Source organism: Pongo pygmaeus, chromosome 11, assembly GCF_028885625.2.
Source record: "Pongo pygmaeus isolate AG05252 chromosome 11, NHGRI_mPonPyg2-v2.0_pri, whole genome shotgun sequence".
Classification (NCBI taxonomy): Eukaryota; Metazoa; Chordata; class Mammalia; order Primates; family Hominidae; genus Pongo; species Pongo pygmaeus.
The window spans coordinates 133063258-133201723 of record NC_072384.2 but is presented as its reverse complement, the minus strand read 5'-3'; the positions used below and the strand labels follow the sequence as shown (position 1 = coordinate 133201723).

The window sequence follows — 138466 nt, the reverse complement described above, 5'->3', positions numbered from 1 at the left end:
TTGGGAGACTAAGGTGGGAGGATTGCTTGAGCCCAGGAGGTGGAGACTGCAGTGAGCCATAATCCTGCCACAGCAACTCCAGCCTGGGTGTCAAAGAGAGACCCATCTTTAATAAATAAATACAAATCACTTTTCTTTTTTGAGACACAGTGTCACTCTGTCACCCAGACTGGAGTGCAGTGGCACGATCCCGGCTCACTGCAGCCTTCATCTCCTGGGCTCGAGCAATCCTCCTGCCTCAGCCTCTCGAGTAGCTGGGACTACAGGTGTGCACCACCATACCTGGCTTATTTTTGTATTTTTTATAGAGACAGGGTTTCACCATGTTGCCCAGGCTGGTCTCAAACTCCAGGGCTCAAACAATCCACCTGGCTCAGCCACCCAAATTGCTAGGATTACAGGCATTAGCCACTGCGCCTGGCCAAATGATTTTTAAAACTAAAAATAAAAACATTTTAAAAGACCACTCAGCTCCTTTGCCGGAACCTGGGACTCCACAATTGCCAAACAATCCACTCATTCTAATTCTTGACGGGATTAGAAAGCAGACGTATTTGGTGGGTTCTGTATACTACACACTGCTTTCCTACAATAAAGTCAGCTACAGAAGACAAAACGTTATCAAGGAAATTGTAAGGAAGAGAAGCTCTATTTACCATTCATTAAGTGGGAGTGGATCATTGTAAAGGTCTTCATCCTGGTTGTCTCCACCTTGAGGAGGCTGAGGAGGAAGGGGAGGGGTTGGTCTCGCTGTCTCAGAGAAGGCAGAGGGGTAAGAGGTGGAGGAGGTGGGGGGAGAGGCAGGAGAGGCAGGCACGCTCAGGGTCACTTTTATTGAAAAAAAATCTGAGTATAAGTTGAGGCATGCAGTTCAAACCTGTGTTGCTCAAGGGCCAACTGTATTTAGAAATATATATGTGTGTGTGTGTATGGGTGTGTGTGTTTATATATGTGTAAATATGTGTGTGTATATGTATGTGTGTATATATGTATGTGTATATGTGTACAATACGTGTGTATGTGTGTATATATGTGTGTATAATGTGTGTGCATGTGTGTATATTTGTGTGTGTGCATCTGTGTATGTATGTGTGTATATTTGTGTGTATGTATATTTGTGTGTGTATGTGTGTGTATTTATGTGTATATGTGTATGTGCATATGTGTATGTGTGTATATGTGTGTGTATGTGTGTGTATTTTCATGTGTATATATGTGTGTGTATATTTGTGTATATGTGTATGTGTATATATGTGTGTGTGTATATTTGTGTGTGTGTATATTTGTATGTGTGTTTGTGTATATATGTGTGTATATTTGTGTATGTGTGTATATATTTGTGTGTGTATTTGTGTGTATATTTTTGTGTGTGTATATGTGTGTATGTGTGTGCATATTTGTGTGTGTATGTGTGTGCATATTTGTGTGTATGTGTGTGTATATTTGTGTGTGTATGTGTGTGTATGTGTGTGTATATTTGTGTGTGTGTATATTTGTGTGTGTGTGTATATTTGTATGTGTGTGTATATTTGTGTGTATTTGTGTGTGTGGGTGTGTATGTGTGTGTGTGTGTGGGGGGTGTTCCTCTTTGTCCCTGTGCAGTAGTTCATTGGATGGATAGTCCACAATTTGCTTATCTACTCATTATTCATGGTGAGCATTGGGGTTGTTTTCAATTTTGGGGCTGTTACTAGTAAAGCTGCTGTGGAAATTTTCGTCTCTGTGTTTGAGTCTTTGTGTGGACATATGCTTCTTTCTTGAGACGGAGTCTTGCTCTGTTGCCCAGGCTGCAGTGCAGTGGCGTGATCTTGGCTCACTGCAACCTCTGCCTCCCAGGTTCAAGTGATTCTCCTGCCTCAGCCTCTGGGGTAGCTGGGATTTCAGGTGGCTGCCACCATGCCCAGCTCATTTTTGTATTTTTAGTAGAGACAGGATTTCACCATATTAGTCAGGCTGGTCTCGAACTCCCGGGCTCAAGTGATCCACCCACCTTGGCCTCCCAAAGTGCTGGGCTTACAGATATGAGCCACCACGCCTGGCCTGGACATATGCTTTCATATATTTTTTGGTGGGGGGCAGGGGGCGGCTAATTACCTAGGAATGGGATAGTGTATGCTCTAAATGTTACATTTCAATTTTTTTAAGAAACTGGCCGGGTACAGTTGCTCACACCTGTAATCCCAGCACTTTGGGAGGCTAAAGTGGGTGGATCACCTGAGGTCAGGAGTTCGAGACCAGCCTGGCTAACATGGCGAAACCCCATCTCTACTAAAAATACAAAAATTAGCTGGACGTGGTGGTGTATCCCTGTAGTCCCACCTACTCGGGAGGCTGAGGCAAGAGAATTGCTTGAACCCAGAAGGTGGAGGTTGCAGTGAGCCGAGATCACGCCACTGCACTCCAGCCTGGGCAATAGAGTGTGACTCCATCTCAAAAAAAAAAAAAAAAGAAACTACCAAACTGTTTTCCAAAATAGCTGTACTATTTTCTATTTCCAATAGCAGCGCATGAGAGCCTGCCTTGCTCCATATCCTCCCAAGCCTTGGTGTGGTCAGCCTTTCGGACTGCAGTCACTCCAATGGGGTGGAAATGGTATCATCTCATTGTGGTTTCAAGGAGCATTTCCCCTATGTCTGATGATGGGGTCTGTTTTTCATGTATCTAGTGACTTACCACATACCTTCTTTGATGAAATGCTGATTCAAATCTTTTGCCCATTTCTGTTGAGATATTTGTCTTATTATTTAGTGAGTTGTAAAAGTACTTTATATATTCTGGATACAAGTCTTTTACCAGATACATAGATTGTGAATATTTTCTCCCAGTCTGTGGTTTGTCTTTTAAAATATTTTCTCCTAGCTTGTGGGTGTCTTTTGAAGCCCATGCTTGCTTTTAATGTCCATAAAATATTCAAAAGAGGGAGAAATTCAGTGTGGAGATGGTGCTCCAGGCCTAGCTGATTGGGCATTGCTCAGAAATTAGGATAGAGCAAAGTTGCAATGCTACAAACTGACATCAAGCTGGGCACAGTGGCAGGTGCCTGTAGTCCCAGCTACTTAAGAGGCTCAGGTGGGAGGATCACTTGGGCTCAGGAGCTGGAGATCAGCCTGGGCAACATAACAAGACCCCTTCTAAGAAAACCCAAACTCTGACATCATAACCCATGTCTGCTGTTAAGGTTTCCACATTTTGGGCGGGGTAGACAGGAAAAGCACCCAAAAGGTAAAGCCCAGCCTGGTTCATGCCAGACACCTAACCCCCTGCTACCACATGCTGTTTTCCACACTGGGTGCTGGCCTGTGGGAACCTGCACAAGTCGCAGCAACATGGCCCCACGAAGTCTTTGACAGGCTGCCCCCTGCTGGCTGCTGCGGGAACCACATGGCAGATGGCTCCTGATGTCCCCTGGAAGGTTGGTGGGAACCCTGGGGCCTCTCACTTACCCTCTCTCTTGGGCGTGGGCAAAGGCCTCCTGTTGGCAGAATAGGGCTGGAACAGTTCTTGCCTTAGGGGTATCAGATTTCGTTCGTTCTTGGAATCTCTGAGGTTTGGGAAGACAAACAGAACTGTTCTGCCCCGGGGGAGGGAGCTGCAAATGCAAAAGAGGCTCCATCACTCGGTGCAGAGCTGGGGGCACCGCTGGCCCACCCATCCCTGTCGAGTCCTCGGACCCATTTCTTCATTTTTCAGGTGACTGGGGTCCTCCAGTGATAGAACGTCTCATCGATGATGAGAACTCCACTGTGGGCCAAGATGCAGAGCTGGGGTCTTCACTTGGCTTTAGGGCTTCAGAGAGACTCAGGAGGGACACTATCTAATTGGGATGGTCCACCGCCCCCCGCACCCCCAGGATGGTTGTTCTATCAAGAAGCCCCTGGAGGCCGGGCGCAGGGACTCACGCTTGTAATCCCACACTTTGGGAGGCCTAGGTGGGAGGATCTCTCAAGGCCAGGAGTTCAAGACCAGCCTGGGCAACATGGTCTCACGCTGTTGCCCAGGCTGGAGTGCAGTAATACAATCATAGTTCACTGTAGCCTCAACCTCCTGGGCTCAAGGGATCCCCTCATCTCAGCCTCCTGAGTATCTAGGACGATGGGTGCACACCACCACGCCTGGCTAAGTAAAAATAAAATTTGTAGAGATGAGGTCTCATTATGTTTCCCAGGCTGATCTCGAACTCATGACCTTGAGCGATCTTTCCGCCTCTGCCTCCCAAAGTGCTGAGATTACAGGCGTGAGCCACTGTGCCCAGCTTAATGTCAGTATTTTCTTTTTGTCAGGTCTTGCTCTGTCACCCAGGCTGGAGTGTAGTGGTGCGATCATGCCTCACAGCAGCCTTGACATCCCCAGGCTCAGATGATCCTCCCACCTCAGCCTCCTGATTAGCTGCGACTACAGGCACATGACACCACACCCAGGTAATTTTAAAATTTTTACAGAAATGTAGTTTTGCCATGTTGCCCAGGGTGGTCTCGCACTCCTGAGTACAAGCAATCCACCTGCCTCAGGTTCCCAAAGTGCTGGGATTACAGGCGTGAGCCACCATGCCCTGCCAGCCCAGTATATTTTTTTGGGGCGGGGGGACGGAGTCTCACTCTGTCGTCCAGGCTGGAGTGCAGTGGTGCGATCTCATTGCAAGCTCTGCCTCCCGGGTTCAAGTGATTCTCTTGCCTCAGCCTCCTGAGTAGCTGGGATTACAGGCATGCGCCACCACACCTGGCGAATTTTGTGTTTTTATTAGAGACCTGTGTGTTGCTCCCTGTGGAATAACAGGGGCAGGGCCCTGACCAGGCCCTCTCTCCTCAGTGGCTGGGGGAGCTCGCCTGACCCCACTCCCCAGATAGGCCCAGCCTCAGGGATGGGAGGGCTTTCTGTCCCCAGAGGGCCACTCCCACACCCAACCTCCACAAGGAGCTGATGGCAGGTGGGCCTGGGGCCTCAGCCTGGCAGAACAAACCTGCTCTGATATAAACGAACAGGGACAGACACAGGCAACCCTGTCTGAAGAGTCCCCATTTCCCCAACTCGGGCTTTGGAGAACCCACAAGGACTACCCAGCCCCTCCTGGTATGTGGCGGGACGGGCCTGTGCCCTGAGCCCTCTCCTTTCACCTTTGGGGTTTAATGCCTGTGTGAGGGTTGGAGAAGGAGCCAGTGTTTTGGGGACACTGCCCCTGTCATTCCACAGGGAGCTACCACAGTCACGCTGGTAAGTATCAAAGGCAAACGGTGCTTCTCCCACGTTACTCTCTCCTCTGAGAAAGTAGACCTGGAGGAGCCTCAGCCACCACTCCCCTGGCCGGGTCCCTGCAGATGCCTCAGGCCACACCTGGAGTTTTTGTGTTGTGTGCCAAAAGGGAAGGTCAGAAAGGTGAAGATTGATTGTGTGTCGGGACTGTTTCCGTCTCATCTTGGGTGAGTCTTGCATCAAGGGAGATGCCTTGGCTGGGCTGAAGGTGAAGGAGCAGGAGGCCTTTGGGAGTGGAAGAGGCTGAGTGTGGCTCAGGTGAGGAGGCTGAGACTTCCTCCTCGGCTGTCTCTGGGTTTAACTCTGGTCAAGACAGATATCCTTCCTACTGCGGGGCCACTTAGGGGGGCTGTAGTCAATTCATCTCCGAACCCCTGGTACCCAACACCACACCTGGCACACTTAGGCACTGCAACAAAATGATAAAGGAAGGAACTAATGAATAATTGAAGTGAAAATTTATATTTCACTTAACCTTGCCTTCCCTGATCAGACTATGTTTGCAAACACTTCATTTTCACTTTAAGAACTCATGCATCTTGGCTGGGTGCAGTGGCTCATGCCTGTAATCCCAGCACCTTGGGAGGCCGATGCGGGCGGATCACCTGAGGTCAGGAGTTCAAGACCAGCCTGGCCAACATGGCGAAACCCCGTCTCTACTAAAAATATAAAAAATTAGCCGGGCATGGTGGTGGGCGCCTGTAATCCCAACAACTCGGGAGGCTGAGACAGGAGAATCACCTGAACCCAGGAGGCAGAGGGTGCAGTGAGCCAAGATTGCACCACTGCACTCCAGCCTGGGTGACAGAGCGAGACTCCATCTAAAAAAAAAAAAAAAAAAGAACTTACGCATCTCATGTTTTAAACATTTTTTTGGTCTTGTAATAGAAGAGATTCATCCATTCAAATGTATTGTGATAGTGATATGCTTCAAAATGCTTTTTCATTGTATTTTATTTTATTTTTTGAGATGGAGTCTCGCTCTGTTGCCAGGCTGGAGTGCAGTGGCGCGATCCCGGCTTACTGCAACCTCCACCTCCTGGGTTCAAGCGATTTTCCTGCCTCAGCCTCCTGAGTAGCTGGAACCACCGGCATGAGCCACCACATCCAGCTAATTTTTGTATTTTTTAGTATAGACGGGGTTTCACCATATTGGCCAGGCTGGTCTTGAACTCCTGATCTCATTTTCCGCCCGCCTCCGCCTCTCAAAGTGCTGGCATTACAGACATGAGCCACTGGGCCCGGCTGTTTTCTGGTTTTTCTTTCCCTTTCTTTGCAATACCGATCAAGTGTTTTTTTCTCTTTTTCCCAAGTACAATTGGCCCTCCATTCCCATGGGATTCAACCAACCATAGATCAAAAATATTCAGGAAAAAATATAACAATAAAAATCACACAAATAAAAAACAATACAGCAGGACAACTATCTACATAACATTTACATTGTATTAGGTATTATAAGTAATCTAAAGATGATTTAAGTATATGTAGGTTATATGCAAATACTACACCAATTCATTTATTATTCATTTTGAGATGAAGTCTCGCTCAGGCTGGAGTGCAGTGGCCCAGTCTTGACTCACTGCAACCTCCGCCTCCCAGGTTCAAGTGATTCTCCCACCTCAGCCTCCTAAGTAGCTGGCATTACAGATGTGCACCACCATGCCAGGCTAATTTTTGTATTTTTAGTAGAGACGGGGTTTCACCATGTTGGCCAGGCTGGTCTTGAACTCCTGACTTCAAGTGAACCGCCTGCCTCGGCCTCCCAAAGTGCTGGGATTACAGGCATGAGCCACTGTGTCCAGCCAACACCAATTTATATAAGGGACTTGATTCCATGGATTTGGTATGGGAGTCCTAAAACCAGTGCCTCCTCAGATACTGAGGCCTGTAGTTCCATATTATCTTGTTAGTGGTTATCTTCAATTAATTTTATTTGACTTTTAATTAATTAATTAAAAAAAATAGAGACAGGGTCTTGCTATGTTGCCCAGGCTGGTCTAGAACTCCTGGTCTCAAGCAGTCCTCCCGACTTGGCCTCTCAAAGTGCTGGGATCATAGGCGTGAGCCACCACGCCTGGCCCTAACCTTAAATCAAAAAAAAAAAAAAAAATGTAGCCTATATTTTCTTTCCTTTTTTTTTTTTTTTTTTTTTTTGAGATAGGGTCTTGCTCTGTTGCCCAGGCTGGAGTGCAGTGGTGCGATCTCGGCTAAGTGCAGCCTCTGCCTCCCAGGTTCAAGTGACTCTCCTGCCTCAGCCTCCCGAGTATCTGGGGTAACAGTTGCCTGCTACCACGCCCGGCTACTTTTTTTTTTTTTTTTTTTTGATTTTTAGGAGAGACGGGGCTTCCCCATGTTGGCCAGGCTGGTCTTGAACTCCTGACCTCAGGTGATCCCCACCCTCCTCGGCCCCCCAAAGTGCTGGGATTACAGGCCTGAGCCACCGCGCCCAGCCCGACTGGCTAATTTTTAAATCTTTTGTACAGATAAGGTCTCACTATGTTGCCCAAGCTGGTGTCAAAATCCTGCGCTCAAGTGATCCGGCTGCCCTGGCTTACCAAAGTGCTGGAATTACAGGCGTGAGCCATTCAGAAATAAAATGGGCCAGACGTAGTGGCCTGGTCCTGTAGTCCCAGCGCTTCGGAAGGCTGAGGTGGGAGAATCGCTTTAGCCCGGGGCGTGGAGGTTGTATCGCGGCACTGCAGCCTGGGCGACAGAGCCAGACCGTCTCAATATAAACAACATAACAAGAAAAAAAAAAAGTTCTGATGTGTCCCCAGATTGGGGTGTGCCACTGAGGCCCATTCCGCGCACCTCAACTTTAAAGATGAGGGTCGGGCAGGTGAGGAACCTGCTCAGGGACCCCCAGCCCCAGCACCGGGTCTCCCCACGACTGGGAGCGGAGGATGGCGGTGAGTAAAAAAAGAAAGCTTCCTCATTCACTGACATTACAGGGGAGGACGATGGGACTTCAGCACACCCTGGGATTGCTGCAGGCTGGGGTGTCTCTCAAGCGTTTTGAGTTTAGATTCTCTGGGAGAGCAGCCTGAGCAGAGAAAGGATTAAAAGCCCAGCCAATTGCAGACCGTGCGCGGGGCAGGGAAGCGAGGGCCGGGAGTGCCCTCCGGTGGCGAAAGCCAGGAATTACCGCGCACCTATTCTGGACCAGAGTAAAAATCGCCTGGAAAACGTCGAAAATCGTAGACTCTCAAGGGTGAAAGGGGATTTAAAGAGCACTTACTGCAACTCTCCCATCGTATGTCTGGGGAATCTCAACGTTATAGATCTTGGCCTTCACAGGGACAGTACGGAGAAAGGCAAGCAGCCGCCAAGGCCGGGGTATCCCCCTGCACTTAGCGGGGCTCTCCGAAGCCGGCCTGGGGCTGAGCCAGGCGTCCTCGGGCCTGGTGCTGGCACCTGGCGCGCGCTCTGCTGGATACCGCAGCCTTGTCGGTGACTCGAAATTTGCTCAGAACCGATTTTTTTTTTTTTTTGTATGGAGTCTCGCTCTGTCGCCCAGGCTGGAGTGCAGTGGCACAATCTCGGTTCAGTGCAACCTACGCCTCCCGTGTTCAAGCGATTATCCTGCCTCAGCCTCCCGAGTAGCTGGGATTACAAGCGTGTACCACAACACCCAGCTCATTTTTGTATTTTTAGTAGAAATGGGATTTCACCATGTTGGCCAAGCTGGTCTCGAATTCCTGATCTCAAGTGATCCTTCCACCTTGGCCTCCCAAAGTGTTGGGATTACAGGCGTGAGCCACTGCACCCGGCCTCTTTTTTTTTTTTGACGGAGTCTCACTCTGTCGCCCAGGCTAGAGTGCAGTGGCATGATCTCGGCTCATTTGCAACCTCTGCCTCCCAGGTTCAAGAGATTCTCCTGCCTCAGCTTCCCGAGTAGCTGGGATTACAAGTGCGTACCGGCACGCCTGGCTAATTTTTTTGTATTTTTAGTAGAGACAGGGTTTCACCATATTGGCCGGGCTGGTCTCGAACTCCTGACCTCAGATGATCCACCCGCCTCAGCCTCCCAAAATGCTGGGATTACAGATGTGAGCCACCACACGCGGCCTGGCCCCTCGTTCTTTAACATCCCACCAAGACAGGGGGCTCTGGCATAGCATCTGGGTGTCCAACTCCATCTCCGCTGGGGAAGAAAGTGAAGGTGGTGAGAAAACGCTGGAACCGGCCAGCCCTGGAGGCAGGGTCGGCTGGGGCACCTCCTTTCTGGCCTCTGCGCCTACTAGAAGCCTAGGCTGGTAAGGTGCTTCCTTATATGTAAAATGGGACCACAGTGATCTGGCTATCAGGGCTGGGAAGGCTTGAATGAGCTTATGTACTCGGAAGAGCCTGCTGGGCCTGAAGCGGAAGGGCACTGTGGGAAGTGGCGCCAGCGCCAGGACTTAGGGAGAGAAAGAGGCCGCAGGCTCCTGGCCCCAGGCATGTGTGTTTCCCTGTCTTGCTGAGCTGTGGGAAGTGGGAAGCTGCAAGAGAAGGGAAGAGGATGAGCCGTGTTTCAGACCCTGAATGTTGAGTGTGGGGTGACAGTGAAGTCTCGTGTCTACTGGGCAGGTAGGGAGAGAGACAAGAGCCTGGGTACCACAGAGGACGACCACCTGAGGTCTTGTTGGCATGAGATGGAGGAGCAGAGAGGGGAGGATCTGACCCACGGCCCAGGCAGGAGATCAGGAGACCCACCCTGAAATGAGAGTGAGAAGGGTGTTCTCCAGGCCAGGGAGAATGCAGAACCGGGCAGGGTGGGCTGGAGGCTCCAGGAGAGAGCGGTGGCAAAAGAGTGGTGTCTGCTGGCCCAGAGCGTTCATTTCAGAGGCTGGAGAGGGAAGAAAATCAAGAAGGAAAGAGGTGGCCATGAGCAGCTGTTTTTAGCTGAGAAAGGAGAAATCAGTGAAGGGTAAGATGAATAAAAGATAGAAGGGGATAGGAAACGGTCTTTTTAAAGGAAAAGATCATTTGGTATCTATGAAGAAGCATCTGATGAAGGTCAACATCCACCCCGATAGAAACTTTTGGTAAATTAGCAGTAGAATGATTCCTTGAGTGAATATGAAGAAGAATCCTCTCTAGGTAGCTGTAGGAAATCCTAGCAGCACTGAAGTTCAATCAACAAGGAATAAATCCCAGTGGCACTGCAATCATTTGACATTTTTTTCTGGATATTGTGGCCAATGTAATGACACACGAAAATAAAGTAGCATGATGGCTGGGAAAGGGAGAGGCGACAACTCTCATGATTTAAAGCTGAAAAACCCAAAGAGCCACCATCCTCTCCACAAAACGAAATAAAACAAAAGGCTCACAAAAGCCAAAACACTGTCATCCGAGGAGAGCGAGGGGGAAGAAAAGTTAGTAGTTTTTTCTTCTCCTCTTCCTCCTTCTCCTCCTCCTCCTCTTCCTCCTTCTCCTCCTCCTCCTCCTCCTCCTCTTCCTCCTTCTCTTCCTCCTCTTCCTCCTTCTCCTCCTCCTCTTCCTCCTTCTGCTCTTCCTCCTCTTCCTCCTGCTCCTCCTCCTCTTCCTCCTCTTCCTTCTTTCTGCTTTTCTTCTTCCTCTTCCTTCTTTCTTCCTCCTCTTCTTCTTCCTTCCTCCTTCCTCCTTCCACCTCCTCCTCCTCTTATTCTTCTTCTTTCTTCTTTTTTTTTTTTTTTTTTTAATAGAGATAGGGTCTCACTTTGTTGCCCAGGCTGGTCTCAAGCTTCTGGGTTCAAGCGATCCTCCCACCTCAGCCTCCCAAAATGCTGGGATTACAGGGGTGAGCTGCCACACCCAGCCAATTGATTGGTTTTTGGTGGGGAGAAATTCACACACATTTCTTGATAACCCAAGGTCATAGAAGATTTTCTGTTGTTGAGAGTACAGTAGGAAGAAACTATTCCAGGTGCAGCAGCTCACAGCTGTAATTCCAGCATTTGGGAGGCCGAGGTGGGAGGAGCTCTTGACCCAGGAGTTCCCAGACCAGCCTGGGCAACAAAGTGAGACCCCATCTCTACAAAAAATTTTTTTTAAAAACCAGCCAGTGGTAGGGTGTGGTGGCTCACGCCTGTGATGCCAGCACTTTGGGAGGCTGAGGTGGGCGGACCACAAGGTCAGGAGTTCAAGACCATCCTGGCTAACACGGTGAAACCCTGTCTCTACTAAAAATACAAAAAATTAGCTGGGCGTGGTGGCATGTGCCTGTAGTCCCAGCTACTTGGGAGGCTGAGGCAGGAGAATCACTTGAACCTGGGAGGCGGAGGTTGCAGTGAGCCGAGATCATGCCACTGCACTCCAGCCTGGGGGACAGTGCGAGACTCCATCTCAAAAAACAAACAAACAGAAAAACTAGCCAGGTATGGTGGCATGCGCCTGTAGTCAGTCCTAGCTAGTTGGGAGGCTGAGGCAGGAGGATTGCTTCATCCCAGTAAGTTGAGGCTGCAATGAGCCACTGCACTCCAGCCTGGGTGCCAGAGCGAGATCCTGTCTCAAACAAACACAAAAACCAATCAATCAATTCTGCAGCGAACACCAACTGAGTGTCCTCTAATTCGATTACATTCTTCCTTTTTTTTTTTAACATTAAAAAAATAATAAAAAATAAAGACGAGGTTTCTCCATGTTAGCCAGGCTGGTCTTGAACTACTGGCCTCAAGTGATCCGCCTGCCTCGGCCTCCCGAAGTGCTGAGATTACAGATGTGAACCACCGCAGGAGGCCCTTAATTCAATGAAATTCTGACACTATCTGGAGACAGTTTCAGATCCCACAGGTTGAGGGCTCAGTCCCATAAGGCTGTCCCTCACTTCCAATGCCAATTGCAAACTCGTGGTTCTTTTACCTGATTCTGAACATCTGGATATAAATCGGGGTTCTTACGAACCCCTCCTAGGTTTGATTAATTTTTAGAGCAGGCTGGGTACAGTAGCTCACGCCTGTAATCCCAGCATTTTGGGAGGCCAAGGCGGGCGGCTCACCTGAGGTCAGGAGTTCAAGACCAGCCTGGCCAATATGGTGAAACCCCATCTCTACTAAAAATACAAAAACTGGCCTGGTGTGGTGGCTCACGCCTGTAATCCCAGCACTTTGGGAGGCTGAGGCGAGCGGATCACCTGAGGTCAGGAGTTCGAAACCATCCTGACCAACATGGAGAAACTCTGTCTCTACTAAGAATACAAAATTAGCCAGGCGTAGTGGCATATGCCTGTAATCCCAGCCACTTGGGAGGCTGAAGCAGGAGAATCCCTTGAACTGGGAGGCGGAGGTTGCAGTGAGCCAAGATTGCGCCATTGCACTCTAGCCTGGGTGATAAGAGCGAAACTCCATCTCAAATAAATAAATAAATAAAAATACAAAAATTAGCAGGGCACGGTAGCATATGTCTGTAATCCCAGCTACTCAGGAGGCTGAGGCAGGAGAATCGCTTGAACCCGGGAGGTGGAGGTTGCAGTGAGCCAAGATCACGCCACTGCACTCCAGCCTGGATGACAGAGCGAGACTCTGTCTCAGAAAAAAGAATCTGCTAGAGCAGCTCACATAACTCAGGGAAATCAGTTTGCTGGTTTATTATAAAAGATGTCACAAAGGATGAAGAGATGCACAGGGCGAGGCATGCGAGAAGAAACACGGAAACTCCACGTCCTCTCCAGGTTCGCCAGTGCTGATGCTCGATCACTAACTAAAACCCCTAGTTTACACGAGGCTTCACTGCTTGCATTGTACATTCTGTGAGTTTTGAGAAATGGACAATGACATGTACCCACCCTTACAGTTGTGTACAGAATAATAGTTTCACTGCCCTAAAAATCTAGTGCTTTACCTATTCATCTCTCTCTCCCTCTCCCCAATTTCCAGCAACCACTTGATCATAGTGTCTCCATAGTTTTATGTTTTTCAGAATGTCACAGTTGGAGTCATACAGCATGGGGCCTTTTCAGGCTTTTTTCACTTAGCATTATGCATTTACATTTCCTCCCCTTCCTTTTATAGCTTGATAGCTCATTTCTTTTTAATCACTGAATAATATTCCATTGTATGAATGTATCATAGTTTGCCTAATTTTTAGTTTGTCTAATTTTTGTCTTGTTTTTGAAAAAGGAAAAAAGTCCTTCATTTAGAAAGGAAAAAAAAGTTGGTCAGGAGTGGTGGCTCATGCCTGTAATCCTAGCACTTTGGGAGGCTGAGGACGGCAGATCATCTGAGGTCAGGAGTTCAAGACCAGCCTGGCCAACATGGCGAAACCCCATCTCTACTAAAAATACAAAAATTAGCTGGGCGTGGTGGTGCCCACCTGTAATCACAGCTATTTGGGAGGCTGAGGCAGGAGAATCGCTTGAATTGGGAGGCGGAGGTTGCATTGAGCCAAGATTACACCACTGCACTCCAGCCTGGGCAACAGAGCGAGACTCCATCTCAAAAAAATAGGTTTTGCAGGGAGAGGAGGCATTGAATGCCGGCACTGGGGCCGCCTGGTGAGGTGGGGAAGTGCGTAGAGCAGGACATTCCGTGGGAGGGGGCAAGGCGCCGGGCTGCCTGGGGGAGAGGGCTGCAGAAGGATGGTGGCCGCAGGAGGTGCTTAGCTAGAGCCCTGGGTCCTGGGAGATAGGGCGGGGTGTGACAGGTGCAGGAGCCGCTGGGATCTGATGTCCCTTCATATTGACCCGTGTCTTGAGAGATTTCCTGTCTAGCTTGTGGAGGGTCAAATCACCCCTTTCGGCCCCATCCTGGCAGCTGCAGTCTGGGAAGCTAGACAGAACTATCCTTTTATCCATAAGCTGCTCACATTTCCCAGGAGGCCAGGGGCTCAGAGCTGGGATCTTTAGCACCTTCCGGGCCAAACCGGCAGTCTGCCAGGTTGCCACTGGTGCCAGGGCCTAAGTCACCAGCTGTAATAGCCCCTTTGACACCACTGCATTCCCAGGGGTGGGGTAGCTGCCAGAGAGGGGGCTGTTAAGTTCTCCCCAGTCTCAGTTCTGAGACCCTCAGATCTCATGACTGAATGGGGCCTTAAAGGTCATCTGGCCTACCCTTGGGTCTACCACTGGCATCTCAGCAAATCCCCTAACAGGTGGCCTTCCGGGCTCTGCTTCTTCACCTGCAGTGCCTGAGCCAGCCACTCCATTTTTAGACAGCTCAAATGGTCAGGGAGCTTTTCTTAAACCTAAAGCCTCATCACTGTAACTTCTACCCAGAGATGCTAGTTCCACACACAAGGCTATTTTCCATGATTGATCATTTAGATATTTGAAACCATTCCTCTGGCACTGTTCCCTTCTCAGGGCTACAGGGGTTCAGGGCCTCAGCTGTGCTGTGGGTGGTACTGGTGGGGTGCCTCCGAGACCTCAGATCTTCCGCTGGAGCACTGAGCAGCAGCCCCTGGAGAGGTAGCTGACACTCCCTCCCCGCTTCTGAGAATTGGGTGTAGCTTTTCCCGCCTGGGTTAGTGCTGGGACCCATGATTTCCCAGGCATGACTTCTCGCCTGCACCCATGCTGAGCAGCCCACACTTTCTACACTGATGACCCATTTTCCAACAGGGAATGCAATTTGTCTGCCTGTGTTAATCTCACGTCAATTGCCTCTTGTTCTTTTATGCTCTGATCATCAATTAAAAGATACTCCAGGCTGGAGTGCAGGGGCTTGATCATAGCTTACTGCAGCCTCAAATTCCTGGGCTCAAACAATCCTCCCACCTCAGCCTCCTGAGTAGCTGGGACTACAGCCACACACCACTATGCCTGGCTAATTTTAATGAAATTTCTAAGAGATGGGGTCTTGCTATGTTGCCCAGGGTGGTCTCAAACTCGATTTCCCTGGTTGACCTTCTTCTGTTCCAGAATCCTATCCAAGATTCCAGATGATAGTCATCAGGTCTCCTCACTCATCTGTGACAGTTTCTAGGTCTTTCCTTGTCTTTTATGACATTTACACTTTTGAATAGTGCTGGTCAGGTATTTTGGCATTTTGTAAAATGTCCCTTGGTGTGGGTATGTCTGACATTGTCTCATGAGTAGACTAAGGTTATGGATTCGGGGGAAGAAGACTTCACAGGTGACTGCCTCTCTCAGCACATCCTCCCGAGGCATGCCATGTCAACGTGCCTCGCTGATGCTGTTGACTCTGACCACTTGGCAAAGGTGGTGTCTGCCAGTTTCCTCCACTATTAAATTACTGCTTTTCCCTTTCTGCTCTCGTTCATTAGAAGCAAGTCACCAATCCAGCAGCACATATTTTTTTTATTATTATATTTTAAGTTCTAGGGTACATGTGCACAACGTGCAGTTTTGTTACATATATATACATGTGCCATGTTGGTGTGCTGCACCCATTAACTCATCATTTACATTAGGTATATCTCCTAATGCTATCCCTCCCCTCTCCCCTCACCCCACGACAGGCCCTGGTGTGTGATGTTCCCCTTCCTGTGTCCAAGTGTTCTCATTGTACAATTCCCACCTATGAGTGAGAACATGCAGTGTTTGGTTTTCTGTCCTTGTGATAGTTTGCTGAGAATGATGGTTTCCAGCTTCATCCATGTCCCTACAAAGGAAATGAATTCATCCTTTTTTATGGCTCCAGCAGCACATATTTAAGGGGAGGGGAATTAAGCTCCCTCTCCTGGAATGAGGAATATCAAATATTTGTAAACATACATTCAAACCATCACTGTAATTAGAAATATTTTCAGGGGAGATACTTGGAGGCTATGGGAAATATCCTGTTTCTCCTTGAAGTCTTACTCACTATTTTTAGCATTCATTTGCAGATCTTGCCTGTAACATTTATTAATAAGGTGTTCTGGCTGGGCACAGTGGCTCAGGCCTGTGATCCCAGCACTTTGGGAGGCCAAAGCGGGTGGATCACCTGAGATTGGGAATTCGAGACCAGCCTGGCCAACATGGTGAAACCCGGTCTTTACTAAAAAACACACACAAATTAGCCAGGCATGGTGGTGTGCACCCGTAATCCCGGCTATTTGGGAGGCTGAGGCAGGAGAATCGCTTGAGTCCGGGAGGCGAAAGTTGCAGTGAGCCAAGATTGTGCCACTGTACGCCAGCCTGGGCAACAGAGTGAGACTCCCTCTCAAAAATAAATAAATAAACAAATAAATAAATAAATAAGGTGTTCTGAGCCAGGTGTGGTGGCATGCACCTAGTCCCAGCTACTCAGGAGGCTGAGGCGGGAGGATCCCATTAAACCAAGAATCTGAGGCTATAGTGTGCTATAATCACGCCTGGAATAGCCACTGCACTCCAGCCTGAGCAACATAGTAAGACCCCTGTCTCTTAAAAAATAAAAAGTCCATACTTTATTCAGATTTCCTTAGTTATTACCTGATGTCCTTTTTCTGCTCCAGGGTCCCATCCAGATACCACATGACACCCGGTTGTCCTGTCTTCGGAGGCTCCTCCTGGCTGGGACAGTTTCTCAGACTTTCCTTGTTGCAATGGCTGCTCAAGCTTTGAGGAGTACAGTCAGTGTTCTGTAGAACGTCTCTCTCGCTACTGGGATTCGTCTAACGTTTTTCTCATGATTAGACTGGGGTTGGGCGTGTTTAGAAAGAAGACCACTGAAGTAAAGTGCCCCACTCATCACACCGTGTCCAGGGTACACACCACCATGTGACTTCTCCCTGTCGCTGCTGACCTGGCCACCTGGCTGAGGCAGGATTGCTCAGCTTCCTCCATTCTCAGCTTTACACTTGTGATATCCTTTCCACGCTGCACTCGCTGGAAGGGAGTCATTGTATGCAGCCAACACTGAAGGAATGAAGTTATTCCACACAGGATTTAGAATTCTCCACAGATGATTTGTCTGCTCTTCCTATTTATTTTACATCAGTACGCATTCAAAGACATTTATTTTATCCTTTGGGCTATAATCCAATACCACTTTTTACTTGGTTGCTCAATTGTTTCAGCTTTGGCCGTTTGGCACTTTCAGGTGGCTCCTGTGTCCCTTTGACATGTCCCATCAATGTGGTTTCTTTGCTGGTTTTTGTTTTTAGCACTTTTTTGCGGGTGGTGGGGGGGGGGGAGGTGGACAGAGTCTCACTCTGTGGCCCAGGCTGGAGTGCAGCGGCGCAATCTCGGTCACTGTAACCTCTCTGCCTCCCGGGTTCAAGCGATTCTTCTGCCTCAGCCTCTGGAGTAGCTGGGATTACAGGCACGTGCCACCTACACCCAGCTAATTTTTGTATTTTTAGTAGAGATGGGGTTTCACCATGTTGGCCAGGCTGGTCTCGAAATCCTGGCTTCAGGTGATCTGCCCACCTTGGCCTCCCAAAGTGCTGGGATTACAAGAGTGAGCCACTGCGCTGGACCTTGTTCTTAGCACTCCTTAACTTTCCGGCTCTATAAAATGCTCCAGGCTTATCTTATATTTTTCTTGCCCAGCCCTATAATCAGCTCTTTCACCAAGGAGTCTGGTTCCTTGTATTGGATAACTGTATTTAGAAATCAAGATCTAGGGCCAGGTGCAGTGGCTTATGCCTGTAATCCCAGCACGTTGGGAAGCTGAGGCGGGCAGATCACCTGAGCTCAGGAGTTCAAGACCAGCCGGGGTAACATGGCAAAACGCCATCTCTACAAAAAATACAAAAATTAGCCAGGCACGGTGATATGTGCTTGTAGTTTCAGCTACTTGGGAGGCTGCAGCAGGAGAATCACTTGAGTCCAGGAAGCAGAGGTTGCAGTGAGCCAAAATCACGCTACTGCACTCCAGCCTGGGCGACAGAGCGAGAGAGACCCCCGTCTCAAGATCTGGGTGTAAGGTGTACTCATTGCTACTGGGTGTCACTGCCTCTAGTCTGTCTCAGAGGACAAATCTAGGGAACATGTCTACCTATATTAACCCACATATACACACATATCTATATGTCTGTATCTATCTGTGTGTGTGTCTATTAAACATGATTGTAGGCTACGTTCTACTCTAATCCAGCATTACATGGTTCACTCTAGTCTCATGCAATTTTGAAGGCTGTGATGGTGGCGGTAAATGTTGTAGGTTGCTGGGAGGCTACAGTAAATGGCAATTATCCCTGGTGACTTCAGAGTCTTTCATCTCCATGTACCCTTGACCTGGCAGACATTTTGCTGCTTGACACTGGACTCATCAGGATGAGCTGATGTGCTGCTAGAATGACCCTTCTGCGCCCAAGCTCATCCTGGATCTGCCCTGAGGCTGCAAGTGATGTCAACTAAGCAGAAACAGAGCCGGGACTAGGAAATCGGGTCTGGGCTGCTAGCACCGCACCTGCACTGGGCTGCCCTGTGATTGTTAAGGCACCAGGAAAAGGCTAGGAAGTCCATGTGGTTAGGACTAAGATGAACTGACAGGGTCTCTTGCATTTAATTCATGCTCCCTACTTCAGTGGAAAGCTTAACAGGGACATAAGTTAGGACAGCAATTTATAACTGCAGCTGACACTGGAATCATGGGTGCCGGGTCCAGACCCTCCTGATTATAAGGCACAATCAGGACTAAGATGTGCTGAGCTAAGCGATGGTGATGGCGGGCTTTAACCCTGGCTTTGGTCTTCCTTTGAGCTTCAACACGTCATCATCCTGGGAGACATCCCGGACCCACACCTCCCCATCTTTGTGGTTCCTTGGCCTAAAGCATCCGGCCTACCAGCTGCCCTCTCCCGTGCTTGTCCTCTGGCCTTTGCCATCACCTGAAATTTCTCTTTCTGAAATGACTTTCCTTCTAGTCGTCTTCTTCTCTGACTCTTACGCTACCTGCTGTTTGCCTCACTAGGGCCCCCAGAACCCCTAACCCTCCCTGTTACTCTGCCATAACCTCCCTCGCCTGCTGAGGCCCCTTGGCCAATCACTTAAGGTACCGTGACTGGGGCCTTCTCCAGCTTGTGCCCTCTGTTTCCAGCCCACCAGCTCTGCCAATTCCTGAACCTGGGGATCCAGACTGGATTAGTTCTTTCCTGGTTTGAGCCACCAATCCATGCCCTCGGCACTCCCTGAGCATCCTTGTGTGCAGGTGTAGTGGGTTTCCATCTCCCCACCCACTGCCCTACGGCTCTTTCAAACCTTTAGTCTTCTCTATAAATAGATCCAGGTTTTACAGGAAAGGGCTTTCAAGTATGAGTCAATCTCCAGAAGCCATAAAAAGAAAGACTGATTCATTCAAATACATAGCAACAAGGCTTTGGATGCAAAAACACGTTGGGCAAAACAAGACAAGCTTAGAAAAAACACTTGCAGTGCTGCTGGTCAGTGATTTCAATGAGAGCAAATAAAATCACCCGACATCCCAGCAGACCAGAGCAAAGGACTGTCCATAGAAGATAATGACCATTAGACAGAGGACAGAACTAAGCAAATCAGCAATTCACGGCCAGAATCCTCATTCACCCAGTCCAGAGGGACAAGAGACAGTGGAGCTGGACAGGTCATCAGTCCCCACCAGCAGGAGGCAGCTGGAACTCCTCCCACTAGGAGGAGAGGCAAAATGCTTACATCACCTTCTTGGTACCTGGGCTGCTGCTTATATCCTGGAGGCTCCAAAATAAGTTATATAGGCAGCCACTTTAGAGCCAAGCTTGCCTGCAGAACAACAGGTTTTCCTGTTCAGATACAACTCATCTTTGACTCTCTTGCCCACTCTTAGCCACCAGCACGGTAAAGGCCTCATCCTACAACATTGGGTAAGCCATCCTGGACTCCTCATTCGATTGTGTTGGTTCCTGCTCTGGTCAAGCTCATATTACAAACAAAGGGATAATCTCCCTAATATATGAAAAAACTCCTGTTAGTCAATAAGAAAAAGACCATCAACTCAATAGAAAAATTGTCAAGTTATGAACAGAAAACCCAACACAAATTGTCCTTAAATATACGAAAAGAAACTCAATCTCACTCATAAAAAGAATGACATTGAAATACCATTTTTTACCTATCGGATTAGCAAAAATCTAAATTTTATAATATATTCTCTTTGTGGAGCTGAGATAAAACACATGCATTGCTGGTGAGAGCGTAACCTGGGGAGCAATTCGGCAATATTTATCAAATCAAATATCATGTACTATTTGACCCAGCATATATGTATATATATGAGGAGATTTATTATGGGAATTGGCTCAGGTGATTATGGAGGCTGAGAAGTCCCACCATCTGCCGCCTGCAAGCTGGAGGGCCTGGGAAATGCAGTCTGAGTCTTAAAACCTGAGAACCAGGATCGAGAACCAAGAGCTCCAATGTTGGAGAGCAGGAGAAGATGGATATCCCAGCTCAAGAAGAGAAAGCAAGTTTGTCCCTACTCTGCCTTTTTGTTCTGTTCAGCTCTCAATGGATGGATGATGCCCACCTACACTGGTGAGGGTGAATCTTTACTTAGTCTATCAACTCCAATCTTCATCTCCTCCAGAAACATCCTCACAGACACACCCAGAAATCGTGTTTTACCAGCTATGTGGTCATTCCTTGGCCCAGTAAAGTTAACACATGAAATTAACCATCACACAACCCAACAATTCCAGTTCTAGAACTGATCCTACAAATATGGTTCTACGCATGCAAAATGACGGGTATATATACAAAGCCATTCACTTCTTTCAGCAAAATACTGGAAACAATCGAAATGTTCATGAAATCAGTAGACGGGACCAGGCACAAAGGGGAATCCCTGTAATCCTAACTACTTGGGAGACTGAGGTGGGAATATTGCTAGAGTCTGGGAGTTCAATGCTGCACTGCACGATGGTCATGCCCGTGAATAGCCACTGTACTCCAGCCTGGGCAACACTAGCGAGACCTCGATCTCATCTCTTAAGAAAAATTAGGTTACAAAAAGATGGTACATCCATATACTCTTCCATACAACTTTTAAATCTTCTCTTCTTCTTCTTTTTTTTTTTTTTGAGACAGAGTTTCTGTCTTGTTGCCCAGGCTGGAGTGCAATGGCGGGACCTTGGCTCACTGCAACCTCCACCTCCCGGGTTCAAGCGATTCTCCTGCCTCAGTCTCCTGAGTAGCTAGGATTACAGGTGTGTGCCATCACGCCCAGCTAATTTTTGTATTTTTTTAGGAGAGACGGAGTTTCACCATGAACAGGCCAGGCTGGTCTCAAACTCCTGACCTCATGATCTGCCCATCTCAGCCTCTTAAAGTGCTGGGATTACAGGTATGAGCCACCGCGCCTGGCCGGCAGTAATTTAATTAGTTTATTTATGTAGTGTTTTACACTTATGTAATACTCAGTATTTTAGAGAGAAATATTTAGGTTTCCTTCAAGCCCACTGCTGCACTTCATTTGCTGTGAAATGAGTTCTTCAGTGAGAGGCAGTGCTGGGTGGAACAGCACACGATGACTAAGGCATTTTATAAATGTGCTTTGGGCAGGAATTTCTCCGTAGCCAGCATCCATGCCAGGCCTGTTCAGAGATGAGGGAGGTGTGGCCCCTGCCTTCCTGGAACCTACCCCAGCAGCCAGAACAGACAAGGACACCTGCAGTTCCAGTCTCTTGGGCCTAGTGCCGTGGGAAAATAGGAGGTGCCCATGATTAGGGCGGGAGGGGACCAGGGGCTCCCTGGAAGAGGCAATATGTGAAGGGTGATGGAGGTGGGCAGGGTGAAGGGTGGAGTGAGGGCCTTCTACAGCAAGGAACGAATGGCATGACAGCAGGGGACAAGGATGTATCTGCAGAACCCCGGGAAATCTAGTCAAAACTGATGTGGCAGGGCTTTCAATGAAGAAGCATGCGAGGTCCTTCAACAGTGCCAGGCTCAATGGCGTGAGCACGACATGGGCTGGGGCTGGCGAGGATGTTGCAGGGGCAGGAGCACATTGATTAGATGTGGGGAAGATACTAGGGATGTGTGTGTGTGAGGTTGTCCAAGGAGGCTAGGGCATAGGTCCAGGGGCAGTAACGAAGGAGGGTCTCTCCAAAATCATAGTCCTGACCTGGGCTGCCCATTAGAACCTCCCAAGAAGCACTGTGCTAAGATGAGGAGCAGGGTCTCCTCCGAGGGCCTCTGGCCATTCTGTCACATAGGAGGGACCAGCCACCTGTCCTCTGTGAAAGGGTCTTGGACATCACTCAGAGATAAAGTGGGAACTGGTCAGGAGACAGAGGTGTGCGTGCGCCTGTGGGTGGGATGGGAGTGAGCTGAGGTGAACCTGCAGTGGAACTGATGACAGCAAAGGAGCCTGGCAGAGTCAGCCAGGGTGGCTGGAGCCAGGGCATGGTGGGCGCTGCGAGCCAGAGAGCATGGGGTGGGAGGCTGGACCCCCAAGCCCTTCCAGGAGCCTGGTGCTGGGTGGTGCCCGGCCAGTCCGGCCACAGACGAGCTCAGCCTCTGCAGGGGCTCTTACTATGTTCTGGAAGCATCCTAAGGGGGGTCGGGGGCTAGGACCCTGTGAAGAGTACACGAGGCCACAGGGCAGGGTTCTGGCTCTGGGGTCATCAACATTAACAGTCCTCTTGTCAGGGACAGGAGGAAAGTCACCTGGAGGGGGATGTTGGATTGACCTACCTGCCTTCTTGGGCTCACAGGGGACAAGACCTTGATGCCCCTTTCTCTGTCCATTCAGGGTCCTGACTGAAACGGTGGAGGATGGCAGGTAGAAGGTGCTCTGAGCATTCCTCCCCTGCCTCCTCACAGAGACATCAGGGTAGAGGGCAGGCCCTGGTGTGAAATAGTATTGTCTGTGTTTACTACAAGGAAGAGGCTGGGTGAGATGGAGAAAGGGAAGTTTTGCTCTCAGCGTGGGAATTTTACTACCCATACAGTTCACGGAGAGGGCCTGACAGGGCCCACTGGACAAATGTGGAGAGAATAATTTGAGCAGAGCCAGGCATAGCAGCATGTGCCTATAATCCCCACGAATCAGCAGGCTGATGCCGGAGGATCACTCAAATACAGCCTGGGCTACACACCAAGACCTCACCTTAAATTTTTTCTTTTTTAAATGAGGCCAGGCACAGTGCCTCATGCCTGTAACCCCAGCTTTGGGAGCTTGAGGCAGGAGAATCACTTGAGGCCAGGAGTTCAAGTTCAAGACCAGTCTGGGGAACAATGCAAAACCCCGCCAGGGACCTCCATAAACCCCGCCAGGGACCTCCATAAACAATGCAAAAAAAAAAAAAAAAAAGAAAAAAAAAAAAAAAAAGGCCGGGGGTTGATGCAGAGGGAGGGACTTTAAGGAAGTCTGGTTGTGGAAATAGGGAAGAGACGCCTGGAACCTACACGCCATGATTCAGGGTAAGGCCAATACTCAGGCCAGGAGGAGGGTGTGGGATTAGGGGAAAGGACAGAAAATGTCACCTTGCTCCAAATCCCTGTGCCCTCTTGGTCATTCCCAGAGCCCCAGGGGAAGCTGCCTTGCTCATGGCTCTCGATCCTCCTTGGCCAGTGGGGTGGGGCCTCTGATCTACTAGGATCACTCTGCAGCAGCAGGAGTCATTTTGGAGCTACGGGCCCTCATCTGATCCGAAGCCCTCTTTCCCAGCAATCGAAATAATGACTTGCAGACTAGGTGAGCTATAATCTATCAGTGTCGCAGGCTTAAGAGCTCTGGAATTCTAAGTCAAATCCCATCTCTGCCCTTACATGGTGAGTGACTTTCTGTGTTACTTAACCTCTGCCTGTTTCTTCTTTTGTGAAATGGGGAACCCACGGGGCTCTTGTGAGATTTAAATGAAATATGCATGTAATTTTAAGTGTCTAGCAGTTTTCAATAAATGGTACACTTTACTACATATGATACTACTCTCACCCATAGGCAACATCTCCAGCATGAAGCCCACTGGCCTCATGTCTGTACTTCTGGAGTCCAGGTGAGCAAAGGTCACCTGCCCACTGGACTTGGCCCACATGGACTACACCTGAGCCACCAATCCTCTCGGAGGCCTTCTTGCCTCTATTTGCTGCATTCCTTCTTCTCCCCTTTGGACTGCGAGCTCCTCAAGGGAACAGCCTATAGCTTCCTATTCATCTCGCACTCACCTGACCTGCCACACTGGCCAGCCCACTGGATGGGAGGTAACAGTGTACTGGACATTCTGAGGGCTGCAGAGGCCTCCTGTGGACCCTGCTCTCTTGCAGCTGACCCATCAGTGCGCTATACTTCTACAAATTGTTGGAATGGAGACAGGTTTTTTTTTTTTTTCAGGATATTTGTTTGAGTCAAAATGATCTTGACGGGAAGCTCACTGTTAGAGGTTTCATGGAAATAGGCCTGGGGGACAGGATTTGGCTGAGGCTTTCAACTGACATCAGACAAGACTGCAATCAAGGGAAAACAGACCTGGGGCCCACGGGCAATCACATGAGATGAGAAATACCAAAGAATGTGATCATCCAGGTAGCCGGGGGACACAGCTCCAAAAAAGTGAGAGTGGTGCTGGATTAGCTCCATTGGAGGAACTGGAGGTTCCATTGGATGGTGCTGGATTAGTTCCATTGCCGTTTGGCAAACCATGTAAATAGATGCATATTCTAGATGTGAATTTGCGTTTCCTGCTTCTCCCAGCGTGATCACCCATGGACTAATGGAATGCCTTATTCACCAGCATGGTATTCCATATTGCTTTTAATCAAGAAACAAATTCCACAGCAAAGAAAGTGAGGCAATGGGCTTGTGACCGGGTAATCACAGTCATACCACGTATCTCAGCAGGAGGAAGCAGCTGGACAAACATTAGAGTGAAACGGCCTCTTGAAGACTCCGTTACAGCACCACTTGGGAGACAACCTTTGGGTGCTGCCCCCAAGGTTCTGCTTTGCATGTGTTGTCTCTCCTATAACCAGGATTCATGGGTCCGGGAATCAAGGGATAGAAGTAGGAGTGGTTCCTCTCACCTGTCCCCTCAACTGGAGTTCTGCTGGTTTGGAGGGCTTGGTTTTTACAGGAGGAATGCTTCCGAGGAACACAAGACAACGGCTCACTGAATTGTACATTGAGGCTCACCTGCTGTTTTGGGCCCTTCTGGGCACTGAACCAACAAGCAAATAAGGGGTTTACTGACTCGGGTGTATTACCAAGGGGAAACAAATGCTGCTGCATACTAGAGGCAGGGAGAACTGTCTAGAACCCATACTTTTCTGGGGTCCCTCTTACAAACAGCAAAAACGAAAGACTGTAACAAAGGAAGGACAACTAATTCAGACACCCTAGGAATAAAGGTTTGGATCAACCATACCAAAAAAAGAATCCTGACCAGCGGAGATCCTGGCTGAGGGCAAAGGAAACACAGAATAGGCAGTGGAAAAGAAAGTGATACATAACTACAGCCTCATGATCATTACAGATGATACATATTCTTTTTTGTTCTTTTTTTTGAGACGGAGTCTCACTGTCGCCCAGGCTGGAGTACAGTGGCGCTATCTCGGCTCACTGCAACCTCCTCTTCCTGGGTTCAGGCGATTCTCCTGCCTCAGCCTCCTGAGCAGCTGGGACTACCGGCGCGCGCCACCATGCCCACCTAGTTTTTGTATTTTTAGTACAGATGGGGTTTCACCATATTGGCCAGGCTGGTCTCGAACTCCTGACCTCATGATCCACCCACCTCGGCCTCCCAAAGTGCTGGGATTACAGGCGTGAGCCACCGCGCCCGGCTGATGTACATATTCTTGCTTGTTATGTGCACAATTTTCTTCTCATTATTTCATGCAATTTTTGCTGGAAGTAAACTTTATCCTTTAGTGTTTAGGTACCATTCTCTTGTTCTGTATTCTATTCAGATGGGATTGAAACTGAATTAGAAGAGTCAACACAGCTCAGAGATTGACAGTGACTGGGGGGCTTTACATGTCCTTATTTGTGAGAGAGGGTAACAGCTTCCAATTAATTACATCTTCTTGGGCACAAAGAATTGCTTTTGTGGTGGGACAGAAGTTCAAAGGTGTAGGGCTGTGCGCAGATTCTGAGTGGCTAACAGGGGCTGTGCCAGTTAGGAAGCTCTTGTCTCTCAGTTCCACACCCGCTCTTTTTAGCTCTGCTTTTGCGATACCAGGGATAGAACTCTGCAAACATCTCTGCTTCGCAGCTGGCATCCTGTTGGATTTTTCCAGTAGAGGGAAGCTTCCATGCTGCAGGAAGAAGGGGCGTGCTCCTTCCCGTTCCTGTCAGCACTGCTGCAGCAGTTTGCTCTCACAGCGCATGTGATCACAGTTGCCATTTCTGACCTGCTCAGAACCAGCTTCATGATGGGCTCAAAGACCCAGGACCAGGTGAGCAACACCCATCCTCAGAGCGCTTCTGGAAGTTGCTACTTCCTTAATTCTTGTGTGGGTTTTTTGCTTTTTTGGTTACTGTGTCAGTAATTCTGTTTATCACATTGTTGAAATAACTGGCATGGTTTCTGTCTCCTATTTGGACCATGACTGATAGACACAGAGAGATTTCTAACTACAGAAACTAAGTCTCAAGACTATTATTTTAAATCCTTTGTCAACAATAACAGGCTTGGCAAAGCCTCTTTCTCCCTCAGTGTTTCATGTGGGCACCAGCCATCAGCATGCCCCATGTGTCCCTCTTTAGGCTAAGCTACTTAATATAACTAACACATTCCAAGCTTAGGCCGAGTGATTTCTTACATCAAAATCAAATTCTTTAAACTTTCTTCTATTCCAATATTCCTTACCCCAAGTTAAGGAGCGTTACCAACTACATTTTGATAATAAAAATGTAAACTGAGTTGTGGCAATGATTAATATCAATTGGAGAATATTTTCACAATAAATTTGTGTCATTGAGATTGACATTGCGTGGACTATTCCACATATTTTGTTTTGGAACGCAGCTAAGATTGGGACTCATACACTGAAGGGTAGAATTAGTAACAGTACCCCCGGTTCCCTTGTATTGACAAGTCCACGACCTGGTTCTTGCTGATATTTTCCATTTATTACTGCAGTAGATAATTGCTCTGAAAGTGCAACACTAAATCACTCTTGTCATAGCCTCTGCTCCGTTTCCACTGGCAAATACTTGGAAATTCATTCTTCAAGCATTGTGGACCACAAGCTTCTCTCTGGGTGGAAAATTATTGCCACTGCCAGTATCACAGGGAACACACACACACACACACACACACACACACACAAACAGAAGGATTCAAAAAGCAGACGCTGGAGAGGAGTAGGGGCCAATTTCAAACAGAAAACCCAGCAAAGGGCTGGAGAGGAGTAGGGGCCAATTTCAAACAGCAAACCCAGCAAACCCAGCAAAGGGGTTAGAGGAGAACAGCTCCAACTGTGCAAAGTGGAGACCGACTCTCCACTCTCCAGTGGCAACCTCACATTCTGGTACTGTGCAAAGCGGAGACCAACTCTTCACTCTCCTCACATTCTGGTTACGTTGGCCCTGGTAGACCTTTATCCCTTTGTCTCTGTAACAGGTGATACCATAATCATAACCATGTCACATCTCAGGATATCAGAGGCCCATGGAGTAAAAACAGATGAAAGGACCTCTCAAGCTAGTTTGGAAAAATAGAGGGTTTAGATAAACTGACTATTTAATCTCCCACTTAAACCTGTTAGGCAGAATATCTGGGAGAACACTGGGTGTAAGATGCTGCCTAACAGGCATAACGCCTTGCTCTAACCAGCCTAGGGCCAGTATATTTTTGATGGAAAAGACAACTGTCAAATACTACAACGACAAAGAGGAAGGGAAAACATGAGCAGCTCTAGAAAACATAAGATTCAAAACTCTGAACAACAACAACAACAAAAAAAAAAACTATGGACAACACACCTAACTAGTAGGCCTGACCACTCACTCACTCCTAAGCACACTGTACACATACACACTGACTTTCCCACACACACAACAGTCAGGTAGATGCCCAAAGGAGGGCAAATCCAAATATCTGCTCTCTTTGGAATTTTCATGGCAAATCTGAATTTAGGCAAAAGTGAAGACCTCCCTGGGGTCTTCAAAGACAGCCTTTGCTCTCCATGTAGCCAACGGTGCTCTTATATTTGCCGAGCCCTTCACAACTGTCTGGACACCAGAATGCACTCTTCATATTCCTGGAGTTTAAATCACTGCTAGATCTTCTTATCTGATCTAACTTGACCTGTAATAGAAGCACTCCCTTTTGGCCCCTGTACTCCCTGTTCTTTCAGGAAAAAAGCATCCCCAAAACAGTGGTAATTAGAGGGTGTTCAGGAATGGAAAAGTAGGAAGAGTGTAATACAAATACAATAAGGAAATGCCTGTTACTCTCATATGATTTCTCTGAGACCAGGTGGCCAAGGATCCCCTAGTCTTCAAGGATATGTTTTAAAGACAGGCCTTAATTTAAGGTACTGCAGTCTTTGCTCACAAGAGCCAAGTAAGACGGTGCTACTTGGAGGTTGCTATAGGACTCTGACTCTATTTATTTTAATCCTAGATGCTCTTTTGACCTCTCTGACTTCAGTCCTTCTGGAGTCAGATCACCCAGCTTCTCTGATGAGTGACTGGTCATTTTTAAAGCATGCCTGCAGCAGTCTTCAAGAAGTTTCTGCCTGGGCATCACAATCAGCACACATTTGCTCATACACATACCAGGTGATGAGGACTCAACCACTGCAGACAGGCAGAGCCATGCAAATAAAGCCATCCAGCAAGGTCACCTTTTCCTCAGATGCCCCAGTTTCAGGATGATAGAATTTGCATATTAAGTGTTAATAGGCCTGGCAATAACCAGCTTTTGCTTCCCTTCCTCAATGAGGGACATGCCAGAAACAGACTTGCACACAGGCTCTGCTCATATGGGAAACAGGCCTGGCCTGATACACAGGCTCTGCTCATATGGGAAACAGGCCTGACACACAGGGTCTGCTCATATGGGAAAATGATTTCAGTCACCGTCCTTAGCTCCAAATTCTATACTTGGAACCTAGATTATAATCTAGCTCCTAATCAAACTAGATTCTGCTCCAGTTCAGTTTACTAAGGCATTCCCTCTAAGCTGCCTCAGTGAAACCAGTAAGAGCCACTGGATTACAATTCTAACTGCAGCTGTGCCTAAGAAGGAGAGAGTCCCACAGGAGAGGAGACTGGAGGGCATAAGGCAGGGGATGATACAAAATCCTGGACAGTCATCACATCAGTAACACAGCTTCAGAAAGTGGTGGGCTTGGAGGAGGGGAGAGAAAGAAACAAAATGTCCCAATAATTTAATGGCAGAGCTAGAAGAGAGCATTTACAGCTATTCTGGGACTCTCCAACAGAACGCTTTTCCTGGATGCACAGACATTCATAATACTGGTAACTCTCATCAACAGCTCTGGCATGTACACGTGGCCACGGTACCCTTCATACAACACGGGATGAGAACAACAGGACGCCCAAGAGGCATCTGGACAGCACACAGCAAACAGAAAGGCTGAACGCCCCCCCCACGGAACCCCATTAAAAAACAATATTTGTCTATTACAAAGTCACGTTTTCCATTTTTCCGCTTTATAAAGTCAGCGATGCTGGAGGGTGTCTAGCGGAATCCGTCCTCCAGGAATGAGTGCAAAAGGGGAGCGCGCGGCTCAGGGACGTCCCTTCAGTGAGCAATGGAAGGACTGGCTGGAGGCCTCCCATCCATTTCGGACAAACACACACATACAGAAAAGGATTATTGCCAGCTTGTGTACTCTCACAATGTGATTTTTGTATTTCGAAAGCTTGAATTGTCCCTGAAAGAAAAAAATGGGAGAAAATAGAGTGTTCAATACAAGGATCATCTATACAGAAGCACACATATACAGGGGGAAGCTGACTCATCAGCCCTCGGGGTCTCCATGACATATCCCGGGGCCTTCTTCACTTGCCAATCTAATGCCAAAATGGCAACCCACCTCCCAAGTCCCTTGCAAAACTTCCAGTCAATTTTTTGCAACAGCAAAAGATTAGAAACAATTCAAATGCCGATCAAGAGAGGACTGGTTAAATACTAATGCTAGGGCACATTCGTAGAAATAAAGCAAGGAAGCTCTCTACTGCTGTGGAAGGGGTTCCAAGATAAACTGATAGCTTAAGGTGTAGTGTGTACACACGGTATACTACCTTCTGTGTAAATGGGGGTAGGGAAACGAAGTTATAGGTTCATATTTGCTCATATATACATTACGAAACGTTGCAAGGCTACACAGGAAACCAGCAACGGTGGTTACCTGGGGCAGTGGAGGTGGAAGGGGCACACTAGAAACCGGGCAGATGGAAGAAGCCTGAGAAGGAGACGTTCTCTCTCCCCCCCTTTCTTTTTATCTAACACACACTTTGGAAAACATTGTATGATTCACGTGGTCTTATATGAACAAAAAACCAACCAACCAACCAACCAACCAAATAAGAATCCTCAGTTTAAAACTTAGAGCTGCTTACAGAAGGAAAGGATATTCCAGGAAGTAAAATCTGGGTACCTTTCACTTTCCTTTAGAAACATGGCTCTAATTCTTGAAAGTGTGTGTGTGTGTGTGTGTGTGTGTGGTATGCATGTGGGGGATCCCAATATGTGTCCTCTTAGTTGCCTTTTATTGGATGCAGACAGGCTTGACCAGCCACTAGTGACCTTTCCTGTCCCACCCTAGAAATCTAATGACATCTTAGCAGGTCCTGTCACCATCTGAGTCTCAACATTTCAGGCTGGCAGGGACTTTAAAGTTGCTGCCCTTGCCCAGTGCTTTGGACTTCAATTTGTCAGAAAATTTTACCTGGATTCTGGAGTCATTATTTCTCTTTGATTTTAAAGGGACATTCTAGAAGCTCTGGTTTTAACTGACCTAGTATCTCACTATGTTGCCCAGGTTGGTCTTGAACTCTTGAGCTCAAGTGACCCTCCTGTCATGGTCTCCCAAAATGCTGGGATTACAAGCCCAGCCTGACCTATCTTAAAATTGTTATAATTAATGGGACATATGGCAATTGGTTCAGAGTAAAATATGTGCTAAGGAAAGAATATGCTCAGCCTAGCCAAACAGCAGTTTCTGTTACTGGCTAACAGACCCTCCTCCATGATGGCGGTCAGCTGACAGTGACAAAGAGAATGACTGCAGACAAGAACTGAGAAGAAAAACTGGAGCTGGTATAGGTGAACTCAGGCTGGGAATAAACTGATGTTATCTCAAAAGTCCACTGGTATTTTATAGCTGGCATGCATGACCATGGGGTTCATTTATCAATGGCTACTTAGCACTTCAACTATCTTCAACTAAAAAACTGAAGGTTGAAAACAAAGTTAATAGGGTGGTCATCTTTTTAAAAGGCTAATGGTATTTTTAAAAAATTCTTTTCAAAAGGATAGACCCCTCTGAGATGCCACAAGTAGCTAGCAAAGGATAAGGAACATATCTGATCATAACACAGAGAAAAGCAAGCATAACTGGTGTGTGTGTGTGTGTGTGTGTGTGTTATTTCTGAGTTCTCTTAGGGAAAATGTGCTGTGTTACAGAGATGCATTACAAAAGACACTTTTTTTGTATCTACACTTAATACTAAAGAAAGTGATTTCACAGGAACAGATGGCTCTGTTCCATTTCTTCCCTTTTACAGGCACGTCTATGCCCATCTAATCATAGGACACCACAAGTCTATCAGGAGGGATTCTGCTCTTCTTATTAAAAGAAACTAGAAAGGCAGGGATATGGGAAGGTAGGAGCAGAGAATTTGCTGACTTGGGCTATTATCTATCTTGGAGTAAAGGAGATGGCAGGCAAGTGTCTGGCCCCAACTCTTTCAGCTGTTTAGTGACGGAAAAAGGATTTTCAGGGTAATCATTACCATAAGCAGGTCATCTTATCTTTTGGAAGAATTTCTCTATTGTACTAGGTGGGCCAGAAATAAATTCTTTCTCTGTAGCAGATAAACTGGAGAGCTCTAAAAACACTTTCTCATTCAGATTTTTTTTTTTTGAGATGGAGTGTCACCAGGTTGTAGTGCAGTGGCACAATCTCAGCTCACTGCATCCTCCGCCTCCTGGGTTCAAGCGATTCTCCTGCCTCAGCCTCCCAAGTAGCTGGAACTACAGGCGTGCACCACCACGCCCAGCTAATTTTTGTATTTTTAGTAGAGACAGGGTTTCACCATGTTGGCCAGGATGGTCTTGATCTCTGGACCTCATGATTTGCCCGCCTCAGCCTCCCAAAGTGCTGGGATTACAGGCGTGAGCCACCGTGCCCAGCCTCATTCAGATACTTAATATTTTTGTTATTATAGACCATTTTATAGTCAGAAAACCTAAGAAATCATATTCTAAGGTCCACTTGCAAAGTGAAAAAGGGGAGGAGAAGAGTAAAGGAAAAGCCAGGAGAATCCAACTGAGTTTTTCCAGTTGATTTAAGAGGAAAACAGAACAGCAAATAGGGGTGGCCTGCTCCTGACAGTGACAGACTAACACAGGCTGGTGGCAGTGAGGCCCTATGGCTTTGGTCCAGCCTTCTTTAAAAAAGTGGGTTGAGAACAGCTTGATGCCAAATTTGGTCTGAGGAATGTGTTCACCTCAAGCCAGCTGGGAAGTGATACTCCATCACATCCCTCACCCTGGGCTCAGCGCAGAGAGATTAGGAGGCAGGGAAAGGGAGAATGTAGAAAGGAAGGGGCAGAGGCCACAGGCGACCCTTTAAAAAACAATGTGCTTCTGTTCCTTTAAAAGCAAACTAAAATTTAGCAAATCCACAGTGAGCTCCTGAAAGCTAGCCCCTCTAGCAATCTGGCAAAGCTGTGACAGCGCATGGGCTATGCTTAGGACACCAAAGAGGACACAGAAGCTGACAGTCCCACAATGCTGGAAGAAAAAAAAAGAATTCTTTCTCTACCGGATGTTCCTTTGTCCTGATGATGTCTCAGAAATATCCGAGAGCCCCATTCAGACTGGCTTCCAACTTCACATTCCCAGGTATCCTGGGGAAAATCGTTGTCCAAATATTCTGAAACAGCTTTCCAATCTGCTCTACCTTAAAATGGTCATCTTTTAGTACTTTTAGAGAAATGGACAAGTTCCAACTCTGAAAACAATGAGCTACGGCAGAGATTAACTCCTGAAAATGGATGACAGGGGGGCAAAGTGGTCATTCAGAATGTCCTCCCCTCTCTTGGAGTTACCTGCCACTGTGCTGGTGCCTGGCAAAGGCACCTGAGTGATTCTGGGTTCTCAAGTGAAAGCTGGGAGTCATCCAAGGAGGAAGGCTACCTATGTCTCTGCTCTGAAGATTGGCTCCGAGGGGTCCCAATCCCAAGACCTAAGTGCACATGGTCTTCAGGAGAACATTCTTTGGCCATTAGCTGTCCACCCCAGGCCAGTTCTGGCTTCCGCTTCTCTCCCTGCATATTCAGTAAAGCTGCAAACTCCTTCTAGTTTCAGTGAGGCAAATTCCAGTCTCTCGTCTTCAACTTTATTTTATTCCAACTTCATTTCCCAACAATATAGACTCACTGCTCTGTGTATACCAGCCCAGACGGCTAAGTAATCAGAATCCTTTCCTGTCAGCTCACTGAGGGTTTTACTTAAGTCATAGTTAAAAGGGCAATACTTATTTGCAACAGGAGTCAAATGAAATTGTCCTAAAATACTAGCAGTCACAGGTAATGACATAAAATAGCAGACGAATTGAGGAAAAATATTTGTGATTCATGAAGAATTATTTAAATAGCAGTTTTTCTGCCAAATTTCTTTATAGATCACGATCTATTTGGAGGAAAAAGAAAAGGGAGAGAGGGCTAAAATGTTAAGGGGCCTCTAAAATGGCAGACCCAACAAACGTAAGCTAGGGATGTATATCTTCTCGAACATCTCTTTCACTTACAGCGAGGTTAAATCAATAGAGATGCAACATGAAGTCCTTTTCAAGTCTATTAAGACAATGAAGTGAGTGGATTTTTTGTTGTTGCTGTGTAAATTCATTTTTTCCCCCTACTTTCAGAATAATTTTTGGTTTAAATTCAAACACTCCTCACGGACTTCCAAGCCTGTGCTTTAAGGAAAATACCTGAACCACGAGTGTTCTCTTCGTCTGCCTCCCACACTGTATAAAAAAGACACGGGGGCCACAAAGAGACCACAAAATGGCAATTATGCAAATATATGACTTTTTAACAGCAATTCAAAGATATTTTTCCTGGGGGATTAAATCTGCCAAGAGGGGTGGGAGCTATTTTGAGTTTTCTTCCATTCTGACTATTCCGCTTTCATTTTAAAGACTTTTCACTGAACCTCAGATGCCATCAATTTTTAAAGGTACATCATTTTATGTACTTTAAGAAGTAAACACTGCCCATTAAACTATGATATAACCCTTTTAAATCACATTCACTGTAAGCATCCCCAATTTTTTATTTTTTGAGATGGGAGTCTCGCTCTGTTGCCAGGCTGGAGTACAGTGGCTTGATCTTGGCTCACTGCAACCTCTGCCTCCTGAGTTCAAGCGATTCTCCTGCCTCAGCCTCCCAAGTAGCTGGGATAACAGGTGTGTGCCACCACGCCCAGCTAATTTTTGTATTTTTAGTAGAGACGGGGTTTCACCATGTTGGCCAGGATGGTCTCGATTTCTTGACCTCGTGATCTGCCTGCCTTGGCCTCCCAAAGTGCTGGGATTACAGGCGTGAGACACCACGCCCAGCCAAGCACCCCAATTTTAAGAATATTAAAAGCCTTACAGAAGGAACAGGATTGAAAAAAAATATTAAAAGCCAAAAAAATCTTAGAAATAATTAAATATGGTAGTATTTTAAAAACAGCTCCATTATAGCACCTGGCTTCTGAAAATTTAACTTAATATCTTATTTCAAATATTTAATACTTTTTAGCCTAAAAATCAATGATTTATCTACTATTAAAGCTGGTACCTTTTTCCTCCCTCTTTGTGTATACTAGCAGCACTCCTGGAATTCTATGTTGACTATATATACAGACACTTATATATATGCACACATACACAGACATATATTTAGAAACAGGGTCTTACTATTCTCCCACCACAGCCTCCAAGTAGCTGGGACAATAGGCATGTGCCATGATACCAGGCACTAATGTTGACTATATCTTAAAGAGAATCATTTTAAATTTTAAACCACCAGAAGACTGAATTTATAATAAAGAAATCAAACTATCGAAACAAAAAAGGTATGGGTGGCATCACTTGTGTGTGCAGGAACTCTGCAACTGTGTTTTATCTGTATATCATACCTACACCCCCAAGCTCTCAGGCCCCTGGCCACCTGCTGCTGTCCCTCAGAGTGTCATCCTGTCTCTTCTAGCACATGTCTCAGGCCCCTGGCCACCTGCTGCTGTCCCTCAGAGTGTCATCTTGTCTCTTCTAGCCCACGTGAGGGATGCAGGTCTCCTTTTCTGGAAAACGCTCATCTCCTTCTAGGGAAGGGGGGATTTTGAGGTAGCTACTACAGTTGACATGTTCTGTTCCAATTTTAGAAATACTCTATTTCTTAGGGATGTTAGTGGCAGGGGTAGTTTGATGTCCAGGAAAAGGCTGTCATCTCCAGCACATGCAGATATTGGCCTTTCATCCATTCCTCTCATTCATAATAAATTGACCCAGCTCCCTCTGCTACAGAGACAAACAGGGACTTGATACTCTCTTAACTGAAATACAAATATTCCCAAAGTCAATGCTTTAGTTGGCCCAGTCTTTGTATCTCAGTGCCTCTCCCTACTAGTACAGTTGTGCTGGTCTAGTGAAAGTACAGCTTGGAACAACTGCTAGTCACACAGCCCTGAAATCCAGCCCCGTTACTGACATTGCTGAAACGCTGAATTTATATTACTGTCTCCTCACAACTGACACATGACAGCAGCAAACAGGAGACATACCTCTCATGTAATTCATGTTGGGGGCTGTGGAACAGCCCTTTTAGTCACAGGACATTGCCAGATGGCTTAAAAATGGCCACATTTGAGCGAAAAGAAAAAGCATCTGTGGACATTTACCATCATGAAATGTGAGCATCAAGAGATCTCAGAGACTTGTTCATCCATGGAGCCCCATTTTCCAGATGAGAAAATAGAGGCATAATAAGGCGAAGTAGCCTGTTCAGGGGTTCACCAGGAGACATGGGACCTAGGGAGGACGAGAATCCAGTGGTTTGGGACTTACGTTTTTCTCTGAGGCTCAATGTTGGCAGAGGCAAGTTTGGGGGTAAATGGGAAGAGCGGTCCTATGGATGAGAGGTATGTCACAGGGTTACAGAGAAGATAGACAAGGCCCTACCCTGAGTGTGAGAGACAGAGGGGGAGCGTCCGATCAGCGGCCGCTGCTGTTCACCAGGCCATGAAACTCCTCCCAGGCCCTGGCAAACCAGAGACAAAAAACACAATAGCACATTCAGATCAAAAGCTTTTGAACACAGAGAGCAGACACAATAACCCCACATCCCCCTTCAGATGCCCTCCAAGCCGAGTGGAACCACAGGTACCTGGGAGCAGAGCAGCGAGGTCCCACTGGACTTTCCTTTCCGAGGAGCAGAGCAGCCTACCCTTTCAGGGCCAGCGGGCACTCCTGCTTGCTTCACTTGAGAAGTCTGCCCCTGTTCCCTCAAGGATTTGCACCAGTGTTCCTTCAACAAGGCTCCAGGGGAGGCCAGTAAGGTCAGAACTGATGCTCAACTGTCACCAAAAACACTTCCAATTTACAGTGGCACTCCCTGTCCTTTCTGCCTTGGCTATGTGTGCACAGGTGGTAGAAACAATTTTTCTTCATCAGGCCTCACTGAGGGTAAAGGCCAGTTCCCAACAGCATTATGATGTCTAAAGATGCAAGGAGGAAAGTATACACTTTCCCTGCTTTCATATTTCCGACCTTCTAACCCTTCTACACTCAGACCTTCAATGTGTCAGCTTCCACCTGTTTCTTAAGTGCTTATGTAACTACTATCTGAAAATTTAAAGTCACGGCAGTTCAAAATTTCCAGGGAAAAATTTCATTACAATTTTCATGCTGACTAGCTTAACTCCAAAATTAGGGTTGGGAAGGGATGAGAAATGTGACAGAAGGGGTACGTGGCCTTTCGCTCCACAGAGAAAAGACTCTTGGTGACTGCTGGACTAGTCACAGGAGAAAATCAGACCCCCTATGCTTCTGGAGGCTCAAACTCAAGTTTTCTCAGGGGAGCTGATTTCCTACCTAAGTCCTAGCCACTTTTCAGCCCCAAAATGATGAGTTCCTTGGGAATTATATATAAAATATGGTGCTTCTAAGTCTGAAGTTCCTCATTATTGTTACTCCATTCTTGGTTTAATTTGGTGACACAGTACCCAGGGTGACAATACACTACATTTATAAGTTAACCATCTGCCTCTTAGAGGAGGTAGATCTGCAGTTCATGGCTTCTTCAGAGAATTATTACCAAAGCTCCTAGTGTACGTGCTAACTAAATTAAGGAAAAACGTAAGACTGCCAAACAAGTGTGCCAGTCTTTGTCAATTCCCAAACTCAGTGTCCACAGCAAGACACCTGTTTCAGAGCTCTTTCTGGAAAGATGGTGATGCGATGTACTTTGTGAATCCCTGAGTGACATCAGAAGGCAATTTGACTCTTTACTCCAAATGAAGACAAGGGCAAAGCAAAATCCAATGCTTTGGCAATGACCCAGGGAAACCCCTCACTGTAATGGTGAGATTTAAATTCCTTTTTAAACCACTTAGGTGTCAACAAGAAATTACATGGCTGTGTTGAAGCTTCATGTCATTTATCCTTTTATTTCCAGGAAGGGCCATCCTTACACTAGCCTACACCGAGCAGTTCTCTCTGTCAAGAACCTGAAGAAATACGGACTTCACAGCTCCCTCCTACTCCATTCCAGTATTACATTCCCCTCCCAGTTTCTTCATTAGTATCTTCACTATATGTTAAACCTCAACATGAAGAACCTGGGTTAAGAAATTTCCTCACAGTCGGGCACCATGGCTCACGCCTGTAATCACTTTGGGAGGCTGAGGCAGGCGGATCACCTGAGTTCAGGAGTTTGAGACCAGCCTGGCAAACATGGTGAAACCCCGTCTCTACTAAAAATACAAAAAATTAGCCAAGCATGGTGGCGGGCACCTGTAATCCCAGCTACTCGGGAGGCTGAGGCAAGAGAATCGCTTGAACCCAGGAGGCAGAGGTTGCAGTGAGCAGAGATCGTGCCACTGCACTCCAGCCTGGGTGACAGAGTGAGACTCCATCTCAGAAAAAAAAAAAAACAAAAACAAAACAAAAAAAGAAATTTCTTCACATGGATTCAGTGGAAATAAAATAGTGGGCCATAATCTTTGGTATAATCACTCTTATTCTCACAGGCCCACAGCTTGGCCAAGAGGCAAATCTACCACCTAAAACTAGGTGTGAGTAGTCTAGCTATTTTCCATCTGGCATTCCAGGCATACTGGGTAATATTAAAACTTTCTTCTTTTAAAGGTAAAGAAAGAACAAGTTAAATGTAAAAAGTGTCATATGACTGGAGTTTCTAAAAACCGAAAAAAATTACTGAGATTAATAGAGCCAACAAGGAATTCTGAATGGATTCAAAAGACAGAGGAACAAAGAGCTCTTTTAAGACCACTCTTGTCCCATCTCACGTACCAGAAAGCAAATCCTGTGCAATTCTACACTTCCCCCTACCTCCACCCAAAGGCTGCAAGGTTCGTAGCCTTGCACTCACTGGCTCTCTATACAGTGAGGCTGAGCAGGGGCTCAGCCTCCTGCTAATCTGGGCTCTCTTCACTTTGACTACCAGTTTGGTGGTACATATCACAGATGCAAAGCCAGGCCAGCAATTAAGCTGGGGTAACCTGGTGCTACTGGACTATGATTTAGCCATGCCAGGAGAAGGGAATGGGTTGGTCCTTGCCTATAAAAGTTCAGTGTTGAAATACAATGATATCTAGATGTGGGAAAGTCCCCACAATTTGACCTGTCTCTCCTCTAAGATAAAGGAATAAAGAGAATCACCCACCCTCCACTCCTGCAGAGAAGTTGGGCCAGTCTTTCCCAGTACTGTAGCCCATTATAGGAATTTGGCCTGTTTTCCTTTTCCATTCCAGGCTAGATGCACAAAAGGAATCAGTGGGACTAATCCAAAGAGGAGTTTCTTCACAAAAGACATTGCAGTTTCATATGGCTCCGAGCCCAGTTTTATCCTGGTAGCCCCACGATTCTGACTGTATTATGAGATTTCTCCTCAAAGCAGAGAATATGGGGAACCCACATCTATGAAAACTCGACTACAAGTTGGCCTCATTAAAAGGAGCTATAACCTGAGCAAGAACTCAGTTTAACAAGTTGCCCACGTCTTAGGGGTGAACTGTCAGCAATAAACAAGAGCAGGAGCCCTCTGCAGCACAGCAGCTCATCACCCACCTGCTCTGTGCGGCAGGCAGTGCCTTGTAGCACACTGAGGGGAGCAGCAGGAAAAGGCCACAAGCAGTGTGATTGGGGAAAGGCTGGAAAAACCCAATGGTTGAAGAATGACATTGGGAACTAGGCCAAAAATAGCAAGCAGGAATCAGGAACACCTGACTGAAAAATATAAGCTACTCCTAAAAAACTCCCCTCACCACCAGCAGCCCTATCTCCAGAGTACTCGGAGGAAAACGAATGTTGGCTCCTCTTCCTTCATTTTCCTTGGAATTCTTTTTTGCTTTTTGGGATGGAGTTTTGCTCTGGTTGCCCAGGCTGGAGTGCAGTGGTGCAATCTCAGCTCCCTGCAACCTCCACCTCCTGGGTTCAAGCAATTCTCCTGCCTCAGCCTCCCCGAGTAGCTGAGATTATAGGCACCTGCCACTAGGCCCGGCTAATTTTGTATTTTTGGTAGAGATGGGGTTTCACCATGCTGGCCAGGCTGGTCTCCTGACCTTGTGATCTGCCCACCTCAAGCTCCCAAAGTGCTAGGATTACAGGCGTGAGCCACCTCGCCCAGCCTCCTTGGAATTCTTAAGTCTCAGTAGCAGCTGTTCCTTGGCTCAAAGCCATATCCATGGAAGAGCCACAAGGAATAGAAGAAAGCAGAAATAGTTCTGACTTTTGTTCACATTGACAAGGATCAGAAGGGTCTCGAGGTCAGTTTGGTGCTTTCTAATCAACTCTTACTCTGGGAGGTGACATCAAGCCTAGCCCCTGGAGCCGTACAATACAGCTGAAATTAAGGTTAATGTATGTAACAATTTTTGAAGGCAAGAGGGAAAGGGCCAGAGAAGGTAATTCTTTGACAAATACTAAAAACGCAGAGAATGGGCCTTTCCATATTCCAGCAAATCTCTCATTTTATAGGTATTTCAACCAATTTTGGATATGTAATAAACAAAGATGCAATAACACAAACACCCCTAGAATACTGAGCCCACACTGCTAATCCTAATAGGTGTTATGCAGGATCTTGGGCCACATGGAGATCAGAGGTAAGTCAGGATGGTACAAGCACACGGTATCACTGCCAAAGTGGAACAGCCACTCTGGAAAACTCAACCTTAAGTCCACAGCCACTTTCACAGATCCTCTCAGGCACACTGACCCAGTGTTTGCAAAAAAATGATTGTTTATTATGTTTTTGGTGGTAGCTCCTAAGAAAACCTAAAGTAGCATGAGGCTTGCTGAAACTCTACATGCAGGTTAGGGGCCTAAAGGCCAAGCTGCAGCACATACAAGCCAAAGCCACAAAGCATACAAGGGGTCCGAATGTGCTACGGTCAGACATCCTACAGAGCAAACTCACACGGGATGAAGACGTTTCCCTACCCCAGATCCTGATGTGCAGTTAACACCGGGCCCAGGAGAAAGGGAAGGGCTGTAACCCTGAGATCTTGCAAGCAGGGCTGACTCAAAGAGGAAGATGACCTGGCTCTAAAGGGAAAGCAGAGGGGAGAAGGCTGGAAAAGAGCTGTGGCTTGGGCAGCTTTGGCACCAGCGAGAAAACTCCATTAGCACAAAGCAAGGAAGCTATATACACACAGCCACACAGACGGAAGCAGGGATTTACCTCCAAGCAAGAGATTTCTTTGAAGTAAAGGCAAATGGAAGTCAGCGAAGCAAAGGCCAAGGATCCCCCTTTCCAACCTGAACAGACTTACAAGCTTAATTCTATATCAGAAATCACTCTGTTCTGGTCATCGGTGTGACTAGATGGGAACTCAAATTTAAGTACCAGAAAATGGGGTCTTATTTTCTAAGCTAGATGTCACCTTATTATGTCAGGCCTCAGCAGTCCTGGAACATTATACCACATGACACTACACAATGGGCTTATGGAAATGAGGCTGCATTCCCCGGATGGCCCTCCATGGAAAGTCTGTGCCATCCCTTAATATGGTGACAGTCAGTCCGAAAGGCCACATCTTTGATGCACCATAAAGAGCAAGAGCATGAGACAAGCTAGTTTAGCACCATTTATTAAGTGATCTTAGCTGTTGTTGTAGCTGCTGCGTGTCAGCCTGTTCTTAAAACATAAAATGCTCTTCCAATTCCTCTTGTCCAGGACAGAAGGATCTTCCAGGTAGCACGCCAACAGAACAAGAGACTCCGATGACGCCAGCTTCAATGATGGTGCCATCCAGAGAGGGAGAGGGTCATGGCACATTCAACCGCGGCTTCCAGAGGTTTTGAAAAAGGAGCCTTTGGGGGCCCAGCCTGCCTGGCATTCTAGTGGAAGTGCAAAAGGTTGGCTCATTGGGAGAGGAAAGAGAGGGGGACGCAAGGGAAAGTAGCATCTGGGTCTCAAAGAGGGTTGGTCTTCTGGTCTCTACAGCTACAGGGCTAAAGTCCCAGAGGCAGACCTCTGGATAAAGCAGAGAGCAGCAGGCCAGTCTTTCTAGCAGACTAAGGCAAAAAGCCCACAGGCTCTCCTAAACTCTGTAAGGACGCGTACATATGTTTCTTTAAAAGTCACGAAGAACTGCCTTATGGTATTAGAAAGGGAGAAGAGCAGAGAAGGGGAGAATTGATGAAAAATACCTCTTTCCCTCTCCTATCCAGGTAAAAAGCTTATTTTGGGGGTGAGTGGGAGTAGGGGATATTTAGAAACCTTGAAAAGAAGAATCCTAGAAACAGGTGTAGATCTCTCCAGCCTGGACTGAACGTGGCTAGAGGTCAGAAACTACTTCTATCCCAGAATAGAGAATAAGAAAAATGTGCCTAGAGAAAAACAAAGCTAACACAGGACTGCTAAGACAAGCAACCAGGGCCATGGCTGGCTAATAACTGTTGGTGACTATGATGAGTCATGCCAGCCGTTTGATCATGGACCAACTCCCATAGCAGTGTTCCCACTTAAAAACTGGCGCTTAGCTGGTTTAAGCCAACTCCACTCAACATTATCTGTGAATGCATGGGAAAGAGATTCCCAAATGGTCTGTCTGCTGAACATAATTGCTGGGCTCACTACTAGCCTTCAATAATAACAACATGATGATATTCTTACTAATGATGATGATGATGATAGCAATACTACTACTTGGCCCTGTAAGAGCATTCTCCATCTGAAGACCCTCAGTTAAAGATTAAATCAGCCTCACAATAGCCTTGTTAGATAAAGTATTGTCTCCCACTTTACAGATGGAGAAACTGAAGCAAAGTTGCAAAGACACTTGTCAAAGGCACATATTGGTATGGGGCCATAGGAGAGAACTAAACCTAAGAGTCCTAACTCTTAGCTGGCTAGCTCTTCCTCCAGCTTTGAGACAATCTGACAGCCACTCCCCACACTTTTTCACAACAGCCTGAGCTTACTTCTGACACTCAATCACTGAGGAGCAAGCCTAACAGTGATTCTCACTGTGGACAGAGAGCTCTATTTCCCTGAGTCCTAGGGAGATTGCAAAGCTTATTTTCCCTGTGGCCTTCATGCTTCGCTTTGATTCTGCTCTCTCACACACACACTATCCCCCTTCTTCTATGAGTCAGCTCTATACACAAGGAAATGAAGTCATTCCTGATAAGTAGTCAGTATCCCAGGACAAAGAAAACAGACTGAAGCTAACAAGTTAAAAAGACATGCAGAAGTGGGGTGAGGGCGGGCAGGGTGAAATTATCTTAAAAAACAGCAAGAAAAAGAAAAGCACTTGTCTTTCATTTTAAGATAGTGGTTAGCATATGAAAGACAAGACAGCCTGTAGAAATTAAGCAAGCCCAGGTAGTGCAACTGGGTTTCTGCAGACGGGCTCGCCCTGCTACAAAGCACCTGGTAGTATAGGTGGCAGGGAGCCTCGCTGACAAAGAACTGCAGCAAGTAGCCAGAAGCCCTAGAGGGAAGGCCTAGTCTGTCCCTTCTCCACAAGTAAGTCTCCTGTCCAGCCATATTCCTCTGGGCCCAACTACAGATCTACTTATACTAAGCTTAGGGACACGTCCTCCCATAAACCCCCAACACATACTTGATGCTGTCGGTGTGAGTTTTGTATTCCATAATGGTGTTGGGAGGTAGGTTAAGCACTCGTCGAAGTGTGTCCCGGATTCGGGCTGTGGTTGCTTGGTCACTGGCAGTCTTATTCCATATTGAAATAATGTCCTCCTACCAGAGGAACAGAAGGAATCATCAAAGCAAATCAGAGGCAGCGAGGAGAGCAAAGGCAACACAAGAAACCAGCCTGGCCCATGGGTGGCTTACCTGAAAGCGGACAGACACCACAGCCCCACAGATCTCCTCCCCAACCATGAACTGTTCCCCCAGCATGGCCAAAATGAGATTCTCCCAGCAACGGGAGGCCAAGCCCTTCCGCAGCCGAATAATCCACTTGCCACCATTTTTATTTGCATCATCCTGTAAAAAGACAGAAAGCACTGAAGTGAAAATATGGTTTCACAGCTTTTTTTTTTGTATGAAGGCAGTAAAAAGCCAATAATCTCTTAAACACTAAGAAGTCATATCACTTTCCAATTATTCAACTCTATAGAAAAACTGATGGTAGGACTAGGGAGAGAAGAAATGGGGAAAAAAAGAAAAACAAGGCTGGGATCCTTGGCATAAGCCATTTATTAAAATGGCTAAACAGACCTTTTAAAAATAATCCCCTTTACTGGAAATACTTTAGGAATTAAAATGAAATGATGTCATATTTCAAGCACAGATCATCCCTTTACTTGCTAAAAGTACTGAATGTCTGCTGGGCGCAGTGGCTCATGCCTGTAATTCCAACACTTTGGAAGGCCGAGGTGGGTGAATCACGAGGTCAGGAGATCGAGACCATCCTGGCTGACATGGTGAAACCGCGTCTCTACTAAAAATACAAAAACAAAATTAGCCGGGCATGGTGGTGGGCGCCTGTAGTCCCAGCTACTCGGGAGGCTGAGGCGGGAGAATGGCGTGAACTCGGGAGGCAGAGCTTACAGTGAGCCGAGATCGTGCCACTGCACTCCGGCCTGGGAAACACAGCAAGACTCCGTCTCAAAAAAAAAAAAAAAAAAAAAGTACTGACTGTCACTACATACCAAGTACACAGACATGAAGCCCCAATCTAGTTTTTTTTTTTTCTTTTTTGAGATGGAGTCTCCATCTGTTACCCAGGCTGGAGTGCAGTGGTGCGATATCGGCTCACTGCCACTTCTGCCTCTCGGGTTCAAGCGATTCTCCTGTCTCTGCCTCCTGAGCAGCTGGGACTATAGGCACCTGCCACCACACTCGGCTAATTATTGTATTTTTAGTAGAGACAGGGTTTCACCATATTGGCCAGGCTGGTCTCGAACTCTTGACCTCGTGATCTGTCTGCCTCGGACTCCCAAAGTGCTGGGATTACAGGAGTGAGCCACTGCGCCTGGCTGAAGCCCCAATCTCTACTCAGATCCAGTCCAGTAGAAGAGACAGCCAAGGATATTAATTATAGCAATGATACTGTAATTATAAGTGCTGCTGTTAACAGATATGCACACTATGTTAAGGAAGAACAAGACAATTGGAAACAGTCAAGAAGTGGGTCTTTTTTTTTTTTTTTTTCTTTTCTTTTTTTGAGATGGAGTCTCACTCTGTCACCCAGGCTGGAGTGCAGTGGCACAATCTCGGCTCAGTGCAACTTCCACCTCCTGGGTTCAAGTGATTCTCCTGTCTCAGCCTCCCGAGTAGCTGGGATTACAGGCGTGTGCCACCACACCTGGCTAATTTTTGTATTTTTAGTAGAGATGGGGTTTCACCATGTTGGCCAGGCTGGTCTCAAACTCCTGACCTCAGGTGATCTGTCTACCTCGACCTCCCAAAGTGCTGGGATTACAGTCATGGGCCACCATGCCCTGCCAAGAAGTGGGTCTTAAGGGCAACAGGAGTGAGTCAGGAAAAACAGCTGAAGGGCACTGCGGGCACTAGGAAGAACATGTCTGTGCATAAACTGACAGGAGGGTCCACCTGCAGGGAAGGGAAGATGTAGAGATGATGGAAGATGAGGCTTGAAAGGTAAATGAGGTGCAAGATCATGTGAGCAATGAGGAGCGGTGTAAGATGGGTGGCGTGGATGTGACCACATTTGTCTTCTCGAAAAATGCCATGGCATCAGAATAGAAGATGCATTACACCAGGGCGCAGCCGAATACTGGCTCTGCAAACAGTTCTAGGTCTCCAGTTACTGCCTTTAAACTTATTTTCTTACCCACTTTAATCATATGTGTACTATGTAAAAATACTACACACACGCACAAACAAGTTCTATAAGGATAAAGGTAACCGAAAACAAAAATCCTTTAATGTTCTAATACCATTTTAGTCATAAAACAGTCTTTAAAAAACACCCAGCACCAACCCACACAGACAAAAAATGGCATCAGTGCATTTCTCTAAAGGCTTGGGTTCCGAGGATATACTGGAGAGTGATGCAGTTTTGAGAGAAGACTTTAAAATACTTTTAACCGGCCGGGCGCGGTGGCTCACGCCTGTAATCCCAGCACTTTGGGAGTCCGAGGCGGGCGGATCCCGAGGCGGGCGGATACCGAGGCGGGCGGATCCCGAGGTCAGGAGATCGAGACCATCCTGGCTAACATGGTGAAACTCTGTCTCTACTAAAAAATACAAAAAATTAGCTGGGCGTGGTGGTGGGCGCCTGTAGTCCCAGCTACTCGGGAGGCTGAGGCAAGAGAATGGCATGAACCCGGGAGGTGGAGCTTGCAGTGAGCCGAGATCGCGCCACTGCACTCCAGCCTGGGTGACAGAGCGACACTCCGTCTCAAAAAAAATAAATACATAAATAAAATAAAATACTTTTAACCTTGGCAGGGCTAAGAGACAAAACAAAAATACCCAAACTTGCTCAAAAAAGCAGTCAGAAGCCATTAGCCCTTACCTCCCACATGGGTTTAATTCCTTCTTTGAAGAGATGGAAGTCACTGTGGCCTGTCAGGTCCCCGGGACGTACCATGTGGCTATAAAACCTCCAGAACTGCTCCACCTGCAGAGAGAAGACCCCAGAGTAAAAAAGATGTCTTTTATTTTTCTTTGAATGCATCCCGAGGTTGAGATTTAGCTAAGAACACAAGCATGAAAGACACTATACTACGGGCTGTCCTTTTCAGGGGACTCATTTTCATGTGTGGTATTGTGAGGGAAGACATATCAGAGGAAAAGCATATCATCTAGTTTGACAAAATAAAAAATGTAACATTGGCAATTCAAGAATAAAATCTTTGGTGAGAAATGCAAGCCTCACACAGGAGCTTTAGTTGGTGAAACCATGTTAATACGCCCTCTCCCACTCAAGCTGCAGGGTAGTCATCACGTGCAGTAAGAGGACCAGGTTTTTGCACAATGGAAACTCTTTAGCCTTGAGGTATATTAAGTGTCACACAGCCTCAGCCTGAATGCATTTTTTAGAACCAAATCACTTACCGATCAAAGATTGTTTAACTGGCAAATATGGCATTTGCTGAATGAAATACCTCTTAGACCTCTTTAGTTACTAAGCATAAGTGATAGAATCAACCACATGTACCACACATACCACTCTACATCATGGTGCTGTTGCTAAGTCCAGGCCAATCCAAAATCATACAGGACTTAGCTTCTCATAGCTAGGGTTTAAGGCCCTCTTCTTAGCTAGAAAAATTATGTTTCTCCTTGCCGCTCCTTCACAATCCCGTGAGAAAACTAGATATTTTTCCATCAAGTATATGCTTATTTGTATTCATCACAATTTTTCTCATTAGTGTCACCCTCCCTCCTTAGAAAAAAGAAAAAAAAAAGAGACAGGGTCTCTGCAGCAGTATGATCATAGCTCATCACAGCCTCTAACTCCTGGTGTCAAGGGGTCCTCCCATCTTAGCCTCCCAAGTAGCTGGGACTACAGGTTCACTAATGTCTTGATAGGAAAGATTATTTCCTTATTCGCAGAGGATACCTAGTAAGTACTGGCCAGTGAAGAGGCACACTTTAGGAGGAAAGAGAAAACATGGAACATTCCGATGAGAAATAGCTGGTATCTGCCAAACTGCTGAGCAGGCTCTAAATCAACATACAGCAAGATACCACAACTATGGAGCTGACAATGGGTATTGAGTAGACAAAGATTCAGGTCACACTTCTAGATATGGGGAGCACCTAAGGAGAAATCAACCTTACACTGTGTGAAATGGCTGTCCCTTTAGTTCCTCTCTGGCACAAGAACATGTGATGCATCTTACATGTTAAAAAGAAGTCAGAACTAACGCCATCTATAGGGCTTCAAGGCAGTGCTTTACACTCAGCAACTGCTAAGCTTAGCTGCATGTAGTGACTTCGAATAGTAAATGGTCATATGAATACAATCGGCAATAATCTAAACCTTTATCCACCCTAACATAGTTGAATAAAACCACATATACCCACTAGAACCAAGTACACCCACTAGTGGCTCATTGTGAATAAGGAACTGAAAGGGGCTTGGTGAGGACAAAGTATGCCAACCATCCCCAGTTCCCCAGTCAATAATCACTTTAACAGTTTGGTCTCCCCAATCTTACAACTACACTGCACAATCTTTTTTTTGTTTTGTTTTTTTGAGATGGAGTTTCGCTCTTTTTGTCCAGGCTGGAGTGCAATGGTGCAGCCTTGCCTCAGCTCACTGCAACCTCTGCCTTCTGGGTTCAAGCGATTCTCCTGCCTCAGCCTCCCGAGTAGCTGGGACTACAGGCACACACCACCACGCCCGGCTAATTTTTGTATTTTTGGTAGATGGGGTTTCACCATTCACCATGTTAGCCAGGCTGGTCTCAAACTCCTGACCTCAGGTGATCCACCCGCCTCGGCCTTCCAAAGTGTTAGGATTACAGGAGTGAGCCACTGTGCCCAGCCCCACTGCACAATCTTATAGGCAAACCATAAGAGAGATGAAGTTAAACAGCTCGAGACTATCATTCATTCATTCATTCATTCATCATTTGAGATGGGGTCTTGCTCTGTTACCCAGGCTGGAGTGCAGCAGTGTGATCATGGCTCACTGCAGCCTCGACTTCCCAGGCTCAAGCAATCCTCCTGCCTCAGCCTCCTGAGTAGCTGGGACCACAAGTGGGCACCACCATGCCCAGCTATTTTTTTACTTTTTTTGTAGAGATGAGGTCTAACCCTGTTGCCAGGCTGGTCTTGAAGTCCTGGATTCAAGTGATCCTCCCTCCTTGGCCTCCCAGAGTGCTGGGACTACAGGCATTAGCTACTGTGCCTGGCCTGAGAAATATTATTAAACTTTAAAAGATTTGACAGTTCTAATTGAAACCAAAAAAAATAAGCATTCACAGACTCAGAATATGAGGTGCCGAAAGGACCTCAGAAATCATCTCAACAACTTGCTTTATAGTTGAGAAAAGTTTCAGGACTGAGTTGCTCTAACCAAGAGGGTCAAGCATCAGAATAGGTGAGCTCTGATTACCAAGTCCAGTGCTCTTTCCATTTCAAGATGATGCCTTCCTAGTCACCCTGACTTCAAGAACTTTTAAATGTTGTTAATGATTAGGCTAAGAATCACTGGGAAACACTGCTTTCAATTTGATAAAAGGATTCATAATGTAATTATTTATCTGTGATGCATTTAATATTGTGAGCCATTTCCTAATGACCTGAATTACACGACAGACTTTATTTCTATTTTTCAGGTCCAGACCTACAGAGTCAAAATAACAGACTTTAAATACTGTCACACATCCAGTGAGCATGGATGAAGCCTTAACCCAAGATAGTCCTGATGATAAACCACTCCTTAACATATACACTGAAACAAAAGAAAAACCCTCCTTGTACAATTTGGGTAAATTCTTATATGCTTTTTTTTTTTTTCACAAGAGGGAAATAAAAATGCAAGAAGTATGCATAATTACTCCAAAAAAATCTTTTTTTTGAGATAAGATCTCACTATGTTGCCCAGGCTGGTTTTGAACTCCTGACTTCAATCGATCCTCCCACCTCGGCCTCCCAAAGTGCTGGGATTACAGGCATCAGCTACCAGGCCTGGCCAAATTCTTTAAAATCAATCTTAAACCCATCTCTTCCAAGGCAGTATTCCGCAAACTGGAATCAATTCCTTCTTTCCTCCAAACTCCAAGAGCACTCTACATGCCTTTCCCATAGTATCACTTATTGTCTACCCTGTATTAGAAATTCCTGGGCACATCTTATTTGCCCAAGGATAGGATCTGTGCCTTCATTCCTTTTAGAAGCCTACTAGGGTCTTGAATTCATTCAACAAGCATTTATTGAACCAAATGTGAACCAGTGCACAAGCTAGTTTATTATTTCAAAAACCCCTAAGTTTGCCAATTCTAAGATAGCACTGGTGAACTAAACAAGTTCTTTGCTTTAGGCTGAAATTTTATCAGCTCAGCATAGTAATGATGTTGATTTCATATTAAGCAGATTATAACTGAGTTGTAAGAGTATTCTAGATACAAGTATTAGATATGATTTGCAATATTTTCTCCCATTTTGTAGGCTATCTTTTCATTTTCTTGATAGTGTCCTTTGAAGCAGAAAAGTTTTGAATTTTGATGAAATCCTATAGAGATGGGGTCTCACTATGTTGCCCAGGCTGGTCTCAAACTCTTGAGCTCAAATCATCCTCCTGCCTTGCACTCCCAAAGTATTACGATTACAGGCGTGAGCCACCACGCCCAGCCAAGTATTTAATCTTTTGCTGCTTGTGCATTTAGTGTGTTACTTAAGAAGGCTTTGCCTAACCTAAGGTCACTAAGATTTACTAATATTCTAAGAATTTTATAATTTTAGCTCTTACATTTAGGTCTATGATCCATTTTTAGTTACTTTTTGTGTATGGTGTCAGGAAGGAATGCAAATTCATTCTTCTGCACTTGGAAATCCAGTTATCTCAGCACTGTTTGTTGAAAAGACGATTCTTTCCCCAGTTATTGTCTTGGTACCTTACATTACTGATTTATTATAAACAAAGGACACAGACGAAGAGATGTGTAGGGCAAGGTATGGGGGAAGGTTCAGGGAACTTCTATGTCCCCTCTAGGCGCACCACCCTCCAGGCACCTCCATGTGTTCAGCTATCCGGAAGCTTCTGTACCTGAGTTTCAATTATACTGGCTCCTCGACTTAATCCAGTGAATTATGACCGACTCGAGAATTTAAAAATTTTTTTAGACAGGGTCTATCTCTGTTGCCCAGGCTAGAGTGCAGTGGCACAAAAATGGCTCACTGTAGTCTTACCCTCCTGGGCTCAACTGATCCTCCTGCCTCAGCCTCCTGAGTAGTTGGGACCACAGGTGCATACCAACATGGCCAGCCTTTTTTTTTTTTTTTTTTTTTTTTTAATGCTCCCCTTTTCTCCAAGCCAGCTAATTTTAAATTTTTTTTGTAGAGGCAGGGTCTCATCACGTTGCCTAGGCTGGTCTCAAACTGCTGGGCTCAAACAATCTTCCCACCTCAGCCTCCCAAAGTGGTGGGATTACAGGCATGAGCCACCGTGCCCCACCAAAACTTGAGACTTTAGATCAGATACTTAAACCCAAGTTTTACTTTCCTCATTTGTAAAATATGGATAATATCACCGACCTCATAGGGCTATCATAATGTTGGAAGGAAATTATACAAATAAAGTACGTATTATATGTCCTTCCTCCTTTGCAGTTTGTTGTAGTTATTTCCTACTGGAGTATTCTTTTCTAGTTTCTGCATTTTAAACAGAACTAATACTTCACCAATTTCAAGAAAATGACAAACCCTACATTTGATTCTGCCCAGAGACTGAATGTACAGCACACACTGGGTACATAATAACCTTTGTTCAACTAGAGTGGTGTTAGTTGCAGATGGATTCTTGGGGTACACAAACCAAGTCACCTGGGAGAGAGATGAGACAGTCTGGGCTCTCTGACAGTACCCCCAAAATCAATTATTAGAGATTTCATTTTCTTTCTGAACACAGGAAAAAGATATTTTATGCATAATCATTAACACAGCCAAAACCCTAATGGGAGGTTCTTAAATACAAAACTTTCAAAATTTTTCCCTTTACTGTCAAACTTCATGAACATAGACACCACGTATTATAAACTTCTGTATCCATGACACTTTGAACTTAGTAAGGACTCCATAAATATATACTTAAAAAACAAACAAACAAACAAGCAAACAAAACAAACAAAAAAAAACAGGGCCAGGTGCAGCGGCTCACTCCTGTAATCCAGCATTTTGGGAGGCCAAGGCGGGTGGATTACCTAAGGTCAGGAGTTCCAGACCAGCCTGGCCAACATGGTGGAACCCTGTTTCTACTAAAAATACAAAAATTAGCTGGGCATGGTGGCACACGCCTGTAATCTCAGCTACTCAGGAGACTGAGGCAGGAGGATTGCTTGAACCCAGGAAGCGGAGGTTGCAATGAGCCGAGATCATACCACTGCATTCCAGCCTGGGAGACAGAGCAAGAGACTCTGTCTCAATTAAAAAATAAAAATAAAAATAAAAAAACCCAAATCTGTTCTTTTGTATTATGCCCTTCTGATCAACTCTACCATTCTCATATTTGTTGATATCTACATGCTAACCATGGATATCTAGTGAGAAACCTAAGAATGAACAAATCTGACTCCGGAGACTCAGGTCAGTCAATTAAGAAAACCAGAATCTTAAATAGGTTACTAGGAAGGTAAATAAACATCATATCAATACAGGCATGAATGAACTATCAAGGCATACTCCATTAATTCACCAAGAACTCACAGAGGCAAAGGTGCCAATCTGTTTGATATTCTGTTCATAGCTCTGTGAGCTCGTGGGACGGCCGGGGGTTCTCCTGGAGTACCAAAAAGTGTAGTTGTACTGCAGGGGATGCTCTGCCGGTCCAGGGACAACAGCCTGGGAAGTAAAGAAGGTGTGTTAGTCCTGGGCATTTGTCACATGGTCTGAGACTGAGAGAACATTCTGCAGTGTCAATCCCTACCACCTCCACAATTAAAAAAGGATATACAACCTCAACTATCTGCAATGTGCCCAAGATGCTGCTTACACAATACATTTCCTCAGTGGTTAACTGATTCTAAATTCCTGTAACACTTTACCTGTGTTCTTATGGCCTTTGTAACTTTCTCCCTCATATAATAGGTATTCATGTTTGTATCTTATCTCAGCATATGCCCAGTCCATGACTGCCTCCTCTATGAGATTCATCACTGTCAAGTTACTTAACCTGTTTGCGCCTCATCTTCTTACCTGCAAAATGAGGAAAATAATAACAACCATCTCACAATACTGCTGAGAGGATCAAATCCATCAGTGGATATACAATGCTGAGCACAGTGCCTGGCACAGAGTACGTGCACAACAGATGTCAGTATTATTATTGGTACTATTAAAGGTAAGCCCCTTCCACAGTCTCATTCACCTTTGTGTCCTCTTAGCATCTAGCATAAAATGGCTTGCCCTTGGAGGGTTACTCAATATTGTAGAATAAATGAATTAGTGATTGCTTTGATATTTCTTTTTTTGTTTGTTTTTTTGAAATGGAGTCTCACTCTGTCGCCCAGGCTGGAGTGTAGTGGCGCGATCTCAGCTCACCGCAACCTCTGCCTCCTGGGTTCAAGCGATTCTCCTGCCTCAGCCTCCCCAGTAGCTGGGACTTCAGGCATGCGCCACAGCATCCAGCTAATTTTTGTATTTTTAGTAGAGATGGGGTTTTACCATGTTAGCCAGGATGGTCTCAATCTCTTGACCTAGTGATCTGCCCACCCTGGCCTTCCAAAGTTCTAGGATTACAAGCATGAGCCACAGCACCCACCTGCTTTGATATTTCAAGGAAAAAATTGATCTCTCTCTCTCTCATTCCCTAAGTTTTCCCTTTTCCAAGTCACTTTCACCTTAGACTATTGCTGACTAAACTGTCTAAAATTTCAAGGGGTATGTAGGATTTGAAACACTCAGCCGTGGCTTATGTAGCAGCTAACAGCCTTGTTAAGCTCCAGGACTAATCTCCATCTCAGGCTAGAAGAATGTTGAAAGCAAGGCAGCATCTCAAGATTCTGTGGCAAGAGAAAAGTTCTAGGTCCGAAAATGAATGTCAATGATTGCACAATGTTTTTCTGAGAACAAAGTCAGATATTCCAACACAGGATGCCACCAAGTTAATCTGGTATCTTCCAGATAAACATATTCCACAAGATAATAAAGTCTCAAGTTCAAAGGCAACTACATCTGTGCAGCCAACACTCACCTTTCTCTTGCTACTGCTCTGATTCTTGTCTCGTTCCGTTTTTTCCTTCTCACCATCTTTCTGTGTGCTGTTTTCTTCATTCTGATCATGGTCCCCACTGTCATCATCTTTCAAACTGAATGGAAAGGCAACACAATACAATTCTGTGATGAAGTCAATTCTTGCTTATCTAACAAAGCCACCAGGTCATATGAACTACTATGTAAACAACCCAAAGTCACTCAAATTCAGGCCCTGAGATGTGAGAAGAGCAAAATAACACAGACAGGCAAATCAGGAGGATTAAACAAAAACGAAACACTCATCAGCTAACTTGTGAACTCCACAAAGCACTGTCTTTCAGTTTTCTAAAAAGCCACACAAATAACCAGTTAAAGGGAATGTTTAAGGTATATAGTTTAAGGGATTGTTTTCCCTGCCAAAAATGGAGTAAAAAATGAGAAGAGTCTCTAATGCTTTGGCATTTCAAATGAAGGTTAAAAACGTACTATCTGCTTTGCCACTTCTCCTTACCAGCTCTTCTACACTCACTGTCACTACTTTAGTTTAGGCCCTCTTCTCCAGACACGTCAATCATATAATAAATTCCGCAGTGGTCTTCCTGACACAAATCTCTCACTCTCTATCCATCCTTTCACTAGCATTATCTTTTTAAGTGCAGATCTGACATTTAACTTCCATGCTTTAAACTTTCAACTGTCCCTCGCTTTTTGATGCCTATCCTCTAAGATCAAGTACAGCAAAATGTAAGATCCTCTAGAATCTGACTCCTGCCAGCCAGGATCCTCCTCCTCTAGCAATCTATATTGCCGTATCGGTGCCATTTGCAAACACCACCCCTTTGGTCTGTCACACCATTCCTCCCATGTCTGCTTTTCCTAATAGAGAGAGAGCTCCCTTAGAGCAGTGTCTTATTTCATCTCGGTATCTCCAGCACCCAAGGTACGATGTTACCTTAACATGCGGCACTAGAAGATGCTGAATAAATGGTAAACCAGAAGGAAAAATAAATGACTGAAAGAAAGAATAAATGTGTTCTTGCTTCATAAGCACAGAGTCAAACGAACTTTAGGGATTACCCTTTCATGAGCAGTGAAACTACCCCAAGGCTTTCAGGTACACCTAAAAATCACCGGATCCAGACAAAAAGATAAATGGAAGGTGAGTTTGCAAAGACAATACGAAAGCCATTTATTCTAGGGCTGGACCATTAACTCATCACAGATCTTCTCTCCAATCATCTTTCTCAACCCAATAACTGTATGTGTGGTCAAATGAAATTAGGCAGTTCTCAAAAATGGTACTAGAAATGCTCCAATTATAATTCAGATACTACCCTATGCTGATACATAAACATGTTGCAGGGTACTTTGTATTTGTGGTCTGGTTTTTTTTGCCCATGAATCCCCAGTGCCTAGTACATTAAAAGTACCCAATAAATATTAGAATGAATGAGCTAGTCACATGTTGGGGTGCCTGCTCTGCCCATTTCACAGCCCTAGCTGTAGGATATACTCAGGAGGTTATGCCCTGTGCCATGAACCTTCCCATCCCTACCCTGGTCAAGACACAACTAGGAAGGGAGCCTGACCAAAGGGCAGTCCAGCCTGGGCAATAACCTATGCCCCAGAGCCTTGCTCAAAAATATGAGCAGATTCCTCCCTCAGCATTTCATCCAGGAGATGAAAGATCACAGACTCAGGAGCTGGGGCAGCCATATGGGCCCCATGCAAGAAAAGCCCTGAGAGAATTAAGACAATGAGCAAAAACAGAGAAAGCCAGTATGAGATAAGAGAATGGAGCAGATGAGCAGAGAAAATGGAGGGGAGTTTCATTTCGTTGCTAATGCTACCATCTCTCTGGCTTTTATTCAGCCTCCCTGGACTTCCAGGAGACCATCATCTGTGCTTATGATATTCCCTTCCCCTTTATTCAACTGCCCCTTTATTCAACATTTGGTTTCCTTTTCAAAAGGAACCTGTCCAGCACACAAGATCTACAGATTAAAAATTACCAACATCTACCAAGCATCTATGGTGTGTATGAGCTACCAGAGTGCTTGTCCCCAAGAACCTAGCTGAGGAGAAAAGGTACACAGACATACCCACGCCTCAGCATGGTGCAAAGGCCCCTGCTCTGCTCACATGTCCCAATATCATCTCCTTTCTGGTCCCAACAAACTCTTTTCACTCCAGTTGTATCACCCTAATTTTGGTGCCCCCATTTTATCCTTCTGTTATGTTCATCATGTGGTCTCTCCTCAAGAAGTCCTTCTTTGCCTAGTTAACTTGTCCTACAGGACTCAGATCGAGGGCCACTTTCTCTTGGATACATTTCCTAACCTCTTCCAACCTAGGCTGAGTTGGGGTCTCCTCTTCTGAACTTCCCCATATAAATGTTTGCACTTGTTCCAGCTATACTCTCATGGCCAGTTCTGTCTCCTGATCAAAAACATCTCAAAGGTTCTTCTGCTTAGGCCCAGGACAACTCTCTTCTTTAGGGCACACCCCTGGGATGCAAACCCTTTTCCTCTCTTCTTAGCTTCCAACTCCCACTATAGCCTCTGGGGTCCCTTGCATTTAGATCTTGGTTGAAGAGGGCTACAGTCATCCTAGCATCTTGTTTTTGCTAGCCCCAAGAAAAGTACATACATTCCTTTCTTTTTAGTGGTTTTGCTGCTGATCACTACCAGGAAACAAAAATAATTGTCAGAGAAGAAACAATGCTCCTGTGATCCCTGGACAACTTAGGGCTCCTTTCTAACACAGTAAATGGGAATCCTAATGGACCTATATCTAGTGCTTTTATTACCTGAGGGTGGAACTAACCAACCACTCTGCCCTCTAAGCCTATATTTAAGGCAAATCTTACAAGCTACTCTTCCCAGCTTCAAGCTGGATTTGAGTCAAGATACAACTCAGACTGAAAAATCAGTGCTCCCTAAACTCTGGCAGTTAGCAACTCTGAGGCTGTCCAGACTGAGAGGCACTTTAGTTAGCTTGCTAAGCTTCTGCCCACATACTTCCTCACCCTCTGAACTAGACCAATACCTTGTGGGCAGGACCTTGGTTCAATTCATCTTTATACCGTCACCATCAGACAGTGGCATAAAACAAATCTCCGTTTAATGAATGGGTCTATAGAATCAAAGCAATGAGTGCCAAATAAGTAGTTTAGACAATAGTTAGGAATGGGCCCAAAGTTAACGATATAGAATAAAAAGCAAATGATGTAGAATACGGACAAAATCAAGTACAGTTGTCTAGATCTGAAAACTATGTTTAAGTCAGGACTGCAGTTTTTGTGAAAGCATCTTAGGGTTTTACATATCAATAGGATCAATGGCAATGAGATCTAAGGACTTGATAGGTCTGCCCCCTCTCCACAAAAGCAATTACAATCAAAGGTTTCATTCAGAGAAGTTGAGTCCATACAGTAATGGAGATTAGAGCTAATCTTTAATATGAGCCCATTAGATTACATACTACTGTACTCAGCTCCAGCCACTGGACATCTGGAAGGATTCTGGCAAACTGGAACACGTCCTTAAGAGCAATGTGGTAAAGAGTGCAAATTAGTAGAGAGAGCAATGTGGTAAAGACTCCAAATATGCAGCAATGGCCTAAACACCACAGAATTTCTGAATGAAAAACAACATAAAAAAATAAAACTAGGGGCAGGAGTGCTGTTTTCAATTGCTAATTTCAAATGAAAGAAAGCTTGTTTTTCTTTTTTTCCCCTGCAATGCTAGAGGGCAGATGTTAAAAGATTCTGGCTCAATACAATAGTTAATAATTCAAAGTAATTAAAATGACCCAGGTTCTTCAATCATAGAAGAGGTAAGAAAAAAAAAGAGGGCAAGTTTAATTTTTCTCAAAAGGTGCTTGAACCAAGGTTACATAACAAACCTGGGATAGCCCTTCCTTTGTCTTGGGCATTACTTAACCTCAGAGTAATGCCTTTCTTCATCTGTAAAAGGAGATAACAAGATCCCCTTCACAGAATTGTTAGAGTAGAAATAACACATGAGGCTGGGGGTGGGGGCTCATGCCTGTAATCCCAGCACTTTAGGAGGCAAGGTGGGTGGATCTCTTGAGCCCGAGTTCGAGATCAGCCTGGGCAACATGGTGAAACCCCGTCTCTACAAAAAATACAAAAAAATTAGCAAGGTAGGGTGGCACATGCCTGTAGTCCGGCTACTCTGGAGGCTGAGATGGGAGGATTGCTGGTGCCCGGGAGGTCGAGTGGGCCATGAGCTGTGATCACACCATGATCACACCACTGCACTCCAGCCAGGGTGACACAGCGAGACCCTATCTCAAAAATATATATATATATGAAAAATACCTAGCAAGATCCCTGTGGAAGTCCATTATTACCATTCTTACTGCAGACTCCCAAATGATTTGGGTAGGCTTGAGCTTGAGCTAGATGACCCATAAGATGTCTTCTTAGGATGAAATTTGATTTGTTCAAATCAGTGGAGGAAGGGGTATAAGGGTTCCAGAAAGCTCCACTGAGGCAGGATTTGGATCTGGAGCTGGTTGTTGCAGGGTTTACAATAGAGATGAAATGGGGCGGCAGCGGGGGAGAGGTTCGTAGAGGGATAGGCTCAGTTAAACAGCAGGATAGAGAAGAGGTCGGGCAAAGACTTTCTCAAGTTGCAGAGACCTCTCAGCAACCAGAAAACATTCCTGAGGACCTACCTGCCTGGAGTGTTGGAAATCCAGTATTCCCTGAATTTGCACAGTACTCTCTGTATTGGAAAAACGCCAATTTCCCATCAAAAGCACCAGGTCACAATCTAAACTAATAGTAACTCCACTTTACGTTTCTATCGCAATAGTTAGCAACGTTCACAAGTATCTTTAAGCATTGCTGAGTGTGATTTGACCCTTATCACACCCCGGTGTGGCAACAGGGTACTAGCCACTAATGTTGCTTTGAGCAACAATGGCTTAGAGGCTGGGTAACTTTTCTACAGTCAAACAGATGGTAAGTGGTGAATCTGGGACTAGAAATCCAGGTTTTCGGATGAAGAGACAGTGGATTTACTGGACTACTAGAAGAGAGCAAGGAACACATTCTACCTCAAGATACAATCCTTGGAGGGGGATAAGTAAAAATACATCTGCATTTTCTCTCTGTACCTTCAAACTGTTTGATGCTGAAACTAGAAACCGGAGCGGGCAGGAGAGGGCAACCAGTATACCTAGGTCTTGGCGAGTGTGTTGGAAGACGGGAACAGGAAGGGGAGGAGAAAGAAAGTAGGAAGAGTCTCAGGAAGATAATTCCTAAGCCAGCCTTCCACCGCGTCGAGGGCAGCAGCCACATTACCTCATTGCATCCTCAAACTCTACGACAAAGGGTGTTACTGTCCCCACTCTGCAGATGAGAAAACTGAGGCTCAGAGGGGAGAGGGAGTGTGTGGGGAAAGCTGGATTCAGAGGCAGCGCGGCCAGACTGCGGAAACACCCAAACCGCCGAGGTCCCCACCCCTCACGTCGCAGGCAATCCGCATCCACCAGGGCGGGGCGTCCGAAAATCTTCCCTACCGGGCGGCACAGCCACCCCTCCCCGGGGCCCAGCTCTTCGCCCTCGGTTCGGACGGCCCTGGGGTCTCCGGGACCCCGGTATCCATTGCTCCCCAGCCCCCTCCTCCCCGCCAGCCCAGTCCAGGTCCGGCCGCAGCCGGATCCCAGCAAGGAAGCCGGTGCCGCAGGGTTTGCGCCGCCCCAGCCGCAGCGGGGGCGGGCGCGGGGGAACTGTTCGGGGAAGGGGCCCCGGGGGCGGCCACGAGCCACTCACGCGTCGAACTTGTTGTTCATCCTCTCGCCGCCGCTGTCGCCACTGCCTCAGGGAGTGACTTCCGCTCCACCGAGTCCCTCAGCCTTGGGCCCGGGTACTTCCGGTTTTGCGCGGGGCGCAGCGGAACGTCGGCGCGCAGGCCCGGTTTGGGAGCGGCTATCTCGGGACGCCAGCCCGGGGCGGCTGCGCAGAGGGCTGGCCTCAGCGGTGGAGTTGGCTGCTGGCCTCAGCTCTGTCTCTGTCCAGGTCCTTGTGACCCGCCGGCTCTCCTAAGGGAGCGTGTCCTGGCCCCCTCCCGCAGCGGCTCGGAAAAAAGGCAGCACCACGTCGTTGACAGCGCGGGCTCTGGACTCGCTGCTTGGTAAAAACCTTCCTCTTCCTCCAGTGCGGGACGCACTCTGCGGTATCTCTCTTGACCTCCCCCAGGCTTTCCTTTGTCGGTGGCCCGCCACTGTACTATGGCATACCTCGTTTTATTACGCTTCGCAGATAGGGCTTTCTGAAGACACATGGAGGGTTTGTGGCAGCCCTGAGTCCAGCAATTGTATCAGCGCCATTTTTCCGACAGCATGTGCTCACTTCGTTACTCTGTGTTACATTTTGGTAATTCTCAAAATATTTCAAACTTTTTCATGATTTCTGTGTCTGTTATGGTGATCTATGATCAGTGATGTTTGATGTTGCTATTGTCATTGTTTTGGGGTGCCACATACAGCGTCTTTTATAAGACGTCGAACTTAATGTTGTGTGTGTTCTGACTGCTCCACCCACAGACTGTTCCCCATCTCTCTCCCTCTTCTTGGGCCTCCCTATTCCCTGAGACACAACAATATTGAGATTAGGCCAATTAATAACTCTGCAATGGCCTCTAAGTGCTCAAGTGAAAGGAAGAGTCGCACGTCTCTCACTTTAAATCAAAAACTAGAAATGATTAAACTGAGTGAGGAAGGTATGTCAAAAGCTGAGATAGGCCGAAGGCTAGGCCTCCTGCGGCAAACAGTTAGCCAAGTTGTAAATGCAAAGGAAAAGTTCTTGAAGGAAGTTAAAAGTGCTACTCCAATGAACACACGCATGATAAGAAAGCGAAACAGCCTTATTGCTGATATGGAGAAAGTTTTAGTGGTCTGGATAGAAGATCAGACCAGCCGCAACATTCCCTTAAGCCAAAGCCTAATCCAGAACAAAGCCCTAACTCTCTTCAACTCTATGAAAGCTGAGAGAGGTGTCAAAGCCGCAGAAGAAAAGTTTGAAGCTAGCAGAGGTTGGTTCATGAGGTTTAAGGAAAGAAGCCATTTCCATAACATAAAAGCACAAGGTGAAGCAGCAAGTGCTGATGTAGAAGCTGCAGCAAGTTATCCAGAAGCTTTAGCTAAGATCATTGACGAAGGTGGCTACACTAAACAACAGATTTTCAATGTAGATGAAACAGCCTTCTATTGGAAGAAGATGCCATCTAGGACTTTCATAGCTAGAGAGGAGAAGTCAGTGCCTGGCTTCAAAGCTTCAAAGGACAGGCTGACTCTCTTGTTAGGGGCTAATGCAGCTGGTGACTTTAAGTTGAAGCCAATGCTTATTTACCATTCTGAAAATCCTAGGGCCCTTAAGAATTATACTAAATCTACTCTACCTGTGCTATATAAATGGAACAGCAAAGCCCAGATGACAGCACATCTGTTTACAGCATGGTTTACCGAATATTTTAAACCCACTGTTGAGACCTACTGCTCAGAAAAGAAGATTCCTTTCAAAATATTACTGCTCATTGACAATGCCCCTAGTCATCCAAGAGCTCTGATGGAGATATACAAGGAGATTAATGTTGTTTTCATGCCTGCTAACACAACATCCATTCTGCAGCCCATGGATCAAGGGGTAATTTCGACCTTCAAGTCTTATTATTTGAGAAATACATTTCATAAGGCTCTAGCTGCCATGGATAGTGATATCTCTGATGGATCTGGGCACAGCAAATTGAAAACCTTCTGGAAAGGATTCACCATTTTAGATGCCATTAAAAACATCCGTGAGTCATGGGAGGAGGTCAAATTGTCAACATTAACAGGAGTTTGGAAGAAGTTGATTCCCACCCTCATTGATGACTATGAGGGGTTCAAGACTTCAGTGGAGGAAGTAAGTGCAGATGTGGTGGAAATAGCAAAAGAACTAGAATTAGAAGTAGAGCCTGAGGATGTAACTGAATTGCTGCAATCTCATGATAAAACTTTAACAGATGAGGAGTTGTTTCTTATGGATGCACAAAGAAAGTGGTTTCTTGAGATGGAATCTACACCTGGTGAAGATGCTGTGAAGATTGTTGAAATGACAACAAAGGATTTAGAATATTACATAAACTTAGTTGATAAAGCAGCAGCAGGGTTTGAGAGGATTGACTCCAATTTTGAAAGAAGCTCTACTGTGGGCAAAATGCTATCAAACAGCATCGCATGCTACAGAGAAATCTTTCATGAAAGGAAGAGTCAACTGATGCGAAAAACTTCAGTGATGTCTTATCTTAGGAAATTGCCACAGCCACCCCAACCTTCAGCAGCCACCACCCTGACCAGTCAGCAACCATCAACCTCAAGGCAAGACCCTCCACCAGCAAAAAGAGTACGACTCACCAAAGGCTCAGATTGATAATCAGCATTTTTTAGCAATAAAGTATTTTTAAATTTAGGTATGTATATTGTTTTATTAGACAATGCTATTGCACTCTTGCTGGTCTACAGTATAGTGTAAACATAACTTTTATATGCATTGGGAAACCAAAAACATTCATGTGATTTGCTTTCTTGTGTTGGTCTAGAACTGAACCTGCAATATCTTTGAGGTGTGCCTCGACCTACCTTCTTAGGTTGCTGTATGGATCCCATGAGACAGTAACCTATAGTAATGGCAGCTAATGTTAACCTTTGAGTGCTTATTGTGTACAAGGAGCTAATCCTCTGCCCTCTGAGGCTTTCAGAGAGGTTGAGAGACTTGTGCCAGATACACAACTAGTAAGGGGCTGATGGGAACCTGAAATGGCCCCACTGTCGTCAGATTCCTTCCCTGATTGAAATCCTCCCCCGCTCTCCCTAACTCCTCTAGGACTCTAGAGCTCTGACTCTGCTCTTGCTTCAAACACACTGTGCATGCACAGACACAGACTCACACTGGAGTAAATAATACGAATTTGCTGATGATTGAATCCCAAAGACAGCAATCCTGTGCTTGGAGGGAGGGCATATTTCCAAGGTCCCCTCCTGCCAGCATATCCTGTTGTCAGGCCTTTATGTGGCACTTTCACTTTTTTTTTTTTTTAGTTTTGTAATTTTTTTTTTTTTTTTGAGACAGGGTCTTACTGTGTCATCAGGCTGGAGTGCAGTCATATGATCACAGCTCACTGCAGCCTAGACCTCCTGGGCTCAAGCAGTCCTTCCACCTCAGCCTCCTGAGTAACTGGGACTACAGGCATGCATCACCACGCCCAGCTAAGTTTTGTATTTTTTGGTAGAGACCGGGTGTCCCCATGTTGCCCAGTCTGGGTTCCTGGGTTCCGGGGTTCCTGGGCTCCTAAGCTCAAGCAATCCACCCACCTTGTCCTCCCAAGGTGCTGGGATTGCAGGCGTGAGCCACCACACCTGGCCAGGAATGGATTATTTTTTGCACCTTATTTACAGATGAGGGAACAGCCTCAGGGAGCATAGGTGACTTGCCCAAGGGTGTCCCCTGGTTACCAGCTGAACTCGTGTGCCGGCTGTAATCTCAGAGCAGGACCTTGCCTCTCCCCCAGGATAACCCCAGCTTATTGCCTTACTACCTGATTAGTGGGGTCAAGAGAGGCCAGTCAAAGTCTCCTCCTGGAATGAAGAGCTCAGTGGCTCTCTGTTAACTCCACACCTCCTCTTGCCTAGCTCTTCCTTGTCTTAACCATCCTTTGGGAAGAAGGGCCTGTTTTTCAGGCCGTAGAATCTTAGAGTGTCAGATTGGGTCAGAGTCAGGAATTCTGGACTTCAAACCTTGTTTAACCACCACTGTTGTGTGGAGTCCCTCTTACTCTAGGCTCAATTTGCCTGTATAACACGGGGAATAATGACTCTCGCTTGTTCATACTGCGGTGAGGAGCTCTTAATTAAAAAGGAGGCCAGGTACAGTGGCTTATGCCTGTAATCCCAAGACTCAAGTGGGAGGATCACTTGAGCTCAGGAGTTCAAGACCAACCTAGGCAACATAGCAAAACCTCATCTCTACTAAAAATTTAAAAGTAGCTGGGTGTAGTGGTGCATGCCTGTGGTGCCAGCTACTTGGGAGGCTGAGGCAGGAGCATTGCTTGAGCCCCGGAGGTTGAGGCTGCAGTGAGCCGTGATCATGCCACTCCACTCCAGCCAGCTTGCATGACAAGAGTGAGGCTCTGTCTCAAAACTAAACAAAACAACAACAACAACATATCAAAAATTAAAAAAAAAAAGAGGATTACAAAACTCAGGAAATCGTCTTGTGGTCAGTGGCAGAAAAATGCACATGAATGGAAAGGCCACTGGGGCTGTTGAGAATTGGGTGCTTATTGTACCCAGAAGGCACAGGGGGGAGATGCCAGCTGGCATGGGCTGCTGCCCTGCTTTGGAGAGAGCATCGGCTGCTTACTCTTCACACCTCTCGTGACTGCCCTCTTTCAGGGAGAACTTGTAAAAGGGGAGCCAGTCCCAAGCCCGAAGGTATTATACAAAACAGTCCTTCGGGCTTCAGACTGATGGGAATGAATAATGCTTTGCCTAAGTGAGGGGAGTGCACTGAGTGGAGGGGAGGCTGGTGCCAGGATGAGCTAGCCAATCCCACATGTGTGCTGACTGCAGCAGCACACTCTAACCACAGCCCACCCCCAACTACTCCCGGACTCCAGCTCATACTCTTTCCCCAGCTTTTCTCAGGGCTGTTTGGCTCACACAGCCCTGAAAGGCACTTCCCAAAGGGCACACTTAGGACCTCAGTAGGAGAACGTGGCTGATAAGACTCAGTGTGACCCACGTGTGTGACTCCCACATGCCCCGCAGTGGTTGGTTGGCTCAGTCTGGTGAGGGCAGGTAGGGGCGTGGATCTCCAGGGAATGGCAGGGCCGGCACCCGGTTGTAGTGGGCCATGAGGAAGATGCCAGCCGTGCCACAGACGAAGAGCGAGAGCATGGCCAGGAAACAGACGCGGTCCAGCACTCGGCCCACCAGGAACCACTCCTCATTCCCCTGAGGGTGGGAGGCAGGTGTGGGATAACCAGCGGTGGCACCAGGTCTTCCCTGGGTCCTGTTCTCATCCTTGGGCTTCGAGCAGGCCCATGTCTCCATTTCCTGGGGCCCTTCTTACCTATGTCCAGGTCCCAACTGGTGGCTAATTCCATGGCCCCCTGGCCCTGAGGTGTCCCCCCTGCCCCTGTTCCTTTTTCTTTCTTTCTTTTTTTTTTTTTTGAGACGGGGTCTCACGTCTCACTCTTTCACCCAGGCCAGAGTGCAGTGGTGCAATCTTGGCTCGGCTCACTGCAACCTCCGCCTCCCAGGTTCAAGCAATTCTCCTGCCTCAGCCTCCTGGGTAGCTGGGAATACAGGTGCCCGCCACCACACCCAGCTAATTTTTGGTATTTTTGGTAGAGATAGGGTTTTGCCATGTTGGCCAGGCTGGTCTCAAACTCCTGACCTCAGGTGATCCACCCGCCTCGGCCTCCCAAAGTGCTGGGATTACAGATGTGAGCCACCGCGCCTGGCCTCCTGTTTTTCCATCCCACTGCCCTATCTTGGCCACCCCACTCATCCTGTCTGTATCACAGGTCCAAGCCCAGGTACTCACTCCACCTCCACCCCACCCTGACTCAGCTTACATTGTCAAAGTGACTCTGCTGGTGCCGGGCACAGGCAATGAGGTTGCAGGCTTCCACACAGGCCTGGATGGCTGGGGCAGCCTGCTTCAGGCTGCCACAGAACTGGCTCGGCCCTAACTCCGGGCCTTTCTCTGATAAAGAGAAAGGATAAGGTTTGGGAGTAGAATGGAGGAGAAACAGGCAGAGAAGATGGCCTCTCCTTAGGGACCCCAGCTCCTCTCTCCCTGACCTGAGCACTTCTCCAGCACTCATCTGCTGTGCCTGGCTCCCCAGCTGGGGTCCCAGGGGAGGATTGTCCCCAGGCACACCTGCTGTGTCTCACCTAGCTTCTCCAGCGCTGCCGCCACCAGCCCTTGCCGCTGCCACTGCTGGAAGAGGAGTTCACTGCGAGGCAGGCAGAGGGCCACCTCCTCCCCAGTTGTGATCGACCATCCCGAGGAGCCATTCTGTAGCCGGGACTGGGTGTCCTGCACAGCTGCCGGGGCCAGCGGGCGAACGTGCATCCTCAGCAGCTGGGGCAAGAGCCTCAGGAACACCTAGAGAGGGGGTGGCTTCACTAGGGCAGCAGGCCGAGCTTCAGAGCAGAAGCCAGAGGTTGGCGTGAAGGGCTTGTGCTGCTAGGGACCATGGAGGCAGCATACCGGGGCAGTGACGTGGCCTTGGTAAAGCTTTCTATACTGGACATGAGCCTGGGTCTCCAGACTTCAGTGCACATCAGAATCACCAGGGCACTTGTTACAAACACAGATTCCTGCCCCCAACCCTCATGCTATTCTGGCCTCGAATGCCTGGGGCAGGCCTGGGAATCTGCATGTGCAACAAGGGCCCAAGCTGAAGGCTGCAGGTGGGCTACAGATCACACAGACTGGAATCAGACTGCCCTGGCAGACTCCTGGTTTTTCGACTTTGTAGTGCACTTTCTTGGGCAGGTTACTTAACCTCTCTGCGCCTCAATGTCCTCATCTGTAATTGGAGATGATATGGGTTTTACGAAGATGAAATACATTAACATTTGTAATATCCCTGGCACCTAGGAAGCAATTTCATTACTGTATTACTATAATCGATTTTGGTCCATGCTTCCAGATACACCCAGGATGGGTGTGCTGTGGAATACCACAGGTGAGGAGTACGGCCGGGGCGTGCGAGAGGGAGGCGTAAGGGAGTGGGCAGCGGGATGTTGAAGTGGACAGGGAGGGTCCTTGCCTTGCGGACCCCTCGGGCCATGGAGTGTGTGTGTGGAGACCGCAAGGAGACGTTGAGCACAACCACAGCATTCACGACAATGAGGATGGTCACCGCCAGGAGGAAGGTCAGGTACCTGTCAGGGTGGGGTGGGCAGGAGCTGGCAGCCCATACCATGATGCCACCCCCACCCTTAGTGGCTGCCCCCCTCAGGCCTCCTGAATTGAGGATGGTGGGGTGGATGGAGGGCAACAGGGCAAGGCAGGAGGCCATCATGCTCCCAAGAAGGGATAGTGGGGTAGGCGGGTGAGCATGAAGACCAGCCTTACTTGCTGATGAGTGGCACCGCCTGGGAGGTTTCAGGCACCTTCTTGGCCACAAGGAAGAGGAAGACAGTCTGGGCCAGGAGCACGTTGATGGCGACGGTACACTTCTGGCCCCCAGCTACCCGTGACCGAGAGGCTCTCAGAGCAGGTTCCTACCTCCCCCACCCACAGAGGAACCCCTTACCCCAGAAGTAGCCCGCTGCCTCTGTCCTGGGTCGTAATGCCACTCTGCCCGGGCACTCTGTGCCCAGGCAGGGCCCACCCCGACCTCCCAGGTATCCCCTGTGCTACTGGACGGCTCCTTCCCACAGGCTCCAGGTACCCTTGGCAGGAAGGAAGTAGATGAGGATGGCGACAGAGGAGATGAGCACACAGGGGGCGATGATGTTGATGACGTAGAAGAGGGGCTTGCGCTGGATGAGCAGGTAGAACACCACCTTCTGGTGGCCTGCCTCCTGGGCTGGCGCCGCTGGGTCCAGGAGCATCTTGGCTGGTCGATGCTGGATGGCCCACTCCCCATTCTCTGCGGGCAGGCAGGCAGGCAGGAATGGGCACAGGAAGTGTGAGCTAGGCAGATCCCTGCAGCCGAGTGACCCAGCTGCAAGGAAGCATGTGCCCTAAGGAGCACCAGCAGGGGAGGCACCCTTGAGGGACGGAAGTGGTGTGGGAGATTGGATACTCGAGCCTCTTCTAAAATTGGAGTCATTATCATGAGGAAAGTCAGAGCTTTGTTGGATGTTTTAAAAAGCATATTTTACGGTTTGCTGTAGTTTTCATTTTGAGTTACATGGGAGGGATTTGACCTTGGTCCAGCCTTGACCACAGCTGGGTCCAGCAGGAGCCGTGGATGAGGCTGCCTGGGGAGCCCTTGGGTGGGGGTTACCTGTGAAGGCCTCAGGGTCAATGAAAATCCACTCGATGGTCTGGCCATCTTCCTGACTCAGCTGCAGATCAATCTCATTGGTGCTGTAAGTCTGGGACCTGGGAGTCACCGAGGAAAGAGGCTAAATGTGAGTGGGTAGACCTGCCATGACTGCATGGGGATGACCATCTGGGGACAAGTGTGGGCAGTTTTGCTTCAACGAAATGCAGCCCCATGCTTCTGAGTTCTTTATAAAACCCCAGTGGTGAGATGGAGAGCAGGGGCACCTTGGGCTCTTTGGGGTCAGGAAGATTGAGTTGAAGGCCCAGGAGGCTGCAGGGCCCTCACCTGGCTGATGAGCCCAGGGTCACTGCATTTGTCTCTCCCACTGCTGTCTAGCAGGAGGGGCTGATGATGGCAATGTAGAAAATACATGCCTACCTAAGGAGGACCCCTGTGTCTACAGAGGGGAGTCTCCCTGCCAGGTTTGCTTGTGGAAAGACTGCTCCTCTAAGATACAGGAGAACCCTCCCCCAGGCCCTCCTCCCCACACTTAGGTTTGAGGAAACAGACCCAGAGACCCCCAGGGGTGGCTTGGTTGCATACATGCTTCCGCTGGATTCCCTGCCAGGGCCCCTCTCTCCCAGGACAGCCCTGCCTCCCTGTGGGCCTGGAGTGTGCAGTGGTTTCGTACGTGCACAGACATGCATCTTGTGTGCGTGTGTGCCTTCTCACCCACGCACCCCAGGCGTGAATGTCTCCCCTTGGGGCACAGGCGAGGAAAGTGAGGCAGTAAAGGAGGATGAGTGAGGGGACTCGGGCTTAGCAGGGAGAGCTTGGGCACCTTCAGGCGTCTTAGCCTGAGATGGGCACAGAGGCTCGGGAGATGGAGCCAGGCCTCTAGGTGCTGCCAGAGCCAAGGCCAGAAGCCTTGCCCAGGCCTTACCCCACCACTGTCCAGGCCCCTCTGAGAGCGGCTCTCTTAATCCTCCCCAATAAATGGACTCACTGGAAGATAAGGGAGCAGTTCTGCCAGTCGAAGGGGAAGTAGGTGACTGAGATAGAGCAGGCGGAACGGAAGATGGCAGGCGGCAGCCAGTAGATACAGCCGTCAGGGGACACGAGCACATTGCAGTAGAGGGCCACCTCGAAGACACCGTCCACGCTGTGTGCACAGAACAGGCCAGGCCATGAGGCTGTGGGCTCAGCCCCCGACACCCCAGCCCCAGACCAGCCCTTGTGCCCCATGTGGATAGGGGCCGGGGGACACCAGTCCCTACCAACCTGTCACCCCCTGACTGGTTCCCACCCGGACCACTAGGTCCCCTCAGCAATCCTCCTGCCACCCCCACCCCAGACAGACTTCCTCAGGCACCACCTCCTAATTTCTGCTTCTCTTTCTCTCTCTTGTTTTAATAATAATAATAATAATAGTCATAATAGCGACTAACGTATTAAGCCCACACCATGTGCCAGCCCCCGAGTGATGCACTTTTCATGCCTGTCTTCTTGACTCCTGCCAGCCCCCGAGTGATGCACTTTTCATGCCTGTCTTCTTGACTCCTGCCAGCTTCTATAGGACCCGTCAGTGGCCCCATGTTACAGGGAAGGGAGCAGCCCACCCAGGTGGCCCAGCCCAGAGGAGATGGAGCCTGGCGTAGGGTCTGGTCTGCTGGCCATGGGGTCAGAGGCCATACCCAGGGCCCTGCCCTCGGCACCTGCTCCATCCAGTTCTTCCCTAACCCCACAGGTGCCCGATTTGCACCCTCTGCTCATCTTTCTCTTTTCCCAGAGCCCCCTTGTTCTGCTGGGCCCAGACCCTGTGTCCTTTGTCCCCCACACCCCTGCCTGCGCCCCCTCCTCACTTGTTCTCCAGCACGATATCCGGCCGCCACACCATGGTGGACGGCATCCTCAGCACCCACAGGCCTTCGTAGTCTCGCGGATCCCAGCGCAGGCGATAGTCGCACCACTGCTGCAGGGGGAGGGGCAGTTGCTAGGCCTCTGCCCTCTGCTGCAGCACACCCCTAGGAGTGGGCATCCAGCCCAAGAGGACAGAAGAGGCAGGAACGGGGCAGGCAACTCTCAGGAAGCCTTGGGGTGGTGGGGTGGGACCCCTGATGGAAGGAGGGTGGCAGGGTGGCCTCTTACCATCTCTATCCAGACATTGGTAGTGAGGGCTTCCTCTCGCTCATTCTGGGGGTGCAAGGGTGCAGTATGGAGGGCTCAGCCCCCGACTTCAGTGCCAGTCCCCACAGGCCACAAATGGGGCCAAGCATCCCCCAGCCTCCTGATAGTACTCCCCCCACAACCATGGGGGTTTTCCAGACCCCAGCCTGTCTGCTGCAGGGCCCTCCAACCTCTTGGTGGCTGGAGCCACCCCATGCTATCCCCAGCAGGCCCCAGGGCCTGGTGCGCTGACCCCTCCCTCCGTCCTGCGGCTTACCAGGGAGATGAGGTTGGTGAGGGTTAGCTTCAGGCTGACATTGACCACATCCGAGTCTCGTTCCGCGGGCCGCAGGTTGGGGTCGTAGTTTTGCATCAGGTCTGCGAGCAGGCGCTCCTCCTGGTTCCGGCCCTGGGCCCCTGCAATAGACAGGTGTGAGCCTAGCAGGAGTTTGGAGGCGGAAAGAGCGGGGAGGCCCTAGGGGTGTGAAGTGGGGACTCAGGGAACTGGGTCCAGGGCCCCAATAGCCCTCAGACCCTCCATCCCCTGAGGCTGTGGACCCCAGCTCTGGGACTCCCCAGGCTGAGATTCCTTTGTGTCCCACCCAGGCAGACAGCCAGCAGCAGCAGGAGGAGCAGCGGCCCCTGGCCCCCATGCATGGCGCGTCAGCTCTTTGCAGTGACAGGGGTGGGACAACAGCTCCAAGGTCTGGGGCAGAGAGAGATGGGCTCTGGGTGTCATGTAACAGCCTACTCTCCCACTCCAGCCAGCCCAGCCAGCCCAGCCAGCCCGGCCAGCCTGGCCCAGCCCCATCAGCTGTCTGACCACAGCCTTGTCAGCTGTTCCAGGATGGACACAATGCTGGGCTCAGGTTACCTGGGCTGGAGAGGGGAAACAGGGGCCCCGTCTGCCCCAAAAGAGACATCCACCTTCCAGCCCCAACTCGGGCTCATTTGTCCCAGCCCCACCTCCATGTTCTACATGGGGGCCAAGGACAGCCAGGGCCAGCTGGGTGTGGTAGGGAAGGCAGGTCGCCGAGGAACCTGACAGCGGCTCCAGAGAGGGCTGAGGTGGACTCCCTCCTACTCCCTCCAGGGAGTCAGGATTTGCGTGGGTTGAAGGCTGTTGGGTAGGCATGTGAGGGTTTTTTTGTTTGTTTGTTTGTTTGTTTTTTGCTGGAGTGCAGTGGTGCGATCTTGGCTCACTACAACCTCCACCTCGGTTCTTCTACTTCAGCCTTCTGAGTAGCTGGGACTACTGGCACGCGCCAACACGCCTGGCTAATTTTTTCTTCTTCTTCTTCTTTTTTTTTTATATTTTTAGTAGAGACGGGGTTTCACCACGTTGGCCAGGCCAGTCTTGAACTCCTGAACTGAAGTGATCCGCCCATCTTGGCCTGCCACTTGGCATCCCCCTCACTGTGCATCCCCCTCGCTCGGCCTCCCCCTCACTCGGCATCCCCCTCACTCAGCATCCCTCTCCCTGAACTTCCCCCTCGCTGAGCTTCCCCCTCACTGGGCTTCCCTTTCCCTGAGCTTCCTCCTCCCAGAGCTTCCCCCTCCCTGAGCTTCTCCCTCTCTAAGCTTCCCCCTCACTGGGGTTCCCTTTCCCTGAGCTTCCTCCTCCCTGAGCTTCCCCGTCCCTGAGCTTCCCCCTCCCTGGGCATCACCCCCACTGAGCTTCTCTCTGTGTGGCCCACTTTTCCTGGAATTTACAAAGCCCTTGTTTCCTTCTCACTTCTGAGACCCTTGCCTTTCCATTTTGCCCTCTGGTCCCCCTAGATGCAGTTTTCTTATCCTCTTTTGCAGACCAGTTTCTCTCCACCTCTTTACTCTCCTCCATGCCCACACTTTACCAAATTCATCAATGGTCTCCATGATCAGGAAGCACTGCCAAACAGTGGACCACCTGTCCCTGCATCCCCTACCCCCCACCCTCCTGTTTTCTCTCTCTCTATGCTCTGGGAGAGACGGCCTAGAAGGCTTCTTGGTGTTCTCCGAAGGGTAAATCATCAATGAAGAATGGAAGTTTCTTGGAGGGGTTACGTGTGCAGGGACAGGACCCATTCACAGAAAATCATCTGTAGAATTGTCTAACACTACTTCTCCTTTGCCACCCTCTGTTATAATGGCTGGTAGAGCAAGATACTCATTTCCTAGTCTCCCTTCAGATAGGCTAGCCATGTGATGTTTTGACCTGCGGGATGTCTACTGGAGCTTTATGGAAATGTGTTTTTTTTTCTTTGAGACGGAGTTTCACTCTTGTCGCCAAGGCTGGAGTACAATGGCTTGATCTCGGCTCACTGCAACCTCTGCCTCCTGGGTTCAAGCAATTCTCTTGCCTCAGCCTCCTGAGTAGCTGGGATTACAGGCGGGCGCCACTACGCCTATCTAATTTTTGTATTTTTAGTAGAGAGGGGGTTTCACCATGTTCGTCAGGCTGGTCTTGAACTCCTGACCTCAGGTGATCCAGCCGCCTCGGCCTCCCAAAGTGCTGTGATTACAGGCGTGAGCCACTGTGCCCGACCTGTGGAAAAGTTTTGCTTCTTGATGAAAGGGGTCAGAAATGGCTGGCCCTTTTCTGCCTGAACATAGGTGCTAAGTGTGCAGCTGTGGCTGTCAGCTCACAAACTGGGGCCAACAGGTCTGAGGACAGAAGCCAACTTGCCATGGAGGCAGGGCTGTGCAGATGGCAAAATGCCTGGGTCCCTGATAGCTTTGTTAGACAGCTGAGCCAACGTGATCACCTCCGCCTCCCTATTATTATTATGTGAGAAAAAGGAAACCGTATGTGTTTAAGCTACAATTCCTTGAGCTTTCTGTTCCTTGCAGGCCAGTGTATTACTGATTCGCTGTCCATTGAAAGAGAGCAGGTAGCCCTGTTGGTCTGGAGAGAGTAAGGAACACTCTCTGGCTTCCCGGAAAGCTGCGCCTGTGAGCATGGCTTCCTGGGGACAGAAGATGGAGTTCCATGTCAGTCAGAGTGGACCAGTCCTGACAGCACCACCGTGCTGGGGGAGCGGGTGCCTCTGGTGGAAACTGTGGTGACCTGAGAGTCTGTGCAGGAGGCACCCCCCCGGTTTTGTGTGACATTTTGGGGTTGTCTTCTCTGGAAGTCCACAGCCACTTGAGCACGGCCTAATAGAACTGAGGACTCACCTGGTTGTTGAACCAAGACCTGCAGCCAGCAGCGCCACCATGAGGCAGAGAGAAGCAAAAACTGTGGCTGAGGGCCCTAGACTCTCATCTCTGTGCACAAGACGGACCCTCCCTGAGTTGATGGACTATTCCTGGGGAAGTCTCAGACTTCCTGCTCACCTGACAGGTGTGAGCTTTCCTATTTAGACAGGCTTTCCTATTTAGACAGGAAAATTAAAGATTTGTACCTTGAATTTTGTGAATAGTTCATGCTGGAAGGCAGAAGTTACTAGGGTCAGTTTTGGTTTTAAATGGTTTTTCTTTTTCCTTGGTTACATCTAAACACTAAAAATCTCACCTTCTGTATATCTGAGTTAATGAGGTCACCAATTCTCCCTTGAGGAAAATGGGTTAAATCACCACCCATTAAATGTGCAGGTCACATGAAAATGCTCCTACTAGAAATTCAATTTTCACAACACCCCATGACTAGGACTTACTAGACACACATTTTGCAGATTAGAAAATGGAAGGTAAGAGATGAGGAGCGGCTTACTCAAGGTCACATTGCTGGTTTAACAAAAGACACCAAAACTTTGTCACTTAAAACAACACACATTTATTATCTCAACACACTTTCTGGGGGTCAGGAATCCAGGAGCCACTTAGCTGGTGGTTCTGGCTTAGGGACTTTCAGGGGGCTGCACATAAGATGTCTACTGGGCTGTGATCTCATCCGAAGGCCCTACTGGGGCAGAGGATCCATTTCCACATTCACTCACGTGGCTGTTGGCAGGAGGCCTTAGTTCCTTGCCATGTGGGCCTCTCCATAGGGCTCCTCAACATGCCGGCTGGCTTCCCCAAAGTGAGAGATCCAACTGATGTGAGAATGAGGGCTAATGAGCAAGAAAGAGGCCATAGTCTTTCCTAACTGAATCTGGGAAGTGAGGTACCATCACTTCTGCCTCATTCTATTGGTTGCCCAGACCCACCCTGGTGCAGAGTGAGGGGACTGCACAAGGGTGTGAATACTGGGCATCACTGGGGCCATCTTGGAGGTGGGCCGCCATACAAACAGACCCTTGTCTCCCAATTCCTGCAGCCTTGGCCTTTGGCCCTCAGGATAGGATTGAGTGGAGGCTGCCTTTGGGATAGGGTTGCTAGATTTAGCAAATAAAAAACGAGACAAATTTCAGAGAAACAATGAATGATTTTTTGGAATATGTATGCCCCAAATAATGCATGGCAACCCTACTTAGGAGAGAAGTAGGTGCTGGAGGGCAGGGGCCTTTTGGGTAGAGGTGCTGCGTTCTGGTCCTCTAGGATTTTGTGTGCAACCTCAGGCTGACCCCAAGTCTTTGTGGATGTCAATCCTGACCTTTCCACTCTAGTCCTCAACTTCCCAAAGGGTCCTAGGCAGAGTGGTCAACGCAGAAAGAGCTAGGAAAGGATACTCTGGGGTCTGGAGGGAGGGAGGTGTCCTCAGCCTCACTCCCAGTTGAGGCCTCAGAAGCCTGAGGTTGAAGGGTAGGTGGAAAGAGGGAGGCTGGAGGGGCCAGAGAGTGAAGGCGCAGATTCCTGCCTGCTCTACCCCACACCTTGGGGGAGGAGGAGCAGAGAAGGGGCCCTATCTGTCTCACCCCTATCAGAGCTCTCCCCCTGAGGCCACCCTGAGTGGCCTCCTCCCTGGCCCCTGAACCAGCCTTAGGCCTCCCCCAAAATTGTCCTGCCCACCCGCTGTAGCCGATGTCCACCCTCAGACTGTCTCAGGTGGCCCCTGTCTTGATTTCAGGGGAGCCATTGAGCATTGAGGAGTGGCTGCTCCCTCCCTTCCTTGGACTCTTCCCCAGTCTGAGGGGTGTGAGCCTCAGGGCTAGGAGTGGGTGTCATTAGGGACCGTGGCTCCTCTCTCAGACCCTGCTGTCTCCTGGCTCCCCCACAGGCCCGCCCTAGATGAAGCGCTTGTCCTGCACGTTGTAGGAGTAGGGGTCCCCGGGAAAAGGCTGGGGTGGTGGCTGGTTGTAAACGCCCTGCAGGAAGATACAGGCTGTGCCCACCACCATGACAGGCGTCACCACAAACAGGCAGAGGCGGTCCACTGTGCGGGCCACTCGGTTCCAGCTGTCTTTCTCCTGTGGGTAGGGGCAGAGAGAGTGGGGTGAAGAGGGCCTCAGGCCACAAAGTCCCACCCCCAAGCTGGGACCCAGCCATGGAGGCAGAGGGCGGCTCAGTGTGCCTGCAGAGGCTGCCTCGGGCTTGCAGGATAATGCCGGCTTGTCCCCAGCAAGGTCCCAGGCCCCTCTGGCCACAGGCAGGGCTGATCACTCTGTTGAGGAGGCAGAGAACAGACCATAGCCTCCCTCTCTGCTGTAGCACAGGGCTCTGGGGCTAGAGAGAAACTGAGGCCCAGGGGTCTCTCCTAGGGGCTTAGGAAGGTGGATAGACCCCTCTCTTCTTCTCCCCCATCCCAGCAAGTCAGGGCTGCTGCCAGCCCATATGTGAACTGGGAAAAGGTGCCCTTTCTCAAGAGAGAATTTTTAGAAGTTGTATAATGTTGAATAACCATATATGGCTACCTTTAAAATGTCTGGTTCTGTCTGGAGTATCAGGCTTGGAACTGAGTAGGGATAGAAGATGATTGGCAGCTGGGAGAAAGAAGGGACCCTAAGGGATGCTCAGAGTGTGGCCTGGACAGGGTGGAGCTGTGTGCCTATGTGTGTGTGCCTGGCCCCAGTGCTGCTATAGGGTGCCAGGCAGGAGTTCTCTCTCCCTGGGGGGGCCTGGAATCTGTATCACATTAACTCCCTCATCTAAGTTGGTATGTGTCTCTAAGGGGAACCCTGCCCTCTTAAGATAGAATACACTTAATCAGTGCCCTACTTGAACACCTGTACATGGCAATCCTGTGGTCCCTTACCTCATTGTAATTGTTCTGGTCCCTCATGTGGTTAACAATGAAGTTTGCCCCATCCACAGCTGGCTTCAGCTCATTGAAGAGTTCCTGCTGGGCCTGCTCAGAGCTTGCTGGGGGCCGGCCTACGGACAAGGGGCCAGAGAGGGTATGAGGCCTGCCTCCACCCACCTCCCACAGATGGGCTGAAAACCAAGACTAGGGGGGACCCACGTGCAGTGGTGAGGCGCCTGGCCAGCCCGTGCCGCTCTGACTGCTTTTCGAACATGAGGTCACTGCGGGACTTGAGCAAGAAGTACTCCTCGGCCTTGGAGATGTATCCCAGGGAGCTGCTCCTCCGCACCAGGGCCCCAGGGCTGGGTCCATCCTCTGCTGGGCGGGACATGTGCAGGAGCTCCGGCAGGGTCTCCAGGAAGAGCTGGGGCCATGTCAAGGGGCCACAAGAAAGGCGTTGTTTTTCGTTTTTTGTTTTTTGTTTTTGAGACGGAGTCTCATTCTGTCACCAGGCTGGAGTGCAGTGGCGCGATCTCGGCTCACTGCAACCTCCACCTCCCAGGTTCAAGTGATTCTTCTGCCTCAGCCTCCCAAGTAGTTGGGACTACAGGCACGTGCCACCACGCCCAGCTAATTTTTGTATTTTTAGTAGAGATGGGGTTTCACCATGTTGGCCAGGATGGTCTTGCTCTCCTGACCTCGTGATCCGCCTGACTTGGCCTCCCAAAGTGCTGGGATTACAGGTGTGAGGCACTGTGCCTGGCCAAGAAAGGCCATTTTACAAGCATGGGGTGACCTTTACACATCCTAACATCTGTGACTTCATTCCTGGCTGCCACAAAGTGCTCCCCCGTCTGACTCTGTCATTGATTCCCCGATCTCCTACTGATGCACGTGCAGGTTGCTTCCAGCTCTCCCACATCACCCATGGTGTGGAGCAGAACCCATTCGCTAAAAATGATTAATTAAAGACCAAAAACTAAGGTAAATGCTCCAAATGCTAGAGTCTCCCCCATCAAATGCTGAAAGACAAAAAGAGTTGCTAAGGCCGGGCACAGTGGCTCACGCCTATAGTCCCAGCTCTTTGGGAAGCCGAGGCGGGTGGATCACTTGAGGTCAGGAGTTCGAGACCAGCATGGCCAACGTGATGAAACACATCTCTACTAAAAATACAAAAATTAGCCGGGCATGGTGGCGGGCGCCTGTAATCCCAGCTACTTAGGAGGCTGAGGCATGAAAATCACTTGAACCTGGGAGACAGAGGTTGCAGTGAGCTGAGATCGAACCACTGCACTCCAGCCTGGGCAACAGAGGGAGACTCCATCTCAAAAAAAAAAAAAAAAAAGAGAGTTGCTAAACTGCCTTCAGCTGTCCCAGAACAGCCAGCCGGCTCTGCAGTAGCCGAGAGGCAAGGGCAGCCCCCTCCTGAGCACCCTGCACTCAGTCCTCCCCTTCTTCCTTCTGAGTTGCAGCATACAGTGGAATGAGCACATCTTAAGTATATAGCTAGATGAATTTTTTTTTTTTTTTTTTGAGACAGAGTCTCGCTCTGTCACCCAGGCTGGACTGCGGTGGTGCGATCTCCGCTTACTGCAAGCTCCGCCTCCTGGGTTCATGCTATTCTCCTGCCTCAGCCTCTCGAGTAGCTGGGACTACAGGTGCCTGCAACCACGCCCGGCTAATTTTTTGTATTTTTAGTAGAGATGGGGTTTCACCGTGTTAGTAAGGATGGTCTCGATTTCCTGACCTCGTGATCCGCCCATCTCAGCCTCCCGAAGTGCTGGGATTACAGGCGTGAGCCACCACGCCTGGCCGCTAGATGAATTTTTACAGATGCTTTCCACTGGGTAAATCACCAGTGATGAGATAGTGAACACCATCCCCAAAAGTCTCCCTCACACCTGCCCCCACTCAGTTCCCTCCCAGCCCCAGAGATAGCCACCATTCTGACTTCCATCACCAAACATTGATTTGGCCTGTTCTTGAACTTCTTACAAAGTGAGGCCTGCAGCAGGTGCTGCTGCATCTGGTTTCTTTCACAGAACACTGTGCCAGTGTAGGTTCACCCCTACACTACACGTGCAGGGGTGCAGCAGCCACGGGTGCTTCTGCACTGCTGAGCAGCACTCCCGTGGGAGTATACGTCCAGTGTCTTTACTCGTTCTACAGATGGCCTTTGGACAACTTCCAGATTTTTTTTTTTTTTTTTTTTTTTTTGGAGACAGAGTTTCGCTCTTGTCTCTTGTCGCCCAGGCTGGGGTGCAGTGGTGGGATCTCAGCTCACTGCAACCTCCACCTCCCAGGTTCAAGTGATTCTTGTACCTCAGCCCCCCGAGTAGCTGGGATTACAAGTGCACGCTATCACGCCCGGCTAATTTTTGTATTTTTAGTAGAGACGGGGTTTCACTATGTTGGCTAGGGTGGTCTCGAACTCCTGACCTCAGGTAATCCACCCACCTCAGCCTCCCAAAGTGCTGGGATTACAGGTGTGAGCTACCATGCCCAGCCCCTGCTTTGTTTTTGTTTTTGTTTTTTTTTAGAGATGGGGTCTCGATCTGTTGCCCAGACTGGGGTGCAGTGATGTGATCATAGCACACTGCAAACTCCAACTCCTGGGTTCCCGGGATCCTCCCACCTCAGCCTCCCGAGTAGCTGAGACTCCAGGTGTGAGCCACTGTACCTGGCTCAATCTCCAGCTTTTGGCTATTGAGAGTGCTCATTTCCTTTGTTTTTTTTGAGACACGATTTCACTCTGTTGCCCAGGCTGGAGTGCCCTGGCACGATCACAGCTCACGGCAGCTTTGACCTCCCAGGCTCAAGTGATCCACCTCAGCCTCTTGAGTAGCTGGGACTACAAGCATGCACCATCATACCTGGCTAATTTTTTTGATTGTTTGTAGAGACAGGGGTGTCTCTATGTTGCCCAGGCTGGTCTCCAACTCCTGGGCTCAAGAGATTCTCCCGCCTCAGCCTCCTGAAGTGCCCGGATTATAGTGGTGAGCCTTTGCACCAGGCCAAGTACTCACCTTCTTGACCCCCTCAGACAGCACATGGGTGCTGGGTGTTCGGAAGTGGATATTTAGCACGATGACACAGATCACCACAACCATGGTGACCAGCACCATGCCGAAGAGCAGGAACCTGTGGGCAAACACTTAGCTTGGAGCCCCCAGGGCTGGGCTGGGCAAGCAGGGTGGGGCTGGGCTTGGGCGTCACTCACTTGCCGATAAGGGGGATGGCCATGGATGTGGCGGGCAGACGCTTGGAGATGAGCAGCAGGAAGACAGACTGAGCCAGGAGCACCGAGATGGCCACTGATGTCTTCTCGCCACCTGGGGAAGCCAGACTTAGCTGTGACCTTGGGGCACCAGTCCTAGAGGGTCCCACTGTGGCCCCTGGCACCTCTGTAGTACCATCGTACCCTGATGAAAATTACGGGTTATGGAGCTCGAGTGCCTGGGTGCAAATCTCAGCTCTGCCACTTACTAGCTGGGTGACCTTGGGCAAGTAGCCCAACCTCTCTGTGCATCAGTTTTCTCAACTGTTAAATGTGGTGAGAGAGTGTGTTTAACACACATGACTCTGCCTGGCACTGGGTAAGTGCTCATGAAAATCAGCTGTCACAACCCACCCACGCCACTGAACCTTCCTGGAGCACAGACCTGCGTGCTTACTCCCTGCTTAGAAAGCACCAGGTTGTCCTTGTAGAACCAGGATAACACCCCAACTGTCAGCCCCTCACTCAGAGACCCCAGGCCAGTGCTGTCTTGCTCTTCCCACCTGAGCTCCTGCACGTGATGGCAAGGGCGGGAAGGGGGGCTCCCCTGCTGAGGTCCCCTCAGCCCCTGCCTGGCCCCCTCCTTATTGGCATTGCTCCTCCTGCCTGTGGTAGCCCCACCCAATGCTGCTCAAGTCCATTCAAACTCCACCTCCTCTAGGAGCCCTCCCAACCCCACTGCAGATGGAAGGTGCCCCCTTTCTCCCTCCTCAAGTCCTGCCAGGGGCAGGGGCTGGGTGGCCTTTGACCCTGGGACTCACTATGCCCTGCTCATAGTAAATATTCTGAACTTGTAAACCACTGCCTCATAGAGTCAGGTGAGCATAGATGGGTTTTCTGCCTCACACCCTACTGTCCTAGAGACCCTGTTATTCACCCACTGGTTCAACATTTGAGGACCTCCTGTGTGCCAGGCCCACGGTCACATACTGGTGACCATAAGGGACTTGGTCTCTGCCCTGACAGAGGGACAGTTTAGCAGTTCTTCTGAGAGTCCATGGGAAGTAGCATCTTGGAGATGCCCTGCCCTGTCCATTTGGGGATGTTGCCCAGAATCATACAGCCCTCCCTCTGGGTGGCCACCTGGCCGTCACACCTGGACCCAGGCAGGGAGCTCCAGGAATGGAGACCCCAGGTGGCTCCCAGGAGGAAGTGAGGGGGCAGGACTGGGGCTGGCTATGCTCAGGTGGGCTTGGGGAGGGGGAGCAGGGGATGGGGCCTGGAGGCTCACTGTCGGCTGGTAGGTAGAAGACCAGGTTGACCATGAAGGAGATGAGCACGCAGGGCACCAGGATGTTGATGATGTAGAAGAGGGGCTTGCGGCGGATGATGAGGTAGAAGGTGACGTCCTGGCGGCTGGGGCTGTCCAGAGGGGCTCTGGGGTCCACGTTGACCTTGGCCGGTCGGTGGACTATCTCCCACTCCCCGTTCTCTGAGGGCGGCACATGGACATCTTAGGGTCAGGCCAGGCCAAGGGAGCTGGGCAGGGCCTGGGGACAGAATGAGGGGCTGGGCAGGGCAAGCCAGTCCAGAGACGCGGATGGGCTGTCTACGGGGTCCCGCTGGTGGGTGTCATTCCCTGGGGGGTCGGGATGGAAGTTTCCATCTGTGAGGGGAAATCTTCCTCTGTGACTGATTTCTTTTTTATCTTTTCAGAAAAAATAGAAGCTGAGGCCATACAGGACTCAAATAAGGAGTATCTTTTGGCTCAAAAGATACACGAGCCAAAAATAGGTATTGCAGATTAAGACACCAAGTCAAACAAATGCTTTCAGACATTGAGCCTGTCTTTCTAAGTAACAAAGAAAACCCTCCTGGACATTAATTGAGCCACTCCTTCTCGGCCTGGGCCTTGGGGATGATGAGACAGTGACAGTAAAACTATCCCTGCCATGATGTGCCAGCCTGAGACAGTGAGACAGGGTCCCTTCTGATGGACGGGGCGAGTGGTAGGCCCCATGGAGGATCCGAGCCTGGGTACAGATCAGGGATGAGGATGTCAGGAGGGGTGGCAGACACCCCCATCAGGATGACACAGCCCTCATGCCAACCACACCCCTGGGCTCACCAGGCACAGGAAAGACTAAACCCCTGTCAGCCACAGGCATCTCATGTGGGAGAAGCATGACTTCCCGGCCTGGGCAGGGGCGTGGGGAGGGCCCTGGCACCTTCTCTCTCTGCCTTTGGGATAGCTTTGCATTCAGGAAGTGTGAGTGTCTGTGTGCTCCTCTGTGGGTGGGCATGTGTCTGCCCTTCTGTGTCTAGCTGCGTGTGTGAGTAGCTGTGTATCGGTATCCTAAGTGCGTGTGTGTGTGCACGTTTGTATCTCTGGGGTGGGCAGTGCCAGTGTGTCTGTGTGTGTGTGTCTGAGGGACCTGCCCACCCACTGGTGTCTGCTTCCAGCACCTGTGAAGCCTTCAGGGTCAATGATGATCCACTCCACGGGGTAGGTGCGGTTCTTTTCGGCATCCTGTTTCAGGCTCAGGGTGATCTCTTTGGCTGTGTACCTGAGGGAACTGGGGAGGGCAATGGGCAGAGAGTGACACTCGGCCAGTGACTGGGGCCACAGAGTGGGGAAGGGCTGGTAAGAGAGGACCATTGTGGGGAGCGCAGCACTAATCCAGACAGGGCAGGGGCCTCTGTCTGAGGGTGCTTCAGTCACCTTCTTTGGCCTCTGGCAGGGTGCTTTGGGGTGATGGGTGGCTGGAGAAATGGGCACACCTGAACTTGAGGGAGCAGTTCTGCCAGTCAAAGGGGAAATAGGTGACAGAGATGGGGCAGGAGGAGCGGAAGATGGCAGGTGGCAGCCAGTACACGAAGCCATAGTTGTAGACAAGCACGTTGCAGGAGTAGGAGATCTGGAAGGAGCCGTCATTGCTGGGGGACAGGGATAAGAACCATAGTGAGCTCTGGCCACTCAGGACTGGCAGAGTTGAGGGAGGCAGAGGAGGCTTAAGGAAAGGAGGCAGGGTGACAGAGGGGAGGTCAGGGAGGGCTTGGCTCAACTTGTTCTCCAGCACAATCTCTGGGAGCCACACCATGTCCGGGGGGAGGCGCAGGACACTGATGTTTCCAAATTCTTCAGCATTCCACTTCAGCCGGTTGTCTGTCCAGCCCTGGAATCCCAAAGGCATGTCACCAGTGCACTCTGCAGCCATCCAGGCTCCTGGCTCCCCCCACTTCCCTGAGAGAAGACTGAACAGGGTCTGAGAGCTGTGACAAAAGAGGTTTGGGGAAGGCAGGTACAGAGTGTGGATTCAGGTCTGTCATGGACAGCTGTGCAGGATGCTCACTGCACAATAAGGGAGCATTATTTCTACTGTGAGCATAGAAGATTTGTGTCCGTATTGTGGACTTTTGACAGGCAGGAGGAGAATGTTTTCTAATAAACATCAAGATAAAGTGGCAATTTTCCAACACGTGAATCCTAATCCACTTGAAGGTGACATCAGGGCTGGTGAGGGCACTAGGTGGGGGAAGGACGGTTGGGCCTGGGGCTTCCCTGTAGGGAGGCACCAACCCCTCCTGGAGAACAGTGTCCAAGGCAGATGGGATCTCCAAGCGGAAGCAACCTGGTGCCCTGCATTCCCTCCCCCACTCCACCGGCTCTCGGAGGGGCATTCTCTTTTTTTTTTTTTTTTTTTTTTTTTTTTGAGACGGAGTCTTGTTCTGTCACCCAGGCTGGAGTGCAGTGGCGCAATCTCAGCTCGCTGCAAGCTCCGCCTCCTGGGTTCACACCATTCTCCTGCCTCAGCTTCCTGAGTAGCTGGGACTACAGGTACCCACCACCACACCTGGCTAATTTTTTGTATTTTTAGTAGAGACGGGGTTTCACCGTGTTAGCCAAGATGGTCTCAATCTCCTGACCTCGTGATCCACCCCCCTCGGCCTCCCAAAGTGCTGGGATTACAGGCGTGAGCCACCGTGCCCGGCTGGGAGGGGCATTCTTACGTGCTCTATCCACACGTTGGTAGTGAGGGTCTCCTCAACTTCTTTCTGTAATTAGACGGTAGGGCCATCGTTCAGGGCCATATCATTCTTTTATCCGCACACATTCACCCACTCTCTCTCTCTCTCTTTTTTTTTTTTCCGGAGTCTTGCTCAATTGCCCAGGATGGAGTGCAGTGGCACGATCTCGGCTCACTGCAACCTGCAACCTCTGCCTCCTGGGTTCGAGCGATTCTCCTGCCTCAGCCTTCCTAGTAGCTGGGATTACAGGCGCACACCATCACACCCGGCTAATTTTTGTATTTTTAGTAGAGATCAGGTTTTACTATGTTGGCCAGGCTGGTCTCGAACTCCTGACCTCAGGTGATCCGCCCACCTCGGCCTCCCAAAGTGCTGGGATTACAGGCATGAGTCACTGCACCCAGCCTACATTCACCCACCCTCAACTGGCAACCAGGGAAACCATGGCATCTGGGCCCTGATCACTCACAGTCAGGAGTGGGTGGGCAGCCAGGGAAACCATGGCATCTGGGCCCTGATCACTCACAGTCAGGAGTGGGTGGGCAGCCAGGGAGCAGAGAGGACCGGTTGCCTCTGAAGTGTGTCACAGATGGGGCATGCTATGGGTGTGAATGGGGGACACCCCAGAGCTGACACTGGAGGGGCAGGACAGCAGCCTCTCAGGGCACAGAGCAGCCGCAGCAAGGGAGCGGCCATAGGCCAGGTGGGGGCTTCTAGCTTCGTCCATGGCTATCCTGGTCCTGGAAAGCCGTCCCCGCCCTCCCTCCCGACCCACGGAGGGCCTCTCACCAGGGAGATGAGGTTGGAGAGTGTGAGGGCCAGGGCAACGTCCACGCTCTCCTCTTTGTGTGCCACGGGCCGGAGCTCCTTGTTGTAGCCCTTCTCTTGAAACAGGTGCCGGATCAGCCGCTCCTCCTCGTTCAGCCCCCAGCTGCCTGGGGAGGGTCAGGGACAAGGACTGAATGGGGCACTGGGCAGGGGACTCAGGAAGGAAGCTGCCCTGAGGTCCTGCTGGACCATGAGGTTGGGATGAGCACTGGGGAATCCAACCACTCCCTGGGAGTGGGGACCCCAGAAGGCGGCCCCGCACAGGGAGAGATGGCAGAGTGGGAGTGCAGTGAGTGAGAGGAGCCATGCGGTGTGGGGCCTGGGTGGGCATCACGGGGGACCCCAGGGTGGGGAGGATGTCTTCCCTTACCACACACCGCCAGGGCAGCCAGCAGCCCCAGTGACAGCACTGGCCCTTCCATCCCATCCCTCTGACTGGGACGTGCATCTGCCCCTCCCGTCTACAGGGCTGTGGAATGAGGGTGGGCGGGAGAGGGGACAGGTGTTGGGGGAGGAGGGGGTCAACGGGAAGAGGCAGCCGGAAACGCAATCTGACACCTCATGGCGGTGGGGGACGGGCCAGCCAGGGCAGGAGCCCAAGGACATGGGGCAAAGATCCCAGGCTGGGACTCCCCGCATCTCAGAGGTGGGGGGTGGGGAGGGAGGGCCGGGAGGCGCTGGGCGGAGACACAGGGCACTGGGGCCAGTGCTGGGCAGCCATGCACGGGGGCGGGGCAACAGGCAGGCCAGCTGCTGCTGCTTCTCAGGAGGCAGGAGATAGGCTCAGATGGGGGCCTCACAGCCCCTTTCCAGCCTCTGTTACCCTTGCCAACTGCTTCCAGAGGCAGCCCTGCCTGGGCCCCACCCCTGAGACTGAATGTCCACCCACCAGGTCCCACCCCAAGAAAGCTCCAGAGTTGTTTCCGTGTATTATAAATAACATTTATTAAAGCAGCTGTGATTCTCTGATTGTAAACCTGGGAAGACACGGGGGGCCCAGGACCCCCACCCCATCCCACCCACACACACCCAGCCACTGTGGCAGCGACAGTTTGTCATTATGCTCCTGAACCCCTCTCAGCCCCTGGGAGCAGTAGGTCCTCCCCAGGGGCTGGGGGCCCAGACATGGCTCAGGGTTGCCTGGCGGGGGGTACCTGAGGGTTGAGTGGGTGGTGCCCCTTCCTCTCCAGCCTAGGCCCCTGCCCTACATCCATCCAGGGTCCCTCGGGCTCCCCTTCTGCCAGGGCAGCCACGCGGAAGGCCTGCAGGGCCTGCACCAGCAGCCGGGGGAGGCTGCGAGCCAGTGTGGCCGGCTCCAGGCCCACCAGGCCGCTGAAGGCCACATGCCGACCCCCCAAGCCTGCCCGCACCCAGGCTCTGAAGAGCCCGGTCAGTGTCTTGGAGCCCAGATCTGCCAGGACCTACAGAGGGAGGAGTGGGGATCAGGGGCCCAGAAACTCACTCCTGAGTTGAAACCCCAGAGGTCACCCCCTCTCCCCCTGGGCCCCAGAAACTCTCACCTAGACCCGTGCTCCTCCCTTTCTCCCGGAAACCCTGCTCATTTCCCGCTCACGTGGACACTCCCACCCACCCCTCTACTCACTCTCCCCACCACCACCCCCAGTGGCCTGGCTCACACTCCGCAGGCCCCACTCCCTTCCCTCGGACCCTCTACCTCCCCCCAGAGCTGGGGCAGAGGCGACCCCAGGCTGCTGGGAGGGTATCGGGGCTGAGCCCTCTGCATCTTCCCTGGGCTGGGTCTCAGCCTTCCCAGGCCACCGTGAAGGAGTCTGGAAGCCTGGGAACCTACCTCATGAAAGTTCATGGCCAGGTGCTCCGAGGGGACCTGTAGGATCCAGGCATGGGCCCCCTGCAGGGCAGCCAACTTCTGTCGCAGGGGCTCCAGCCCAGGGCAGCCTGGAGGAAGAGGAGAGGCCCCGGGAATAATGAACCGTTGCGGTATGGAACCGGGGGTGGCGCTCCCACCAGCACCTCAGGATGGCCTCCCAGGGGACACACTTATCCGCTTATGCTATAGATGGGGAAACTGAGGCTCTGAGAAGTTAAGCAGTAACACCAGGCAAAGCATCTCTGTTTGACACTGATGAGAGCTAAAACCACAAGTACTCCAAAAGAGTCATATGCTCTATGGCGGGGAGGGGAGAGCGAGTCCACCCTGTTGCCCCACGGGGTAAGCGCTTCCCGGAGCTGCAGTAGAAGCGCTTCCAACCTGGTCCAGGCCCTCAGCCTATCCCCTCGGGAAGGTCGGCAGGGGGCGTCATTACCGTTGGCTTCTCCGCGCGGCTCCGGCCTCCGCTTCGGGAACCGAGTGCCTGCAGCCCGCGATCCTGGGGAGGCACAGGGTTAGGGGACCGCCTCGGCGGAGAAAGTGGCTCTGCCGCGCGGGTGGGGCCGGGCCAGGGCTGGGCTGGGCTGGAGGGCGCGGGATACCTGAGTGCAGCCGCAGCTCGCGGGCGGGTTGCAGGGGAGACTCCCTGAGCGCTGGAGCGGGGCGAGCCAGGGCAGGGGCCAGGCGCCGCAGCCCCGGACGCGGGCCGAGCAGCTCTTGGGCGTTCCGTAGCAGGCCCAGCAGCGTGTGCGCCAGCGAGCGCAGCTCTGCAGACCGGACAGGAGTCGGAGCAGCGGTCAGAGGCTGGCCAGGCCCCCTTCTCTCCGCCCCCCGTCCGGGTCCTGGTGAACAGAACTGACCGCATCGCCGCCGGCGCTGCAGGCACTGCTGGTGCGCCAGGCGCGCACAGGCGCCCTGGGACCCCGGGCACAGGCGGGCATAGAAGGCGCAGAGCCGGGCGGCGTCTGCCTGCAGCTCCTGGGGGGGGTCCCAGGCCAGAAGCTCCCTGCAGCTGGGCTCGCGGCTGGAGGAGGCTGCTGCGGGCGGGACAGGGGTCAGCTCACCCTCTGTTTGGGGCCCCTAGCCCCCGCACTCCTTCCCCGGAAGGAGACAGGCTTTCCCGAGGCAGAAGGGAGCTGGGAATGGGCATGGGCCGGGTGGAAACGGGCTTGTCCCACGGTTGTCCGTTGGGACACTGGGAACGGGGCATTGGAAAAGAGGGCGCTCACCGCTCATCTGCTCCTGGAGCCAGTCCTTGAACACCGCCACGCGGGTGTAGACCCCGGGCTTCCCTGGCTCCCCGCAGCCGTCCCCCCAGGAGGTGACTCCGAACAGGACCTCTCTAGGGCGGGGGCCAGGCTCAGAACAGGTCAGGGGGCCTCCCGAGTCACCCTGCGGGGCCAAGAGAGAGGACGCTGCATTCACCTGCCCCCTATGACGCCTGCCTGGCAGGTGCGAGCTTGCCGCTTGTGTCCATTTTAGGGATGAGGACAGAGAGGCTCAGAGAAGTCGAGTGACAGACAGACGTGGAAGGAAGAGGCCGTAGTGGCCCTGGGGAGGCTCAGCCGGCCTTTTCTCATCAGACTGGGTTCGTACCTGGCACGAGTCAATGCCACCCGCCAGGTACCCGGCGCAGAGCATCGTGCTGGGGCGCAGCCCGGGCCCTAGGGCCCTTCGGCAGGTGTCGGTGCTGAGCAGGGGAACACGGGCCTCTCTCACTGCTTCAGCCTCAGGCCCGTCTGCAGGGAAGTGGTGGAAGGCTCAGGTTTGGAGGGCAAGAGCCCCGCCTGGAGGGTCCCCTTCCCACCCCCCTCCTTGATTCCTCCCCCTTTGAAAGAGCAGGCAGCATTTTTCCAAGGCAACCCGGCCTCCCCACACTCTATTACCTCGGACCCCCAATTCTTCCCACCACGCGCCGGCTCACCCACGCCCAGTACCTTCGAAGAGGGCCCCCCAGCCCGCGATGGCGCAGGCGGTTCCGGCAGGGGGCTCCTGGGGCTCCTGGGGCAGGCACACGGGGCGCGCCGGTCCCCCCGGGCTCACCGGCGTCCACAGCTGCACCAGGGCCAGGTCGTTGTGGAAGGTCCGCGGGTCAAACTGAGGAGGGGGAGGCGGCGCAGGGTCAAGGAGGCACGGGTGGGGGTGCGGTGCCCAGCCTTGGGGGCCTGGGGACTGCCTTCTCACCTTGGGGTGAGGCAGGATGCGGTTCACTGGCACCTCCTCCGCTTGCTCCCCCCGGGACCCCTCGGCTAGCGTCACAGTCCACAGAAGCTCATTCGGGGCGCTGCGGGTCGAGCGGCAGCTGAGACTCAGGAAGGACAGGGGCACACGCCGCAGGCCCCTCGGAGACCCTGCCCCTCCGCTCGCATGCCGGGCTTTCTCCACCTGGGGGCAGGGAGGGCGGGCCGGGGAGGGGTCCCGCCCCAGAGGGGGCGAACTCGTCCAGCGATGCCACCCCCTCCGGGCTGGCATCCTGGCGGGGCGGGCGCGGCGCCTTGAGACGGGGAAGCCCGGGGCCGGCCGCCGCCAGGGGGCAGCAGAGACCACCTTTCCCGCACGTCGCCCGCCGGAAAACGCGGCAGGTGCGGGGCCCAGCGCCGGGGACCCCAGTTGGGCTGGGCCTGGGGGTCCTACTTACCCTACAAAGCAGTGCGCTGCCGTGAGCACCCAGGACGCAGCTACCAGGACGCCGCCGCACAGAGGCTGCCCGCCGAGCTGCAGCCTCACCAGCCAAGGCCAGGCCCCGGGCGGCGCCGCGCTGCCCCCCACGATGCGGCCGTGGGCCCGCGTCACGTTGGCAGTGCTCGGGCGCCTCTCGCCGCACGGCCCTAGAAAGGGGCAAGGAGTGTCACGAGGGACATGTTCTGGCCATCCTCGCCTTCGAGGCCCACTCGGCTCTCAGGCCTGCCCCCTCGAGCCTTTTCAGCCTCACCTGGCTCAGGTGGGTCCTGGAGGGGAGCTTGAGGCCTCGGGCGCCCAGATCCTGCGGAGAAACACCTTTGAGTCTCACTGCTGCCCTCTCGCCTGTCCTCACCCCAGGCTGGGCCAAGCCTCTCTCTCCCCATCTCTCCTTTTGCGCTCAGCCCTCCAGCCCACACAGGTTCTATTTCAGCAACCATGAACTTCTCCTGGTCACCACAGGAGCCCAGAGTGTTTCCGCCTCCCTGCCTTTGCACAGGCCATGCCCCAAGCCTAGCGTGTCCTTTCCACTCGGAGAGACAGACCTTCACAAACGTAGTCTGGGTTGCGGCCCAACACAGTCTCTGCCCCCAAGAGGGAGTGAAGACTGAAGGAAGGGACAGAGGCAGCAGAATGGGCCCAGGGTAGGCAGCAAGCTCACTGGGGCACGGGGGGCAGGGTGGGCACCTCGGCACTCGTGCGATCTGTGCTGGATCTCCATCGCCACTCGGTTTATTGCCCACTGGGCGCTCCTCTGGGCTGCCTGCAACGCCTGAGTCCCCTGGGCAGACAGAACTGCTGGGACAGGGGGCACACAATCATGCGTGGTTGGGGAAGAGCCTCAGCCTCATCCTCCTGGCCCCAGCCCTGAGCCCTGCCTCGGGAGACCCACGAGCCTGGGACAGAATGAGGAGGCAAGTGAGCCCCGGGGACGCTGGGCCCCAGCACTCAGAGCCTGTGGTCCCAGGTTCTCAGCCCAAGATGTCTCCCTAATTCAACTGAGCTGGACTGGAATCTTTGAAAGGTGCTTTTCCTTAACAATCTTTTTGTAAAGACACCACCCCAAAGATACAGACATCGCAGAACTCAGCTTTATTGACTGAAAGTAGCTGTGTTTGAGTGGCCCACCTTCAGCCGGGACGGCGAAGGGTGTAGTGCTGCCCCGGGCCGTTTCTCTCTGCTTCATGGGGCCTTCTCTCCATTCCTTTCGGCATGCTCAACAGCTCCCCTTCCCTTTCCCGCCACACCCCTCCTCTCCCACCTATATCTCAGTTCTTGGCCCCTTCTCGCAGCAGGGTCGGCAGAAGGGGCCAAAGGTCCTTATGAGTGGGGGTGACAAGCTCTTCTGTTCCCGCCCGCCCAGGGTCCCACTTCCTCTACGTTCCTCCCGACTCCGCGGCTCTCAGGCCAGCCTGGACTTACCTTGCAGGGTGCTGGGGGGCAGGCGCGTGTACAGTGGGTGCCCGTGGGCAAACCATGAGCTTGGGAGGGGTAGCAGCAGCAGCACGGCCAGCAGCATGGTGACCAGGAGCTGGGGTGAGAGACCCCTGTCCTCTCTCCTCCTCGGAGTCCACCTTCCGGGCGCCTATCCTTTGGTGCCCGCCTTCTGCTGCCTTTCGGCCCCCAGGCACTGAATTCTTGTCCCTCAAATCATCTGACCCCGTTCTCTTACATCAAAATTACCCGCCTCCCTGGTCAGCCCTCACCTGGCCCTTAACTCCTAGGAGCCCACAGGGGAATGGGGCTGCGGGGTCTTTATAGAGGACAGCCTGGGGGAGGGGTGCACGGGAAGGTGGCCAAGATTGGGGGAGGAGTGGGGTAGTGGGCTTGACCTTCACCTTTGAAGTCTCATCATCCCAGCTCTGAGCCCCCCTTCTGTCAAAGGAGCCCTTGTTTCTGCGGCTCCATCAAAGGGGCCAAGACAGGGAAGAAGAGCTGACGGTTGGGCTGCAGGCCAGGCAGAGGGGGGCTGCTGGGTGGGGGCGGGCCCTGGCTCCAGGGCTGGGATGGGGGGGGATCCCCATCTGCCTCTACCCCCTGAGGAGCTTACAGCTATGACGGGGCAGACACTCCTGGAGGGAGGAGGGCAGGGGGTGTCTGGGGTTTCTCAGCAGCCCCACCCCCTGAGGAAGCCCTGGAGCTCCCCACCCCTCTGCCCCTAATTGCTTGGCAGAGTCCCTCCCCAATGTGGCCATTTCTAAAGATGATCAAAGCAGCCTAATTAGCGCCGTAATTGCTGCACTGGGGGTGGTGGGGTGGGAAGGGGCAGAGGCAGGCAGCCGCAGGAGTGGCGCAGAAAGGGAGGCGGGAGATGAAAGGCCCACAGTGGCCCAGTTCCGGGAGGACAGGCCCTAGCAGCTTCTGACGCTCTCCCAGACCCCCTGGCCCTGCACGGTGCCCGCTCTGCCTGTCCGACATTGTTCTGTGACCCTGATCTGGCAGTGGGATTCTTCTGGAGTACTCCGGAGTCTCATGGGCAGGGCCACGCAGTTCTCCTGGGATTGAGTTACCACCTGGGGTAGGGTAGTGCCCGTCTGCGCTGCCCAGGCTCCCCAATTCATGTGAGGTGAACTGGTGGGAATATTTATCAGCAAATGCTATGACCCAGGGCTCTTTCCCCCTGGAGAGCCAGCTGTTCCACAGTCACCAGCACACCATGCTAAGGACCCCTTTCCCCAGTTACCACCGCACCTCACCATGACAATACCTCTACTTCAGGAATGCTCTGAAAATACTGTCTGCGGATGATTCTGGTGAGTGAATTTGGTGAAGTTGGAAAGGACTCTATTCACCAGAGTATCTATCCATCTTGCAGGGTATCTTTTAATCCATGACCTCCAAAATCTTGGCAGACAGGGCATTAGCTCAACACAGCTTGAATTTTAGCATAAACAGAGAAAGTGTCCAAAGGAAGATTGCCTGTGGTTCCCAGTAAGAGCCACCAAAGCAGGGGACCCAGGAGCAGAGAAGGTGGGTGGGAAATCCTCACAGGCCTCTGTGAGGATTCGACAGAGCTTTGACAGAGCTTCTGCCCTGCAGGTTACTGCATCCAAGCTGAGGGGATAAGGAGATGGAGCCAGCCCCCCAGGCAGCTCTATGGACACTTCCCATAGGGAATCCCTCCAGGAAGGTGTGTCCTGCCCATTCTTGCCGAGTCACGCAGGCCAGGCCACAGCAAGCCCACACAGAGCCCCTGGGCCTCCCTCCTGCCTCTGGTCTTCAGGTGGGAGGCAGGGTGAGAATCCAGCCACTGCCAAAGAAAATGGAGGGATCTTTCTGCGTGGACTGCAATTCTGCTCAACCCCATTCTCCTGTTCTCTGGTTCCTGTGCCCACAGCTGGGTCCCGAGCCCTCTCCTCTCTTCTGTATGGACCCACCCAACCAAGTCTGGCTCAATTTCATCCGCTCCCACAGGTTACCTCTTAGAAACCACATTAAAATTCCACCTCATAGAATTACTTTGTTTATTATTGTTTAAGCGTGCACTCACTCCCTGTCTGCTTCCTCCACTGGAATGCGATGGAGAGACTTCCAGGCCTCTATTCCTGCAGTCTCATTCTCTATAACACAACCCTCTTCTATTTTCTGTATTTTTCTTTCTTTCTTTATATTTGAGGCAGGGTCTCACTCTGTCACCCAGGCTGGAGTGCAGTGGCACAAGTCACGGCTCACTGCAGCTTTGACTTCCTGGGGTCAAGTGATCCTCCTGCCTCCTGAGTAGCTGGGACCACAGGCATACACCACCATGCCGGCTAATTTTTAAATTTTTTGTAGAGACAGGGTCTTGCTATGTTGCCCGGGCTGGTCTGGAACTCCAGGGCTCAAGTGATCTGCCCACCTCAGCCTCCCAAAGTGCTGGGACCACAGGCATACACCACCATGCCGGCTAATTTTTAAATTTTTTGTAGGGACAGGGTCTCCCTATGTTGCCCAGGCTGGTCTGGAACTCCAGGGCTCAAGTGATCTGCCCACCTCAGCCTCCCAAAGTGCTGGGATTACAGGCATGAGCCACTGCACCTGGCCCCGGACTTTATATTTTCTTTAGAGTATTTATTCCTACGTTGCAGGATGTTGATGGGGGTTCTTGGCTGTTATAAGGGGCTCAGTCTCCCATAGTCTAGTCAAAAGGGTACCAGCAGTTGGCCCTAGACCTCCTCCCAGTGAGCAGCTCAATGCCAGGGACCTGCCAAAATCCATGCCACCCTCTATGGCCCCTTCCCCGAGTGAATAGGAAAACAGGACAGGGGAGACGGGCCTTGGCGCAGCACAGCAGCTTCCCTCACTTCCCCAGCCAAGCTGGAAAGGACAGGTGAGGTCCCAGGAGGAATCATGGAATTTGAATTCCTTGATCAGGAATCGAGGAAGCTGGTAAGAGGGAGAGGCTCGCATTTCAGTGCCCAGCTGGAGGGCAGGGTGCAGGGCTTGTCTGTCCGGCTCCGTGCTGTCCCAGCATCTAGACCAGAGTCCGACTCACGCATGTGCTAAATGAATGAACGATCAGCCCTGAAGGCCAGATGCGGTGGCTCATGCCTGTAATCCCAGCACTCTGGGAGGCCGAGGCAGGCGGATCACTTGACATCAGGAGTTTGAGACCAGCCTGGCCAACATGGTGAAACCCCATCTCTACTAAAAATACAAAAATTAGCTGGCGTGGTGGTGGGCGCCTATAACTCCAGCTACTTGGGAGGCTGAGGCATGAGATTGCTTGAACCCAGGAGGCGGAGGTTGCAGTGAGCCGAGATCGCACTACTGCACTCCAGCCTGGGCGACAGGACAAGACTCCATCTCAAAAAAAAAAAAAAAAAGATCAGCGCTGGCCCCTCCCCTGCTCCAGGGCTGCATCTCTTGCCTCCTAGCACTTCAATCTCAACCTGCCCAAAGCAGTGCTGGGGTCTCCCCTCCCCTGCCAGCTCCCTGTCCATGCTCTGCTGCCCTTGCTCTCACAGCCGCACCTAGCCTGTTCAGTCCCGGTTGCCCTCCTCTGGCAGGCCCAGCAGTTCCTCTTCTCTCGAGTTTGGGTCAGGCAAAGAGAAGCAACGTTTTCTGAGGGGAATTTAAGGCAGCTATTTCCAGATACAGGGAGAGAATGTGGCTCAGAGAGGTGCAGAGCTCACCCCCACCCCTGCTGTCCCAGGCTCTCCCTCTTTCTTCTCCTTTTGGGTGGGGCCTGGTGACCAGGTTGCAGGAAGGATGCAAAGATGACCAGGAAAGCCCCTAGTTCTCCTCTTCCTCCCTCACTGCCTCCACTCCAGGCTTCCACATCTCTTCCCTGGGAGGAGAGAGGTCCTGGTCTGTCACTTGCAGGCCCTCTCTCCACACCTGGGTGACCTCTGAGGTCACAGCCGCTCCATCTCCATCCTTCCACAGGCAGAGGCAAGCCTTGGTCTCAACCTTCCCATTTCAAGAAGAGACAGGGAAAGAACTTTGGACCTTGTCACTGTTATCTCTGGAAAACCCCAGCAGGCTCCTGTCAGGAGGTTCCAGTGGGCTCAGGTGATATGAGTCAGTCCTGCAGCCTCCTCAGAGGAGGAATGAATGTGGGAAGGGCTGGGCCTCTGGAAATGGAAAGGAGACAGCTGGCACCTGGAAGGGCACCCGCCTATGATGCAGCATCTCTGCAGTTGTCCTTTGGGGAAGGGCCTTCCTCTTCCAAGCTCTTGAAGACCCTCCATGTCATGGAGGTGCTTGTCCTTCCCTCCTTCCCAAACTCCCCTGACCTCCTAGGCCTCTCCAATGAAGTGGACAAAAGCACAGTAGGAACCTGGGCCACATGGTGAAACCCCGTCTCTACAAAAAAAAAAAAAGAAAAAATACAAACATTAGCTGGGCATGTTCACGTGCACCTGTGGTCCCAGCTACTCGGGGAGGCTGAGGTGGGAGGATCACTTAAGCCTGGCAGGTAGAGGTTGCAGTGAGCCAAGAATGTGCCACTGCACTGCAACATGGGAGACAGAGCAAGACACTGTCTCAAGAAAAAAAAAAAAAAAGGCAGAGTGGGAGCAGCAGCTGAGCAGGCTGCCTTTGGGGCCGTGTCCCTAGATGGGAGGGTGGGACCTGCAGCTAGGCCAGCTCTGCTGACTACAGTGCGGCTGCTCCATGAAGGTGTGAAGGGAGGTTGAGGTAAGGTCTTCTTGGCCTGAGAACATGATTCGGAGCTTGGCATGGAGATTCAATTGCACCTCCATGTGACTTTGGGTGAATCTCTTCCTGTTATGGGCGGAATCGTGTCCCTAAAAAGACATGTGGAAGTTCAACCAGTACTTCAGACTATGACCTTATTCAGAAATAGGGTTGTTGCAGTTGTAGTTAGTTAATAATGAGGTCACACCGGGCCCTTCATCCAATAGACTGGTGTCCTTACAAGAAGACACAGAGACAGAGACACACAAGTGAATGTCATGTGACAAGAGAGGCGGAGGCTGGAGGGATGCAATTCAAGCTGGGGAATGCCAAGGACAGCTAGCAATAACTGGAGCTATAAGAAGGGCATGGAACAGGTTCTCCTGGAGAGGCTTCAAGAGAGCAGGGCCCCACTGACACCTTGTTTTTAGACTTCTTGCCTCCAAAACTGTGAAAGAATAAATTTCTGTCGTCTAAAGCCACCCAGTTTGTGGTAACTTGTAACAGCAGCCCTCAGAAACAAATATACTTCTCCTCTCTCAACCTCATGTCCTCATCTGGGAAATGGGCTAGTAACCCCCATCTTGTTGGTGGGGATTAAAGGAGCTGACACAGTTAGGCCTCCTGCAAAGCGTTGCCAGGGACTGTGGTTGTTGCTCTAGGTCAGCTCTTTGTAAATGTGACAGAATCGATAAATGCTGTTTCCCTGCATGAATATAGACAGGGCAGGGAGGGCCTGAGCTTGGGAGACAGCAAGGGAGCTGTGGGAGCGCAGAGAATGAGACAGGATGGGATGCTAAACTGCAGAAGGGGCAGGGGCTCCCCAGGTTGTGTGTGGCCTGGGCCCTAGCTTGTCTGAGTAGGGGCTCGCTTCACCCCATGGGGCCTTCCTCACGGATTGCCTGTCTCTTTCAGCTTTTCAGCTTTGCTTTCTGTTCTGACCTTCCCTATCCCCCATGGGCTGAACTTGGCTTTTTTTGGGGGGGGGACAACTTGTTGCTATATTGCCCACGCTGGTCTTGAACTTCTAGGTTCAAGTAATCCTCCTGCTTCAACCTCCCAAAGTGTTGGAATTACAGGCATGAGCCACCATGCCTGGCCTGTATTTGACTTTAAGAGGGCTCTGAAGAGGCAGAGGTGCTGTCTAGCCCAGGAGGGAGCACTGCTGAAGCTGGGGCGCCTGCAGGCTCTGTGGGTCTCTGAGAATGGAGTGATCCTGGAACTGCATCCAGGGCTTTCCATAGTAGGTGAGACCCCTGGCCTCCCCGCCCTCCCCTCACTCAATATTTTGGGCACGGATACATCCAGACCACCACTGATGCCACTGAACACCACTGTTCAATCCTGTGATAAAAGAATGCAAACCATTTCACAATTTTGCTTGTTTCCTCTCCTGTTCTTTTTTGTCTTTTGTCTTTTTTCTTGTGATCTCCATAAGTTTCCTTTCCTTTTTTTCAGTCTGGCTGACGGCTGTGTTTCTTTGAAATTTGCTAATTTAACACTTTCAATTTCTATGCTACTATTCACATTTTCCCCTCCTCCTACATAGTACTCTCCCTGATCAGTATTTCCCATTGCTATTGCTTTCAAATCTTTTTGTTAACTTAGATGATTTTTTATTGAGATGGAGTTTCGCCCTTGTCACCCAGGCTGGAGTGCGGTGGCATGATCTGGGCTCACTGCAAACTCTGCATCCCAGGTTCAAGCAATTCTCGTGCCTCAGCCTCCCGAGTAGCTGGGACTCCTGTGTAGCATGGGTGTGCGCCACCATGCCCGGCTAATTTTGTATTTTTAGTAGAGACAGGGTTTCGCCATGTTGGCCAGGCTGGTCTCAAATTCCTGACCTCAAGTGATCCACCCGCCTCGGCCACCCAAAGTGCTGGGATTACAGGCATGAGCCACCGCGCCCAGCCCTAGATGATCTTTTTAGAAAACACCATCTCTCTGATGCAGAGATGTTTCTTGGAGTCATGTGGTTCTCTTCATGGTTGCTTCCAGTCATTTACTGCTGCCAACATAAACTCAAATTAGATTTAATAAGTCATATTAAAATTTTCAATAGGATCCCTCCTTACAGCAAATTTCTAGCAATCTATCTCTCTAAACTTTTATCTGCATCAATGTAAAAAGAAATTTCTGGAAATGGTGGTTATTTATTAATGATGGCTTAATTTCTGAAATTGAGATTTATTTTATTGTGTTTTGCTTTTTACTTTCTTCTGTGTGCTTTCCTGTGTTATTTGAATTCTTTAAAATCAGCAGGTAGCATTTATATAAATACAAAACATCAAGAGTGAAAAAGAAAAGGACAGGCACCAAGTAGAAATCTTATCAATGAGACAGTTTATTGATATAGTATTTCACCGAGTAAATACTCATTAATGTCAAAAGCTGGTTGAGTAAAGGGAATTTCATGTAGTTCGATGTATTACAATGTATCAAACCTTCACAATAACTGTTTAAGGCAGGTGTCCTCAGACCCATTTTACAGATGAGGCCACTGAGGCTCAGAGAAGTTGATTGACCTAGCTGAGACCACACTGCTAGGAACTGGAGAAGAGATGGAAGGCTGTTCTGCCTGCTGCCAGAGGCCACACCCTCAACCTCTGCCCAGCCCTGCCTCGGGAGTCCACAGGTGCCTTCTGACTGCTAACCCTGCAGGGGTTTGCTAAGGTAGCCACACAAAGGTTGAAGGTTCTTGAAATGGATGAAAGGGTTGGGGCCGAGGCTTTGTCTCCCCTTGCAGGGGACTCAGCTGTGTGAGGCAGGAGTGGGTGAGGCAGAACAGCTGAGAAGACACCTAGGAGTGGGGTTGGGGCCAGGAGATGATGGAAGACCAGGGACCTAAACGGGAGAGGAAGAGGAGAAACCAGAGACACGGGTGCCACCAAAGTTCCTCCAGTGTCCCTTCTGCATCCATCTTGCACCTCCAGACTGGCAACCTCCTCAGAGCCTCTGAGGTTGGGGAGGCCTCGTGGGGGTGCCCCAGCTACTCTTTCCTTCTGTGTCCAGCCACCAGGCATGAAGCAGGAAGGGGTGGGTGCATAGGTCAGGGGGCCCTCCGCAAGGCCTCACTTACCCTCCCGCTGGGTATGTCCGGCCCCCTGCCCAGAGCTCCCAGCCTCATCACTCAGGGCCAGGTGGAGGCCATGTAGGGTGCAGGGAGAGCTTACAAAGCCAGTAAATCCCCCGAGGCAATTACAGTGATGAGCGAGGCATAAACAAGGCGCTTTGCCTGCGGCAGCCACCCCTCCCCTGCACACACGTGCGCATGCACACACACGGGCACACACACACACACACACACGCGCACACATGCTGGAGCCAGCCCATTTGCAGGGTAATGGCTTTGCGACAGCAGAAATTATCTGCAGCATTAGAGGCAGCCTGGCCTGGCAGGGCAAGCTGCGGACGGGGCCTCAGGATGAACCTGGGGGATACTAAGGGAGGAAGCAGGTGCCCGCAGGCTAGGGTCTGGGCCCCTGGAAACACTGCAGGGCTTGGGGGAGTGGGTGCAGGCTGCAAAGGGCTTGGTGAGGGCCAGGCCAAGTGGAGGGTCCCTGCCCACAGCTCTTTCCCTTTCTACTTCCAAGGCCTGTAAGTGGCCAGATAACTGGGAGCAGCAGTGACTCAGGACCTGAAATCATAGCTGAGCAGCCACTGCTCCTGTCCTGGCCTGAAAGCCATGTCCTTTTCCCTAGCCCCAGGGGGGCCACACTTGGTGGCCTAGAGAGAGGGGCATGGGGTGATTAAGGAACGAAAGGGAGCCCCAGAAAGGAGGATGCGTGTTGCGGGTATGGTGATGGGGGTGGCAGGGTTTGCATTAGCTGATTGTTTCCCTCCGTGACTGTCATGGGAATCAGGGCTGGGCTGCCCAGCAGTTCTGGGGAGGAGGGGGCTCCGGAGGAAGGACCTCCTCCTTCCCCAGGTCAGGAAACTGAAAAGAGCCACCACCTGGATCTTCAGAAGAGACCTCTGGCGGCCCGTTTTAGGCCAAGGACAGAGAGGGCTAATCTCCCCCTACACCCCTTTAGCCAGCTAGCATTGGTAGGGGCAGCAAAACCTCAGTAAAGAGAGTGGGGCAAGCTGGGCTCCCAGGCCTATGGGACTTTGAGGTTCACAGTGTTGTGGGGGTGCGAACAGTCCCAGGGGTCCTTAGCATCCTGCCCCAGAGCTTGGCTAGACCTGGCATCTGCGGTGGGGGTGCTCGCTGGTGAATCATGCCTGTCAGCCTGACAATAAAGCTGGGCTCTGTGACTCTGGCAGCAACGGAGCATCCTGCCCACCTGCGGGCACACCCAGATTGCATTTGCTGAAATAAATTGCTGGAGAAAATAAATCCTGCACACATGATTAATGGGAGGCAGGGAGGCAGGCAGCCAGTATGAGGAGCCACTGGGGACAGAGTGACAGTTGGGCACAAAGCCAGCACAGCCACGGGGCCTCCGGGAAAGGGCTGTAGCAACTGTATGGCTACCAGGGTCACTGTGGTCCCTGCCACTGCCACTGCACAGGGGACCTGACGGTGCAGGCTGACAAGGCCCCTGGGGACTCAGGCTAGCCCCCAGCTTGGCTCTGCATCACTGCAGGTGGTGTGGAGGGGCCGATCCTGGGCTTGCTACTGTGACCTGGGCCGGACCACGCCTCCTGGGGATTGGGGACCCCATGGACCAGAGCAGGGAAGAAATCAAGCCAGGATGTTGGCAGGAGGGGTGGGGGTGAGGGGTAAGGACTTCCCAGCTGGCCAGCTGTGAGTCCTTGAGCAAATTACCTCCTGTCTCTGAGCCTCCATCTCCTCATCTGCTCAGTGGAGCTAATACCAGGGCCTCCCTCAAAAGATTGCTGAGGGGCTCACCTCAGGCCACCCAGCCAAAGCACCTGCTAGGGTGCTGGGCACACAGGGGGCTATCCCAGATGACAAAGGTGTGCTCAGCATCTATGACATGCCCATGCTGAGCTGAGAAATGGGGCACAGTCTCTGCCCTCATGGAGCTAATAGCCTGGTGGTAGACAAATGGTAAAGAAGTAATAATAGTAAGGACTGGCCAGATGCGGTGGCTCACGCCTGTAATTCCAGCACTTTGGGAGGCTGAGGTGGGCAGATCACGAGGTCAGGAGATCGAGACCAACCTGGCTAACACGGTGAAACCCTGTCTCTACTAAAAATACCAAAAATTTAGCCGGGCTACTCGGGAGGCTGAGGCGGGAGAATGACAGGAGCCCGGGAAGCGGAGCTTGCAGTGAGCCAAGATTGCACCACTGCACTCCAGCCTGGGTGACAGAGCGAGATTCCGTCTCAAAAAAAAAAAAAAAAACCAGAAAAAAAATAGTAAGGACTATGTAAGTCATCTCAAATGCACACGGCACTGTGTAGGAGAAGCCTTGAGTGCTGGGGATGGGGAAGGGGCTTGCTTACACTCTGGAGGTCAGGGCAGGCTTCCTGGGGGAGAGGGCACTGAACACATGTGAATTTATGGCAAAAATCCAACAGTTTGATTTTGGTGAGTCTGTTGAGAAACAGTCTCATTCATTGCTTTTGGGAGAGTCACAATGAGAGTTGACAATGCCTACACAAATACCTACCCACAGTACACACACTCTTATTCCCCTTTTAATTTTTATGTTCTCTTAAATGAGACAGGGTCTCATTCTGTCACCCAGGCTGGAGTGCAATAGCGTGACCACGGCTCACTGTAGCCTCGACCTCCTGGGCTCAAGTGATCCTCCTGCCTCAGCCTCCTGAGGAGCTGGGACCACAGGCGTTTGCCGCCATATCCAGCTAATTTTTAAAATTTTTAATAGAGAAGAGGTCTAGCTGTGTTGCCCAGGCTGGTCTTGAACTCCTGAGCTCAAGAATCCTCATGCCTCGGCCTCCCAAAGTGTCATGCCATGGCGCCTGGTCTCATGCATTCTTATTCTTTAGTACTCCCACTTCAGAGCATTTTGTCCTACAGATACGTACAAAAACACAGTTATAAAATGACAGATGTACAAAGATGTTCACTGCAACATTGTCAGAAAGAGCAAAAAAGAAAAGTAGCAACAACTCAGGTAGTGATGGAGGAAGGACTGAGTTGAATAAACTATGTACAAGACTGGGAATGGTGACTCATGCCTGTCATCCCAGCATTTTTGGAGGCTGAGGTAGGAACTGCTTGGGGCCAGGAGTTTTGAGACCAGCCTGGGCAACATGGCGAGATCCCCATATCTGCCAAAAAAAAATTTTTTTTTTTAATTAGCTAGGCATTGGCTGGCTGCGGTGGCTCATGCCTGTAATCCCAGAAATTTGGGAGGCTGAGGCAGGTGGATCACTTGAGGTCAGGAATTCAAGATCAGCCTGGCCAACATGGTGAAACCCCATCTCTACTAAAAATACAAAAATTAGCCAGGCATGGTGGTGCACGACTGTAGTCCTAGCTACTCAGGAGGCGGAGGCACCAGAATTTCTTGAACCCAGGAGGCGGAGGTTCCAGTAAGCCGAGATTGTGCCACTGCACTCCAACCTGGGTGAAAGAGGAAGACTCTGTCTCAAAAATAAAGATAAATAAATAGGCTGGGCATGGTGGCATGCACCTGTACTCCTACGTACTCAGGAGGCTGAAGTGGTAGTATCACTTGAACCCAGGAATTTGAAGTTGCAGTGAGTTATGATTGTACCACTGCACTCTAGTCTGGGTGACAGAGAGAGATTAAATACTATACAGCTGTGAAAAAGGAATAAGGAATCTGTTGCTGTGGCAAGAATGTCAAGATAAAGTGAAAACAAAATGAGGAACAGTGTACACGGCATTCTACTTTTTGTGTGAGAAAGGACAAAAAGAAAAGCACATATTTTAATTTGTTTTAGACTACACACAGAATTAAAGCAGCCCCCTGGGGTTATGGGGTGGAAGAGGAAACCAGGTGCACAGGAATGGGAGTGGCACTTTGAATTGCTTTGATTTTTTAATTATATAGGTGTATTATCCACAGGAAAAAAATGTAAAGATATTTCAGGGACTTTGTTTCCAGGGCACATGACTGGAGGTGCTGGGGCAGGGAGCTGGTTCAGGGATAAACACAGTGACTTCAGGTCTTACCTCAACCTGAGGTGGCCTGGCAGTGCCGAATGAATATCAAAGTATCAAAGTGCCGGATGAGTCCAAACCAACCATGTTTGGGAACAGTTGGTCCATGGAACCTTCAGGAAGCAATGGAGGCTCAGAGAGAAGAGGGTGTGCAGCAGGTGTGGCCCAACTGGGCCCCAGACTTGGTCCTCCACCCACACTAAGGCCAAGGACTTGGAGGGTGGGGACTGAGGGAGTGACCAGAAAAGCTGACCGTGGATGGAGTTGCAGTGGCACTGGGAAGCGAGTCTGTGGTGGGACACCTGTCACTCACCCAGTGTGGCTGTGGGTGTGTGTGTGAGCTGGTTGTGGGGCAGGGGTCTGTGGTCAGGGCAAGAAGCACTGGGAGGTCAGGAGAGATAAATGATCACCTTGTGGGGACATGCTGGTTCCCCACTGAACCGCTGGATTCTGAGCCGCAAGGCCTAAGGCCCAAAGACCCTCCCCACCTCTACCCTGAGGAAGACCCTCCTCCCCACCTGCCAGGCTGGAGGGTCCCAGGGCCCACCTGGGTGAGCAGGTGTGGGGGTGCCTCCTGGTGGCGCTCAGTGAGAGTCACAGGCCTCGAAGGACTAGGAAGTCCTGGGTAGCCCTGGGCCAAATTCCAGGACCCCACAAGGGCTGGGAGCTAAATAAAACCAAGGAGTCCAAGCCGGGAGATTTAGGGGGAGATCTTGGGGCAGGTGAAGGAAGATCTCAGTGGCTGTGGATGCCCCAGTACCCATCTCCCCATGACAAGCCCAACCCTCCTCCCTCAGCCTACCCAGCAGAAGGACACAGCCTCTCTGCCTCAGAGTTTTCTGGGGCTCAGGGAGGTGAGCCTTCTGTTTTTCCCGACTCCCCATGATCTTTCCACTCTGCCCTCCTCCTTCTCCAAAGCTGCCTTTCCTGTTTCCAAATCACCCCTCCCTGTTCAAGCCGCCCGCCAGGCAGCTTTGCCCACGTGTGCAATCCCAAGTGAGCACAGTGCAGGGCCCACTACCAACGCTGCAGCCTCCTCGTTCAACAGTTATTAAGCAATTCACAGGGGCAACAGCACAGCGGGACACCAGGTGGGGGCCATCTGCAGCGGGCAGCTCCGTGAGCTGAGCAGGGCAGGGACTAGCACTGCAGGGGAAGGGGGTCCTGATGAGGAGGGGCTAGCACTGCAGGGGAAGGGGGTCCTCTACTCCCAAGCACATGGGGCCCCTAGGCCTGGTTTTGGGGGTCTCCCTCACCTGACAGCTGTGCCTGAGCATCTCCACTCTGGGAGGCTCCCAGTCCTTCCCCCATTTGTGTGCACATGTGGGGAGACAGTGGCTGGGGATGGCTGTCCTGTCAGAAGCGGCTCAGGCAAATGTGCTGGGCCTCCAACCATAGGGGCAGCACCCTTCCCTGGGCAACCTGCTTCTGGAGGAGAGGGGTCCTCAGAGCAGAGGGGATCTGAACCAGGCTTCTGTGGGCCTCATTCAGTGCTTACCCACACTACTTCCATGGAGTCTCACAGTGTACCCATTTTGCAGATGCGGCAATTGAGATGTGGATAGGTGGATGGCTTGGCAAGATGAGTCAGGATTCTCAGGTCTGGGCAAGAGCCGCTGGGGAGAAAGGAAGAAAAAGGAGGGGCAGGGACTTGTTTTCAGTATCATCTTGTTTACATAGACATGGCTGGGCGTCGAGAAATAATAAGATGAACGATGATTTGTGGGGTTCGCTGAACCGTTAGCCCATGGCAGGCCTGGCTCCGGGAATCCTCCAGGTACAGACTCAGTGACCCCCACAGAAGCTGCATGCAGGAGGGGCTATAATCATAATCATCCCCCTTTACACGCGGGGCCACTGAGTGAGTCACAGTGAGTCACACAACCTGCACCGGGTCACAGAACAAAAAGGGATGGAGCTAGGATTTGTACCCGGGCCTGTGGGGGCCAGGGAGGCTGAACTGTCGTGACAGAGAGGCAGGCTGCCCCCAGAGCCTGTCAGGAATCCCCTATGCCTGAGTTGCTCTCCCAGCCTCTTCTCTCCAGGCTTCGCTCTCCCCACGCCTTGCTCTGGGCCTGGCTCATCTCCGGAGGTCCCTGACCCAGGCAGCCCTGCGTCTCAGGACTCAGGCCGTGGGGATATGGGGCTTGCAGAACAGTGCAGGAGCCCAGAGCTGGGGCTCACCCTCTGTGCTGGCCCCTGTGTCCCCCCTCCCTGGGGACCAGGACCCCTCTCCTCCAGAAGCAGGCTGCCCACAGAAGGGTGCTGCCCCTGTGGTTGGAAGCCAGGCACGTTTGCCTGAGCCACTTCTGAGAGGACAGTCATCCCCAGCCAGTGTCTCCCCACCCAGGAGGCTCAGGATCAAGTAGAGGGACATCAAGGGGCCAGCCTTGAAGTTCTGTCTCCAGCCTGGCCCTCCCTGGAGGGCTAGGGACACAGCCCCCAGTGGGAATCTGAAGCCCCGATGGAGACATCCTTGCCCTGTGTGAGCACAGGGCCTCCCCCCTCCCCCTGCTCCCCTCCCGCCAAGTTTGTCTCTGTCCTTCTTTCCTCTCTCCTTCCCTTTCCCTCCCCACCACCTTCATCTGGGCCTCTGCCTCTGCCTCCCTCTGACACCCCTGCTCCTCTTTCTGTCTCTCAGGGAGGCTCTGTCTCTCCCTGTCACCCTCCCTTTCTGTTTCTTCTCTCCCAGCAGTGTCTCTGTTTCTGGGCATCTCCGTGGCCTGTCTCTGTGTCCCTCACCCTGCCCTCCCCCTTCCCAAGCCCTCTCCGGAAATCCCTCAGCACCCCCGGCCCTTCCCAGGGGCTCAGTCCTCAGGAAGCCTCCCTTCCTTTCTGGACTCTTCACAGCCATGCTGGGGAGGGCACATTTCTTGTCGCCCAGAGCTAATATCTTAATGCAAGGCCATTATTCACCCGGAGTCCAGGCAGAGCAGGACTCTCCCCTCCTCGTTTGTCATCCAGAGTGAAGCCTCTGCACTGCTCCTCTGGGATCAGATTAAGGGACTGACAGGCTGGCCAGGAGCAAATGGAGCTGCCAGCGCCGCCCCCACTCCTCACTCCCAGTCTCCCGGTCCCTGAAGTGTGGCCTGGCAGAGACCTCAGGCCTTGGAGTAAGGGTGGCCTGGGGCCTCAGAGTGTCCTGTTTCTCACTTCAGCTCCTCCTCATGCACCTGGCAAAAGGTTAGGGGCAGGAGGAAGCTTTTCTCCTGAGACAGGAAGAGAGAAAAGGATGGGGGTTCAGAGTGACCTGGACTCGTGGGGCTGGGGAGATCTACTCTAAAAACAGAACAGCCAGCTGGGCATGGTGGCTCATGCCTGTAATCTCAGCACTTTGGTTGGCCAAGGCTGGCGGATCACTTGTGGCTGAGTTTGAGACCAGCCTGGCCAACATGGTGAAACCCCGTCTCTACTGAAAATACAAAAATCAGCTGGGTATGATGGCACGCTCCTGTAATTTCAGCTACTCAGGTGGCTGAGGCATGAGAATCACTTGAACCTGGAAGGTGGAGGTTGCAGTAAACCGAGATTGTGCCACTGCACTCCAGCCTAGGCGACAGAGCATGACTCCATCTCAAAAAACAAAACAAAACAAAAACAGAACAGCAAACACTGTAGATAGTCCTTAAAGCCTGGGAGGAACTTTACCTGTATTCACATGTTGAATCCCTACAGCAACCCTATAAAGCAGGTCCTATTAATATCCCCATTTTACAGAGGCTCAGAGAGGCTAAGTGACTTGTCCAAGGTCACACAGTCAGTGAAGTCTATGTGTCAGACATAGTGCTTTGTATCTTTGTCAATTTTCTCAGCACGCTATGAGAGAGGGGCTGGTATCATCCTCATTTTACAGTTGAGAGAACTGAGGTGTTCTCCTGGGTCCAGAACACTCTGGCATGGGTCTGTGCCCCACCATGGTCCTGCCTTCCCTTTTTCTTATTTCACAAGGAAAGGATCTGCTCTGCACTAGTGTCTGCAGGGCAGGTGTGACTGCAGCAAATATCCGGGAATCAGGATCGTGAGGCTCTCTGGCCTGTCTCACCCCTCAGACCCATCTTTGGGACAATATCCTCCACCAGGGCTCTTGGTTTGCCAGGGCAGTGTCCAGCGTAACTCACCATCACTGCACCTCCCTCAGGTCCCATCAGGACACGTGCCATCTGGAACCCAGAGCTGAACGCCAAGGGCTGCCTTCATGCAAGGGGCAGGGGACAGGTGTGGAACCTACCTGGAGCCTTCTCATTGCTGCCTGGACACCAACTCTCCACTTTCCACATCAGCCCAGTTTCCATAGTAACCGCCAGCTTGCTGTCTCCTAGCAACTAAACGGTTCTCAGAGGTGAGGCAGAGTATTAGAGAGTAGTTGACATTTGAGGCCAGAGCACTGGGTTCAAATCCCAGCTATGCCATGTCATAGCTGTGAGGTCTTTGGCAAATCACTTAACCTCTCTGAACCTCTGCCTCTTTGAACCTTCTCCTGTCTGTGAAATGGGGATGATACTGTTCATGGATTAAGCATTCAAAATTAAGTTGCCAATGGGTGAAAGTGGGAAGGGCCAGGCAAAGGTGTGGAAGTAATGTGAAAAGCCCAGTGGGTCAGTGTCTCGACCTGGTAGGAGCAGAGGGAGGCAAAGCCTGAGTTTGGGGTGGGATCCCTGGTGTGGGTGAGCCTCCCTATCTCAAGGGACCCCATCTCGAGGGGCCCCAGCCTGGCCCACTTGGTAGCCCCACCAGACTCTTCCGACTTTGGCATCACCACAATCCTCACTGTGGTACTTTCATCACTGAAGTGCCCGGGGATCTTTCTAGAGAAGCCACACTCCCGCGGCAGCTCTGCCTCTCCGGTGAAAAACCGTAACGTACTGGCTACCAGAATCTGCTAATTCTAAGCCCTTTACGCATATCATTGAACTTCCCAGAGAAGTGGGGTCTCCTCATTACTTCCCAGCGTCAGATGAAAGGGGCTGAGAGGCTAAATTACCTGCCCACAGTCTCGCAGGAACAAGAGGCAGGGCTGGAGCTCCAGAAGCCCGACTTTCTAGCATCTTTCCAGTGCTCTCATGGGTTAGGAAGGAAAGAGTGGGGAAGGGGTAACCAGAATGGAGGTGGGGGAAATGGAGGCAGAGAGGCCCAGGGACAACGCCCGCGGTCTCAGCGGGAAGGTGTTGGGGCCCGAGGGCCCGACCAGAGCTCCAGGCTGGAGGAAACCTCCCTGCCTCATAAACCGGTGGGACAAACTGGCCGCAGCTGCTCCTCGTCCTGAGCAGCGGGAACGCTCTGGAAGGGTCGGGGAAGAGCGCGGGGAAGTGTTGACTGGAACAGTCACCCCCTCCCTCTACCCCGGGCTCGGGAATTAGCCGCCTTTATCGGCACCCGCGGGGGGAAGCGAGGGTAAAAGAGGGGGACCCACCCCGAGGGGCAGGTGCAGAAAGAAAGGCGCGGGGAGCGTCCTGCCGCGCCGCGTCCGCAGGGCCTGGTCCCCAGCCAGCCCCCAAGGTCCACCAGGCGGGCGCCAGGCCCCAGGCCTCGGTCCTCACGGTGCTGGGGGAGGGAGGCTGAGCGGGACATTGACCTATATTTGGAGAGCGCTCAGTCCCCCTCCCGAGTCCAGGTGAGTCCCCTCCTCCCGTCCCCGCACTCAGCCTTCCAGCCTGAACCTCCCCCACCGCCGCCCGCCCAGACCCCTCCCTGGGGCCAGGGCTAAGGTCGCTGCCGCAGCTCGGGCCGCCTGATTCAATGAACTAATTCCCGGCAAGACAGATGTGCCATTCCCCGTCGCCTGCCATTGGCGGAGACTGAGTGCCCGCGGGCGGGGGCGGGAGCGCGAGCGCGGCGGGGGCGGTGAGGTGACGTCACGGCCCAGCCGCTGACGTCAAGGGCGCCGGGCCAGGAGTCCCGCAGCGGCCCGGCGCGCCCCGGCCTTCCGCAGAGTGCGTGTTTGTGCGCACACCTGTGTCTCTGGGCCTCGGGGTCTGCACTGGGTCCTTAGTTTGACCCAACTGGGCTGACTCCTACGGATAAACCTCCCTCCCGCCCCCGCCTCTGCCTTCCCTTTCTTTGTCGTCTGATCTTGCCTCCCCGCCCCCCTCTCCTCCCCCAACACCACCCCCCTCCACTCCCCCCAACCTCGCGTCTCTTCAGTCTCTTACTTCGGTGGTATTTTCTGTGGGCGCATGCACGGTGAGGACGCACGCATACACGCGTGAACATTGACACCCAAGCATGCACACACGTGTGCACACGGGGGCCTGTGCGCACACAGGTGTATGTCAGCAGGAGCATACTTCAAACATGCACGCCGTGGTGCCCAGGGACACATACATGCACGCAAGGGCACAGGAGTCTCTAAGAAACACCTGCACACACGCGTGCGCACACACAGTCCTGGGTCTGGCTGGGGGTGCTGCAGGCCCCAGGGGGACCGTCTCAGCCTTAGATAAGCCGAGCCCGTAGCCTCAGCCCCTCCCCAGCCAGGTTTCTGGGCCCCTGAGGAGCATTACAGCTGGGGCTGGGGAAGGGGCAGGATAGGGGGAAGGGAAGCCTTGTCAAGGACACCAGCAAGGGAAAGAAAAAAAAATTAAAGTGGAAGAAATAAAATCAAAAGGCTTTTAAGGCTGCTTTCCCCAAGTAGTTGATGTCTTGGCTGCGATTGCCGGCAATGAAATATTGTGCTCTCTGATCGCTTAATGCACGGAGCTCCGCAGCCCCCTCCCCGTGCCCGTGGCAGCCCTCCCCTCCCCCTCCTCCCGCCCCTCCCCCTTTCCCCGGCAGATCTGCCTCCTTGCTCCCAGAAGGGCCCTGAATGTTTAATGGAGGGCACAGCTGATACCCATGTCCACCCTGGCACTGACCCCAGGAGGGGCCCTGAAAGCCACAGCTGGCCAGGACACCTCAGTCCACAGCCGGGGCAGGAGGGGAGAGCCCAGCCAGGAGCTGGGAACCCTGCCCATGCCCAGCAATTGTGGTGCCCAGGGCTCTTTCCCTGCAGAGAAGGAACTGGCTCTGGGGGTCTTTGAGGTGTGACAGCATCCTCAGCCCGAGAAGGAAATGAGGCCCATGTGTCACTGATAGGGATCCCCTGCCCTTGGAGCTCTGAGAGGCTGGTGACACAGCCAAGGCTCCTGGAGACTGTGTGTGTTGGGGTGGAGGAATGGATAGGTGGAGTGGGGGTGGGCGGTAGGGGCTGAGTGGATAGGTGGAGGTTGTCCTGCCCTAATTTTCAGCCTTTAGTTAAAAACTGAGCTCAGTTATGGTTAAGAAGCCTGGCTTCAAGCCTCAGCTTCCATTCCAGCTCCCTTACTTCCTGGCTCTGTGACCTTGGGCAAGCTCCGAGCCTCCTGTGTCTAAGTTTCCACACCAGGAAGGATAGAGCAAATAATAGAACCAACTTCATAGGGTTATTGGAGGATTAAAAGAGAAAATATATGCAAAGTGCTCAGCACAGGGCCCAGTGCACAGGAGGGGCCCATAAGTAGGGCTAATTATCTTTGTAAGCTCGGCAGTGGCTCCACCCCGCCTTGCCTGGACTAGGAGGGGCTGGGCTGGCAGCAGGCCGAAGGTGGTGGAGCCCACAGCCCCTCTCCTTCCCATCTTCCTCCCCCTCCGCCACCCCGGCTTCCACACCCGCCCCACCCCCAGGCAACGGTTCTCTGTGCGCCTTTCTGTCAAGGCCGCCAAATTGGCCAAATCTCCGTAATGCTAAAAAATTGGTCCATTAGCTGGCAGGGAACATTGACAGGAGGGGAGAGCGGAAAGCAGCACCACCACAGATGTGCCAGGGGCAGGGGGAAGGGGCTCCAGAGCCAGCCCTGTGTGTGTTTCTGCACATATATGTGTATGCATGTGTGTGGGTGGGTGTGTGGCTGAGGCGCTGCTGTGTGCCAGACATGCTACCACTTGAGGCTTTCACAGCATCACCTCATAAACCCCATGACAGCCCTGAGAGGTTGGTCCTGTTATTACTCCCATGTTACAGATGAGGAAATGGAGGCTCAGAGACCAGAAGGGCTCAAGCAGGGTCACTGAGCAGGTGTCAGGGAGAAAACTCACCCTCTGCTCTGGGACTCCACTGGCCTCTGTGGGGCCCCTTCCCAGATGTCCCTGTGGCCTCAAACACCCCATGATCCTTAATCCTGCAGTCTCTGCCCTCATCCCTGCCTCCTGGCCCTGCCCTGGGGGTCTTCTCACTGCCCTGGAGCAGCTGGCTGGGGAACTTCATCTCGTTGGGGTCAGCCATGCCCAGTTTCTCCTTGTGGGGAGAAATGATGGGTGTGGGAAGTGATCAGTGCCTGGAGGAGGATGGGGAGGGAAGCTCAGGGCTTCTGGCTGTCCTCCCTCCTTCCTGGAGGGAGAGGTGGGCTTAGACAAGGACTGCCCACACTGGGCCACTCCCTGGCTGCCTATCATGGGGACAAGGCTCTTCTCTGCCCTCTTTGGAAGTCATCTCACTTAAATCTAGCCCGGGTAGGTATTACTGTCCCTATTTTGGGGCAAAGAAATTGAGGACTAAAGAGGCTAAGTAACCTGTCCACAGCTAGTGGAGGGTGGCGCTGGGATTGAATCCAGATCACTCTGACTTCAGAGCCTGGGCTTTCAATCCTTTCGCTTCAATGATGGGGAGCACCTCCCTGGGTGTCGTGTCCTATCAGAACAGTTTGAATCCTGAGAATGTGTTTATTCATTCTTTCCTTCCGTACATGTGAAGTGTTTATTCATTCTTTCCTTCCGTACCTCCTAGTGTCAGCGCTATGCACTGGGGACGCAGAGATGAACCAGCTGCTTTCCTGCCCCCGGGCCCAGGCTGCTGCACACAGCTGAGACAGCCCCTACCCCACTCCTGCAGCCCCAGGAAGCCCCTGCTTCTCCTCTAGGGGCTGCTCGGCAGTCCTCGCCTCTTCCCCTCTCCCTCTGTCCTTTGCTTCCTGGATCTGCTTAACTCTGAGTCAGTCCACCCAGCTGCCTGCACACACGGGTCCTCATCCCTGCCTGTAAGAGGTGAGCACCTGCCAGTGGGCCTCAGGACCCCCAATTCTTGCTCTGCAGTCCCCCGGGCCCCCATTTCCCACCACAGCACCCCCATCAGTTGGGTAGTAGGGACATGGCTCGTGTCTGGGGATATGGCTGCCCACTCCAACCACCCTAAGGGAACAGCACTTCAAGGCCAGTGCCCTGGGCTGTGGCTAGGGACAGGGAAGGCTGAAGAGAGGGAGGCTGGCAGGCTGAGGAAAGAGCCTTCTCTTGGCCATAACCTGTCCTGAGACACCACCAAGGGTCCGGCTGGGCTGCCGCGTGGCCCCGGCCTCACTGTCTATTGTGGACTGCATATTAGTGTCCCCCAAATTCCTATGTTGAAGCCCTAATTCCTAGTGGGATGGCATCTGGAGGGGCGGCCTCTGGGAGGTGATTAGGCCATGAGGGTGAGGGTGGATCCCTCATGATGGGAAGTGTGCCCTTCTAAGAAGAGATGAGAGAGACCTTGCTTCCTCCCTCTGCTCTCTGCCGTGGGAGGAAACAACCAGGGGACAACATCTGCAAACCAGGAGGCCCCCAGCGGAAGCCAGCCGTGCTGGCACCCTGGTCTCAGACACCCAGCCGCCAGGACTGTGAGGATACACGCGCCCTGTCGAAGCCACCCAGCCCATCATGTCTGCTGTAGCAGCCCAAAAGAATGCACCGTCCATCCTCAGCCTGGCTGCCACCCGCGAGAAGTGAATGAGTGCCCCCAGAGCCAGCCGTGGCCCAGAAGTGAGGGGATGTTGAGGGAGGTGGGGCAAGCTGGCCTCCATCTGACTGGAGACAAAACTAGGATTCAGCTTCTCAAGTCAACATAGTCCCTTTTAACATCTCCTCTATGCAACTCTGCAGGGTAGAAAGCTCAGCCAGGGAGGCTCGGGCACAACTGCCACACACCGACGGGGGTGGAGCACAGGCTGGCTGCGGGGAGGGCCTGCCTCTGATGCTGCTGCTCCTGAGTAGTCCAAGTGGCAAGTTGCTCTCTTCCACTTTCCTTCCCCCTTGCCCCGCTCCCGCAGCTTGATTCCTTAGAAGCCCTTGATGGACTGTGGTAAAGTATAGTGGTTTGACTTTGGGCTCTGATGTCAAGCAGTTTAGGTTCAAGTCCTACCTCTGACACTTCCTGGTCATGACTTTGGAAAAGCCCCCTCATGGTAAGCTGTGGTCTCCTCACCTTGCAAAGTGGGAGGATAATAATGGTACCTGCCCCTTGGGAGGTGTTGCAAGGATTCAGTGAGATGCAATAGTGCTGGTACAAGGTGAGTCCTGATGGCGATGATGGTGGTGACGATTTTGTTGAAAGGGATGATGATGATGATGATGATGACAATGATGATGATGATGATGATGACGATGGAGGTGGTGGTGATGATGGGGAATTCGGCGAAAAGGATGATCTAGATAAGGTGATGGTGCTGATGGTGGTAGAAAAGGGGAGGATGACAAGGATGGGGTGCTGCAATTCAGGCCTAGTGAAGAAAGACAGCAAGGCACATAGGAAGCTTGGTGATGCAGGGGTATGCAGCTGAAGGGTGCTTCTCTGTGGATCCTGTGCCTACCCCACCTGCTGTTAACCCCCTTGCCTCCAGCCAGCCCAGGAGAAGGCAGAGGTCTCTCTTCTTTCCTGCCTGACCCTGACTGGGCATTAGTCCGGGCTCTGGTCTCGCCGTGGCCCCCTAGACCCACCCAGGTCTTTGGGAAGCATCCAGAAGTCCTGGTGGCCGATGTGAATCCTAGTTCTCCAGACCCAAAGGACCTGTCAGCAGGTGATCATGGGGTCCAGAGTGGCAGGCATGGACTGGTGCATGGGTCTTGAGCAGGAGTCCCAAGGCTGTGGCCCATCCCATGGGCTCTGAGGACCTCAAGTGGGGTCCACAGGAGGAGGCAGTTATGTGGGCTGGATGGGCAGGCGGCTGCGGTGCTTCCGAGTTTGGAGTCAGACCTCTTCACATCCAGTTCCACCACTGACGAGCCATAGATTAAGAAACCCTGGCTGTTTCGTAATCTCCCCAAGTCTCAGCTTTATCTCTGTCCCGACACATGGGGTCATGATTGTATTTTTCACAGGTTGGGCAGTCAGCAGAACACCTGCACCTGGGAGGCACCCCAGAGACATTGCTGACTGACTTTGTTACCATGACCTTCATTGGCTCTGATGGGCTGCATAGACCCTGGCCTGGGCTGCACCCGGGATGGTCATGGGCCAGGCCCAGGCCGGGCTGGGGGCTCCTGGCAGGCAGGCTGGGCTCAGATGCTTCACCTCCCTGACCCATCCATGCGCCAGCTCTCCACTGCCCCCACCCCCAGCCTCCCCCTGCGCCCTCTCCACAGGCTGGCGAAGGCTCTGACGTGTGAAATAAAAAGAGATTTTAATTACCTCTCAGCAAAACAGCAATTAGAGAGAATCACAGCACAACAGCGGTCCCCTCCTCCACTCCCCCAGCCAGGTCCGCCTTCTCGCCTATTTCTCCCTGCAACCCCAGCATGAGGCTGGATGTGACAGGAAGTCCTCCCATTCAGCTCAGGCCCCCATCCCTGTACCCCAGGCGTGGAGTGAGCGAGCCAAAGGTCAGAAGGTGGTCTGTGCTGGGGATGGGGGTGGGAGGGTACCAGGGGCTATAGGGAAAGCCCCCAAATGACAAGGGCTGCTTAGGCAAGTGGGGCCTCCTTCTGCACATACCTCGAGGGTGGCCAGGACCCTATCTCTCTGGGGGTCTGTGTGCAGACCACAGGGCTCTGCATCCACACCATGTGTGTCCTGGCAGTGCCCGTCCCTGTGTGCATGGCTGGCACGTGTGAACACCCGTGTGTGCATGTGAGCCTGGCAGCAACCTGGGGCGGTGCAACCCTCAGGATGAGCAGGCTGTGCTGGACAGGCAGCGCATTCTCCTGCAACAGGCTTTTAAAATAATTGCCTGTGACCCTGAGCAGTAGCTCTCTGTCCGCTGGCTGCCCCTGCCCCAGGCGCCTGCTGCCAGGGGTCACTGCTCTGTCCATCTGCAGAGACTTGGGCACCTGTGCTGTACTTGGGGATGGGGCAGGGAGGGCGGGTGAGGTGTCCCCATGGGTGGCCTGAGGCTGGGGGCGGTGGGTGGTGGATGGCTGATTGAAGGGATAATTGCAGGCAGCAGGCCTTAGCTAATGCACGCTATGATAAAGCCCCATTACTGAGGGAGGCCGCTGAAGCATGGGGGTGGAGGCTGGTGAGGAGGCCGCCTATGGGGCGCTGACAGCCTTTCTCATGGGAGGGGGAGTGGGCAGCCACTGACACCTCTGCAGTCCCCTACCTTCCAGAGCTGCAGCCAGATGAGTGGGGAGAGCCAGGCCCCAGGGGTAGGAGGGACCCGCCCCACAGACATGCACGACCACCCCTGGGCAAAGGTCTGTAAGCCTCCACTCAGTTGTCTAGGGGCCCAACGCCCATGGAGGAGCAGCAGTTTCCTGGCCATTAATCTTGGGGTTCCTGTACTGTGAAGCCTCCCAGCCTCAATGTCAGGGAATATCATCACTGGGTTGTAGAAGTCAGACTGGGCCAGGTGAGGTGGCTCATGCCTGCAATCCCAGCACTTTGGGAGGCCGAGGAGGGTGGATCACCTGAGGTCAAGAGTTTGAGACCATCCTGGCCAACATGGTGAAACCCCGTCTCTACTGAAAGTACAAAAATTAGCCGGGCATGGTGGCGGGTGCCTGTAATCCCAGCTACTCAGGAGGCCAAGGCAGAAGAATCACTTGAACCCGGGAGGCAGATGTTGCAGTGAGCCTAGATCCCACCACTGCACACCAGCCTGCGTGACAAGAGTGAGACTCTGTCTCAAAAAAAAAAAAAAAAGTCAGACTGGCAGTGAATGGACGGCTGACAGCAGGGACCCCAGCTCACTGGGTGTCACAGATGCCAGCTACCTGTGGTGGGGGCACAGATTAGCCTGGTGAGTCCCTGCAACATGGCCCCAAGTCTCACCCACTTGTCTATGTGGAACAGACCTCAGCATCCATTTCCCAGAGGCCCAGAGCGGGTACATGACTTTCCTAAGAACACATAGCCAGGGCTGGATCAGACCCCACATACCCCTCATCTCTCAGCATGGCCACTTACCAGCTGTGTGACTGTGAAAGTCACTTAATCTCTCAGGGCCTCAGCTGCTTCCTCTGTAAAATGGGATAATAGTAGCACCTACTCCTAGGATTGTCCTGAGGAGTGAATGAGATAATTCAGCACTAAAGCCTAGGGCCTGGCCTGGAAGTCAGCTGCTTCTGTCTTCAGTGCTGTCTTTGTTCTCTGACCCACATCCTTGTGGTAGGCAGAATCCTAAGATGCCCCCAAGATTCCGGGCCGCCGGTGTACACATGTGCATCCCACCACTATTCAGCTGAACACAAATCTGGGGACTGGTGTGAAGGGATTTTGCAGATGTGATTAAGTTTCCAAATGACTTGACCTTAAGGTAAGGAGATTATTGGGGTAAGGATTATTAAGCACATGAGCCCTTCAAAATCAGAGAATTTTGCCAAGTGCAGTGGCTCACGCCTGTGATCCTAGCAGTCTGGGATGCCAAGGTGGGAGGATTGCTTGAGCCCAGGAGTTTGAGACCCGCCTGAACAATACAGTGAGACCCCGTCTCTTAAAAAATAAATAAAGAAAAGCAGAGAGTTTCCTGGGCTGGTCAATGTGAGGAAAACAGAAACTTGAAGCAAGTGGAAGATTCCACTGGAGGGAATTCTCCATTGCTGGCTGTGGAAATGGAGGGGGCCTCTGGGAGCTGACAGCAGAACCCCAAAGTGGACACCTTGATTCTGGCACTTCAAGGAACTGAATTCTGCCACAAACCCTGAGCTTAGAGGAGGCCCCTGAACTCCAGATGAGCGCAGCATCCCCAGCCGACATCTCAATTTGGTGCAGTGGGGCCATGGGCAGAGAATCGCATGCCGTGCCTGGACCACTGACTACAGAAACTGTGAGGTCATAAAAGGGTGCTGTTGTAAGTAGCTATGTTTGTGCTACTTTGTTTTGCAGAAATACAAAACTAATAACCCTCTTTGGTAGTTCTGTCACAGGCTCTGGGACCTCTTGCCAAGAGGGGAGCTTGGTGCCAGGCTGAGGGGCAGCCCCAGGCATAGCTGGCACTCTCTGGTGACATGTGGATATGCACCTTGCTGCTGGCTACTCCTGGCAGGCCTGAGCACCTCCCTAAGAGGCTGTCACAGGTGGAAGGGAAGGCAGAAACTTGGCACCCAGGCTTCCTGCTCCGGGCCGTGCTGGAGTTGGGGGAACCTTGTACCCAGTTGCCCGTCCTCCAATCTGACCTGTCACCACAACAGAGGAGGAGGCCTGTGGGAGGCCTCGCCATGTGCTGTCCAGCCCACAGCCCCAGGGTGGGTGGCAGTGGGCAGAGGTGGGGCAGAGGTGGGCACTGATATTCACAGTGACGCAGGGTGAATCACGAGAGCGCCAAATCTGCTTCTCTAGTCCTTTAGCCACTTTAAGGAGCCTCTGACAATGCCTGACCCCCTCAAACACACAATCTGGAAGGAGGCCCCACCAGGGGCCAGGGCCCTGTTCCCAGCCCCCCGCCTGCCAATATTCCCCTCCCCAGACCCTCTGTCTCCTCCCCTGCACAGCCCTGCTCTCTCTCCAAAAGGGACAATTAGTGGCCTCAGCTTTAATTAGCTAACGATCCCCTTCAGCTCCAATCACTTGAAATGATGATGGAGTGCTGGGGGAGGGGGCCGCAGGCCCAGGACCCTGGCAGCCAAGGAAGAGGCCCTTCAGGCCATTCAGGCTTTTCTGCCTGTCCCAGGCTCGCCCTTCCTTGCAGTCCCAGGCAATATGCCGTGAAGACCCTGACAGGAAGGGGTGTCTCCAGCCCCTGCAGCCTCATTTGCATCCCTCTTGCAGCAGGAGCTGAGCTCCTGTCATGGCCTGGCCATCAGATGGGGAGCCCAAGGGACCTGCTTGTCAGCGCTAGAGACCACTGGCCAGAGACTCTCCACCGCCCCCTCCTTCCTGTCCCCCATGGCCACCATCCGACTTTGCAAATCTGACCCCCCACTCCTGACTCCTTGCCTTGTGGCCAAGGCCTTGCCACTTAAAGGTTGGGTAGGAAGGACAAGGCAATAGGAAAATCTAGGGTTCCAGTAGAGCTGAGGAAGAGAGGGTGTCGTGAAAATAGCGAGTCACAAGATAACGTCAGGTAGGGACAAATGCGGTGTGGGATGTACCCAGTGCCACAGACAGAAAACGGCCTGGTCTCTTCAGATAGGGAAATCCAGGAAGGGCCCGTGGAGGTGGCAACATCGGAAAGGAGGCCAAGGTCCCGGCTGCAGAACCTGAGATGCCTCCTGAGGTCGCTGAGTAAAGCCACCTTTGGCACCTCCAACGCAGTTTTTGGGCCTGAGGTCCCAGGCTGGGCCCCTGGCTCCAAGCTGCCGTCACTTGGGTTCCTGAGTACCCTGCTGCCCTCTGCAGAGCTGTTCTTCCATCTTCCAGCTCGCAGTATGCATGGCCCCGAGCCTCTGCATGCAGCAGACACAGGGTCAAGTCTCCGTTTCAGTACTAAGTCTCTGCATGAACCTGGGCAACTTCCTTTCCTTCTATGCACCCCAGTTTCTTCCTCTGTAAACTGGAGACAATGACAGCGCTCCCTCGTGGGCTTACTCAGCGTGAGGCTCAGTGTGGAGGAGATAGAGGGCTTGGCGCAGAGCATGGCGCTTGGGAGCCGCTCCGCATGTGACAGTGACAGGCCTGTCCAGGTTGGAGCCGGGGCCTTGCTCCATTCAGCCTGGCCCAGGCTCTGGGCACCCCTGCTCTGGGGTCATGTGCCAGGCTCCGGGCTGGGCACTGGGGGGCATGCATCCCTCCCTGGCAGGGGCCCTTGGGCAGCTTCCTCAGGTGGGGGCCTGTCAGGGGGATCCCAGAAGCTTGAGATGGACCTAAAGGAGGTACACAGGTCTGGGGACACAGAATTTGGGCAGAGGGGACAGCTCGAACAAAGGCTGCGCTGTGAGTATGACATGCTGGTAGAGGAGGGACACTCAGGGGAGCATGAGGGGACCACACCCAGGAGGCCTCAGAAGCCACAATGGCCATGGCTACACAGAGGCTGTGGCTGGGAACGGGCAGAACTGCAGCAGCACCCAGGTAGGCAAGGAGGGAGAGACCCCGTTCTCCACTAAGAAAGGGAGGAGGAGGGGCCAGAGCTGGAGACAGGAAAGGGATAGGAATGAGAGGAGGAGGTGAGAAGTCTTTCCAAGGCTGGGTTTGGAGTGCAGTGAGTTTCCAGCGCCAGCAGGTGTGGGTGAGACCTGGGACCAGAGCCAAATACCTGGACACAGCATCCAGGGGATGGAGGAAGGCCAGGAGGCAGGGAAGGTGGGACAGGTCAGGCAGAGAGGGAGAGTGCGAGGCAAAACGCTGGGCCAAGGCCTTAGGATTTGGAGACCAGACAGGGGTGTGTGAGACAACCTAAGTGTCCCTCAGTCACGGAGGGTGACCCCGAGGACCTCTGGCTTGGAAACACTAGCACAGGCCACATGGGGAAGAGAGGCACTCAACCATCCATCCTATTGTGTCCTATTTATTAAAAATAAATCAATAAGGGCTGGGCACAGTGGCCCACACTTGCAATCCCAGCACTTTGAGAGGCCGAGATAGGCGGATCACCCAGAGTTCAAGATCAGCCTGGGCAACATAGCGAGACTCCAGTCTCTACACAATAAAACAAAATTAGCCGGGTGTGGTGGGACACCTGCAGTCCCAGCTACTTCGGAGGCCAAGGTGGGAGGATCACTTGAGCTTAGGACATCCAGGCTGCAGGGAGGTATGACTGCACCACTGCACTCTCTCCGGGAAACACAACGAGACGTCATCTCTAAAACAACAACAAAAAATACGATAAAGAGATACCAAGGTGGGCCTAGTTGCTCACCCTGCAGTGGTCGCAGAGCCTACCTGGCCTTACCTTGGGAGGGCTGGGGCTGCGTGAAGGAGGACTTTCATGTTTCTCCTCTACAAACTTGTGTGGCTTCAATATTTTAAAACAAGAGAATATTTACATGTTTCTTGTACAAAAACAGCATTGCTCTAGAGGTTGGGAGGTGACCCCAAGAGGAGTCTGTGCATGGCGAGGACAAAGCCTACCACCGGGTTCAGAGTAGAGAGGAGGGGTGCAGGAGGGTGGAAAAATGGCCCCCTCTTTGTCATCTGGTGGGTTCCAGAGCAAAGGAAAGGTGTTCAGGATCCGAGACCCTGGGCAGGTTTGCCTGGGTGCTGTGCCTGGTGTATGGCTTGGCGCTGAGAGATACTTCACGCAGGGCATCTCCATGAACTGATCACGGCCGTCACCTGAGTTTATCATATGCGTCCCCTGTCCTGGGCTCCAGAAGGGGCCGCGGGCTACCTGGTGGGGAAGAACAGGGGCTGCCATAGGAGAGACTTTGCATCCAGTGGAGTAGGGGCCTGTGGAGGCAGCACCTGACCAGATGGGAGAGGCCACTTCCAGGTGGCCCTGAAGGATGGTTGGCAATTGGCCACTGTAAGAGGGGATGAAGGAAGGGTGTTCCAGGCACCCGGAACAGCAAGTACTAAGGCCTGAGGGATGACAGAGCCAGCCATGTTCTGGAAAATGGAAATAGATCAGAGTGACCAGAGGAAAGAGGGAGGTATGGGGGTGGTGACGCAGACAGGGACAAAGACAGAGAAAAGCCAGAAAGAGGCCCTGCCTCGTGGGCCACACTAAGGTGCCTGAGCTCCACCGTGAGGGGTGAGGAGGGGTTCCGGCGTGGAGGCCAGGTGTCCAGCAGTCCAGGCTGGAGTGGGCCTAGTGTGGGGTCAGGACCTAGCAAAGGAGCTCAGCCAGAGGTCTGAACAGGGTGGAGGAAGCCAGGCCAGGAGGGCCGGGGAGTGTGGGGAGGTGATAGGCCAGGCCAGGGAGCCCAAGGGCTGCCCTTGAGGCACAGGAATCTGAAAGCCAGTGGAGGACAGATCCAGCTGTCCCCCGCACCGCCCTGCCAGAGGTGGGCCCCACTGGAGGCTCAGGCAGAACCAACGGGCACCCGTCACCCCACCTGGTCACAGCAGTGGGGAGGAGTGGAGGCCTGGGGCAGAGTGGTGGGGTACTGGGCCTTTGAGTTCTCTCAGTTAGGCTGTGGGCCCTGAGATTTCCAAGACGAACCTGAGTCAGCACCGTGGCGGCTGTGGCGGCCACGGCGGCTCCGGCCTTCCTCCACCCCCTCCCTGCCACCCCGGCCACTTGGGAGAGTCATTTCATTTCTCAAATTAAAAATCCATTTTGTGCTGTGAATAATAGATGGGATGAGCCCCGAGAGGCCGGGTGGAGGACAGGAAGCTGGCTGGGGGCGTGTTTTTAGGGCTCAGAAGATACCACAGATCTGCAGGGGAGGAGTAGGGCCTGGTTGGACAGGGTGGAGGCTGGTGGGGCACGTTCTGGAGCTGACACCCTGCTGCAGCACACCGAGGCAGGGCAAGGGGTTCATCCCCACCCACATACAGGCCGCAGGAGAGAAGCGGGTCTGACCACAAATGGGCTCCAGTCAGGGCCAGGCCCGGCATTAGGTGGGCAGCCCCACCTCAGAGCAAGGCACTTAGCAGCCCACATGGTGAATGTGCAACAGATGCAAGCTATTGGTGACAGCACACTGTCCTCATGGAGGGCTCTATGTCCAGAACCCAAACCAAGGGATGCCCTGTTCGGCAGTGTTGCTGGGATCTACCCTTGGTTAAGGAGGAGACAGAGAGTCAGGTTCTGAACCCCTCATCTCTGCCCCTTGCATCCCCTCGGGCCTTTTCTCTCCAAGGCAGCTCTGGCAGCACCCAACTGCTCCCTGAAGCTGGGCACCCAGTTGCCTCACTCAGGGCTTGGCTGGGTTTAGCTGGGCACCACTGTGGCCTGTCATTCTCTTGCTCATGAGTCATGGGGTCACCTTGGTAATTAGGGGTAGGAAGAGATCCCCCAAAAGAGAGCAAGCTACAGGCCAGACCACTGGTGCCCTACTCCCCTACAGCGCCAGCTTCCCTTACAGAGAAGGCGCCGGAGAGTCAAGGAGGTGGGCCTCTGACTTCTCTTTATTGGCAGTCTGTGTGGGGTGGCCAGGACTGAGGGGTCAGAGGGCCCAATTCCAAGTCAACTCCTGTAGGCCCTGGTTGCTGCTCTCAGCCCGGGGCTGGGGGATGAGATGTGAACAGAAAAGGTGAGGTGGAGCCAGGCAGGTCGCCTGGCAGGGAGTCGGGAGACCCATGAGCAGATCAATAGCAGCTGAGTCTGGGAGAGGGTGGCTGGAAGGGGGGTCCCAGAGCTGACCCGGGAGGGAGGAGGAAGGGACGAGGGAGCACAAAAGGAGGGAGGAGAGACTGAGGGCCTGGGGGCTGCCCCCCACCCCACACCCGGGACTGGAACAGAAGAGTCCCTAGGGAAGTGTGTTTGCCTCTGTGCCTTTCTGTCGGAAAAGTCAGCTCTCTGAGACAATATCCATTTTTACATTTCTTGGAAATTTCACGGCATTCATTTCGGGGAAAATAAAAGCTGTCATTGCTGGAGAAATGATACCAATCAGGGCCTGAAAAGGCTGGAAAATTATCCTCCTGGAGACGGGAACATTGAGGGAAAAATGCGGATTAAAAGCACAAAGAGCCACTTTGCCACCTCCCTGCCCTCCCCTCCCCCCTTCATGGAATCACCACATTATAAGTAATTCCATTTTTCCTCCTTAGAATTAACAGGACCCAAGAAGGATGCATGGGGCAGAGGACAACCCCAGGGTGGCCAGAGATGGAGGCAGGGTATCCAGAGTGGGGGCTTAGAGGTAGAGAGATGAACAGGCAGAGGAGAGGCAAGACAGGGGCAGAGGCCGGCACTCAGGGCCAAGGCTCAGGAGCTGGGCAGATGCACAGCCCCTGAGGAGGAGAACAGGATGATGGGTAGGTTATCAGAGTCCCTACCTTGTTGTGATTTTTATCAGATGGCGCTCCATGGCTCTCACACATTATTTAGGCCAATCCTACGGGCTGGAGCCGGCAGACCTGGGAGGGCTGGTACTTTGTGGGGTCTCCTGCTAGAGACACCAGAGGTAGGATAGGGCAGAGAAAGCAGAGATTCCAGAAACAGTATCAGTCTTCCAAGGAGCCCCAAGTTCTCTGTGTCCCATTAGGGCCAGGCTGTCTGGCCAAGGCAGGCAGGCAGGTAGAAGAGGGCTCTGCCTCCAGGCAGTGGGGAGGCCCCACATTTAAAAAGCCAGTTCACCTGGAAGAAGGCAGGGGGTGGGTAAATTCAGAGTCCCTGCACCCAGCCTGCCCTCCCATCAGTCCACATACCAGGGTCTTGAGGCTCAGGGCCTGTCTGAGGCCTAGGGCTGCTGGCCAGAGGGGTCAGGCTCCAGCCTTCCCTGGCTCCAGCAGGGAGACTTCGCTCATTCTTCTCGGCCTTTTCTTCCTACCTGGGCCAGGGACTCCCTGAGCCGTGGTGCCAGGGCCAGCCAAGGCTGGGGAGGATGGGGAAGGGGGCGGCAAGCCCTCTTCTTGCAGGAGTCCCCACTGAGCTCCCTTCACCAGGGACTAGGTGAAGGGAGCGAAGCCAACCAGAAGCCCTAGTGGAGAGCCCATCCAGGGCAGGGGTTCCAAGGAGGACAAAGAAGCCGGTTAGTGAAGGTGCGCTCTGCGTCAGGGAGTGTGCCGGCAGACACAGGCACTACTGACACCGCCCCCAGCCCTTCGGAGGAGTCCTCGGCTCCTCATCTCCAGCTCCAGCCCCTTTCCAGCCGGCTGGTGGGCGGCTGGGAGTGGGGACACTGGATCGGAGTGTCCCTTCACGGGAGTACTACCCTTCACGGGAGTACTCGCTGCCCTCACTCGTCTCGGAACGCGACTGGACCCGGAGTCCCCGACCGCAGCCCGCGCACGACCCCCGGGAGCCTGTCTCCGCGGCCGCCGACCCACGTCCGCGCTGCCGCCCCGCTGCCAGGTGGCCCGTGAGACGCAGGAGGAAGGAGGGGCGCGCGGGGCGGGCGGAGGAGGGTGGAGCCGCCGGCGTGCCCCCTCCCTCGGGCCGGCAGGCGGGCGGCGCGGCGGGCTCGGCGCGGCGGCAGAGGAGGCGGCGGGCGCTGGGAGACACCGGACTCCCAATCGGCTGCGCTGCGGCTCAGGCCCCCGCTCGGGCCCGACCCGCTCGGTCACCGCCGGCTCGGGCGCGCACCTGCCGGGTAAGTGGCGCCCGAGTCCCTGCCGCTGAGGCCACCATCGCGGCCACTTCCGTCGCCGCCGCCGCCACTGCGCGGAGCCTCCCGGCTTTGTCTGCGTCCTCTCGGCTGCGGCTCCGGCTGCGGCTGCGGCTGCGGCTCCCGGGCTCGGCTCTCGGGCTCCGCGGACTGCGCGGCACGGCGCCGGGGCGCGGGGGTCGCCAGCCAGCTCGCTCCCCGCCGGGGGTGAAACTTCGCCCAAGTTTGGGTTCTGGGGAGAACCTGTTGAAGCCGGGAATGGCTCGGGGCGGGGACAGAGATGGTGAGAGTGGGGGAAGGGAATCCGTCTCGGGTTCTCCATCAGGGCCGCCCAGGGGGTGGGTTGTGTGTCCGCCACCCTGGGGCGTTGGCGCGCGCCCCTAGGGAAGGGGCGAGTGGGCCGTCGGGCCACCGAGTAGAAGGAGTCAGCGAGCGGGGTTGGCGTGGTCGATCCCGCGGACTTCCGCGAGGACAAAGTTTGGTTCTTTGGCCGCTTTGCGGAGCGTCTGTCTGGGTCCAGCGCGGAGAGCTGAAAGTGTCGCATAGACGCGCCCCTGACCGCACCTCCTCACTCCAGCCTCCGCTCCTTCCCCCACTCCACCCGGCCTTGGCTGGGGCAGGTCGTGGAAAAGAAAGGCGAAGGGAAGAGGGACAGCCTTTCAATGGAGGCCCACTACGTGCCAGGCCCCTTGCCTGGCGCCTCTTGCTTCCAATAAGAGCCCTCCCAACCCTGCGGCCCTCAAGTGTGTGCAGGGAGGGGACAGGGGAGAAGGCTCCACTGTGCACGCGGGGGTGGTGGCCCCTCCGAGCCCCCATAGTCCCTGGTTTCCGCAGTGAATGAGGCCCGCGGCTGGGGCCTCTGCACCCAGGCCTGTGTCTCTCCTCGTGGTGCCCCTGAGCCCCATCCGGCTGCGACGCCTCCTGAGCCTGCTTCTGCCCTTCCCGCAGCTGCGGCCCCGGGGCCATGCGGAGGCCCACGAGGAGGCTGGCGGCCACGCGCATCCCGTAGCCCAGGGTGCCCAGGTCTGCACCGCGGCGGCCTTGGCGCCATGGAGTCCCCGTATTCGCTGACGGCGCACTACGATGAGTTCCAAGAGGTCAAGTACGTGAGCCGCTGCGGCGCGGGGGGCGCGCGCGGGGCCTCCCTGCCCCCGGGCTTCCCGTTGGGCGCTGCGCGCAGCGCCGCCGGGGCTCGGTCCGGGCTGCCGCGCTGGAACCGGCGCGAGGTGTGCCTGCTGTCGGGGCTGGTGTTCGCCGCCGGCCTCTGCGCCATCCTGGCGGCTATGCTGGCCCTCAAGTACCTGGGCCCGGTCGCGGCCGGCGGCGGCGCCTGTCCCGAGGGCTGCCCTGAGCGCAAGGCCTTCGCGCGCGCCGCTCGCTTCCTGGCCGCCAACCTGGACGCCAGCATCGACCCATGCCAGGACTTCTACTCCTTCGCCTGCGGCGGTTGGCTGCGGCGCCACGCCATCCCCGACGACAAGCTCACCTATGGCACCATCGCGGCCATCGGCGAGCAGAACGAGGAGCGCCTACGGCGCTTGCTGGCGCGGCCGGGGGGTGGACCCGGCGGCGCGGCCCAGCGCAAGGTGCGCGCCTTCTTCCGCTCGTGCCTCGACATGCGCGAGATCGAGCGACTGGGCCCGCGACCCATGCTGGAGGTCATCGAGGACTGCGGGGGCTGGGACCTGGGCGGCGCGGAGGAGCGTCCGGGGGTCGCGGCGGGATGGGACCTCAACCGGTTGCTGTACAAGGCGCAGGGCGTGTACAGCGCCGCCGCGCTCTTCTCGCTCACGGTCAGCCTGGACGACAGGAATTCCTCGCGCTACGTCATCCGCGTGAGTGCGCCCCCTGAGCGCCCTGACAGCGGCCGCGGATCCGGGGCGCAGTGGCCTTGCCCAGGGGTCCCTGCGCGCGGGAGGCGGGTGCGTGAGAGGAGAGGAGGGAAGAGGCGAGCAGGAGAGGGGAGGGGAGGGGAGCGCACAGCGGCAGAGCGCGGGAGGAGGGCGCAAGTAATTTCCCTGGGGTAATTGCGGTGTTTAGAGGAGCCACGGGAGCCGCAATTTCCCAGCCCTCTGGCAGGCAGTGAGGGCCAGGAGGGAGGGGCGCGCTGGCGGGCTGGGTTGACATCTCTGCGAGGGCTGGAGCTGGCCCCAAAGCTAGGGGTCCCAACTGTCAGTGGGGGACCTACGAATGCCCCGGACAGATAAGGAAAGTGCAGATGTACAGGGGTAAGATTGGGCGTCCGCAGGCTGGGACAGTCAGGGATGGGGCTTTGACCATCTCATCTGAGTGGAAAGAGGGGCTGGGCCCAGTCTGCGTGCTTCTGGGGCTGTACTCATGGATGTCTGGTTGCTCTCTGGGCATTGGAGTGGGAATTCCCTCTGTTTAGGGAACCTGAGGTGTGGGCCTCTGACCTCTGGCCCCTGTCTCCCTCCCCAGATTGACCAGGATGGGCTCACCCTGCCAGAGAGGACCCTGTACCTCGCTCAGGATGAGGAGAGTGAGAAGGTGCTGGGGCATGGGATGGGGAGGCAGGGAAGGCCTGGGGCCCCAGGAGGGGTGGATCCAGGCTAGGCCTGTCCCTGTCCCTGGGTGAGCCCCCTCCCCTGGTGCAGATCCTAGCAGCATACAGGGTGTTCATGGAGCGAGTGCTCAGCCTCCTGGGTGCAGACGCTGTGGAACAGAAGGCCCAAGAGATCCTGCAGGTGGAGCAGCGGCTGGCCAACGTGAGCAGACTGGGGCTGGCGGCTGCCCTGGACTTGAGGGAGGGCATCATGGAGCAGGGCTGGGTCAGCTGTGATCTCTCCCCACAGATCACTGTGTCAGAGTATGACGACCTACGGCGAGATGTCAGCTCCGTGTACAACAAGGTGACGCTGGGGCAGCTGCAGAAGATCACCCCCCACGTGAGTGTGGCCCAGTCCTCGTGGGCAGGCAGGGTTGGGGGCAATGCTGCTGCTGGGACTACAGGGTCATCTTTCCCCAGAGATGGGCAAACCCTTCCTTGGCCATGGACTCTCATGTCCCTTCGCTGCCTCTCTCTGCCCCTCTCCCTGTCTTCTGTGGCCCCTGCCACCCCCAGCCTCACTGTCCCTGTCCTTGGCCTCACAGTTGCGGTGGAAGTGGCTGCTAGACCAGATCTTCCAGGAGGACTTCTCAGAGGAAGAGGAGGTGGTGCTGCTGGCAACAGACTACATGCAGCAGGTGTCCCAGCTCATCCGCTCCACACCCCACCGGTATGGCTGCAGATCTGTCATTTTCTGCCCAGAGGCCACTAGGTCCTTCCCCTGCACCCTGGACCTGTCTGCTGGGTGGGCTTTACATTTTCTGCTCTGCATAACTGGGATGACCCCCTGTCCCTTCTTTGTGGGGCTGTCTGGGTCCTGGGTCCAGCCGCAGGTTGGCGGGCACAGGTGGGGATGGTGCCCTTGGTGGCCCACATGCGTGTCCGTCTGGACACCCACTGGCTTCACCTGGCCCCCAGGGTCCTGCACAACTACCTGGTGTGGCGCGTGGTGGTGGTCCTGAGTGAGCACCTGTCCCCGCCATTCCGTGAGGCACTGCACGAGCTGGCACGGGAGATGGAGGGCAGCGACAAGCCACAGGAGCTGGCCCGGGTCTGCTTGGGCCAGGCCAATCGCCACTTTGGCATGGCGCTTGGCGCCCTCTTTGTACACGAGCACTTCTCAGCTGCCAGCAAAGCCAAGGTGGGTTGCCCTTGTTTTGGTGGGGAGGATGGTGCTGAACTGTGGGTGGAGCCCTCCCGAGGCCATGGTCCTAACATGGGGAGCCCCACATGTCCCCTGCAGGCAGGGGGACCAGGCCCTGTTAAGTACTCAGCCAATTCTGAGGCTCCAGGCTGCTCCTCTGCAGACCTCCTCCTCCAGGAAGCTTGTGTGGACTATCAACTGCAGGCGGACCTCCCTGCCAGGTCCCAGCCCACCTGCTCAGGCATGCTCGGGAGGCGTGGCCTTAGGGATGCCTGTGGTCATTGCTGGGGCAGTTTCCTCTTCTATCTTGTGAGCCCTCGGGGGTGCAGGGCCTGGATCCCCACCTCCAAAGTATCCTCTTGGTGTTCAGAAATGAGGTTTGGGCTTAGAAAGCGGTGCTTAAAGACAGGGGTACCCTCCTGCCAGGAGTGATGGACCAGGCTGCTGGGTTGACCCTTGCTCCCTGACCCCTGACCCTGCAGGTACAGCAGCTGGTGGAAGACATCAAGTACATCCTGGGCCAGCGCCTGGAGGAGCTGGACTGGATGGACGCCGAGACCAGGGCTGCTGCTCGGGCCAAGGTGAGGGGACCCAGTGTCATTGGTTGGTCCCATATACATTGAGCACCTGTGTGCCAGCGAAAGAGAACAAAAGGGACAAAGAGGCCTTCGTGGAGTTGACCAGGCCTGCCTCCCCCACTGTGAAGCCCACTCCCAGGCTGGCCTAGTGCTCCCTTCCTTGGTGGGTAGGGCGGGGGGCGGGGGGCTGTCTCTCGAGGCCCCGTGCCACCTTCACCTGCCCTCGGCCCGCAGCTCCAGTACATGATGGTGATGGTCGGCTACCCGGACTTCCTGCTGAAACCCGATGCTGTGGACAAGGAGTATGAGGTGGGCCCTGACCCTGCCTGCCCAGCCTGTCCACAGCCCCTCCACTAACAGCACTCAGGAGGGCAGGTGGCCTGCACGGCTAGGTTGTTGCCCAGTCTGCAGGTAGCCCTGCCCTGGCCTGCCGCTGAGTGCCGCCCGTGCCTCCTGTAGTTTGAGGTCCATGAGAAGACCTACTTCAAGAACATCTTGAACAGCATCCGCTTCAGCATCCAGCTCTCAGTTAAGAAGATTCGGCAGGAGGTGGACAAGTCCACGTGGGTGCCTGGCCCAGAGCTGGGGGTCAGGGAAGGGTTGTGGGGAAAGGGCAGGAGCTGGTGGGACAAATCATCTCACAGCCATGCACATATGGGGGGCACACAGGCCAGCACAGGGCATGGGGTGGGGGCCGGCAGGGTGACCCCCAGACTGTCAGGAGATGGCTGATGAGGAAGCTGTGATGTGAAGGTAGTGGGGGAGGGAGTGTGTGCCCCCCATTCACCCCAGCGTCCCTCCACAGGTGGCTGCTCCCCCCACAGGCGCTCAATGCCTACTATCTACCCAACAAAAACCAGATGGGTAAGGGAATGTGTCCCTACGCCGGGCGGGGCAGGGTCCAAAAGTGGATGTGTTTCCCACTGAGCACCCCCTTCTTGTAGTGTTCCCCGCGGGCATCCTGCAGCCCACCCTGTACGACCCTGACTTCCCACAGTGAGTACATAGCTTGCCCTGTTTGTGGCTGAGGGCAGGGCTGGCATGCAGACCTTGTCTACCAGGTGTGTGTCGGCGTACTGTGGCTCCAATTGCCCCAGACCCAGCTGGGTTCAGGAGTCAGGACAGCTGTGGACCCTGGCTCCCCACTGCTTCCTTGGTTATTCAGAAAAATGTGTAGGTTTGTTATTTGTAACTTCCTGGGGTCTTCCTTACTTGTTTGAAGCTCATTTTGATGTTTCAAAGGTGGCACAACACTAACGATGAGGTAGGAGGAGAAACCCCTACGTGGGTGCCTCCGTTTCCCTCCTGTCTCCTCCAGCCCTGTTTCATGGCCCAGCCAGCTCTGTTAGATGTGATTTCCTAAAAGCAGCTGGATAGGTTCCACTGGCATTCACATAGCCCATGAGGAAGCTGAGGCACAAGTGCCCCTGGACCGCACGGATGCCTCTGTGGCCTCCCTGGGCCACCTCCTGGCCTGGCCAGGGGACATCTGGGGCCTGGGTAGCAGCATGGGGCTCTCAGAGGGTGGTGAGGGCTAGGACCTGATGCTGCTGCTGTGGGCCCAGGTCTCTCAACTACGGGGGTATCGGCACCATCATTGGACATGAGCTGACCCACGGCTACGACGACTGGGGTGAGGCCTCTTGGGGCCTGAGGGGATGGCCGGGAGGGGGCAGGACAGGCAGTGGAGAGGCAGGGTAGGGGATGGGCTAACTGGGGCTGGTGGGTGGGGAGGGGAGGGGGCTCAGGTGAGGCTGGGTCTCAGCCTGCTGTACTGCCTGCAGGGGGCCAGTATGACCGCTCAGGGAACCTGCTGCACTGGTGGACGGAGGCCTCCTACAGCCGCTTCCTGCGAAAGGCTGAGTGCATCGTCCGTCTCTATGACAACTTCACTGTCTACAACCAGCGGGTGAGACCCGCACCTGCCCCTTGTGCCCCTCAGGCCTGGTGGGGCACGGGCCAGGAGCATCACGCACACCCTTGCGCACGTGCACATGTCCAAACAAAACCTGTGCCCAGGTCCCTGCACACACACTCGGTTCCCACGCACACTCACGTGGACACATAATGAGTGTCCACAGACTTACGGAAGACAAGGGGGTTGAGGGGAAAGAGTAGGGTTGGAGCCCCCCCTCAAACTCTCTGGGCAAGAGAAGGAGGAGGTGGTAGGAATTAGGGGCTGGGGCCCAGGGTATCAATGCCTGAGGGAGGCCAGCTGGGCCCCAAGCAGCTCTCTGGCCTCTTCCCTTCCCGGCAGGTGAACGGGAAACACACGCTTGGGGAGAACATCGCAGATATGGGTGGCCTCAAGCTGGCCTACCACGTGAGCCGCCTGCCTGCGCTCCACCCCTGCCGCGGGAGGGACGGGGGCTGATGAGGACTCCGGATGAGGGACAGAGCTGCCTCTCCCTGCCCGCCCTGCTGAGTTCTGGCCTGGAGTGGGGCAGGGCATGTGCTGGGGACACGGTCCACTGGAAGAGGAAGGATTCACGGGCCCCCCTTCACAGGGAGAGCAGGGAGGGCTACCTAGATGGAGGACAGAGAGGAAGCAGTGCCCAGGGTGGGCAGGCATAGCAGGTCCATGCTCTCTGTCCCCAGGCCTATCAGAAGTGGGTGCGGGAGCACGGCCCAGAGCACCCACTGCCCCGGCTCAAGTACACACACGACCAGCTCTTCTTCATTGCCTTTGCCCAGGTGGGCCGGGTGGGGGATTGGACTGGGAGCCTTCAGGTGGGGACACGGCATCCAGAGTCAGTCCCAGCCCTGCCTTGCCCAGGCCTCGCATGGACAGCCTGTCTCTCATCACCTGTCCCCTCAGAGGTGATGGTCCTGTGGTGCTGAGGGGGCCTACGGCCTTGTGTGCTGGATGGGGGCAAGGGGGTGGATGCCTGGCTTCATCTCCCCCTCCTCCCCTCCACCCCGCTCCTGGACCCAGAACTGGTGCATCAAGCGGCGGTCGCAGTCCATCTACCTGCAGGTGCTGACCGACAAGCATGCCCCTGAGCACTACAGGTATGCCCACCTGCCCGCTTGGCCTCGTCCACTCCTTGTGTTTGGGGTGGGCTCAGGGGGCATGGGAAGGAATAAAAGTCACCCCTGGTTGCTGGGGTTCGAGTGGCTGCAGGGCCCCACACTGTGTGGGTCTCTCCCCACCCCAGGGTGCTGGGCAGTGTGTCCCAGTTTGAGGAGTTCGGCCGGGCTTTCCACTGTCCCAAGGACTCACCCATGAACCCTGTCCACAAGTGTTCCGTGTGGTGAGCCTGGCTGCCCGCCTGCACGCCCCCACTGCCCCCGCACGAATCACCTCCTGCTGGCTACCGGGGCAGGCATGCACCCGGTGCCAGCCCCGCTCTGGGCACCACCTGCCTTCCAGGGCCTCCAGGACCCGGTCCCCCTGCTGCCCCTCACTTCAGGAGGGGCCTGGAGCAGGGGTGAGGCTGGACTTCGGGGGGCTGTGAGGGAAATATGCTGGGGTCCCCAGATTCTGCTCTAAGGGGGCCAGACCCTCTGCCAGGCTGGATTGTATGGGCCCCACCTTCGCTGTGTTCTTGCTGCAAAGTCTGGTCAATAAATACTGTACTGTTGCCTTGGCCTCTTCACGGGTCCCCAGGGCAGGCGGAGCTGGAGAGAGCCCTCTGCAGGGAGGCTAGGGCGCTTAGCACAACTGGGACCCTGGAGAGGACCTTCTTGTCTCCTGGTCGCCCTGGCTTGGCCGCCTGTGTCCAGCCTTCCTGGACTCTTCTATCTTTTCCACCAACCGACAATACTTCCCTGGACCAGCCGCCCTCCCCCAAAGCCTTGCCCAGGGATTCTTGCCCAGTTCTGGGGCACCCCAAGTTCAGCCTCATGGTCTGGTGACCCACATTCCAGGCTGATGCTGGGACTTATGCCCCCTGCAAGTCTGAAGTAGGAGAAGCTTCTGCCTTGTCTTAGCCTGACCCTTGGCCTCAGCCTCCCTGGAGAAGGGGATAGTGATCCACACTTCCATGGAGGTGAGGCCGACCCACAGGACATCTCGGCCTCTCCTCCAGTGTGGAGACAGGCTCCTGGGGTGCAGAAAGGAGAGGACTGGTAGGAATGGTAGGCTCCTGGCATGAGGAGGGTGGACAGAGGCAGGGAGTTCTGCCCAGGCTGGAGGCTGCCGGCTGGCCCTGCCCGATCATGGAGGGGCAGCAGGGGGAGGGGGGATTATCCTATTGGGCAGCCCCACTCAGGATCCCAAGTCTGCATTGAGGGGGACCAGCAGGCACCTGCCCTTCCTCCCAGGTCTGTTTTTCTTCCTTGGGGGGTGGCCTAGAGGGGTTAACCCCTCCCTGGGCACTGCCCGGTGTGGCCATCCCCACCTCATGAATGGAAGTGGTGAATCTCTTGCCAGCCCAGCTCTTGTCGTTCTGCTCAGACAATGCCTGCCTGCACCCTGTCCCCAGCCTTGAGAGACCTTTAAAAAGTCCTTGTTATCTGAGCCTTGGGCAGGACAACCATGCGTGGCCCTGTGGAGGAGGCTGGAACTGAGAAGGATACCCACAGGAGTGGCCAGTCTGGGATGGGGCGGGGCCCTTCCTCCCAGTCTGCAGGCAGCTGACACTGGGTTCCGAGGTGTCAGGGAAGACTGCAGAGGCTCAGTCCAGGGCACTGAGCCCAGCTCAGAGCTGCCTGTCAAGGGCTCCTTCACAGCGTGCTCCTTGGAGGACCCCAGGCCCCACGCAGGTGCCGTTTCCAGACCTTTCATCCTGAGTTGGGCACACACATGTCCCTTAGGCAGCTGGAGCAGTACACCAGTCCTCTTCCTGCCACCCTCCTGGGTGGGGCCTGGTGTCTGGGACCCTCCATACCCCGAGGCCCACCCCGCCCCTCTGATCTGGGATTCTGGTTGGAACTGGGATCTGCAGGCCCAGCCCTCTTACCCTCACCCCGGGCTCCTGCAGTTTCCCAGCTTTACCCACCACCAATGCCTCCTCTGTCCACACCGGCTTAGGGGAGGCCTCAGCATCAGGGGCGCCTGTGGGGTGAGCAGCCAGCAAAGCCAACAGACAGGGGTCCCTTCTGCCCAGCTCAGGAAACGCAATGAGGCTGGGACACTCCTGGGGCCAGGCCCCTTCTCTCTGTGCCCTGCTGAGGATGCAGTGAGGACGGGTGCAGGGAGGTGCCTCGGACAAGACATGAGGTTCCTGGCTTCCAGGCTGGTCCAGAGCAAGTGGCCTGATGCCCAGCAGCACTGTGTGTCACCCGCTAGTTCCCAAACTGCTTTTTCAGACAGGCCCTAGGAGCATCCCCACCGTAACCCAGTGAGATGAACAGAGTGGCAGGAGCCCCTTTAACAGATGGGCCACATGCCCCCCCAAGGCCACACTGCTCATGTCAGGGTCTTGTGGAGCTCGGGTGTCAGCAGGTGTCAGCATGGGTGCATCACGTGTTCCGCTGGGAGACCAGGCACGCGGCATAGTCCCAGCCATTTCTTTGTCTACCAGGCCCCGTCCTAGGATCCGCATTGGGCTGTCGATGACTGTGATTCTACTGGGGTCGAGGAATGTGAATGAGCTCAGCATAGCTACCCACCTGGCCTCCGTTGCCCTTGTGTTCAATGAGGGGACATCAGCCTGGCTGTGAAGGCCCTTCCTGGGTGATTCTAGAAGTGGCTGAGGGGTGGGTTGTTGCTGGGCTGGCTCCATCCATCCCTGAGGGCAGGTTCTCCCACACAGAGGGCACAGCTCACTGGGATGACAGAAAGCAATCTTCGGCCAAGCACTTGAGAGCAGGGAAATAAAGGAGTTGGGATGATTTACAGCTGTGCTTAAACTTCCAGGCATCCAGCCGAGCGAGGTGGCTCAGGCCTGTAATCCCAGGACTTTGGGAGGCTGAGGCAGGTGAATCGCTTGAGTCCAGGAGTTAGATACCAGCCTAGCCAATATGGGCAAAACCGCATCTCTGAAAAAAATGCAAAAATTAGCTGGGCATGGTGGCATGCCCCTGAAGACCCACCTACTTGGGAGGCTGAGGTGGGAGGATCACTTGAGCCTGGGAGGCAGAGGTTACAGAGAGCCATGGTCGTGCTACTGCACTCCAGCTTGGGTGAGAGTGAGACCCTGCCTCAAAAAACAAACAAACAAACAAACAAACAAACAAAAACCTGAGAAAAAAAAAATCTTCCAGGTATCCACCTGTGTACCAAAGTTCAGCAGGCGATGCTGTCCCCATCAGTATCCTCAGGGGCTAGCCTCTGCACCAGGTCCTGGTTCTGCCATCCACAGCTTTGTGAGCAGGCCTTGAGCCCAGGGGTTACTGCCTGGTGACCTTGGCAAGGGAGGAGCCCTCTATGGTCTCCAGTGTTGCCATCAGCAGATGAGAGGTGAGGGGTGCCCAAGCGCTGGCTTGCAGCTGCCACGATGAAGACTCGGCATGCCTGCCCCCCTGTTTCCTCCCCAGATCTGCACAGCTCCCCCACCTTGGCTGCAAGCTTGCCTCAGAGTTCTCAGGGTCTAGGATGTTGGGGGTGCCCCTCAGCCCTGGGGGCCCTATGGGTGCCACCTCTGTACAGATTCAGGAAGGATTTGAAGCCAGCAGAGAGGTGGGTTTGTGCCCAAGCTTCCCATCTTAGGGCCAAAGAGGGAACATTGGTGAATGTGGGGGCTGAGCCCAGCTCCAGCTTAGTGGCCCTGGGATTTCTGGGATACCCAGGAAGGGGCTCATGGCATCTGGTGCCACTGAACAGCCCTGAGCCCCAGGTCATTCTGACTAGCTCCAGGGAGCCCAGATTTAAGTTCCAACCATCCCTATGGTTGTTTCTATGCTGGCCCTGATGTCCAGGGCCCTGGGGGGGCTCAGCTGGTAAGTGCCATAGATACAGTATGTTTAAATGGCTGAGAAATTTTAAATTTCCAAATAGGATGGAAGCCCAGAGTCCTTCATATGCGAATGGCTCTGGGGGCAGGTTCTGGAGGGGAGATCGGGTTTCTCCACATGGCCCCTTGGGTGGGCCCCACGGGGCCCACGGGGCCCACCTCCATGCCCCCCACCTCCGTGCCCCCCACGGGGGCAGCACCCTAATTCATTTCTTCCCCAGGTCCCACCCACACAATCCTGGGTGGGTCACAGCCTTTGCTGAAGTTTCGGGGTGCCACAGGGGGTGTGGCCCATCACCTGCTGAGATCTGCTATCTCTTTCTCTCCTCCCTCCCCCTGCTGAGCTCCTCCCCTCTCCCTGAAGCTGGTTGGAGGAACCCACTTTCCCAGGATTGATTATAAAGAGTAGTTTCCCTTTTCCCCTGCCTGCTCCGGGCTTGTCCAGAGGCTGAGCACTGTCTCTGTCCCCATAGGTGGGCTCTCAAGGACATTTAGCAGCAGGACAGGGCAGGACAGGGCTCAAGAGTCCAGCATTCCTTCTCCCATCCCCACGGCCTCTGTACCAGTGAGACTGCAGAGGGTTATTTTTATAGATATGAATTTCACTGTCTACCATCCATTAAGAAGCAGAAGGCACTATAATCTGTTTTTGTTTCAATTAGCATGTTCCCCTTCCTGCTCCCCTTGCAAGGGGCCACAGGACACTTCCATCAGCTCCCTAAAAAAAGCTTCTTTTTTTTTTTTTTGAGACGGAGTTTCACTCTCGTTGCCCAAGCTGGAGTGCAATGGTGTGATCTCGGCTCACTGCAACCTCTGCCTCCCGGGTTCAAGGGATTCTCCTGTCTCAGCCCCCCTGAGTAGCTGGGATTACAGGTGCACACCACCAGCACCCTGGCTAATTTTTTGTATTTTTAGTAGAAACAGGGTTTCACCATGTTAGCCAGGCTGGTCTTGAACTCCTGACCTCAGGTGATCCTCCTGCCTCGGCCTCCCAAAGTGCTGGGATTATGGCATGAGCCACTGTGCCTGGCCAAAGGGGGCTTCTTGAGAAGCTGAGACCCTTTAGGCTTTGGAGTCAGCAGCTGGCCCTCCCGGGTCTGAGTCACTGCACAGCAATTGATCTATAAGAGGCTGTCGTTGGGAGAATTTTATGGAGAAGAACGAGGCCACCGATCATGCTATCTATAGTTCCTTCCTATTGCTTATAGAAGGTTTCAGGACAATGGAAAACTCAGCCCATGCACCCCAAGGAAGCCCTTGCTCTATAAGCTCACTTATCACTGCATTTTGGAGTCCACGATGGATGGCACATAACTGACTGAGCCCTTGGCAGCTGTGCACTTCATCCCCATCTGAGAAGAGCAGCTCTTCTCTGCAGCCTCCATCAGGCAGTCACTCAGCTTTGCCTGGAAAACCATGAGGGGCAGGAACTGCCACTTCTCAAGACCCCTTCCCCTTGGGGACAACCTTAGCTGTGTCCTGACCTGGCCTTTCCTGCAGAGTCCTTAGAATGAGCAGGAATCCACACCCTAGTGTCCTGGTGTGACTCCTGTGTGGTCCTGCCCCTGTGACTCCTCTTCATATGGTCCAAGGTGAGCCACAGGTTCCTTCTCTTGTCCAAGCCAAATACCCCTTTTTGTCCCTACTGCTGTTCATGTGACATGGGTTGTGGCTCATGTTGGGGCTTCTCTCTGGGGCCTCCTTTCCATCTGCTTGGGTTGGGGGTTCTCAGCCCTCACTTGTTTGCAGCCCATCTTAGAGGTGCTGTCCCACATGTTCGCCTGGCCATTCCTACTCCCCCACTATCAAGTGTGGCTTATTTTACTCTGTGTCACTGACTCAGGCCACCCTGCTCCCTGACAGCTGGTGCACTCTGCTGTAGCAGAAATAAACCAACCCCAAGCAGCATGGTGGAATAGGAAGCTCCTGAATCTCCCCCAACCCAGAAATGCACCAGATAGGTCTATTCACAGGTCAGTTTCCTCAAGAGAAAGTCAGAGACCAGTTGAGACTCCTACCCATTGAGCAACGGAGAAAGTCACTTTGAATGGTTAGGAGAGTGGAGGCATATTCGGGCATGGCCCCGGGCACCTCACCACCCAGCTGGGGAGAAATCACCCCAGCTTCCTTCTCCCTGTGGAGAGGAGGGTTTGGGCCTTAAATATAGCACCCTAACTCTAAAGTTCCCCACAGTTTGGCTCTTATTTCGCCAGCTCTGGGAGCAGAGATTAGACGCATATGAGTCTCTCTAGACTACAGGAACAAAGCAGCAGTTTCATACGGGCATACAAGCACTTCCAGTGGCTTTATCCTCTGGGAACGGTACAGAGAAGGGGCTTAAAAAGAACAGCCCCCTGTTTCTCCCTCAGAGCACCCCAACTTTTACAGCTTCCACTTGAAAGACTGCATCCTAAACCTCCTAGCTCTGGGGGCAAACGGGACTGGCATGAATGTGTCTCTCTAGACCACAGGAAGAAAGCAGCATTTTTATACAGGTGCACCAAACACTTCCAGGGTCTTCATCCCCCAGGAGCAGCACAGAGAAGGGGCTTAAAAAAACACAGCCCCCTCTTTGTCCCTGGAAAGGGTTTATACCAAAAATTGAGTTCCCCAACTTTTACAGCTACCTCCCAAAGGACTCCATCCTAAACTTCCTAGCTCTGTGAACAGAAGGGACCAGGTATATGTGAGTCTCCTTGATCACAGAACAAAGTGGTGGTTTTAGATGAGTGTGTAAACACTTCCATGGGGTACACCCCCTTGGAGCAGTGCAGAAAGAGGTAGGAATGTGCAGTTCCCGTTCGCTCTCCAGAAGAGGCTCTCGGCACACACTTCCAGTGGCTACTTGACGGTCTGCCTTCTAAATGAACTTGCATAAAGCAGCTAACTGGGCAATGGAACAGAACAGGAGCCCTTCGACAGCTGGGATCCCTTCGACAGCTGGAACCAGAGCTTGGTGCTTCATAAGCCTTCCCTCGGGCTCACCCTGGTGATAAATCCAGGCTTACCCATTCTTCATGAAAGGAGTTTGGCCAAGTGCCAAGTGCCAGAACTTCTATAGCTCCCAGCTAAGGGACTGTGTTTTTAATTACCAGCTCTGGGACTCAATGGGGCTTTGCATTCTTGAATGGCCCTAGACCACAAAAAACAAAGAGGTGGGCCCAATGTCAGCAGCTATCTCCCCAGGATCAAAGACAGCAGCCTGTACAAATGCCTGTACAGGCATTTGCCACAGATTTTATCCCCAGATTAATGCAGAGAAAGTGGGAGACAAATGCCTGCACTCAGCTTCACTGTAAAGATAGAAGGAACTGGAATACATATCCAACACCCAACCTTTCCAGCTACATCTAGAGAGTTTGGCTGCCATCTTACTGATATTAGGTACTAACATGATGTAGTACATCCCAAGCTCTAGGGGGCCATCGCAAACAGAGGTAGCAGTCTGGACAAACACAAAGATTTGAGGGACATCTTAAAATCCCGGGTTAAATGGATTGGCGAGATTCTTCTACATGAGGCCAGTCTCACAAGACTGAGGGAAGTAGCTGTCCTATCTAATCCAAAGAGACCAACATAGAGAATCAAAGAAAATGAAGAAACAGGGGATGATGTTCTAAATAAAGGAACAATACGAATGTCCAGTGAAGAACAAATCCAAGTGAAGTGGAGATATGTGACTTAACTGAATTCAAAATAATGGTCATAGAGATGCTCACCAAGGTCAGGAGAGCAATACAAAAACAAACTGAGAATTTCAACCAACGGACAGAAATTATTTAAAAGTACTAAACAGAAATCATAGCGCTGAAGAATACTATAACTGAACTGAAAAAGGATAAACAGCAGACTAGATCACACACAAGAAAGAATTTATAAATTCAAAGACAGGCCACTGGAAATCATCTAATATGAGAAGCAAAAAGAATGAAAAGGATTGAAGATAGCTTGACAACTTATGCATTATTGGCATGCCAGAAGGAGAAGAAAGAGAGAGAAAGGGATAGAATACATATTCAAAGAAATAATGGCAGAAAACATTGCAAGCCTAGGGAATGAAATAGAAAGCCAGATCCAGGAAGCCCAGAGGACTCCAGATAAGATGAATCCAAAGAGATCCACACCAAGACACACTGTAATCGAATTGTCAGTCGTTAAAAAGAATATTGAAAGCAACAAGGGAAAAGTGAATCATCATGTATAAGGGAACCCCCATATGACTATCAGCATACTTCTCAACAGAAACCTTGCAGGCCATAAGGGAGTGGGATGATACATTCAAAATCCTGAAAGGAAAAAAAAAAGCCAACTA

The 138466-nt window shown here is 52.2% G+C and overlaps 6 protein-coding genes across 14 annotated transcripts; 2 read left to right on the top strand and 4 right to left on the bottom strand.

Annotated features, from left to right (window-relative positions):
* Positions 1-27082: 27082 nt before the first annotated feature.
* Positions 27083-60008, bottom strand: EIF4E2 (eukaryotic translation initiation factor 4E family member 2). 6 transcript variants are annotated; one of them, XM_054477525.2, is made up of 8 exons: positions 59578-59773; positions 53770-53884; positions 52284-52418; positions 46423-46527; positions 43770-43922; positions 43537-43673; positions 36404-36482; positions 27083-29881 (listed from the first exon to the last, which is right to left on the bottom strand). In XM_054477525.2, the coding sequence occupies exons 1-7, from the start codon at positions 59595-59597 to the stop codon at positions 36437-36439; spliced, it is 711 nt and encodes a 236-aa protein (XP_054333500.1). In that variant the 5' UTR covers positions 59598-59773; the 3' UTR covers positions 27083-29881; positions 36404-36436. The 6 variants fall into 6 exon arrangements, with proteins under 6 accessions (XP_054333500.1, XP_054333501.1, XP_054333504.1 ...); XM_054477526.2 differs by lacking the exon at positions 36404-36482; XM_054477529.2 differs by lacking the exon at positions 52284-52418.
* A 381-nt stretch (positions 60009-60389) lies between these two features.
* On the top strand, positions 60390-62253 carry TIGD1 (tigger transposable element derived 1). Its single transcript, XM_063648109.1, has one exon. The coding sequence runs from the start codon at positions 60439-60441 to the stop codon at positions 62212-62214; it is 1776 nt and encodes a 591-aa protein (XP_063504179.1). The 5' UTR covers positions 60390-60438; the 3' UTR covers positions 62215-62253.
* CHRNG (cholinergic receptor nicotinic gamma subunit) lies at positions 61717-70677 on the bottom strand. The gene is made up of 12 exons (XM_054477522.2): positions 70567-70677; positions 70242-70381; positions 69947-69991; positions 69661-69770; positions 68805-68960; positions 67817-67914; positions 67256-67456; positions 66937-67051; positions 66629-66743; positions 65745-65958; positions 65423-65553; positions 61717-64796 (listed from the first exon to the last, which is right to left on the bottom strand). The coding sequence occupies exons 1-12, from the start codon at positions 70619-70621 to the stop codon at positions 64623-64625; spliced, it is 1554 nt and encodes a 517-aa protein (XP_054333497.1). The 5' UTR covers positions 70622-70677; the 3' UTR covers positions 61717-64622.
* Positions 70678-73694: 3017 nt separating this feature from the next.
* Positions 73695-84514, bottom strand: CHRND (cholinergic receptor nicotinic delta subunit). The gene is made up of 12 exons (XM_054477518.2): positions 84449-84514; positions 84040-84185; positions 83233-83277; positions 82288-82397; positions 82003-82158; positions 81688-81797; positions 80513-80713; positions 79225-79336; positions 79031-79145; positions 76224-76428; positions 76017-76135; positions 73695-75231 (listed from the first exon to the last, which is right to left on the bottom strand). Exons 1-12 carry the CDS (start codon positions 84498-84500, stop codon positions 75049-75051), a joined length of 1554 nt encoding a protein of 517 aa, XP_054333493.1. The 5' UTR covers positions 84501-84514; the 3' UTR covers positions 73695-75048.
* A 484-nt stretch (positions 84515-84998) lies between these two features.
* Positions 84999-90336, bottom strand: PRSS56 (serine protease 56). Of its 2 annotated transcripts, none has more exons than XM_054477517.1 (13): positions 90029-90336; positions 89294-89401; positions 88860-88910; positions 88566-88755; positions 88112-88211; positions 87865-88024; positions 87524-87666; positions 87157-87319; positions 86788-86961; positions 86530-86694; positions 86364-86426; positions 85889-85995; positions 84999-85499 (listed from the first exon to the last, which is right to left on the bottom strand). In XM_054477517.1, the coding sequence occupies exons 1-13, from the start codon at positions 90123-90125 to the stop codon at positions 85209-85211; spliced, it is 1812 nt and encodes a 603-aa protein (XP_054333492.1). In that variant the 5' UTR covers positions 90126-90336; the 3' UTR covers positions 84999-85208. The 2 variants fall into 2 exon arrangements, with proteins under 2 accessions (XP_054333492.1, XP_054333491.1); XM_054477516.1 differs by having other exon boundaries at positions 86788-86964; positions 90029-90261.
* Positions 90337-122893: 32557 nt separating this feature from the next.
* Positions 122894-130899, top strand: LOC129031343 (endothelin-converting enzyme-like 1). Of its 3 annotated transcripts, XM_054477514.2 has the most exons (18): positions 122894-123012; positions 123976-124862; positions 125467-125535; positions 125643-125753; positions 125841-125933; positions 126139-126263; positions 126512-126734; positions 127220-127318; positions 127550-127624; positions 127775-127878; positions 128121-128179; positions 128260-128311; positions 128881-128948; positions 129100-129224; positions 129573-129638; positions 129914-130009; positions 130251-130327; positions 130474-130899. In XM_054477514.2, the coding sequence occupies exons 2-18, from the start codon at positions 124077-124079 to the stop codon at positions 130571-130573; spliced, it is 2328 nt and encodes a 775-aa protein (XP_054333489.1). In that variant the 5' UTR covers positions 122894-123012; positions 123976-124076; the 3' UTR covers positions 130574-130899. The 3 variants fall into 3 exon arrangements, with proteins under 3 accessions (XP_054333489.1, XP_063504178.1, XP_054333490.1); XM_063648108.1 differs by lacking the exon at positions 129573-129638 and having other exon boundaries at positions 130474-130876; XM_054477515.2 differs by lacking the exons at positions 130251-130327; positions 130474-130899 and adding an exon at positions 130134-130238.
* The last annotated feature ends 7567 nt before the right edge of the window (positions 130900-138466 follow it).

Excerpts from the sequence above, each read along its gene's own strand:
- EIF4E2 (XM_054477531.2), bottom strand. The coding sequence starts at position 59,597 with ATGAACAACAAGTTCGACGC. Across the intron at positions 53,885-59,577 it reads ATGAACAACAAGTTCGACGC|TTTGAAAGATGATGACAGTG; the intron begins GTGAGTGGCTCG and ends CTTTCCATTCAG. Across the intron at positions 46,528-52,283 it reads AGATTGGCACCTTTGCCTCT|GTGGAGCAGTTCTGGAGGTT; the intron begins GTGAGTTCTTGG and ends TTCTCTCTGCAG.
- TIGD1 (XM_063648109.1), top strand. The coding sequence starts at position 60,439 with ATGGCCTCTAAGTGCTCAAGTGAAAGGAAGAGTCGCACGTCTCTCACT.
- CHRNG (XM_054477522.2), bottom strand. The coding sequence starts at position 70,621 with ATGCATGGGGGCCAGGGGCCGCTGCTCCTCCTGCTGCTGCTGGCTGTC. Across the intron at positions 69,992-70,241 it reads TCACCAACCTCATCTCCCTG|AATGAGCGAGAGGAAGCCCT; the intron begins GTAAGCCGCAGG and ends TTGCACCCCCAG. Across the intron at positions 67,915-68,804 it reads AACTGCTCCCTTATCTTCCA|GTCCCAGACTTACAGCACCA; the intron begins GTGAGTCCATTT and ends GGTGACTCCCAG.
- CHRND (XM_054477518.2), bottom strand. The coding sequence starts at position 84,500 with ATGGAAGGGCCAGTGCTGTCACTGGGGCTGCTGGCTGCCCTGGCGGTG. Across the intron at positions 80,714-81,687 it reads TGACCCTGAAGGCTTCACAG|AGAACGGGGAGTGGGAGATA; the intron begins GTGCTGGAAGCA and ends TGCCGCCCTCAG. Across the intron at positions 79,337-80,512 it reads CTTCTACCTACCAGCCGACA|GTGGCGAGAAGACATCAGTG; the intron begins GTGAGCCTCCAG and ends TGGCTTCCCCAG.
- PRSS56 (XM_054477516.1), bottom strand. The coding sequence starts at position 90,125 with ATGCTGCTGGCCGTGCTGCTGCTGCTACCCCTCCCAAGCTCATGGTTT. Across the intron at positions 88,756-88,859 it reads CCAGGACCCACCTGAGCCAG|GGCCGTGCGGCGAGAGGCGC; the intron begins GTGAGGCTGAAA and ends GCCCCTTTCTAG. Across the intron at positions 87,667-87,864 it reads CTGGGGGGCCCTCTTCGAAG|ACGGGCCTGAGGCTGAAGCA; the intron begins GTACTGGGCGTG and ends ACTTCCCTGCAG.
- LOC129031343 (XM_054477514.2), top strand. The coding sequence starts at position 124,077 with ATGGAGTCCCCGTATTCGCTGACGGCGCACTACGATGAGTTCCAAGAG. Across the intron at positions 127,879-128,120 it reads CAGGAGGTGGACAAGTCCAC|GTGGCTGCTCCCCCCACAGG; the intron begins GTGGGTGCCTGG and ends GTCCCTCCACAG. Across the intron at positions 130,010-130,250 it reads TCTTCATTGCCTTTGCCCAG|AACTGGTGCATCAAGCGGCG; the intron begins GTGGGCCGGGTG and ends TCCTGGACCCAG.